Source organism: Nannobrachium achirus, assembly GCF_963921795.1.
Source record: "Nannobrachium achirus genome assembly, chromosome: 5".
In the NCBI taxonomy this organism is placed as follows: domain Eukaryota; kingdom Metazoa; phylum Chordata; class Actinopteri; order Myctophiformes; family Myctophidae; genus Nannobrachium; species Nannobrachium achirus.
Genome location: NC_137814.1, coordinates 42187576 through 42331754, shown reverse-complemented (window position 1 = coordinate 42331754; position 144179 = coordinate 42187576). Strand labels below are relative to the sequence as shown.

Below are 144179 nucleotides of genomic sequence, written 5' to 3'. Positions count from 1 at the left end.
ATTACAGCTGAAAATTGGTAGTGAGGGAGTGGGGAGTTTATTCCACCATGTGGGTAGTCTGGGATCACTTTACTTTACGAGGTTTGATCCGGTCGGGAGAGGAAACCACTTTACGTCATGTTGTAGTCCTATACGGACTACACTTTGGCCGGAACTATCAACCGGATTCAGTTTTAACCCAAAATATTCCCCTGCACCCAAGGACATAGTTTTAGGGCCTACCTAATAAACACCTTGATGCGGCGTAGTTTTGCTTTCGAAAAATTTGTTTGGTATGTGATCTTTTAGTCCAACTCATAGCGACTGGCAAGACTACACTAGGCTTCTCGAGCATTTTAATAGTGATTGGGGAAACAAACAAGGGGAACTAAATCAAAGCGACGCCGCTTCTTCTAGTGGTTTCCACGCTTTAGGCAGAAACCAAACGGTCTGTTGTGAACGAACACCAGGCTTTCTCCCGAGAAAGACTGGTAGGCGAGGTTACCATGTGGGAGCCAGGAGGGAGTTGAGCAAACTCCTGGGTGGGGACGGGTTTAATGTTATAAAGTGTAACATACAGGAGCGAGTGACCGCTGCAATGTGACAGCTGACTGTACAGACAACATACAGGCTCTTGGAAACGTATTATGATTGCTTGGTGACCTGATGATACTTATTTCTAAGGATACCATTCAGCCTATGGCATGCGGAACATTTCAAACAAATTCGTCACAGAGGCCTCAATATGGATTGATTAATTCCTCTTCCGTGTTTGACACAGATGCACAGCATTGCTATAAAGTGTCCACTCAGGGTGTGGAGTAACTGACTACATGTAATCCGGATTATAATCAAAGCCCATCCTCCCTAAATCTGCTTTACTCATATCAAAGCAGGAGTGTGCTAATTTACTATACGTAAACACATAGCCTACAGTACATGCGGAGAGTGTGTCATTGATGATGGGGGCTAGATAGGCACATAGCCATATTATATATAGACAAGCACGCATGCACACATGACACACACACACACACACGCACGCGCACACACACACACACACACACACACACACACACACACACACACACACACACACACACACACACACACACACACACACACACACACACACACACCAACAACAACTTTTCACAGTATACACAACAAGGTCAAAGATATGTCACTTTACACCATGGTATTTCTTACCTCATAGCTTTGCTTATCATCTTCCTAGTCTTTCTGGATGCAAACAAGTCTTTAAAATCCATCTGTTTTGCCGGAACCGATATGGCAATATTTCTAGGTCATCAAGCCTTTCCTGGCTCCTCATGAAGTGCAAGTAGTTCTTTATTTTCAGTTTAGGGTGATAAGGATCTCTCTCCTCCCCACAGTTACTGGTATAAAGTGTAAATATTGTATTGTCCATAGCTAACTCTTGGCTAGTAACATTAGCTAGGGAGCAGCCTTCTGACAACAATACAAGTTGGTCATAACATTATTGTCAGCTTCCTCTACTTCTTCTTCAGTGAGATGGCAGTAAATTCAAAACATCTAGACATATTTCAGGATGTCTGCTATCATTTGAAATGATAAGTAAGTGTCTATGACAAAGGACCATAAAACTATGACTTATTAAAAAAAGGTGGTCATCTGGTTCAACTTGCCCCAGGTGAGGGGGTCCAGTTGATCCAGGTAAAGGGGTAAGTTGACCCACGTGTTATTCTAAACTTTTAAGAGTTTAAACTTGAACAAAGAATGTATACTTATCAGAAATATTTTAATAACACATTTCCCTTTTGCAAATAGTCTTATTTCCTTTCTTACGGTTATTTAAACCGTAAGATAAACGATTAAAACCAATTAAATGAAGTGTGTTATTCAGAACCTTTTAATGTTTGCAATTATTAATCTAATATTAAAAACTTCTCTTAAATTAGTGTATTCATCAAAATGAAAGATCATTCAGCATAAATTGAGTAGCAAAGACCTAATAAAAAAATATGAATGGTGATTCACATAGTTCAACTTACCCCAAGGCATGTGGTTCGTCTTGCCCCACGGCCACCATTTTGACAAAACCTGGCTAAATTAATGCTTAAGGCTCATCTTTAGCTAAATGATTCACATAGATTTATACATTGGGATATCACCAACATGCATGATATATAATTTTAGACCTGGGTACATTTGCTTTGAGATAAAAATCATTATACCATAAAAGTAAAAAATTTACTTCGACCAGCAAAAAACACTTTTTGGGGTAGAAATATGCTTTCCACTTTGCCAATGTGTCTGTAAACTCCACAGCCAGGTGGAAATGATGTTTGCGTTCTTATTGTGGGGTCAAATGACAACTCATGTGTATAGTTTTAAAGATAAAGGGGGTGGTTCATCTTACCCTGCGGTTCATCTTACCCCGTTCTCCCCCTATCTATATCTATACTATTTAGGCCTAAAACTAAAGGTCCACACTCAAACGGACAGGATCAAAAGAAGTCGTACACATTCAAAACATATTGAAGGCAGGTGCTGGCCCCAAAATGAACTGAGATCAAAGGCGAACAAGCACTGTAGCGGCTCCCTTTGAGTAACTTTACATCCTATCCTTGTTGCTGCATTGCCTTTGTATAACTGGGTTATGGAAGACTTATTTTCAACAGCAATATGAACAAAATATATGTTGATTTATTTACAGTGCATTCATGATGAATGTTTATGGACATAGATATAAAGTTTGTTTATATGAAGCAACGGTGTTAAAAAGACTATAAAATAAAATAAAAGTATATAAATAACTATAAAAAGGCATATACTGTATGTATCTATCAATAAAACCCATGCGTGTGTGTGTGTATATGGGTGGGTGACGTGACATAGCGTTTTCGCTGTCCTCAGTGTCAAACATGTATAAATAACAAATATATTTGTCTAAAACCTTCTGAATATTGTGCAGGACATTAAGCTTTATGTGGACTTACTCAAGATTAAAACATTTCATTCCTCATTTCTTCAGAATTTTCAACCAAACATGGCAAAACTCATATGGTGTAACTGTCCCGACCTTGTTTCTCAAAGTGGGAACTTGAATAAAACTAAGAAAAAGAATTGCTAAAATTCATTTAAAATGCCATAACTATAATATAGATGTCTATTTGTGAGCCTATATCTTTGGGTCCAAGCATAATGTTTTCAGTCATTTCTGATCAAAAAGATTTTGTCCCCCAAACCAAAATCATTTGGTGTGACACTAGTTTGGAAAAATTAAACAGGCAATTATTTGGACACCTATTGGCTAGAGTGGTCCTTCTTCTGTAAGGCTATTCAGCACGGGGAAATCCCTCTAAGTCAAACGCCGATAAGGCAAACGCTGATAAGTCAAACGCAAATGTACTGCCCGGGTCTCCTACCGTAGTGATCTTCTGCCGTCTCGTTAAGGAAACGGAGTAGCCTCCTTATTTTTAGCAATACAATGGTTATATGTCACAGTTATTGTCCACGACATTGCAAGCGGCGCGAAGGCCAGCAGACCTTGGTCCTGCTCTTCACGCCCGAGCGCCGCGAGTGCCCGCGAAGAGCGGGCCAGGGCCGCGTGGCCGGCGGAGCGCCGCGCGAGTTACGTAGCCGTTACGGCCTGGGCAAGCGCACGATAAACGCATGAATGGAATGAAACGCGATGCAGGTGAGCTCACATTTCACCATAACAAAAGGAGGTTTAAAAAAAAAAAAAGGAGTTTGGCTTATCAGCGTTTGCCTTATCGGCGTTTGGCTTATCAGGACGTGCCCATTCAGCACTCCCAGCACAACTGCAAGACAGGTGTCTGAGGTGAGTTATGATTTTAACATTTTCATAAAATGCCATCTTGTTGAAACTTTGACAAGTGTGGCACTTCTGGATGTCTGTTGGTGTGACACCTTTTCATTAAAAAAAGCTAAAGTTATTTGAAGTTTTGGTCATAATTCCATGTAAATCTAGGTTGCTTTGTTATAGCTAGCATGTTGTTAGCATGCTAATGTGTACATAGTAGCCTCAAGGTAAACCTAAATGGAGAAAACGTAATATGGTGTGACACTTCATCATAATGGTGTGTGACATGTCTGCTTGTCACACCATATGACTTGACTGTCACACCATATGATATGTACTGTATTTTCCTACAGATATCTATCTATAAATGCGAGAAGTCTCTGCGTGTGTGTTTGTAATCCGCGTATCTCGAGAACCGTTCGTCCCACCGGCTTCAGATTTGGCACGCGTGTTCCCCGCCGCGGCATGGAGTGCAGTGCCGGGCCTCGACCCGACCCGACGTGCGGTTTTCCCTAACCGGCGCGAAACGTTCGGAATCTCCTTATGCGGAAATCGGCGCAAAATCGGCGCAAGCGCTGACTCATTGTGACATCACTGCAGTGCCGGGCGCAAGCACTGAGTCATTGTGACATCACTGCAGGCAGATACAGGGGCCTAGCCTCGACCCGACAGACTGAGATCTCCATATATGGGCATATGGGCAGATACAGAGATCTCCATATATGGGCAATACAGGGGCCTTGCCTCGACCCGACAGATATCTCCGTATATGGGCATAAAAGGGACACAGACAGATATATCTCCGTATATGGACATAAAAGGGACACAGACAGATATATGGGCATAAAAGGGACACAGACTGAGATCTCCATGACAGATATCTCCGTATATGGGCATAAAAGGGACACAGACTGATACAGAGAATGGGCATATGGGCAGATACAGAGATCTCCATATATGGGCATATGGGCATAAAATGGACGCAGATATATGGGCATAAAAGGGACACAGACTGAGATCTCCATATATGGGCATATCTCCGTATATGGGCATAAAAGGGACACAGACTGATACAGAGAATGGGCATATGGGCAGATACAGAGATCTCCATATATGGGCATATGGGCATAAAATGGACGCAGATATATGGGCATAAAAGGGACACAGACTGAGATCTCCATATATGGGCATATGGGCAGATACAGAGATCTCCATATATGGGCATATGGGCATAAAATATGGACACAGATAGAGTATATGGGCATAAAAGGGACACAGACAGATACAGAGATCTCCATATAATGGGGTTTGCATTAAAGGGTGGGGCATTCATTCCCTATTTACATCGTTCCCGAGTTGGCCAGGTCGCAAACTCCATATATGGGCATAAATGGGCACAGGCAAACAGATGGTCAAACCAGGTCCTACAGAGATCTCCATATATGTCAGAAAATGGACGTAGACAGACATATCTCTCCATATATGGGCATAAATGGACACACGCAAACAGATGGTCAAAACGGATCCTATGACAACAGGTATAATGGGGTTTGCATTAAAGGGCGGGGCATTCATTCCCTATTTACATTGTTCCCGAGTTGGCCAGGTCACCGATAAATAACAAAGTCCCATGTTTCTTTTGTCCATTTAAACATTTGTTTTAAACATTTTTACATAAAATGTAATTTAGCTTCATTCAGTGATACTTCAAATTCATTAGACAGAGCAGAAACCCCTTCACAGAAACCTTAACATATTGTTTCAATCTAAACAATATTTTCTCTTTGTCTTAAACTATGCATTCCATTTTCTTTTGTCAGCTGGAAAATGACAAGTGCTGAGAGAACGAGAAAGTACAGGGAGAAACTAAACAATGACCCAGCAAAGAGAGAGGAGTTGCTGAGGTGAAGAAAGGAAAGGTAAACAAACTATCTGTTTCCATTCTGACCATTAGTAAGATCTGGGGGGGAAGGGGGGGGGGGGGGGCCTTTTCAACCATTGTTGATTGAAAAGGCCTTGGGGCAGATTTACTGAAGAATGGCAATACATTACAGCTAAAATGTTATTGGACAAGAACTCTGTAAGCAGTGCTACTAAGAGGAACATGGTTATGAAATGAAGATATTAGAATATGGGTGGGGAATAATTATACAATTTATAATAAATAAACATGAATTGAAATGAAATGTATTTTCATGTTCAGGCCAGCAATGACCACTTGCTGGCATGATTGGCTCAACACTGTTAAAGTATTCAAGTTATTCTCTTTGCCTTTGAACGGATACCAAGAAAAGAAACATAATGGAGAAATCCCACAATTCAAAATAAAGAATCTTCCGACATCACGGAGGGAAAAGCTGAGGGAGTCATGGAGAAATGCCCAACTAAAATACAGAACAAAAAGGAGGAATCTAGAACAACTATTGAACTTTACTCCACCATCCCCAGACCACTCAATACATGATGGAGAGATGGACCCAAATCCAGCCCCAGATGAAAGTCCAGCCCCAGATGAAAGTCCAGCCCCAGATGAAAGTCCAGCCCCAAATCAAAGTCCAGCCCCAGATCCTATTCCAGCCCCAGGTACAAGTCCAGTCTCAGGTCCAGGTCCAGTATCAGGTCCAAATCCTGTCCAGGTACAAGTCCAGTCCGAGTCCAGTCTCAGGTCCTACATTAACACTGTCCAGTCCAGGTCCAAGTCCAGTCTCAGGTTCGAGGTCAGTCCAGGTCCAAGTCCAGTCACAGGTCCTACATTAACACCACCAGATGAGATGCTAAAGCTGAAGAAAGCTTTAAAGAAACTGAAGGAACAGAACAGAAGACTCCAGAGAAAGGTCAACGAAAAAAAGAAGAAGGCTGAAAAATATAAAAAACAATCTGCGAGGATAAACAGAACAAAACCAACTGCCAGTGAAAAATACCACTTGCCACCTGTTGTGTTCATTATAGTATGCATATGCACTACTGACTGACTGAGCGCTAGGGGGGTGTAGAGTGGTGGAGAGGAAAGGAAGGAGACAGGCGGGAGGAAGTATGTATGGCTGTTATACATGTGAGAGAGAAGTAAACAGAACGCTCCCTGATTACCTGCGTCCTTGTGTTATATCTTTGCACTAACATAACAAGTGGCGACGAGGTGAAAACCGAAAATGGCCCTGCTGGGATTACATCCACCACCTGCATTCCTGGAGTGCCCGGGAGAACCGAAAGTAGCGTTTGACGCTTGGAAAAAGTTGTTTGATAATTACCTGCTTGCGGCCGGAGGATCGGGCTTTTCTGCGGACAGGAAACGTGCTTTACTAATCCACTGCTTGGGAGCTGAAGGACAGAGACTATACAATACCCTGCCGCTTGCTGCTGATACGTATGATGGATCCGTGCAGGCTTTACAGACCTTCTTCACCCCGAAAGTCAGCGTCGTTACAGAGAGGTACCGTTTTCGGCAGCGTGCACAGGCAGTGGGTGAGTCAATAGATCACTATTTGGCAGCACTACGGGAGCTCGCCAGGACGTGCAACTTTGGCGCTATGGAAAGTGAAATGCTACGTGATCAGATAATAGAGAAAATATCCATGCCTCGCATCCGTGAAAAACTATTGTCAGAAGGCGACATAACACTTGAAAAAACTATAACTATTGTCAGAATTATGGAAACAGCTATGGCTGATGCAAAAACATTCATGGAAGCTGAAACAAAGCATGTTAATGCAGTGTACAAACAGGGAACTAGGAATCAAAACCCTGTGAGGAAAAGGGAGGAAGGACGAAGTGCAAACAGTCAGTGTTATAGATGTGGGTCGTCCAGCCACTTTGCTAATGACCAGTCCTGCCCAGCAAAGATTTCCAAATGCAACACATGTGGTAAAATTGGGCATTTTGCACGAGTTTGCAGATCTGCTACTGCATCTTCTACCACTTTTTCTAGTCACGTGTTCAAATACTGGATTGTGATTGGCTTAAAACAGTAGTAAATGAGGCCACAATAGCCGGAATGTGTGAAATGCCCGGATGTACATGCAAATGAGGCACATTTCCGAGATCAATACGCGATGAACGCATCCGGGGACTTCAGGAGGGAGTCGGAACGCGACCGAGTATTTCCCGGTGAATCTGTGCGCAAAGGTGGGGGCCGATGGGCAAGGAGGGTTGCGAGCTTATGAGAAACAACTAAAATAAGACCTTAAAACCTGGCGAAAACAGTTGCGTGCATTAGCGCAAATGGAAAACATTCAATTAACTTCTGAAAAGCCTACAAGGCCTTTAAACAGCGTGCATACGGTGCATTAGATGAGGATACATGAAATCATTAAATGGAAATCATTAAATTAACTTCTGAAAAGGCTTCTTCTAAGCCTACACTATATAGCCTACTAAAAACGAGTGAATCTTGCCACACGTGAATAATTGTGGTTCAGTGGTTGTAAACAATAACACAGACAATATAAAATCCTTAGTTTAGTTGTGGGAAGAAAAGGATATCATCATCATCATGGCCCCAAATAACGTTTAAATATCTTGCAATTGGAGACGAGTCTCTTACTAAATCGGCAAGAGTGCCTCTCATTTTCAATACATAAAGGCTAAGCTATAGAACCTCTCCATCATCAGCAATAGTCAGTGGTGGTGCGTGTCCCCCCACACTCCCAAGCCCCCACCTTTGCGCACAGATTCACCGGGAAATACTCGGTCGCAGTCGGAACACCTTTCCCCCCACCAACAAATGACGGTCGCAACTGTCCTATGTTTACTAACGTGCATGCTATAGTCGCCGATTTATTTGGATCCAATGCAATCCGCCAACTTTAAAGCCCCTTTTCTCTGAACCTATGCCTTTCTGGAAGCGAACAGCCTCTATTTACGGCCGGAACGGTACTTCTAACTGACGTTAGCTTAGCTGTAAGCTAGACGCATGGATTAGTATGGAGTTGGCGCCATCTGTTGGTGAGTAGAAGATGTTGTTTGTGGAACTATCTGCTGTCTCGCGGAAGTTTTATAGGCAATAATGATTGTAACTTAAGATCCTTGCAAGTTACAACTATGTGTTTTCTTTCATGTATACGGGAAAAAGTGGTAGAAAAGCTATTTACCACTCGGGGTCGGACATTATGCTCTCATAATGTCCTGAGTGAGGTTGTTATCGGACTCGGCTGGCGCCTCGTCCGATAACAACCTCACTGCGGACATTATGAGAGCATAATGTCCTCTCACTCGGGGTAAATTGCTTACATCTACCACTGCATCAGTGAATGAAGTGGAACTGCCTGAAGTGCATGTACTGTGTGTTAACAGCAGAAAGGCTATTAAAGGGAAATTAACTGGAAATTTCACTCTGGCCACACCAAAATCTCAGATTTTTAACAGTGACATGTTAGTTGACACTGGATCTGGTGCCTCGATAATTCCAATGCAGATATACATGGAACATTTCAAGAAGAGCAAACTCAGCCCACCTACAGTACAGTTACAGACATACTCAAAGCATAGGTTGGCAGTACTTGGGCGCCTTGAAGCTACAGTCACTTATCAAAATAGGAGTGCTACTGGTTTTTTCAATGTTGTTGAGTCCGGCACACCTCTGATTGGGCTGGATTTGTGTGAAGCCCTTGATATTGAGATAAAAGGAGGCCGGTTGGTGGGACCGTCACCTAAACCTATAATGGACTGTGCAGTGATCTCCCACCCAGAACCTCTACCCCCACCCAAGCCACACAAGGTAGAAGATGGACTTGGACACGCTAAGAACTTTGTGCATAAAGTGCAAACCCGCCCAGAGGTGAAACCCGTGCAGCAAAAGCTTCGGCGGCTGCCGATTTCAGTACGTGGGGCTGTCACCACAGAACTGAATGATCTGGAAGAGCAGGGCATCATTGAGAAACTTGATTCATCTGAGTGGGTGTCCCCAATTGTTGTCACCAGTCGAAAAAATGGGAAAATCCGCATGTGCGTGGATATGAGGGAACCGAATAAGGCAGTAGTGCCTGACAGCCATCCCTTACCACTGATTGAAGACTTACTGTCAGAGCTGCGTGGTTCTGTACTGTATTCCACTCTGGACCTGAAAAGTGCTTACCATCAGCTGGAACTGCACAAGGAGAGCAGAGGGCTTACTGCTTTCATTACACATGAGGGTCTATACCAGTACTGCAGAGTGCCTTATGGACTAAGTTCTGCACCTGCTGCATTTCAGAAAATGATGCAGAAAATTCTCAGTGGATTACAAGGCGTACAATGCTATTTGGACGACGTCATCATCTATGGGTCCTCACAGGCTGCCCATGACACTAACCTGCAGGCTGTCCTACACCGCATTCAGGAGGCAGGTTTGAAACTAAATACAGAAAAATGCCTTTTCCGGCAGACTACACTGGACTATCTGGGGTTCAGGCTGACCCCTGACGGCTTGGAGCCTAATGATTCCCATGTCACGGCAATACTAAATGCCCCTGCACCTACCGATGCACCTTCCCTGCGTTCGTTCCTGGGGTTAAGTGCGTGGTATAGCAAGTTTATGCCCAACTACGCAAGCGTGGTGGAACCAATGAGGGCCCTACTGCGAAAGAACACTGAATTCACCTGGACTGATGAGGCGCAAGAGAGTTTTGAACGTGTTAAAGGCATGATTGCTAACGGACCTGCACTGACACTGTTTGACCCTAATAAACACACCGTGGTCTCAACCGACGCTTCTGATTATGGGCTCGGTGCTGTCCTGACTCAAATAAACAATGCTGGAGAAGAAGAAACAGTTGCTTTTGCCTCTCGCAGCCTGAATGATGCTGAAAAGAAATACTCAATTGTGGAGAAGGAGGCTCTGGCGTGTGTGTGGGCTGCTGAAAAGTGGCGTGTGTGGCTCTGGGGAAGGAAGTTCCTGCTACGCACGGACCACCAAGCACTGACTACTCTCCTGACCACAAAAGGGAATAACCGGGCTGGTCTTCGCATAGCCCGGTGGTCCGCTCGTCTCTTGGAGTTTGATTATGACGTTCAATACAGGCCTGGGTCACAGAATGATGTTGCTGACTGCTTATCCAGGTTACCGCTCCCTGGAACTAGCATGGACTTTACAGAGACAGTAGAGTCAGTTGCAGCAATAATGACAGACACTGATGCAATTTCTATGGAAGATTTCAAATCTGCATGCCGCTCTTGCCCTGTGCTTACCAAACTCTGTGCACAAATTCCCAAACCATGGCCAGGGAGAAAGAATGCTGTTGACCCTGACTTACGGCCATACTACATGATACGTAATGAACTGTCAATAGTGGATGATTGTATTGTTAGAGGGACTCACCGCCTTGTTGTACCAGAGTCTTTACAGAAACGACTGATTGACATCGCACACGAGACCCATCAGGGAATTGTCCGCACAAAACAACGTCTGAGAGACCTGTACTGGTGGCCTAAAATCGACGGACAGGTGGGAGCTCTCATCAAAGAATGCACTACATGTAGACAAAATGACAAGTCGGCTGTGACCCACAATGCCCCGCTACAGCCTGTTCCATTACCTACAGCTGCCTGGGAGAAGGTTGGCATTGACATTGTTGGGCCCTTTGAAAATGCACCCAGAGACTGCAGGTTCGCGATCACACTGGTGGACTACTACAGCAAATGGCCAGAAGTCGCTTTTGTCACACAAGTTGATACTGCAACGATTATTCAGTTCCTGACAGCAATCTTTTCACGCGAAGGAAACGTGCGAGAGCTGGTGTGTGACAATGGGACACAGTTTACCTCTGCTGAGTTCAAGGAGTTTCTCAAACAAAGGGGAATTGCGCACCGCAGAGTGTCTGTGTACTATCCAAGGGCTAATGGAGAAGTTGAACGCTTCAACAAAGTTCTGAAAGACTGTCTGCAGACTGCTTCAATACAGGGCATACCCTGGAAATCGTTCATACGATCCTTCCTTATGGATTACAGAGCAACCCCTCATGCAACCACTGGAGTCAGCCCATCACATCTACTGCACGGAAGGCAAATGAGAACTAAACTACAGATACTGGATGCCATTCCTGCTACAGTGGATGGAGATGCAGTAAGAGAAAGGGTGGAAGACAAACAGGCCAAAGTGAAGCAGTACACAGATGTGAAGAGAGGGGCGAAACAGCAGCACTTTGACCCTGGAGACCTGGTTCGAGTAAGGAAGCCATGGAAAGTTAAAAAAGGAGAACAAAAGTTCACAGAACCGAGGACTGTGCTGAGACAGAAAGGCCCCCACACATACCTGCTGGATGATGGGAGAACCTGGAATGCATCTCACCTGTCTGCACTGCCAGTGTTGGGCACTGCGATAGACATGGACACAGACCTGAGGGGCCCCCAACCAGGGGCCCATGCTCATCTAGAGACTAATGAACAATGCAGACCCCACAGGGATAGGAATTCCCCTGCCTGGACCAAGGACTATGTTCTGGGTTAGGCCTACAGGGTTCGAATCTGCTTACACAGGCTAGCTAAGGATTGGTTCTAAAAAAAAAAAAAAAAAAAAAAGATATTGTATACATTTTTAAACTGTTGGTTACAATACTGTTATTACACATGTATGGGATTTGAAAACTGTTTTCCAGCTAGTGCACTATTCTTTGCCTTTTTGATACATGCCTGCTGTTGATTTAAAATAAGTTGTCAAGTTATCTGCTGTAGACCAATACACTTTACCCTCAGTACAGCATGAAGAATGTTTAATTAGGAGGAAGTACATTTTGATGTTTTGTTATTAAGCTTTGGGCTTTAAGCCTTTATTGAAAGGGGGAAATGTTGTGTTCATTATAGTATGCATATGCACTACTGACTGACTGAGCGCTAGGGGGGTGTAGAGTGGTGGAGAGGAAAGGAAGGAGACAGGCGGGAGGAAGTATGTATGGCTGTTATACATGTGAGAGAGAAGTAAACAGAACGCTCCCTGATTACCTGCGTCCTTGTGTTATATCTTTGCACTAACATAACACCACCCAAGAAAAAATTGATACCTGAGAAAAAAGCTCAAGTGGAATCCTTCCTGCTGTTGGATGAAAACAGCATCCTGCTTCCTGGAAAGAAGGACACTGTTGGCAGGAAAGATAAAAGACAAAGACGAATGCTGACTTCCTCACTAATAGACCTTCATAAGGCCTACATGAAAAAATGTGACAAAAAACACCAACTCTCCTACAGACAATTCATAAGGTATAAACCTTTTTACATCACAGAGGCTAGGTCCAGCGACCGCAACACATGTGCATGCTGGGAACATGCAAACATCTCTCTCCTAATTGATGCTCTTTCAAGCAGAGGCTTGATCAAATCAAAAAGCTTGTCAGCACTGCTGTCAGCTATCACATGTGACACTGAAAATGCAAAATGCATGCAACGTGCATGCACACAGTGCTGTTATGATGAGCCCAACCTGCAGGAACACAACCCAGCTGACACTGCAACATGGGAGCAGTGGGAAAAGCAGGATGTTGTAGTGGGAGAGAAAACATACAAGAACTGGGTGAAGAAAAAGAAGACTGGGACAGTTGGAGAACTCACTGATGTGTTCAACCAGAGGCTCAGTGCGATTGCAAGTCATCAGCTCAACTGGCTTCATCAGGTGAAGCAGTTCAGGCACATCAAGGAGAGCATCCAACCCAATGAAATGGTCTTGCATATAGACTTTTCTGAGAACTATGCATGTAAACTAAACACAGAGATTCAGGCGTTTCATTTTGGTGGCAATAGGCAGCAGGCAACAGTGCATACTGGAGTTGCCTACTCAGTCAGTGGCTCCCAGTGCTATGCCACCATTTCACAGTCCTTGCGTCATGATGAGCGTGCTGTGTGGGCACACATCAAGCCAGTTATTGATGATTTCCGAGGAAGAGAAGACAATGCAATTGACACCCTGCATGTCCTCAGTGATGGGCCAGCAACCCAGTACCGGAATCGCACAAACTGCTTCCTCATGAGCAGCATTCCTTATACATGAAAAATGGTTTTGTCTGACCAAAGGGGACAGACTGCATTTTCTATGAAGAGGAGGAAGTTGTCTGTGGCATAGCAGAACCGCAACAAGGCAGCCGGTTTGCTACCCTCACCAAATACGACTGGCTGATGTACAATACAGTCTAAGTACAAAAGTATTAGATTAGATTTGATTAGACATTTAGTCTAATCTAATCTAATACTTTTGTACTTTCACTCACTGGACTGGACAGTGTTAAGGTAGGACCCGAGACAAAAATAGCGAAAATAGCTGATCTACAAGCTCTCAACGCGTCGTGCTGCGAGAGCTTGTAGATCAGCTATTTTCGGAGTTGCGCAACCCAGCACTCTTTAGCTAGTGGAGATGTGGTGTAATGTCATGATTCTTAAATACATTTGTTCAACACAAAATGCTGTGTTCAAGTTCAGGAGACTTTGGAAAAAAGCAATTCATCTGAATGCTGAGTTCTGTTTCCACTAATTGGTGTTAATAAAATGTTGCCTTGGCTCCCAGTGTGGCTATGTACCTTATTGTCTCTTTAAGATCCTTCTGCCGTGGGCCGGCAGAAGACTTAGGTGTGCGTAGCATTCCTGTGCACATCCTCATCATCCATCCAACTATCCCATGTTAAAGCCCTACAATAATATCCTGTTCAGAAATATTAAGGCCATGTTATTTAATGTTAAAGCAATTTTACTGTTGCTGTTTTTCCTGCGTAATTGTTTAATCAATATGTAAAGTTCAGTACTCACTAATAGGTAGGTTAAAACACAGTTTGCTTTGACACATGAAGATATGATCATACGGTGTGACACTAAATCATTTGGTGTGACATTCCAAATAGTGAAAAATCATACCTTTATTAATGATGAAACCAAAAAAATGTTTATAGATTACATAGAAAATAGTATCAGGAAGAGTCACAAATATATGTGTAATTTTAGAGAAAGTTTTGTAAGAATAAATTTAAAATATGTTGAAAGATCGACAACATGGGCCTCACACAGAGTGTTGATTATGAAAAAAATATACAGATTTAATTAATTTTCACAAAACTATAGTGGATCACAGGTTAGTTATGATAAAGGACTTTGATAAAGTGAGTAACTTAAGAAAGGTGTACTCCATTTTCATTTTATGAACAATTATTGACATGTCACACCATATGACGATTTTAGGCACAAGTACAACAAACTGCTGAATAAAGTCTGATTCCAATAAAATATCTAAAAACAAAATGTGTTTCCATAAAGTTGAGAGTGAGTAGAACAAAAGTAAATAATTTTTATGCCTGCTATTTAAAGTTTTTTTAAAAACACATTTTTTGGGGCGTCACGTCACTGACCCATATATGTATGGAGATACATACTACAGTGCTGTCACACTGTCTAAACCAGTGCTTCTCTTCTGGATCAAGGCCCTTTCATAAATCTAATGTTCGCGGCCTCAATTGTGTTCCTGTTTGCATCATTGGAACTAACATACTATACTTTAAGTTCCAATTTATGGGTATCACAAATACAACTTTTTTTTTTGTATTATAGAAAAAAATGCATGCCTTTTTTTATATTAATGTTTTATATTATTATTAAAATCATAAAATAATTGGACCCCCCACTTGCGATACTCCCGCGGCCCACAAGAGAATCACTCGGGTCTAAACGTCACTGTCTTTTTGATGCCTTAAAGTTAAAAGGGATTTACAGAGTGCAGACTTGCTTGTTTGTTTTGGATCCCAAACTCAAACAGACATTGCTGCATGGTATCATTCTTTTCTGGATTCATGGCTGTCAACTTCTTCACCTTCTTAAACCCTATTAGGTTGCCCCGGGTTCCTCAGGGCTCTATACTAGTGACTTTTTTCACTGTACATATTTTATCTTCGCTGAAAGATTGCCATTGATGTTGCGACACATTGTGAGCTTGTAGATCTGCTATTTTCTGCAAAGGTTTCCCCCCACAATATGGATGCTGGGGTTTAAGTGGTTTTGCTAATAAGAAAGGAATTCAGGCCTGCCCCAGCCCCAGACAGTGCAGCAGACCTGATTATTAAGCCGTGGATCATTTTACTATCACACCCACACAGGTACAGAATCACTCTTGGGCACTCCATAAGCCCTTATTATCTCCATTGTAAATACCAGGCGGCGTCTGGTGGCCAATAACATAAAGCTAATAAAGCAATATGTGTACGGCGATTTGTTATGACAGGATGAAATGAGGAGGAATAATAGGTGCTCTGTTTTTATTTTCACAAGGTGGTCATCATGACATTCCCTCTCGATAAAGTTAATGATTACGTTTGTGTGTAATCATCAATTGTGTGTGTGTGTGTCTGTGTTCGTGTGTATTCATAAATTTATACCAGCAATTATCAGCAGAAGGCTTGTTCAAAGTGCTATAGGCAGAAAAGGCTGAGGTCAAGTTCCCTACTACTACAGTACAGTCCTGTCTTCCTATCTACTCTCTGATAACCAACCATGCCAGAGCAGCTTGTGTCAATAGATGAAAATAGATCAATAAAACTACAAGGCCAAACAAAGTCAGCCGACAGCTATGACAGTAAATACCAGAGTTATCTTCCCACCAAGCAGCATGTAAAACGATAAGCGATTTGATTGCCTTTCTAAACAGGCTGTATTCACATGACACTCTTTGCGTATTATGTATAAGTAAGGATTACGTTTTGTTTATATTATTATTCGTTGTGAATCGTCATCTAGCTCAAGCTCATAATACATCACACCGTGATGCGTTGTTGGAAAAAAAATGCGTCTGTGCGCATGGTATCAAACATGAAACATGTGCATATCACCTTGTATGGGTTGTTCTGTCCGTGACATCAACTGTGGTAATGTCGGTCTCTGCGTACTTAACGTTAGTCTCGTGCTCATACGGACACTCATACGGACATAGGGACCTACACACAAAGCCAGACATAGGAGCGGTTAGAACCGCTCAAAAATAAAGAAGTAAATAAAACAAAACTTCCCAATGTGTCTCATAGCATCAGGCTCAAACAAATCAGTCAGCTCCATAAATGGTCACTAAAGTGGGCAAACTATGGGCATATACTGATGACATCCGGGCAGAATTATGGGCATAAAACGGACAAGGACTGACAGATACAGAGATCTCCATTTATGGGCATATCAGTTGGACCAACGGTGCGATGTACCATAAGTGGTTCGGGCCGCATAGCACTTAAATCGCACTTATGTCGCACCACCGATTCCATTGTGGTATTGCTTATGCTTACGTTGAATGTTTCAGTTGAAAGTAGATAAATGTTACTCTACACGCGACTGTTATTATTCCTTGTGGCCCACAGTTTTATAGGAATATAACGTCACATATAACGTCACAGAAACCTCGTATCTCCAAGTTTCAATTTTGTATGTTTTTTCACCAACTAAAGCCCTGCTTCATCATAGAAGACTGTCGCACAAAAGTAGTGAAAACAGCCGATCTACAAGCACACAACGCCTCGCGGTGCGAGGCGGTGTGTGCTTGTAGATCGGCTGTTTTCACTAGTTTAACTTATTTTTAAAATGATAAATAACGGTCTTGGACGTACAAGGTTTCCACCCGACAACGACGATAATTAGGTACAATTTATTTTTTAAGTTTCCTTTGGAAGGATTCCAATAAAATATGAAATCTAACCATTTACCGAAATCTAGCCATTTACCAAGCAATAGTCTGACGAGAAAGTGTACGGGTGCTTCAGAAACACCCGCGCACCCACAGCACACCCAAACACACACATTATACTTTCCTGAAAAGATAATATGCATGGGACAGCCCCAGAGTTTACTGAAACACTTCAAACAAGAAGTGGTATTGCCTGCAGCGAAACAAGACATGTGAAGCGCTTGTACCATAGGGACATCCAGGGGTGTGTGGGGGTGTTCTGCTGACTGAGAACGTTTGTCGTCTTCCTCCTACAAACACCTTTCAGTCGACATGTTTGCTTTGTTTCAGTCGACAAGGTGACAGACATAAGTTCCTCCCTGTTGAATTTCCCTGTGTCAACAGTGTTGCTGGAAGAAACAGCCCTTAGTCAACAGAGCTAACTATCCCCTTTAGACCTGTTTAACATACACCTCTGTAACATACTGTACATGTTTAGGTTAGGTTTAGGCTAGAGATCATCTTGACATGGGATTACATTACATCCCTGCGATTCCAAATTGGTGTGTACATGGTGCGATAGAATACATGACATGATGAGAGACGTTTGGTGAAACAGAACTGTGCCAGGTGTATTCAATATGCGTAACCAACCATTCTTGCATGGTCAATATATAACCAACCAATGTTAACAACCATACTCACCTTAGAACTCATTGTGATCTCAACTACACATGTGTAAAGATCTGTGACTGCATCTTGTAAGTGATACTAATGCATTGCAAAAAGATGTCTGTCAGACAGACAGACAGACAGACAGACAGACAGACAGACAGACAGACAGACAGACATATAAACACCTGGCAAAGTACTGAAAACCACTTCTGTGGCAGTTCTCGCTATACAACAGGTGTCTTCGGGTACTGAAAAGCTCTACTGTGGTAAGCTAGTTCCCGCTACAATCTCCAGTCAGTCCAGAACCACATTTACCATGATGACACAGTAATAGCAGTCAGGCTGTTGGTAATGTTATACTCCACTAGTCTTGATATTATAATAATGATATTTGTATACTGACAGAAAAGGGGGGAAACTGTGTCTTTGTGACCCAACCCACGTGCTGGCTTCCCATGGAAGAAATGGATTTACCAGAAACATTAGTTATAGAATTTATAGAAAACAAACACTATCAGGTCATATAATATAGTATTGTTTTATGGATATATAAATTATTGAGAGGACAACCCAGTATAAGAAAACATTGTAACCATAAAATAACACTAAGAATCCAGCAACCTAAAAATAACATACTGTAAGTTAAAATCTATTTATGCAAGTTCTAGAATCTGTCCATTCCCCTCATAATGTCATGAGTAGGCCTACTGGATGAAAATCACAGATATAGATCCCATTTTCTCATAAGGGGCGGGGAAAAGTGCTGCTTATGATTTTTTTTAATAATAATACAATGAAAAAGTTATAAAACCATTGTGTAAAAATGTTCACACACCGATGGCAGAGGATGCCATGCAAGGCAACAGCCTGCTCATCGGGAACAGCTAGGGTTCATTGTCTTGGTCAAGGACACAAGGGGAGCCCAGGATTGAACCAGGAACCTTCCGATTCCGAAGCGGCCTCCTGAGCCATCACTGCCACCCTTAATTGCTGTATCCATTGTTTCTCGTGGCATTTCTCTTCCGTTAACCTCGTTTGTTAGTGACTTAGTCTTACGTTGACAGAACATGTGAAGATTGTAAACTCACTCCTGTAGCAAACACAGCCAACCATACAACTGTTCAAGCCAAAGGCGGATAGATACAGCAGCATGAAATATTGCCCCATAATCCCCATTATCTTCCTTCACAGAGTAGGCTTCCAGCAGCCAGTCAGCATGTTGGGTTTTCCCCAACGGTTGAAATAGTTTATTCCAACGTAATTCTTTTTGGATTACATTTTAATTCTCCTTATCTCTTTCTGTCTGTTCATGTCCACATGTCTGGATGATTTATCCACAAGCTAATAGCAAGGTTTATTCCCAATGCCAAATCTTTTTAGTACAAAACCCTTTTACATTTTTTTATTAGAACTACAGTCTGTCTCAAAGTTTTCAAAAAGGTACATCTACTCAACTGTATTGCATGTGACATGAATTAAACCTGGAATATTTTTAGATATCAACTGAGCAAAGTGTACAAAGTAAAATTCTTAGTGTTTGGTTTTGGAGGTGCGTTCTATAGAAGCCATTCAACATGTGATTCCAATTTGGGAATGATTGGACGTTTGTGTTCATGATGTGGTGTTTTTTTTTTTTTTCTTTTTTGTAATTTAATGATTGTTTTCATTAAATTACGGTTCAGGAGTTATAGGCCTGTATAGCACCACCATGAGACTGATTTGAAAAATATGGAGATTCTTCCATGACCTTTCTTGGCCTTCCTTGTGCGTGCAAAGTTTCATGCCGATCGGTCCAGCAGTGTCCGAGAATGATACGCGTGCACACACACACACACACACACACACACACACACACACACACACACACACACACACACACACACACACACACAGGCACAGGGGCGAAAACAAAATCTCCTGCCTTTCCGCTATTTGCGCCAGATTGAATTGATTTATCCTTTCCCTCTAATGATCGCTTTTCTATTTTACAACGTCTCCATTGTGTAACATGGTTTCACATCGCAGGTCGACATCAGATAACTTGTATCGTCAGAAAGTCTGGCTGATGATTTAATTCCAAAAGGCAACAATCGGCCGTAATCCTTCTTCTTTTCTCAAACTACCTTTGTAAGTAGGGAAACCACGCACATTGCAGGAACTCCCCTGTGGTATAAATGAATCTTTCCAAATATGAAAACCTGTGCCAAATATACAAGTAAATATATACAGGGTGACACATAGTTTCAACATGAACTTTTCATCTGAACTGAACTGCATTTGTGCGTGTCTCTCATCTACTTAAGAACTCTAAGTGAGAGCAACTTAATTAAGTGCAACTTTCTGTAGACTCTACAGTAAGTATGGAAATGGAAAATACAGAAGTACAAGCCAGGCTTGTACTTTTACTGTATTTCCATTATCCATTTCACTTTTTATACTTTATACTTCTACTCCACTATCTCAGAGTCAAATATTGTACTTTTTACTCCACTTTGAACTATTTGATATAGCTTAATTTGCTATTTATTTTGCAGATTTATATTATTAATGCAAAACATACATAATGCAAAACATACTTCCCGCTAGATTTCTCAGAGACTCAGCCGTCTCCATTGCTCCAATCATTACCCATATACTTAACCTATCCATCGAACAGGGTCATGTCCCCAGGACTTCAAACTAGCAAAAGTAACGCACCTGCACAAAAAAGGTAGCATACTAGACCCAGGCAACTACTGCCCCATTTCCATTCTCAGCTCCATATCCAAAGTCATGGAAAAAATAGTCCACGAACAGATTGTCTCGATGAGAAAAATCTGGATTCAGAAAATCCCATTCCACTGACACATGCCTCCTCTACTTGACTGACCAAATCAAACGCAAAGCGGATTTTGGCAAATATAGCGGCATGGTCATGATGGACCTCCAGGCATTCGACACCGTAAATCACTCTATTCTGAATGAGAAATGAAAAGCTATCGGTCTTGACAGCGCAGCAGTGAGTTGGATGAAGTCTTACCTGGTGGGGAGGGAACAGGTGGTGGAGGTGAATGGTACCCTGCCCCCCCCCCCCATTCCCAGTAAGCTGTGGTGTTCCTCAAGGTAGCATACTAGGGCCTCTGTTGTTCCATGTAAACAACATGGCATCTGCCTGCGACTGCAACCTGTTCCTGTTCGCGGATGACTCGGCTCTCCTAGTCTCGGGCAAGGACCACTTGCAGGTTGAAAAGACCCTTAACTCTGAACTAAGTAAGATCTGCACATGGCTTAACGTCAACAAATTATCAATTCACCTGGGCAAAAGTGAATCCATCCTCTTTGGTTCAAATCATAACCTCAAAAAGGTCGATAACTTCACAATCAAAGTGTGTGACAAGGTTATAACGCAAAAGAAATACATTTCCTGCTTAGGATGTATCCTTGAAGCTAATCTTTCCAGCGAAAAGATGACTTCAAAGGTAATTAATAAAATCAACCAACGAACTCGCTTGCTACAGAGGATCGCCCCGATGGTCAGTTTCAACACACTGAAGACCATAGCTGGTGCAATAATTCATCCCCTCTTTGAATACAGAGTCCACGTATGGTATTGTGACGCCCCAGCAGCCCTAAAAACTATAGCTCCAAACAGCCCAAAACAAACTAATTAGGGTCCTGCTTAGGGTCCTATCAGACTCACCTCACCGCTACTCACCAGTTACACCAATATACACCAGTAAGACTCCCTAATCGGGAGATAAGCGACCGTTGGTCGCTTATCTATACTATAATTTTGCGAATGTCTGAGTGAGTGTCTGTCTGTCTGTCTGTCTGTCTGAGTGAGTGTCTGTCTGTCTGTCTGTCTGAAACAGCGTTTCTCCTCAGTGGCTGGAGCAATTGATCTGAAATCGCATCACCATCAGCATATCAACACACCTGACATAACTGTGAAGCCCGTTTGTCACTTTCACAAATCGTATGCTGTATAATAGCATTTTTATGGTGTATCTATATCTATTTAGCCTACAGTACCTTTTGTGACCACACATGTTAAGGGAGGGGCGCTGTTGTTCAGGCCATGCACAATCACACACAAACCCACACACACACACACACACACACACACACACACGGGGGGGGGGGGGAGTGTGTGTGTGTGGGGGGGGCTGGGGGGGGGACAGTATCTCTGTAGCCATTAAACGAAACGGGTTTCTTACATTAATGCTCCTACATCATGCAAGCACCAGTTAAAGTTACTTTCCATCCCTCATATACTGTATGCACAGTGCACATCCCATAACCCACACACTGCACATCATTTTGGAGCTCATATCTTTGAACGGGTAAGGGCTAGTCTCTACAAATAGGCCAAAAATTGGTTGTACCCAAATCGTCCTGAAGGTGGCACTAAATGGGACAGGTCCATGTTGATGAGATGAGTGTAGACATACTGTGTAGCGATTTGCGTGATTTTAGGGCAAAAATTGTAGGAGCAGTGTCCGAAAATGTGTTTTAAAAAATCGGCCTGAAGGTGGTGCTATATGGGACAGATCCAAGTTGCTGACATGAGTGTAGACATACTGTGTACCGATTTGCGTGATTTTAGGGCAAAATCTGTAGGAGCAGTGTCCAAAAATGTGTTTAAAAATTTGGCCTGAAGGTGGCGCTATATGGGACAGATCCATGTTGATGAGCTGAGTGTAGACATACTGTGTAGCGATTTGCGTGATTTTAGGGCAAAAATTGTAGGAGCAGTGTCCGAAAATGTGTTTTAAAAAATCGGCCTGAAGGTGGCGCTATATGGGACAGATCCAAGTTGCTGACATGAGTGTAGACATACTGTGTACCGATTTGAGTGATTTTAGGGCAAAAATTGTAGGAGCAGTGTCCAAAAATGTGTTGTGCAAGAATCGGCCTCATGGTGGCGCTAGAAGAGGGCCATGTGAGAAATGAGGGGTGGGGTCTCCGCGCCGCCGAGGCGGACGAATAGGTACCGGCCCCGGCTCTCCCGGTCGCTCCTAGCCCGAGTTACGGCATTTTATGTGCGCTGCAGTGGCAGGGGGTCCTCCACTGGGGGCGCCACCACTTTTGCATCCGTTCTGGAGCACCAGGAGTCGGTGGTCCCCGGGAATTCCCCATGAGCAGTGGTCATTTGGTCATTTTTGCACATTTGGTCATTTTTTACACCTGGGGGTCCCCCAGGGACCTGGGGGTCCCTGGATCTCTGGGGGTCCTTGGAGGTTGTAGTTTGGCAGGCAAGGAGTGTGTGTGCAAAATCTGGCATAGATCGGGGCAACGGTTGCGGAGATATGAGCAGGGCAAAAGTGTGACGTGTGACGAGTGACGTGACGGAGGGACAGACGGACGGACGGACTGACTGACGGACGGACTGACAGCCAGTGGAGGTTTGGATAGTATAGGAGTGAAAGTAACTGCGACCTATGGTCGCAACTACACCACTAAGATACCCATGTACCTGACAAAATACTTTGAAAACGTTAAGGATGTCCACGATTACAACACCAGAAGCAGCGCACAGATCACATTCAAACCAGCGTCAATTCAAACAAAGGGTCAAACTCGTTCTTCTGCTATACCACCAAAATGTGGAACGCCTTACCGAAGGCCTTAAAGGAGTGTAAATCCATAACATCCTTTAAAATCGCCCTGAAAAACCACCTATGGCGGCAGCCACTTGTAACTGACTATACTGCATAGTACTGTGCTCTATCCATCTGTCATTCAATGTTATATGAGATGCTTAAGTGGTTTTCTGTGTTAATAGGCCAAGTGCTTTCTAGGATCTCCTTTTAATTGACCTTGTACCTGTGAACTATACCGTCATGAAACTGTACCTTTTTCTATGCAAACATCTAATAAAGTCAGTCAATCAATCAATCAAACTTTACCTGATGTATTATAATTACTTAAGCTATCCACCTGCACCAAAATAATAATCGGTCCTATTAAGATCAGTCCAATGCATTACTAATTACAGTCACATTACAAGTAATATTGTGCAATGGGCCATTCTGCATGAATGGCCCATTGCAAAATGAATACATTTTGGTACCCTAACAAGACAAAAAGAAAAAAGTTTGAATGCAGGACTTTTACTCAACTAAATATTTAACTATAATCTATTGCTCTTACTTAAATAAATACTCAAGTAGCCTACTTCTTCCAACCTGACACAAGCAGATGGTTGTGTGTGTATGCACATTCTTGTGCTTCACGCACACACACATGCACTTCACGTGTGTGTGTGTGTGTGTGTGTGTGTGTGTGTGTGTGTGTGTGTGTGTGTGTGTGTGTGTGTGTGTGTGTGTGTGTGTGTGTGTGTGTGTGTGTGTGTGTGTGTGTGTGTGTGCGTGCGTGCGTGCGCTGTGTTGGAATGATCAGCAGTTGATAGAGTGTGGGAAATCCCCTCTTATCAGTGGCTTTCATCTGGAGTCTCTCTCAAGCACTAATGTTTGTTTGGGTTTGATGGAGGACAGGGCCAAGAGACAAAAGACAAGATGGGAAAGCACAAGTGCTATGGAAACCAGTGGTTGAAACTAACTTAAGTGCATTTACTTAAATACTGTGCTTAATTACAATTTTGAGGTACTTTTTACCTGAATATCTTCAATTGTTTTGATTATTTATGCTTCTATTCCACAACATCTCAACATTGTTTGAAATGCAATAACAAGTCCTATTTTACGCTTTGTGTTACAAAATAGCTAAACTTTTGAACATAAACTTGTGACATTTTACGTAACGTTTTTTAAATTATTTAAGATTTATATCAGAGTACTTCCACCACTGATGGAAACCATGACGGTGCATGTACAGCAAAATTAAAAACATCACATTCCATTTGAATCTTTACACACGTTTATCAGCTCTCTGGCATTGTTTCAAACACTGGCCTACTGTACATACATAGTCACAACCAAATCCATTCCCTGGGAAGAAATATTTTATGAGGCAGACGATCTTGGCTCCTCTCCGTTCGTATTCCTCGCAGCCTTGACTTTGAATTAGGACCCAATAAAGCCGACAGCCTGTGGGGAATTCCAGGCAACCCTCACTGAGATATGTACAGAGCACAAAGTGTGCCATTGAGACATGAGAGAGAGAGAGAGAAGAGAGAGAGAGAGAGAGAGAGAGAGAGAGAGAGAGAGAGAGAGAGAGAGAGAGAGAGAGAGAGAGAGAGACCCCATGGTGCTTTGCCTCATACAACAGCCTCACAGTCCTCATGTGCCACAGTGGCTTAAACACATTTGTTTTGGTCATTTCAGTGTCTTGATTGTCCAACAGAGTCCAGCGCACACAAACGCCACCCTTGTTAGATTTAGCTGTGAAAAGGATTTTCTTTTCCTTTTTTTAAGTGTTGTTAGATCCGGATGATCTCGAAGCTTACAAAAGAATTTGCTTTCAATTCACTGGGGCCCTGTGGCTGAAAGTGGCCGTTTACTCAAAAATGAGCTTGGCCCCCGGAACAAAGGACTGATCATAAAAACAATAAAGATTCCTGTCTTCAGGCACGTACAGTATGAGAGTCCTTTGTTGCTGAGTGGATACAACATCTTTTTGTTATTAACTGTGACGTGCTTTGCAATGCAAGTCATTAAATGCAGGTCGCTCATGCAAGTGCATTTTATGAAATTCCACATAAGTCCTTGTACTGCATGTGCGTAAAGCGCTATGAGAGGGTAAAACTATGATTATGGATTCTCACTCTCTTCATTAGAGTTAGTTTTCTATTGACAGGTTTTATTTGCAGTGAGGCAATTCCTCAAGGCAGTGCTGTGTTCATTCCACCACAGAGACAAGCATAGATCGCTCTCAAGCTCACACAAAGTGTTGCATTGTGAGCTTGTAGATCCGCTGGGAAAGTAGTGTAGCTTGATTTGTCTTCAACATAGGTAAAAATCCAGCAGCAATGCATGGCAGGGTATTGTAACTGTGTGTGTGTGTGTGTGTGTGTGTGTGTGTGTGTGTGTGTGTGTGTGTGTGTGTGTGTGTGTGTGTGTGTGTGTGTGTGCGCGCGCGTGCGTGTGCGTGTGTGTGTGTGTGTGTGTGTGTGTGTGTGTGTGTGCGTGCGTGTGCGCGCAACTGAGTAACGGCTGGGCAGGTTTTATTGGGACTTGGAGAGATTGATCAGTTGGCTGGCTGGAAGGGACCATTAACTCTTTGATCTGAAAGGTCAAAGGCCAATATCACAATATGGTCCAGGTCAAAAAGACATAATCGATCAAATCTCAGGAATGGAGAGACGTATAACAAGAGATGTTAGTGCAGGCATCTGATACAGACATCTATACTATAATTTTGCGAATGTCTGAGTGAGTGAGTGTCTGTCTGTCTGTCTGTCTGAAACAGCGTTTCTCCTCAGTGGCTGGAGCAATTGATCTGAAATCGCATCACCATTAGCATATGAACACACCTGACATAACTGTGAAGCCCGTTTGTCACTTTCACAAATCATATGCTGTATATTAGCATTTTTATGGTGTATCTACTATCTATTCTGCATCTAGCATGAGGCACATCTATTCTGCATCTAGCATGAGGCAAAATGTTTAACCAGCTCTGTGTGTGTGTGTGTGTGTGTGTGTGTGTGTGTGTGTGTGTGTGTGTGTGTGTGTGTGTGTGTGTGTGTGTGTGTGTGTGTGTGTGTGTGTGTGTGTGCAGGCAGGCGGGTGTGTGTGCAGGCGGGTGGGCGGGCGGGCGGGCTGGGGGGGGGGGGGGGACAGTATCTCTGTAGCCATTAAACGAAACGGGTTTCTTACATTGATGCTCCTACATCATACAAGCACCAGTTAAAGTTACTTTCCATCCCTCATATACTGTGTGCACCCCATAACCCACACACTGCACATCATTTTGGAGCTCATATCTTTGAACGGGTAAGAGCTAGTTATGAACTGTTGATACAAAAGCAATGAATGAGGGACAAATATGAGGCCTAAAACATGTGTGTTTTTTGTAAGTATAGACAAAAAGCAACAAGACAGATAGAATAAAAAGAGATATAAGTTGTGAGTGTGTGTGCTTGCGCGTGTGCGTATTTACTGTAATTGTGTATGTACGGTATGTGAGCCTCCACGCACTGTGTCAGGCAGTCAGGGACACGTTAGTCATTCTTTCATTCTCACCTATATACTGTATGCTCATGGAAACAGAAGACAAACTATTTATAGAGTTGAATAAGTCACAGGCAAACCACTGTGGAAGTGCAGTTGCTGGTGGAGAGATCAGCAAAGATCAATTTACATCCTGTGACACACACACACACACACACACACACACACACACACACACACACACACACACACACACACACACACACACACACACACACACACACACACAACACAAACACAGTGGTGTAAAGTAACACAATACATTTACTCAAGTACAGTATTATTTTGAGGTATTTTTTATTTTACTGGAGTATTTAAAAATTTCAGTTACTTCTACTCCACTACATCTCAGAGGCATTTATGTTGTAATTTTACTCCACTACATTTATTTGAAAAGTGTAGTTACTAGTTACTTTGTAGATTTTGATTATTATTACAAAACATACATTAACCACTTCAGCCCTATACGGTATAGACTTCGGCCATTTGAAAATAACCGATGGCTTGAGCTAGATGGCTTAAGCTACTGTAGTAGCATAAATGATGACAATACTTTTGTACTTTTACTCAAATAGATTTCGAATTCCGGACTTTTACTTGTAACAGAGTATTTCTATATTGTAGGCCTAGTATTGTTACTTTTACTTAAAGGACAACTTTAGTTTTTTACAACAAGGGTTCATATTTTAGATTGTAATTAGAGAATATAAAAGATGAGTGTTAAATTGATTTCATTTACTTCTTTCTATTGTTTTAGAGATTCTTATTTCAGTGGTTGGGAGCATGCGTACAAGTGGCTAAATATGTCATTTTACACAAAATAAGCCCATTCCCAAGATACAACGCAACCTTTCATGGTTGGATGTGACTTATGGGGGCTAGAAGTGTTACTGTAAATAGCAATACAGAAACTGATGGCTTATTGTGTCTAAAAAGACATATTTAGCCACTTGAACGCATGCCCCCATGCGTACGCCTGCCCCACATTTTAGCATGGTAAACGCGATAAAACAATAGAACGAAGCAAATTAAAACATTTTAACACTCACTTTTTCTTTTCTCTAATTACAATCTAAATTAAAGCTGCAAGCAGCAATGACCGGGCCCTCGGAGATCTACCCACGTCACAAGGGGTAGCAGCCAATTGGCATTAGAATTTAAGAATCAGCATTAGCATTTGTTAGCATTAGCATGTGTTAGCATTAGCATTAGCATTTGTTAGCATTAGCCTGTGTTAGCATTAGCATTTGTTAGCATTAGCATTAGCATATGTAAGCATTAGCATTAGCATGTGTTAGCATTAGCATTAGCACATGCTAAAGAAAAATGTGAGAAAAAAAAATTTGAGAAAAAAATTTTTTGAGAAAAAAAATTTGAGAAAAAAAATTGAGAAAAAAAATTGAGAAAAAAAAATTTGAGAAAAAAAAAATTGAGAAAAAAAAAATTGAGAAAAAAAAATGTGAGAAAAAAAAATTGAGAAAAAAAAATTTTGAGAAAAAAAAATTTGAGAAAAAAAATTTTTGAGAAAAAAAAAATTTTAGAAAAAGAAATTGAGAAAAAAAAATTTGAGAAAAAAAAATTTGAGAAAAAAATTTTGAGAAAAAAAAAATTTGAGAAAAAAAAATGTTTTGAGAAAAAAAAATGTCATATGATACCAGCCACAACTCTGTACGATAAACGGTTGATGAGTAACAGCCAAAAAAAGGAACAATTAAGTATGGACCAATCAGAAGAGGGGGCACTTCCTGTTTGGCGAAGGAAGTTTGACGCTTCGCCACGGGCACGCCGTTTTACGAAAACTCACGATTCGCACAACTTTTCATCGTTAAGGTGTCTTGAGTATGCCGAGCGAACTTGAAGTTGATCCGATTAACCCCCTAGGAGGAGTTCGTTAAAGTGCGACACGTGAAAACGGCCAAAAATACACCAAAACGCCACTAATTAGTCAAAATGGCTGACTTCCTGTTTGGTTTCGGACGTGGCGCCGAGAGACTTTTTTGTGAGTCCGGACACGATACAGATGTGTACGGATTTTCGTACGTGTAGGTGAAACCGTATGGTGGGGCTTGAGGCACGGAGTTTTGTAGGGGGCGCTGTTGCACCATTAGGCCACGCCCCCTTTTATTTTTTTTTAAATACGTAAATTTTCGCCACTTGTGATGTGTGTGCAAAGTTGCGCAACTTTTTGAGTACGTCTTGTGGCTCAAAAACGCGATTTATTCGGGGGAATAATAATAAGAAGAATAATCTTTACGATTACAATAGGGTCCTCACACACTGTGTGTGGCTCGGGCCCTAAATATGAACCCTTGTTGTAAAAAAACAAAGTTGTCCTTTAAGTAAAACATTTGAGTACTTTTTCCACCCCTGCACACATGCACCTATACCACACACACCATCCTGTTTACCATGTGGGAGAGGAAGGCACACACCGATGGCCATATGCAATAACAAACATGATGTGAGAAGAGAACATCATGTTTGTGTTTGTGCTGCAACCTGTACTTTTTTTTCCACAGGTTCTGGAATATACAGTCTGGCAGTTGGATGGTGTCATGATGCATGCTCTGTTCCTCTGTTGGAAACAGATCTGTGTCAGATATGTATCTGCATGATGGTGACACAGATACAGCGCCAAATGTCTGCATGCTTCATAATCAAAAGGCTGTTTCCACTCTGCAGGGTGCCAACTTGTTACACAAGCGTACTGTATGTTGTATTATTTCTTTTTTTAAACCTCAGTGTAGGGTTGAAACGATCAAATATTTTCCTAGCCAGTATTCTTTATAGTCTAGACTAATCACAAGCCCTATTTTTTTGTTTTGTTCTTGTTGTACAAGATTGTCGCACAGAAATACTGGAAATATTCAATCTACAAGTAAACTGTTAGTAGACTAATTTGTAGATCTGCTATTTTTGGTATTTCAGTCATTGATTATTGTTTGTAATTGATTCAGTTGAATCGTTGGAATAGCTCTTGCATCCCTACAGGTTTTGTGAGTATCAAGTTATATATTAACGAGTCCGAATTATTGATCACATAATATCTTCTCGGTCGGGTGGAAAAAAACAGTTATTAAATAGCAGTACCTTTAAGTTAAGCATAAGTTAATCAGTACAAGATAAAAACTTGAGCTTGTGGATCTGTTACTATTGATGCTTTTGTTTGACGTTGTAGTAGGCAGGGCATTCATTTACGAAAAAAAAGTTAAAATATGGAAATGAGCACTTAAGCTGTTTCTGACCGACAGCAACGATATGATCATTTGATTTATCAATCCAAAATTTTTTCATTCAAGACATTTTTGTCTTTTTATTTGTATTTTTAAGTGTGACAAAATGAGTGGACAATAATAGAAACACAAAGAGCCAGCCCTGAATGACCATAGTTAAGGAGGTCCTTGCAAATAAAACATTTGAGAACCACTAGTAGCCTACTAGTTGGACTAATAATATGCCATAATGTCATAGTTAAGGCCCATTCCCACTGGGCCAGATAAAAGATATCTGGAGATATTTCTCCAGATATTTTTCCATGCAAAGTGGATGGTAGCTACAGATAAAAAAAATATTTGCCACAGATAAAAGTATCTGTGGCAAATATCTGTGGTAGACTTTTTTTTTATCTGTAGCTACCATCCACTTTGCATGGAAAAATATCTGGAGAAATATCTCCAGATATCTGTTATCTGGCCCAGTGGGAATGGGCCTTAAATCAGTGTCATACATATTCTTGAACTTGACATTCAGTGATTGGATCTCAAGTGTGTAAAAAAAAAACATTGTTGCCGCGTACAGACACATTTGTCCGCGTACGGACATTGATGTAGCCTCGTGAACCTATAGCCTTGTGAACCAGCCTCCCCCGGAAATCTAAATTCATTTGCTTTCAGGGGGAATTTAGATTTCCGGGGCGAGGGTGGTTCACGAGGTTAATATTGATGACCCCCTGAGTGAGTTACATACTGTAAGTGACTGAGAGACTCATGGCTGTGTGCAGGGGCGTCACAAGGGGTAGGAAAGTGGGACTGAGTTACTGGGGCCCAAGGTGGAGGGGCCCTAATAACTTTATCTATTGAAAAATAGCAGATATACAAGCTCACAGCGCGGCACCGAGTGCCGCGCTGCGAGCTTGTAGATCTGCTATTTTTTAAAAGTTGTGAAAATGTGTGAAAGTCTTTGAATATATGTATTTTTTAAGCGAACATTTCTAACAAAAATGTTGCTTCTGTGGGTCCCTGGAACTAAATATTTTGAGATCGGGGTCCGTGGCCAAATACATATCATCTTGGGGGTCCTTGACATAGGTTTCTTGCACACATTTTCACAACTTTTAAAAAATAGCAGATCTACAAGCTCGCAGCGCGGCACTCGGTGCCGCGCTGTGAGCTTGTATATCTGCTATTTTTCAATAGTTAACATTCATGGGGGGCCCGCAGTGAATCCTTGTACCCAGGGCCCAGAACTTGGTGTGACGCCCCTGGCTGTGTGATCTGTGCAGCTGTCATACCACATGGACCAAGGCTCCGCAAGATGTGTCCTACTTGCCTACTGACCTGCAGAAATAATCTAATTTCTGTGAAGAAATAAATCTAATAAGAAGGAAGTTTGCAGTGATGGAAGGTATTAGCCTGGAAATCAGACGAATCTGCCATTGCAAGAAAAAAAAAAGAAAGAAAAAAGGCACTCTACATTCAGTTGTGATTGTTTTTCACGGTAACAGGAAAAGCCGACCTAAAACAAAGTCGACCCAAACTCGTTTCCCAACGGGTCTGTGGCCTTAAGCTAGATACAGAATAGACAAAAAAATCTAATCTTTGCTTCTGGGGGTCCCTGGAACAAAATATTTTGCGATGGGGGTCCGTGGCCAAATACATATCATTATGGGGGTCCTTGACATGACAACGTTTGAGAAACAATGTTAGCAACAAGTTTTTTCAGGAAAACTGTTAGGATTTAGAAGACATTTTTAGAATGTGCCTATCAGTGGTTAAGGACCCCCAAAATGTGTTTTGGCAGCGGACCCCCATCTCAAAATATTTTGTTCCACGGATGGACCCCTATCACAAAATATTTTTGTTCCAGGGACCCCCAGAAGCAAAGATTAGATTTCGGTCTATTCTGCATCTAAGGCCACCAATCTGAGTTCCCAGAGGTAATTTTTTCCGCCACTAGGGGCAAAAACTATAAGGCCACCGACCTTTCATGTATTTGTTTTTCACTCCCTCCGAAGTAGTGAGGGACCAATGTGGGGCGAATTTATCACCAGAGGCTTGTTTTTAATCAACTCCTTGGAAATGCAGGTTCTGCAGTGATATTATTCAGGACAGGAAAGTATAACAATTACTCCCAACCAGTTTTTACACTTTATACCAGGGGTCTTCAACGTTTTCAGGCCAAGGACCCCTTAGTTTAGAGAGAGAGAGAGATGAGGCAGGGACCCCCCACAACCTTTTCAGAGATTCCATATAGTTTCATTGTTTGACAGCAAGATCATCAGTGTATTTCGGATTCATGTCAATTTGTGTTTTCAGATATTTAACCACTTGAACCGTCAATACTTAATAAACTTCACCTTTCACTCTGTACTTCTCTTTCAGTCTGCTCTTTTTCCCCTCTACACCAAACCTCTTTGCAGAAAATATTTTTGGCTAAAGTTCTCAGAATATGGACACTAGAGTTCAAGTGTTTAATATAAAAAAGGGGGGAAAAGGTTCTATCACTCAGTTTTGGAGGACCCCATGTAGTAACTCTGAGGACCCCCTAGGTGTCCCGGACCCCCTGTTGAAGACCCCTGCTTTATACTAATTACTACACCATTGGTGGTGTCCTTGACTTTTTCATGTCAAGGACCCCACATTGATATTGGCCTTACGACCCCCATCTGAAAATGTTTTGTGCCAGGGACCCACAGAAGAGAAGATTAAGTGTATAACATTTTGTATATTTTTTTCAAAAATGTTCAAAAACATCGGAGAGAACTTCTTACAGCGCTGGAAATGTGTGTAAAACCAGTTCACTGTTAGAACAGTGCGTCCACACCCTTGAATGGTGCGGAGACACCTTGTGCAAGCGGCTGTTTTAATCCACTAATGTCTTTGCTACAGGGAACTTCTGCTGACCAGACAGAATGTCATGCATGTGTGGGGAAAAAAGAAAAGCTAGGAGCCCTCTAAGACATTACTGCTGCGCTTGAGCTAATGCAGCAGATTCATCTTCATAAAGGTATCTCGTATACAGTAGGGCATTATAAACTGTTGATAGCTCCTACAGTTCCATAGGCAGTTTAACCCATTTAGGCCTAGGATTATTGACTGCTTTAACTACTGAAAAATAGCAGATATACAAGCACCGAGTGCCGCGCTGCGAGCTTGTAGATCTGCTATTTTTGAAAAATCATGATTATTTTTGCAAGTCTTTGAATATATCTACTTAAAAGCTAACATTTGTAACTTTAATATTTGCTTCTGGGTGGTCCCTGGAACAACATATTTTGAGATGGGGGTCCGTGGCCAAATACATGTAATGTTGGGGGTCCTTGACATGAAAAAGTTTGAGAACACCATGATTTAGAAGAAGGATTTGGAAGTCGGGTCAAAGATCGGGTCAAATATATTCAAAGACTTGCACTCATTTTCACGATTTTTCAAAAATAGCAGATCTACAAGCTGAAAGTTAAAGCATAAAATAATGGTTAAAGTGGTTAAAATCTAACGCGACTCAGGCGCGCTCCAGGTATTTGAGAGTTAAATCAATTATATGAACTCAATTAGAGTAATTATAATGCCCTCTAGACTGGTTGTTCAACACAACGCCATTTAGAGTGTATACGTATAGTTTTAAACACAGTTGAACGTGGAGGTGATATATTTGATCATTATCTAGAATAATTGAACTGTCAAGCAGGCACAGTTTATTATGCAGAAAGCATAGCAACCAATCTTTTTATATACATTATTTATAGACACTTTGACACAATGATTGAGCAAAACATCCATCCCATAATATATCTATACCACATTCAAAACACTAGTATCGATCCCATAATATATCTATACCGCATTTAAAACACTAGTATCCATCCCATAATATGTCACATTCAGCACACTAGCATCCATCACGTTCTGTAGCACACAGTAGAAGGCTCAGTGAAACCTCAGGACATCTGCAATAAGCAGCCACATAAAAGATCATAGACCTCGGATTGTCTTCATAAAATGTATGTTTTGAGCGGTGGAGCCGCTCCTCTGAGTGGTTATGTCCGTATGTGGCATTGTGGCTGGCTATGTACATATCATTTCAATACCTCTGCTGACCACACACACACGTTAAGGGAGGAGCGCTGTTGAGCAGGCCAGGCACACTCACACACACACATGCACACATAGGCGATTTTAAGGGGTGTCCTAGGGTGCACGTGCACCCCCTGGCCGCCAGGCGGCCATTTTGATTTTTTTTTTTTTTTTTTTGTAATGTAACTTTATTTTATAATTATTAAATAAAACAGTGATCGTGATTTGTAAAATGTGCGCAAAAAGAGAGGTGGAGGGGCAAGTATTTCAGCTTGCTTGCTTGCAATGTAAGACCTATCAGCTTGCTTGGCGACGGCGCTGTTGGCAGACTTGGCAGGCACTGTGGGTGGGCTGTGAGATTGACACCTGTGCTGGCCGGCTGTGTGACTCTGATATGATGACCCACAATTCCGTGATTTCCTTATCTGTTTCCGCCCGCCTAAAACAATATGGATACATACAGCAGCAGAGCAGCAATAATGGCGAAACGAACTATAAATACAAAGACAATTGACCAATTCTTTATAAAAAAGAGCAAACCCAGTGCCACAACCGATAGTTCATCATCAGGAAATGTGAACACGGGTTCACTCGACACTGACAGTAATGCTAATGAACGTGAACCAGAGGAGGTGGACGGAGCTTGCAGCAGCAGTGATCCAGCCACCGACATCACTGTGGAAGGCTCGCTGTTGCCGGAGACCGAGGCCCCGGTTCCTCCACAGCAAGCAAGCCCCACTCCAGACTCAACTGTTGTTACCCCAGGCCCAGACCCAGAGGAGCCAAATGAAGCCAACTTGTCTGCAAAATAAGTAAATAAATCCTATAGATAGACATATGGTGTCTAGAAAAAGAAGCACCTGTTTTACACTTTTTTTTGTTTATATTGTGTTACATTTGGGTACAAAATTAACTGCAGAAATCCGCTAAAACAACATTACAAAACCGCTAATATCCGCAATTTTTTTCGCGTGCGCGCTTGCTGTGCGCGCGTGCATGAGGTAATAGAGGTCGTGCACCCCCTGCTGGAAGAGGCTAGAATCGCCTATGCATGCATGCATGCGTGCGTGTGTGTGCATGTGTGTGTGTGAGTGTGCCTCCCACGCAGCCTCCACCTTTTTTTGTTATTATTTTAAAAACGATTTAAAATAGTGAAGCACACAACGCCTCGCACCACTAGTTTTGTGCGACAGTCTTGTATGATGAAGTAGGGCTTTACTTTACGGGGGAAAAAAACATAAAAATTTGAAACTTGGAGATGCAAGGTTTCTGCCTGACAGTGACAATATTTACTTTATATCCCTATGTATCAGTATCACAATGAAAACATTAATTTCAAGCTTTTCAAGAAAAAAGTCCATGACTTTATGTACTTAACCCTAATCGTGCCTATCCCGAACAAGTTCGGGATATTTTCAATCCAATACAATATTTTATTTGCTATTTTACTTACCCTGAGCTGCTTGGAGCAACGTGGGTGGTCCTGGCTCGTCCAGCGCTTACCAACGAGAGACGCTAGATGGTCCGACGATTTATTCCATTGAAAATGGTTTAAAATAAAGTTTAGAGCCCCCCCAAAAAAACTCAATCTATACTGTCGGCGGCACGACGTATTCCAGGGTGCCTATCCCGATCTAGTTCGGGATATTTAATAAAATGAATTATTTAATCGGAGGCCTCAACGAAGCCCCGGTCTAAATTTCCATCCATGGCCGGGGCCGACACTCGGCCATCCACGGGCCGTATTCGCGCAAACGGCCGCATCGCGCCGCCCACTCCAATAATAAGTCACATCTTTAGAAAGGATTTTCTCTGAATTGTGTTCCCAGACCAAAGAGAACGTTTTTTTGCGACTGAAATAGCTTTAGATCGGGCTTCTAAAGGGGTTAGCAGTGAATGGCTAAGTGTAAGCTAACTTCCTCCTCTCGTCACCCATAGCATTGGCTGGAGTGAAATCCCAAGGCACTTCGGACAGTGTCGACGGAAGCTAGAGCGAAAGCCTATAGAGATTTTTCTGGCACTCTAGCGGCCACTTGTGGCCCGGGGCACTGTATGAGTTAATAGTTTTTTATCATTAAATTGTTAGTGTTTTGGCAATTATTTGGGTTCCACTTGCAGTATCCTCACGGCCCACCAGGCTGAGAATCACACTGCTTTAGTAGACAATATAGGCCCTCAGCCTACAACAAGCCTGGGTTTGTACTGTATTTATGTGTGTGTGTGTTTGTGTGTGTGCGGTCTGCCAGACTCCCCTTTGTCCGATGTCTGCTCTAATCAGCACATGTGGTGCTAATAGATGAACTGCTATGGGGAGCAGTTTCCAGTGTCCTCCCTGCCAGACTCTATTGTCATATGATAGGAAGGAACGGCCCTATAACTCATCTCACACTCAATGAGGTCATTGAGAGTGGACAGCATCAGCAGCGCCTTGGCCACTCATGACGTGTTGAATGGGGTTATTCACTCGCCGGGAAACCCACTCACATGATCTGTAATAATTAGGCACAAAACACGGTCACCATTATGTCTATCATAGAAGTGAAAAGGAGACAGACAGAAACGTTGGGGATGACTGTAAGTTACAACTTCCGCACAACTTCTTATACCTTATATACTTTGTTGATTCGTGTCAAGACATAGCCAATCTAAAAGCCTGTGTTGTGATCTTTTAGATCAGCTACTTTTGGCAAACGATCAACTGATTTTCGCCCGAATGTTCACTTATTATTATGGCAATCGAAAATGGTTACTTTATCTTTCATAGTTATGTAATCATGAAACCTGGCAATTAATTAAACATGTATTTGAACAGCTTTTGCACCTTGCGCTCATCTACTCAACATTACACAAGAGTTAATAACCAGAAAACTGTACAACCCAATGAACCCATATCTACTTCCTTCAGTCTAGCAGAGGCACAATAAAATCACAGAGACGATTACAGACCATTTGACCAAAGGCAAGACACCAAGAGCCATAATCGTTCATCCCTATTTCCCACTACTCAATATGAAAATGTGAAAGCACACCTCAGAATCAGAATCAATGTTATTGTCACATGATTGATTGATTGATTGATGAGTTTATTAGCAGTTTGCAATAGAAAAGAGTACAGTTTCATGACAGCAAAGATAACTGGTACAAGGTCAACTAAAAGGATATCCTAGTAGTAATCTTTATGGCTTATTTACACAGGAACCACTTCTCAGGTATCTCATATAACATGCAGGCGGATAGAACAGAGTACTTTGCATAGGATAACATCAATTACAAAATCAGAAAAAAAAACAGGGCGATAAATACAACAGATGGGGGCTTAGTCTATTTACAAGTCACTATAGTAGCAGCCATCTGAAGGTGAATTTTCAGACCGATTTTGAAGGAGGCTAAGGATTTGCACTCCTTTAAGGCCTGCTGGAGAACGAAATAGAGCCTTTTATTGTGTTAAATCTGGGTTGAACATGGTTAGTAGAGCTACCTCTGGTGTTGTAATCTGGACATCCTTGACATTTTGGAAGTAGTTTGTCAGGTACATGGGTATCTTGGAGGTGTAGTGTTGTACACCCACGCCCATTGCAAGATGCTGTACTCTGTCAGCTACTGTAAGCCACCCCACGCTTATCCCTGCTCATATCTCCACAACCGTTGCCCCCATCCATGCCAAATTTTGCACACACACTCCTTACCTGCCAAACTACAACCTCCAAGGACCCCCGCAGCTCCAGGGACCCCCAGGTCCCTGGGGGACCCCCAGGTGTAAAAAATGACCAAATGTGCAAAAATGACCAAATGACCACCCCAACGGGGCTGCTCACGGGGAATTCCTGGGGACCACCCACTCCTGGTGCTCCAGAACGGATGCAAAAGTGGTGGCGCCCCCAGTGGAGGACCCCCTCCACTGCAGCTCACATAAAATGCCGTAACTCGGGCTAGGAGCGTGGGAGAGCCGGGGCCCGTACCTATTTGTCCGCCAAGGCAACGCGGAGACCCCACCCCTCATTTCTCACATGGCCCTCTTCTAGCGCCACCTTCAGGCCGATTTCTAAAACACATTTTTGGACACTGCTCCTACAGATTTTGCCCTAAAATCACGAAAATCACTACACAGCATGTCTACACTCATGTCATCAACATGGATCAGAAAGATTTTGGAAAAACAAATTTTTGCCCTATTTGTGGAGATAAGCGACCTACGGTCGCTTATCTCCTGATTAGGGAGTCTTACTGGTGTAGTGATAAGCGGTGAGGTGGGCCCGAGAAGGAAGACCAAGCACAACCCTAATATACATCACAGGTTGAAGTGGGTGAAATTAGTGTCAGCGCTTTGTACATAACAATGACGTAAAATATTGTCATTATCATGTATGTCAACATTATGCAAGTATATATGTGTATGTATGTATGTCAACATTATGTAAGTATATGCATATGTGTGTATGTCAACATTATGTAAGTATATGCGTATGTGTGTATGTCAACATTATGCACATGACATAACACACCTGTTCAATATTAGTGCTTATTGGATCAACCAAGGTAGATGTATGTCCTGTGTTAAATGTAGTGGCTAGTGAGTCTCAAACTACCCAATAGTTGCTATAAGCCCCATTTGTACATTTTAGGTCCAAATTAAGCAAGAACTTAAGAACAGCTGGTGCAGCTCTACCCTGTCTTAATCCAGTTAAACCTGTTAACTGATAAGGATGAAACTCCAAAGCCTCAAGACTTTGTGTGTGTGTGTGTGTGTGTGCGTGCGTGCGTGCGTGTGTGCGTGTGTGTGTTGTGTGCGTGCGTGCGTGCGTGCGCGCGTGCGTGCATGCGTGCGTGCGTGCGCGTGTGCGTGCGTGCGTGTGTGTGCGTGTAGACAATGCAGAATGTGCACTCTGACCCCAGTTAAGGAACAGAACCTTATCTGGCATCTCATCTCATTGCCTGAAGCTCTGGCTTCAGTCTTCAGACACAATAGTGCTTCTCAAGTCATGCTGCAGGCTTCTGCTGCTCTGCTGTCTGTTTTGGTGAAGGCTGGTCCATACTCAGCTTCATTTGTAGCTCCCCCAGCTTGATCAGATTCATTTCAGGGGGACTGCCCATAAGTCCGAAGGTTCATTAGTCCGATGGTTCATTCAGATTGCTAAATAATATAATGTTCTGCATTTACTTCATCCAAAGTGTTTTTCCATGTGCATTACATTCACCCCATCATACACTCCGGTGTCACCCAGGGTGTGTCCACCAACCTGCTCATCAGGAGTCGTTTGGGGTTCATTGTGTCTTGCTCAAGGACATTTCCACACAGAGCCGGGAGGAGCCAGTTACTGAACCGGCAACCAGATTCAGATTAATAATGACAAACTCAAGAAAGTGAAAAAGTTACAAAAAGATTCTACAAAAGCAGGAGACACAATTTAAAGATACAAAAACTAAAATCTACAAAAGAGGTAGAGAGGAAGCCCCCGAGGGTTTATCAGTACAAAAACTCCCACAAAGGAAGTAGACAACAGGATCATCATGTGAGTGACAGGAGTGACAGGTCTGATATGTGACTAGAATGTTCCAGTAGAGACAACATGGTTCTAAAACAACTTGGAATAGGACAACAATGGAAACAAGTCCCCAGGACTTTATTGTGCTATCCTTTTAGTCTTAATGTACTCTGAGCGTACCTTGTGCTGTTTACATTTATGACTAATAAAGTATTCAATCAATCAATCAATCAATCAATCAATCAAACAAACACTTTGAGTCACTTTAAATAAATCGAGACATTAAAGACTAAAGTTAACAGCATAAAGGTTTAGCGGTCTGAAATGGGGAAAACAGAATTTAAAAAGAAGAAAAAAACGTTGTAAGGGATAATGGGAAAGCTGGGAATTAACTGGAAATAACTGCCAGAAAAAGCGTTGACTCCCACACGGGCAGAAGAAAATGTGCAAAGACTTCACACGAAGATAAATGGGAAAAAGCTTGAGCACAAGAGCTGTATACAGTATATGTGAAAGCAAGGTTGCAACCTGAACAATAGGGATTGAACCTCCACCAGGTTTGTAGGTTATGGGAAAGGGAAAGGAGGCCTTGCCAAAGTGCTGCATATGACTAAGGAAGTCTGCTTCCTGGAAAAGGAAACCAGTGTCAGCTACGAAGCCCGCCGCAACACCAAACCCACCCGCTTATGACACAGGCCTGGGCTGAGAGCCATGGCTAGTGTTCATATGAGGAAACGGTATTATAATGGACTGCTCTATATTTTGTCTGACAAATGAACGCAGCGGCGAGCGCCGGAGCTATAGGAGAGAAAGCACCAGAGCGCTTGTGAAAACAGACGTTTATAATTAGAAGGGAATTCTCCCACAGCATTTAGATGCAGTCTGAATGCCCCCCCCCCCCCTCTCATGGTCTGTCCAGATGTTCAGCTTCCTGGTGGAGTGGGTCTGGCTTCAGAGCTGCTTCCATGTTCTTCCGTCACAGCAGGGGGTACTTCTGATCATTAGCGGTTTAGAATAATGAACACGTCTCAAACATTAAAGAGAGAGGCGAGCCTTTGAAGGCATTAAAGAAACACTATTGTATTACTATGTAGATGTTTTTCAGGGTTTTCCAAAGGCGTTTAGTAACTAGGAGCGCTTAAGACAGGCGGTTACATTGAAATATCGGTTGTCCGCTTTCATACAAATTTCATTTTGTCAGCATACTGTATAGCCGCACCTATTGGGACACTATGAAATGTGTTGTGGTAAATGTTTACCCAAGAAATCTTTATATTTTTGAATCCTGCAACGTTGAAACTGTTTGTTGGAATAGAAGATGAATAGCAACTCTATCTGGTGGAAACCTCATATGTCCAAAACTGTTACTTTCAGGAATAGATAAAAGTAGAAGAAGCACTGCATGGATCCGTGAATAAAACAATAAACTGTAGACAGGTGCTCTTTGGAGAGGGTATATGAATCTTAGGACAAAAACTATTCTAGTTCCATTCCATGGTATCAAAAACTGTGCAGGGGTGAGGTGGGGAACTAAGAAAGGATCCAAGGCAGCTCTGTTCAGTTTAAAGTAGAAAACAAATGTATTTTAGCTCATGGCAGCAGGATAAAAAAAATCACACCCGTGTGAACTGAGCGGTGGTTTACCCACCCCCTCCCCCCTTCCCCCCTGTGTGTGTGTGTGTGTGCGTGCGTGTGTGTGCGTGTGTGTGTGTGCCTGGCCTGGCCTGGCCTGGCCTGAAAACAGCGCCCCTCCCTTAACATGTGTGGTCATAAAAGGTACTAAACCACAGGCTTCAGGCTACATACAGACCCACCCACCCACATACAAACATACCTACACACACGGCCACGCTATGGAGACGGTGTGACCACCGCTCAAAAACTGTTACTTTCAGGATTCAAATTCAAAAGCAGCAAAAGTAGCAGATACTTTTGACGATGCTTTTGTGTGACGCTGTAGTATGATAAAGTGTTAATTTACAAAAATGTGAAGATATGGAGAGGTTTCAACGATATTAAAACTAGACCAAAGACAAAAACTCCTATTCTTCAATTCTACTGTGACATTTTTTCCATTGATGTGGTGGAGAGAGACACAAAACATGTGAGAAAGCCAAGGCAGAGGGGGACCCAACATGTGATAGTGTGTGAGCCGGCCCATACATGATGACTGTGAGACATTTTTAGAGCAGTCTTTGATAAGTGCAGGGAGGTTTGTTGAGTCCACGTGGACATCATGACTTCAGCTCCTTTTGTGAATCACTGTGACGACAGTCAGCCATTACCGGGGACTGGAGTGTGTTTAAAATGTCAGCTTGGCAGGATGGGAGTGGGTGACCATTCTCCTCTGTGTGCTTCTAACGGGAAGCAGATGGGAAAAACTGAAAAAGGAAACACACGCAGACAAGCATTTCCTGTGAGCGGCGAATGTGACGTGTGTGTGTGTGTGTGTGTGTGTGTGTGTGTGTGTGTGTGTGTAATGTGTGTGTGTGTGCGAGCGAGCGGCCACATGTGAGATATTCATTCCTTAACGTTAACGAGTAGCATTGTTACTGCGCGCTCTCTCTCTCTCTCACACACACACACACACACACACACACACACACACACACACACACGCGCGCGCGCGCACCACACAAGCACACATGCACGAACACACACACACGCACACACACACACACACACACACACACACACACACACACACACACAGAAATATGGCCAGGGGATTAGAGCAGCAAAGAAGGATTGAGTTTGTGTCCCTTCCCCCCCAACTCCATCCCCCCCCCCACACCCGTCTGTTTCTTTCAGGATGTCAGGAAAACCACAGAGTGAGATGGGAAGACTGTGGTTGCTGTGAGCTCACTGGGAGCAACTGCAACGTCAACATACAGTCAGTCAACTAACCTAAACAACCAAAAAATGCATCACGTTTTTCATCCCACTTCATCCCAGCATCCCTATTCTGGGGGTGAACATTCAGCTATAGACCTACAAGCTCTCTGTGAGCCTATAGATCTACTCTTGTTCTTGATAAAGAGATTTGGTGTGTGTGGGAGGGGAGGGGGGGGGGGGGGCAGAGGGGGCCTGCTATAGACCCCTGTGGGACGCCACTAGTAAACTAAGTAGAGTTAAAGTATAAGTGACTAAAGCAGGGGTGTCGAACTCATTTTGGGGTGAGGGCCGAATTGGATGAAAGGCGACTTGATGAGGGCCGAACCAGTCGCGGATCGGATGGCATGCACACTCGCGCACATGTTCGCTCTGTTTTTCTTCCTGTCGTTTCAGCCACTGCTGTAGCTAGCAGTATAGCAGTATATCATTTTACAAATTGTGTTTATTATTAAGTAAAATAGCTACTTTCATTATTGGTATTACAGTTGCAGTTAGGTACGAGAGATGCTATTTGTTTAAAGGAGTAGTTCATCCCCAAAATGACTTTTTTGAGCGGTGGTCACACCGTCTCCATAGCGTGGCCGTGTGTGTATCCGTGTATGTATGTATGTATGTATGTATGTATGTGTGTCTGTATGTAGCCTCTGGTGTAGCCTCAGTACCCCTGGGTGACCAGAGAGGTGCTGTTGAGTCTAGCCTGCCCTGAGCATCAACTGCAATAGCAGTGGTGGCACGCACACACACACACACACACACACACACACACACACACACACACACACACACACACACACACACACACACACACACCACCGCTCACTTCAAACTTGGGTTTGATTTTTTTTTCTTTGATTACTCACGCCATGGAGACTTGAGTTCAATAATATATTTTTATTTTATTTGTCGCATTACTAAGACAAAAATTTGATAATAGTACACTTTCCCCCATTGATTCCGGATGGGGACCCAAATGGGAATCAATAGGCATGCATTTATTGTAATCAAATTTCTGTTTTAGGAATGAGTCTCCATTGGCTCCATGGCATTTTGGGGGTGAACTACTCCTTTAAGAAGTGCCAATAAGAATAAACCGGCCATTTGATAATAGAATAATTCAATTCCTGATAGTCTCTGCTATAATTTGTAAATGGCTAAAAAAAATATTATTCATGCAGGACAATAATTATTTTTATTGTATTTTATAATAAAAAGAATAAAAGTAATGAACACTAATGGCATATTCAGAAAATATCTGAATAATAAAACTTTTACATTTTATTATTATTATATTTTTTAAATAAGTTATTTTCTTAACAACATTAATTTCCATGTCTAATATGTGTAATCTTTGAGTACAGTTCGAATATTGTAGGTACGTTCAGGTGTTATTCATAGCCAGGTCCCCTACCCCATTCCTAGCAATGCTGTCATCTTCAGAGAGAGAGAGATAGAGCTGGTCACTTAACATTCCAATCAATCAACTCAATCACTGCCAGGTGGGAGAAACCTAGCCTGCAGTGAGAAAGCATTAGTTAGGTTAATTCTTAAAACAATCATAACTCTTGATAGGAATGGGCTAGAGACTTACTTTTTTTCCCTAAATGCTCAGAAATGTATGCTCTACAAGGCTGGGGCCTTGTAGAGCAATCATCTCCGGCCCGTGGGCCGTATGTTTGACATCCCTGGACTAAAGCCTGTACTGCCTATAATTGTACGGCAGTGTTCCATGGCAAAAATTTGCATCTCAACTCATACAGACTCTCACTTATAACAACTATGATTCATCATATGATTTATATTTATTTGTTTATTTTTTACACATGTCTTTAGCAAGCTGTTAACCCACAGAAGATGTCAAGATCTTGATTAGAGTCAGAGCAAGAGAGAGACTGACAGAGAGAGACAGACAGACAGACAGACAGAGAGAGACAGACAGACAGAGAGACAGACAGACAGAGAGAGACAGACAGAGAGAAAGAGGGAATGACAGAGAACATTGGGTTATTAGGATTCTGTCTCCGGCCTCGGGACTCTTTGGTGAATTTCTCTGCGCAGACAGAAAATGGTTTCATCCGTCTTTTTGCCACAAGGGGAACAAATGTCACAGCAAGCGAAAACAGACGACAGAAAAAGTTGAACAGGAACAGAGAAATCACTGGAGGTCTCTTGGGTAAGTCATCAAGTTTACAGGGTGGTTTTTCACAGATGTGGTACAAAAAGGAAACCCAAAATGCCCCCAGAAAAGAGAGCATGTTGTGCACTGTCCAATGGTCCAATGGACACTCTGGATTTTACTGTGTAAAGATCACAGGCTGCCAGCTGAAATCCTCTCACTCAGATAAAGGTCAGAACAAGCAAAAACCACTTAAACCATATATGGGCTACTCTGTTGTACATCAAATAGCAACTAGACCAGGTCAACCTGGTTGTGCCAGACCCCCTGTCTATCATCATCATTTATGACATCATGCCTTTTGTAGGCATGTCATCATCATGTCATCATCATATATACCCTTTATATAGAAAACCCGGACAGACCGACATTTGCTTATGTAGGCCTACCCATTTCATGGGTCTGGCAAAAATAGCCAAGCTCACAACATGCTGTGTCGTGATGCATTGTGAAAAACCAAATGTTTTGGTATCATGCCATGCCAGAATTGGGACACTACAAGGTTGAAAATGGACAGTCTACGATAATCTACAACACCTGTACCCCTGTTCTGCAATGGAAATATTAGATTCAAAAGGCTTTGGACAAAGGAAAGTGAATGCTTGTATTGTATTTAAAAAAGCATGACAGAAAAACTGAAAAAGTGCACAGCAAAAAAGTTTAGCAGTTTTAATTTTGCCAGTGTGAAAGCGGACCCTTGCACTCTCAGAGTTAAAGGAACACGTCTGCGTGCGTGCTGGCCATAAGTGAATATACTACTGTCTATCAAATGATAAAAGAAGCTTAACTCTTTGCAACACATCATCAAACACAACACTACAGTATCCGACTCATTTGTACAATCGATGGTTGTCAAACACGCACAAAGCAAAGGGGGAGATAGATGCTCATTAAGAGGAAGGCCGCACCCAGCCTGTTGGGTCTCTGGCCTTATCGCCCAGCCTGGCTGAGCTCGGTGGTTGCTTCCCCACTCCACCACTCCAATGTCCTTTATGTTCATGCACTTTTGTATGTGTGTGCGTGTGTCTCACAAAATGTAACAGGTTTGAAGGGGGGGGGGGGGGGGGGGGGATGATCATGTATGGCTGTGGCTTATGTGCATGTCAGTGTATTTAGGTGTTATTGCATGTTCTCAAGTGGGTATAGGCAGCGTGCACGTTGACAGAGCAAATGCTGCATAAGAGGTCACCTACTGTATGCAAACATGACTTAACCAAATGAAAAATGCATCAATACTGACTGGATCCATTAGTGTCTGAAACACAACAACACTGTTGGATAAGAGGTCAAACAGTCAAAACTATTTTAGCACCTACATAGACAACAATCAGTTAACACAATTTCAAATTATACTAATTAAACTGACTCATTTCCTAAACTAACCTAAAAGGACGACTTCACCCATTTTCTACTGTGAGAATGTCCTCTTAGCGGTTGGAATTAGGTACAGAGTCTGTAGTACAGTGGCATGGTATAGAGTTCAACCAGACGGTGTATTTATTCATCAAACACCAACAAAGAGAACGTTCAATTCTGTCACCCGGCCTCTTGACTTGGTGGTGGTGTCCAGCTTTCCACCCCTCTCTAGCTCCATCTGACAACTGGCTTACTGACAGCTTTTTATATCAAGCTGCAGCTAATGAGCCTGGACTGCACCATTCCAAGGGGTGTATTCTAACTTTTTCAGGAATAGAAAACCTGCAGTTTCTATTAGCTTGGATTCCCCATCGATGATGTCACTGGTATGCAGGTCTCCTCTGAGACAGACTGAGTAGACAAAAATTGTAGCATATTATAATGAGCATTAGTGAGGATCAATTATATGAAGATGGGGGAAGTCCTTTAAGGATGAATTTTGAAACAACTGTTTTTGCACCGTAATTAAAATGATGCAATAATCATAATCATTGTCATAATAATATTTTTCACCTACAACATGTGGACGTTAAATTGTCCACATTAAATTGTCTGGTGCTGACAGAGAGAGAGAGAGTCAGGCAGACAGACAGACAGACAGACAGACAGACAGACAGACAGACATGTGATGTAAGACTACAGTAAGCTCTCTCGCTCTCTACACCTGCCAGTGAGATGAGATAGCATCAGTAATTTTAGTGAAAGCTAATTAGGAGAGACCTTTGCCGCATGCCTCGTTCCTTCCCTTTGAACCTCATGAGCTCCCGTGCACACGGGGGTGTCGCACAGAATTCTGGGCCCTGGGTACAAGGATTCACTGCGGGCCCCCCATGAATGTTCTTCATAGGGGGAGGGGAGTTTAACCCATTTAGATTGGGAACGCTTTATTACGCATTATTTTGTGCTTTAACTATTGAAAATTCTATGTTTCTATGTCAGTGGTGCTCAAACCTTTTCATGCGAAGGACCCCCAAAATTATATGTATTTGGCCACGGACCCTCATGTCAAAATATTTAGTTCCAGGGACCACCCCAGAATCAAAATTTTTGTTACAAAAGTTTAAAAAAATACATATATTCACACATTTTCACGGCTTTTAAAAAATAGCAGATCTACAAGCTCGCAGCGCGGCACCGAGTGCCACACTGTGAGCTTGTAGATCTGCTATTTTTCAATATAGCTAAAGTATAAAATTATTAAGGCCCCTCCACCTTGGGCCCAAGTAACTTAGTCCCACTCCCCCTATTGTGACGCCCTCGCATGCACACACTGTCTCTGCCCGTCTCTCTCCCACCTTGCCTGTCTAGCTTTTATCTGCCTTGCTCTTACGCTCTATCTCAATGTGACATCCACACTGGCCAGAAACGGCTCTGTCAAGATGATTAGTGACCCTCCTTACAGCCTCTTTCTCCTTGTAAAAGCCAGTTAGCTGGTCTCCACTTCACCCAGCTGTAAAGTGATGGTCTTTTGCCTGGGGGAATTTGCTGCAGGTTTATTCTGCCAGTGCCAGGTAGGCAGAAACATTGTATCTCCATATGTTTCATCTTTATATCTTCCCCCCCCCCCCCCCCCCCCCCATAAATGAATGCCCTGTTTTATTCTTTGTCACGTTTTAGAAAGGTTTTGAAAATCTTTATCATTTTCGCCTACAATGAAATAAATATTTAACCAATGAAAAGTATTAACCAGAACAATAGATGGCTCTAACCTGCATTAGAGCCATTTGGCACAGGTAATTTGTTCCTTTTTCTGAAAAGTATAACGGTTTTGGACATACAAGGTTTCCACCCAGCAGCATCAATATGCTTCCCCAACGCTGAAGCTCTTCAACTAATGGGAAGAGTTTGAATTCTGTGGGTGTTCAGTCAGCCTTGTCTTCCTCGTGAACAGAACCCATGATTGCTCGATTTAAAAAATAAATCACTGCTCCAGTCAGAGCTGAATTATTCCTCATTACAGGCTCTCCATGTTTGTGCACTTGAAAGCTGGCTTCCTGCTCCTCGCATGTTCAAAGGGTCTCAACAGGACCAGATGAAACATTCAAGAGAGCAGGACTAGTTGAATGGATGGTAGTATGGTTCATATTGAATATGAATTTGGATTTAAGGTGTCGGTTGGCTTTCAGGTATAGGCTGCGACTCTGCACCGAGAATCAGATTAAGGAAATACGCTCTCATTTGCACTTCTGTAATAATGTGAGGCTGAAAAAGGTGTAAGTTGCGATGAAAGGTGTGTAATTGCACGCTCACGGTTTACAGTACAGCTGTGTGATCACCTGCTGTCGACCTAGTTTCCAATGAACTGTCAAGCCAATTAAAGCCAAAGTAGTAATATGGCATCTCACTCGTCCTATCCAGACTATTACAGAAGCTGCCAAGACAAGTGCATCAGATTTGACCCCTTTCAAACTTGGCACCCCTGGTTCGAGCATGTCAATATTCAGAAATGTTTTAAAAATGCAGAAAGCGACCTGTTGGGAGTTTGTAGTAGGTCTGCCATTTTCACTAGTCGTCGCACAACAGAGTATATTTGGCTAAGTGGTTAACTCTCCATGGGTTCTTCGAAATAAACTGTGTAGTAGGCATGTATGTATGAAGATATACTGCCATGACTGCAGCAATGCATAAATTGTCCACAGGGAAAGAACACAGTGCACTAGTTTTGGGGTATAGTCCTACTCAGGGGTGGAGTGGGACTGAGTTACTAGCGCCCAAGGTGGAGGGAGGGGCCTTAATTATTTTATACTTTAGCTATTGAAAAATATCAGATATACAAGCTCACACGGCAAGCTTGTAGATCTGCTATTGAAAAGTCGTGAAAACGTGTGCAAATCTTTGAATAATTTTATTTTTTAAGCAAACATTTAAATTTTGCTTCTGGGGGGTCCCTGGAACAAAATATTTGAGCTGGGGGTCCGTGGTCAAATACATATCATTTTGGGGGTCCTTCACATGAGAAAGTCTGAGCACCACTGACATAGAAACATAGTTTTTTTTTTCAAAAAACCTTAGAAGGATTTGAAATATTCAGACTTGCACAAATGTTCACGATTTTTGAAAATTAGCAGATATACAAGCTCGCTGTGAGCTTGTATATCTGCTATTTGTCAATAGTTAAAGCACCCAGGGCCCAGAATTTGGTGCGACACCCCTGGCTGCTATAGTGTTGAGGGTACAGGTTTGGAAGCGCCTGCTGTCACGTTGTATAACTTGCAGAGTGAAAGGAAACACTGAAGTTCTCCAAGTTAAATGATGTTGGTTCACCATGGCCTTGGAGGAGGCCAGAAATCACCTCATCCCACTGGGTTGATTTGAAAGACAGCTGATCTGTTGACTGATGTGTCCAATAATGTGTCTCTGTGATGTGTAGTCTGCGGCCCCAACACACACACACAGACAGACACACACGCACGCACGCACGCACGCACGCACGCACGCACGCACGCACGCACGCACGCACGCACGCACACACACACACACACACACACACACACACACACACACACACACACACACACTGAAGCATCGGTTCTTACTGCCTCGGTGTCAAACTGTTTATGGTTGGAAAGAGCAGTACTTCACCATGACAACAGCTGCAGCTATGGCAGTAAGCCAGTGTGTGTGTGTGTGTGTGTGTGTGTGTGTGTGTGTGTGTGTGTGTGTGTGTGTGTGTGTGTGTGTGTGTGTGTGTGTGTGTGTGTGCGTGTGTGCGTGTGTGTGCGTGCAAATGTGTATATGTTTGTGTGAATCACTGCTCGTATGTACGTTAACGTGTGGTGTGAGTGATATGCGTTTGCCCGAGCCAGAACAGAATCTTTATAGAAGGTCTCTGAGAATGATTGCCCTACCTTGCCTGGCCTGGCCTGGCCTGTGTGTGTGTGTGTGTGTGTGTGTGTGTGTGTGTGTGTGTGTGTGTGTGTGTGTGTGTGTGTGTGTGTGTGCGTGCGTGCGTGCGTGCGTGCGTGCGTGCGTGCGTGCGTGCGTGCGTGTGTGCGTGCGTGCGTGTGTCAGAGAGTATAGCATGCATACTTGCACGTGTGTCCATAGGCAGGTGGTCAACCATATGACTTTATCTATACTGTATGTGTGTGCATGCCTGCTGTACGTGTCTGCGTGCGCACATGTGTGCGTGCGCACATGCGCGCGTGTGTGTGTGCATGTGTGAGTGCATGTGTTGTGGTGTGTTGTGTTTGTGGCCTTCCAAGACTACCCATCTCTAGAGAATCATTTACTGGTTGCCTCAGAATAAAGTGGTTGCTGTTGTTTCCACAGAGTGTCACCACCAGTCTCCAGTAACCTGTCCTGCAACACGTGCAGAAAACAGTATTATCACACCTTTATCATTGTTACTGCAGCCTCGTCCAGGTAATCCAAGGTGAGTGGGGTTAACAGTCATACTCTGTCTTCTTAGGCCAGTGGTATCACTACTTTTTCATGTTAATGACACCAAATGGATTATGTATTTGACTGTGGACCCCATCTGAAAATATGTTGTGTCAGGAACCTCCCATAGATCAAACAAGATTTCTGTTGTTAGAGTGTTTTCTTTTGAAAATAGACGATGTAGGCTACGGTTAAACTGGTTGAAGTGATTTTTCCTGGGGACCCCCTTGAACTCTCCTAAGGACCCTTGGGGGTCCCCGGACCCTACTTTGAGAACCTGTGGAGAACGCTCATTTGTTATGGTTTGTAAAGTCTTTAAATAGGGCTGGCCAAGATACGATCAAGTCAAAGATATGATCAGGTCAAAGGGAAAGAATTTGCTCTTTCAGCGACTGGCTAGACATGTTTTAAACAATGTGTACACGGAAAAAACATTTGGAAAAATGTTGCTAAAAATAGAGACACCCAAGGTTAAATATACAATGTTTACACTCTCTCTCAGTTAAAACCTCATAGGGACATCATACCATTATGAACAAAGTTCCCCTTTTATGATAGTCATGTTTGTCAGCTGCAGCAGCTCTCATGAGGCGTTGCACGGGATTGATGTACTGTAATGAACTGTGAGTCTCTGATGTTCAGTTAATGGCCGGTTGTACATACTTTAGCAACCATAAAGTTAGATTTTTCCAGCATTGTTTATGATTTGGATCATTTACTTTCACAGTGTTGAAAGGTTGCTCATAAACAAATCATTCGGTATGATTCATGTTTATTTCCTCTGACTTATTTTTTTAGTGATTGATTGCATACAGTACTTTAATAACAAACAGTACAGGTAGTACAGCCAAGGGTTATGCTAAAAGAATAACACAAAATGTTGTTTCCATTGGGGTATTTATTTTCTGCTGAACAGTTAATATTAAATAATATGTTCATCTTGTGCAAAAAAGATAATAAGATAAGATAGAAAGTAATATACAAATGCAATCACAATGTATATTATGTAATTACAGTTGGCTAAAATTTTAGCCTGTTTTCTGTACATGATGTTTATAGCTAACTGATTAATAATACATACGTTAAACATTATACATACAGTACTATCGCAATATTATAGTAAATGCTGAAATTGGCAAAGGAATGTTGTCTGTAATGGAAAAGATTAACGTTCAATAGAAGATACATTTAGACTTGTTTACATGCAAACCACAAGTTAAGTCATAAGTTGTTTACGTGGTATAGCATTATGTAGATAAGTCATATGTCATATATGTCCAATAATACAGCATGTAACACACTGTCACACACTATGACAATCTGACATTGATGCACATGTGCTGTGGCTCATGGAAACAGACAGTTGCACGTGCAGTAAATGATAGTATCCTGATAGTAGCCTATGTTGACTTTAGACTGTAGTTAATTTAATGTTCTAATAAACATATCTCTCTCTTCTCAGTGCTTTGAGTAAGAACCTAGTCTGGGATGTCAGTCAAGATTCAAGAATGCTTTATGCCTATTTGTCATATTTTCCTCCATGGCAACAGCATCAGAAAGAAAAAAATGAATTATGTGCCTCCTAAAAGACAGCCGAAATTCATAAATGAAAAGATAATTACAATACAAATACTAAAGTCTTAATAGAAAAATAAACATGATGTAAAAAAAACAAGCACAACTCGCAGATAAAAACAGTGTAAAAGTGCATTCTAACTGCTATTTATAGAAATGCATAAAGTTAATTTATAGAGTTCATCACATGTGGTTATCATAAAGAACTACAGAGTTACAAGAGCTCCTCATATGCAATTTCACACAATGTTATGGATGCAAAACATTGCTGCTGTGGCACGTGAGACGAGACAGGCAAGCAATGGAACTAAATTAGGTATGTATCACATGAAATATGCTGACATGACAACAAACTACAAACAACATTTTGAGGGCTCTATGCAGGACGCACCAAACCTGGGTGAGTTAGGGGGAGTTATTTGGGAGTCATTTGGATGAATAAATAAATAAATACGAATTTCAAAATACTTTCATACGGGCCGGCTGGAAGATAAAGAAGAACAGCATTATTGCCTTAATGCAGCACTAACGGCTGGTTCTACAGACAGGGATCTCCATGTATGGGCAATTGGGTATAAAAGGGTATGATGTCAGATGTCATAGACATCATAGGACTTTCATATAACGAATAACTGAGTAAGCATGTTTGGGCCCGCACTAGCCTGATTTCAGACTCAGCTGAAGCTTGAGTCTGACATTGTGCCCTGTTTGAGCGATTTCTGGAGGGGAGGGACTTTGAAGGCACGGGTTGGTTATTTGTTAAACCCACCCCCACCCCCTGCGCTAATTGGAGGAGCCGTCATTTCGGCTCCAGAAATCACTTATTATGAATACAATTCCAGACCAGAGAAACAGTCCACTCTGAGAGTGGGCGGGTCTATGGGCTGGAACCAGGCCAGGCTCGCACAGCATATCTCCATATACAGTACATGGATCTCCATATATGGGTATCAGCGGTCTCCATATATGGGTAACTGGTCCGATATACATCACTGGCCAGATGGCCAAGAATTGGCCATCTGGCCTTTAGGGCGAGGTCGCATGTCGCCCTGAGGCGTCTTACTAGTTGTAATGACTGGTGGCTTGATGATCGGCAGGAAGAGAGATGGTAATTTCTTGATATAGGAAACTACTTTGATTACAGCTTTCACAAAGAAAATGGCACTAACAAAGCTCAACAACATGGGATACATAAAACATGATCACCTGTTGCTAGTGTAACCAGAGCACTGACACACCATGCCTCCATCATTTCCCGCTCCAGGTTGGCTCCAACATGGCTGCCCAGCGGTCTCCTCTCTCCAAGGAGGCGTTGGTCCAGTTCAATGAATCAACTGAATCAGGGGCTTTGGCCAGTCAGCGACGCAGGGCTTCCATCTCTACCCGACGCAGCTCTCAGTCCAGAGATTATCAACAGTTTACAGTAAGCACAATGTTGTAGCAGGCTCTCTACAGCACATGATTTATGTTTTACCTATAACAACAACCACCAGGGACGTGCTGGGCCCCTGATTCAGCCCGGGAAAAAGAGTTGGAGAGGCCCTCATTGCGCGCTATAGAGAGAGATCTCTCTATAGCGCTGCTGCTGCTGCTACTCAAAAATTGCCGTTTCAGATCATGACAAGTGACAAGCCAGTGGGCCAATTACATGAGTTATATTTCGTCGTTGTTGGGTGGAAACCTTGTACGTCCAAAACCGTTTGTTTTGTATTTATCATTTTAAAAATGATTTAAACTAGTGAAAACAGCCGATCTACAAGCACACAACGCCTCGCACCGCGAGGCATTGTGTGCTTGTAGATCTGCTGTTTTCACTACTTTTGTGCGACGGCCTTGTATGATGAAGCAGGGCTTGCTTTGCGAAAGAATCTACAAATTTGAAACTTGGAGATACAAGGTTTCTGCCCGACAGTGACGATTTACCTTGTTGGCTGCCCAGCCCCCAAAATGGAACGAAGGCAGACATTTTATTTTTTATTTTTTCCTAATGGCCGGCCTGGACCGGCCGGGAATGAACCGGCCGTTCGGGAGTTGTCCCGCTTTTCCCAATGGCCAGCACGTCCCTGACAACCAAGGTTGCATTCACTGTGCAAACAAAAGTAAAGAAATCTAATTGAATATCGATTTTGTGGATATAAATCACGGGTGATTCACGGTCCTTTTAATTACCGTATGTATTTATTACGTTATTTAATACAGAGATGAAGTTATGTGAATATTGATGCTTGTGTGACTGCTTTGCTCTTAATTATTTTACGGAACTGTTTTAGTCGCAGCGACTTTATAGGTTTACAGAGAGCCAATTCTATTAATTAACCAATAAATCAACAGCACTCATGTTACTTCCCCCTTTGGTGCGACAACAGTCCTCTGTTCTCAGCAAGAGGTTCTCCATTGGAGGTCGGCTGCCTGCTGGAAGGACCAGTTTCTCAGGCTTCCCTCTCTACCAGGTCGTATGTGATGGCAAGCAATAGCTGAAGTATAGAATGTGTAGTCTCTCATGTAAATTAGCCTTGTGTATTAAAATGATGATTTCATACTTTCTACGTCCAGGTCCAACAGCCTCCACTACAGAAACTGGAAAACACCTATCTGACGGAACCAGAACAACAGTGTCGGTTTAAAACATCCAAAGTCCAGGAACTAATCCAAACTATACTGGAGAGTCATCTGGAAGGAGCCCAGTATAGTGACTCCTGCAGCCACCTTGCACTGCTCTTGGCAGACATGTTGAAGGGTATGTCTTGGAAACATCAATATAGTGTGATGCTGCGTTCACACTCACACTTTGTATCTTTTATCTTCATGTCGCTGGCTTCCATTGAAAAAGAATGGTAGCCTGTGAGCTGCCGGTGTGAATGCAGCATAATGAACAGCAGATTGAAGAGTAGGACATGACAGCTTCTCAATATAGGAAACTCTTTTTACTGTAGCTTGCACTGTAAAAGTTACTCCAACGATGTTCAACCCAATCACCGCCCAGGATTCCGCAAAACAAAGCCCACATAACATAACTTAATTCAAACAATGTGTCAACACAACAAGCCAACTGGCACACACAAGGATGGTATATGCTAAGCCCCAACCTCTAGTTTAGTTTATTAGCACATGGTAATATAAAATAGAAACAATACATGTCAAAAGAAAACAAGTTAATTGTGCAAGAAAAGGAAGAAGCCAATATGCTTATTTGGAACCCTATCCATAATGGAAGAGGTCATTAAATAACATGTAAGAACAATACAAATGAATCCAAGGGGCTTACAAGGGGACCGTCACCAGCAGTGCAATAAAGAAGTGAAAATACTTAAACTGCACAGAAAAATAAAACGACAGGAACACAAATGAGAAAATAATTACACATTACACTGAACTAAAGGCTACAGTGAAGAGGAAATAAGTGTTATAAAATGTTTCTTAAATATTGGCAAGGAAAGTGATGACTTCAGTGATGCGTCTATAGGGAGGTCCACAACTGAGGGCCTCTATATTTTACGAAGATGATGTTTTGAAGTACGATAGAGAATGCCGACTCCTGTCTGACCAGGAGTGGCCAGGTCAGACAGGCCTAGACCGCCTGGAGCAGGAATCATTCACCGCACCTGCCTTGTTTTCAGTGACATTTCAATGGCTGTCCACATTGTTCAGAAGTGTGTGCTTCTGTGCTGTCCTGCAAACCACACCCATCCTTCTGGCTCACAAACTGTGGAATTAACTCCCCATTGCAATTAACTGCAGACTCACTCCCCAATCTTCCACCGTAACCTGAAGACTCACCTCTTCAGACTCCACCTCAGCCCGTAGCACTTGCCCAAGCCAGCTTGTGCAAAGGCTAAAATGTAATTTAGATAGCATGTTTCTATTTCTATGCGTTTTAAGTATTACCTTGTGCTGTTCTTACATATTGTAAATTGCTCTTAATCCAGAGCGATTTACAATTATGCTTCTTTAAAATGTAAATTGAAACACCTGTTTTTTTTAGGTTGTACAGTCCTAGGGCTCTAGAGTCATAGCCTGGCTTGGTCATACTATATACTAATGCAGCTAACTAACTGCAGTATATATCCCCTCCTTGTTTTAACATGGGTGGATCATTTGTCTAGCTGAGCTAGGCTACTAGTAGAGTCAGACTGTGCTTAGTCAGATTGTTGAAGGTGACAATGTGTGAGCCTCTTAGCAACCAGTAACTCTATGGAAACTCAGTGGACTCAGTGACACTTCAGGGATTGAACAGTGAACCCTTTGTGACTCCCCAGACAGCCACTCTCCCTCCTGAGCCACACAGGAAAAATGCACTATAAATATCAGATATCTTCTACATCTACAGTAAATGAAATGGTGCCATATAGGCTCTCGCTCTCATGAAGGACTAATGTATTTGATCATGGCCCTTGCAAGTCCAAATCTGTCCGATGAATGGATCCTAATCCCATCTTCTTTTCACAGGTAAAGTAAAAGAGATCACCCCGCCCAGATACAAGCTGGTATGCCAGGTTGTGATTGGTCAGAGAAAGAACCAAGGTGTACAAGTGGCCAGTTGCTGTCTCTGGGATGATCATCTTGACAGCGTTTCTGTGGCTGAGTTCCAGAATCACTCACTCTATGCTCTTGCTATTGTTCACGGAGTGTATTTTGAGTGAGAAAGATGTTAAAATGGCTGCTGGCCACAAAGCTAATTAGCCAGTGACATTTGTTGTGAAATTAACTAAGAGTATGGGATTACGTAGTGTTGGAAAGAGAAAATCTGATAATGTTTAACTCACGCTGTGATCTAGTGTGTAATGCCCCAAATCAGCTGTGACCGTTGCTAGACATTAGTTGATAACTCGTTCAGTGGTCCACCAATAAGAACTCGGTATGTCAAATCATGCCAAGGCATGTTCATGGACTGAAGAGAATAGCAGTCTTGAACTCATGGGTTAGTTGGGGTGCATCCCCCAATTCCGACATGCTGCCATTCCGACATCCCCGACACTAACCCTATACCTAACATCTATGGAAGTGTCGCCGCTCAGACAATTAGAAGTCAATGTCGGAATGGAGAGGGGCCCCCGTTTTGGTACAATGACAGTGCACAATTCAAGAGAGGCCCTGATTCACAAGTAGTCATTTTTTTTTTTTTTTTCATACAAGTCCTTGGCTGAGGTTACAGCCATTTACACAATATTCCTAATTTTGTTTAATCTGTGCAGTACAATTTTGTGAGAGCGCAACTGTATAAAGATCCAACACTTTTATTTTCTGCTTCATTTTACCATACAGTATGTTGTGCATGCTTTAAGTTGGACCTTTTAAGAGGCATATAAAATGCTTTCCATCTACTACAGATAAGGGGTTACGAGCAGATGATGGCACTATGCTATAAACCGAAATGCATTGTACTGCAGTACTGTGGGCAAGACAAATCATGTCAAGGTGTGTGGTATGTGAAGACAAGACATTTCAGAAAAAGAAAGTTGTTTCTTTTAAATAAACTTTATTCTTAACTTTTCCCAAATACAGTACATAAAAAAGGTGAGCAGAATTGAACATTATCCTTGTGTCAAGACACTAACATTTACACAATAAATAAAAAATAACCACGTATAAATAAAAATAAATAAACAAGGACATTATGTGCCAAAAAATAAAGATTCTTCCGAACTGGCAGATGGCTTTCACAATGTTGGATTTTTTAAAACAATACCTGTACATTTGTATAATACTTGCATTCAGGGTCACAGTTTTTAAGGATACAACTCTGTGCAGAGAAAGCAATGTAAACCAATGAGGAATACAGTACAACGGAGTACAATTTGTTTTCTTTTATCCATTCTAGATATTAGCTAGATATTTAGTATACCAGTTTTATTCAAAGCTTATAACAGGTAGTGAGACTGTAGTGCTATTAGACACATTTTAAACGCAACTCTAGGTAAAAAGTAGATCCTCACTTGCAGAGCCCATCTATGATCCCGTTAGTATCTGGTTCAACATTCAGAAAAGGGCTGTTATTGCACCATAGACATCCCTCAGAAAGGCACTTTATCCTCCTCTCCTCCCTCCTTGAACTCCAACCAACCGTTTTCTAGTTTACCGAGCACAGTCCTTTTCAAGTGCGGCACACACCCATAAAACAAAGAAAAGAATCAAAGCCTTTTGGTATCTATAGTTAAAAACAAATAAAAGGGCAACAAGTGGATGTAAAAATATGTACAGCTGTACAAAGGAAAATACAAAAAGAAAAAAAATAGTGCAAGATTGTGGTGCCCCAAAGCCCCTGCGGTATGCCGTGTACCCATCAGTGAAGTTTGTTTCCCGTTGAAAAAAAAAAAAAAGAAAGAAAAATAATACACTTGATGTTGGAGCATGACTTTCAAAAGCTGCTTCGTAACATCAGAACCAAAATTAAGGCCAGGTTTCTTTTTGTGCGCATGTGAGGTCAAGACCGTAGTGTGATCCTGTAGATGTAGTAAACAATAATTGGCTCATACATAAAAGAAACAAAACCGTTTTGAATGTGTGCACCATATTCCAAAGGGGCCCGAAACCAGCCTCGGGTAGGAGGGTCTCTCCCTTTGATCAGAAACTGATTTTACCAAAAGCAGTGTTATTATTTTGATGAGATCAGCATCGTTCCAATGCAAGACAATGGCCCAGCGGTGATCTTACGGTCCAAGATACTTTTGAACAACACGGCTTAAAAGCATTGTGGCCTTAGGATCAATGTTGTACCATTGGCTGGCAAAGGAACAAAGATAATTTAACTGTCCAGGTACCTTTGGGAAGCCATGCCTGGTGTCGTGGGCTCCTAGGGCAAGCATAAAGCAGCAGGCTGGTCGGTTGGTGGCATTAAGAATTCCAGCCAAGAAGCAGTGGTCTGAGTGAGTGAGGAAAGTCAGTCAGTAGTTTGGGTGGTCCATAAGACATCTGCCTGTGAGGCATCCATCAGATCTTGGGCAAAGAAGCCTGTTGCATGTCCTGTAGTTTAGGGCAGGCATCAATGCCACGCAGGTAGATGACATTCGAGGCATTAGCTGGAAAAGGCACAAACCCTTGACGCAGCAACTACCCGACTGGTTTATGTCAATCAAGACAGATCTTCTAGCTTCTAGCCATCAACCCGATAAGCAGCGGCCTCAAAGGCATCCGTTTACAGAGGAGGACCCAATAAAAAAGGAGTCGTGTCCCTTGAGGCACCTGCCAAGGAGAAAGCCATCGACCAGTCAAGCCTGCCTTCAGGGTTGTTAACCAGTCTTGGTCGTCTCCAAGGTTACGGGTGGGTGGGTGGGTGGGCCGGCCGGCGAGGCACGGCGCCCCACCACCCTCTCAGGCATCGGCGTGGTGCTGCAGCAGCTGGACCACGTAGCGGAGGCGGTGCCGCAGCTCCGCGGAGCAGCCCATCTCGGTCAGCATGCTGAGGAGGTACGTGTAGGAGACGCGCTCGCGGCTGATGTAGGTGAGCAGGTAGGAGCCGTCGGACGCCTTGCACAGGATGACCTTGGTGTGGTCCGTGTAGAAGTTCACCTGAACACAAGGAGGACGCAAACGGTGAATAACGACAGCATCCATCAAATGCTGTGATCATCCCTCTTTTAGGTGCCGGCTACACGGAGCTGGATATTTCTGAAGCTAGACATTTTTTTGTGCTGTTGGGGATTGCAGCCACATGAAGCTGGATATTTCGGCTGTGAAACTGGATATTTCTTTTACCAGATAAATAAGTGGAGAGATTGAAAAATATCCGATTCACTGGATCCGTGTAGACAGGGAACCCAGATATCTCTGAAGACTTTACTGTGTGTGCGCTTGTTAGACCTAGATATCTTTGTCGTGTGGACCTACATATTTTTCTATGTGGATATCTGAAAAAACTGGATATATGAAATATCCAGCTCCGTGTGGACCTAGATAATTATTTTTCTATGTGGATATCTGAAAAACCGGGATATATGAAATATCCAGCTCCGTGTAGCCTATGCCTTAGAATGGTTCTAATTGCCAATGGGTACTAGGCCCAGCTGTGTCGAATAGTAGTTCAAGTTAAATGCCACTGCAAATTCGGTAAAGCCTGAAAACAAGACTTCTTGTAAGCTTGTACATCTGCCATTTCCTGCAACGCAACAAAGTACACATAACAAGCCAACCATTGTGGACAGGACCTACCTGCAGGGTGCCGTTGTTGAAGAGCATGACCAGAGCATGGTCCGTCTTCACCCACTGGAGCAGCAGAGGCGGAGACGGAGCAGCCTCCTCCTCACATTGCAGGTCTCCACCCTGACAGAAAACAAACACATTTATGGAACATTAGAGCCAATCGGATCAACAAGCGCTTCACCCTTAGAATTACCCATGATGCCAAATGTAAACGCTTACTCCCCCCCCCCCCTTTGCTGCATTAACTTATAAAGGCCCGATTCAACATTAATGGGGATATTAATTGTTTACTCCCAGGCTCAGAGAAAAATATTTAACACAGTCATCCGGCATGCTATCGAGTGAAAATGTCTGATCCGTTGTAGCGTCATACCTCCATAAGGTTCTGCTCCATATAGTTCGCCATGAGCACTACAATTTGTTTCTGGCTGTTGAGCTGCTCGGGCAGGGAGCTGGCCTGGAAAGTGAAATGTTTGTTGTTGGTCAAGCAGTAGTGGATCGTCCTGTTGGGAAGGGCCGAAGGGAAAGAGAGATTACACCATTAGTGAAAAATAAATTGTTTTGGAAGTATCACTCGACTAGAAAAACCAGAATGGCCTCTACAAAACAAACTGATCAATACATGCAGCCTTAAGGTTATTCATTTTCTTCTCTTTGTCTAATGCTTCATGCTTTCAGGTAAGAGTGAGACTTGGATATCTAACATATAATTTAGCGAATGTCTGTCTGAGTGTCTGAGTGTCTGTCTGTCTGTCTGTCACAGCGTTTCTCCTCAGTGGCTGGAGCAATTGATCTGAAATCGCATCACCATTAGCATATGAACACGCCTGACACAACTGTGAAGCCCTTTTTTCACTTTCACAAATCGTTTAATTGATATTAATTTATTAGTGAATTAATTTTTCCCATTGACTTATAATGGGAATCGCAAAAACTCACATTCAATATTTTTTTTCTCGCAAACCATAGGGGCTACAGTTACAAAACTCCGAGAGGAGATTTATAATGATATCAAGGATTAAATAAAAAATAACTTTGTCAGTTGGCCTCATGGTGGCGCTATAACAGTCCACTTTACGCTTCGGCCTGTAACTCTTGAACCGTAGGTCGGAAAATTAAAATTATTTTTTCCCTGGATTCCGTGGGTCGAGACGCATCTCCCGATATAGGCCACGCCCATTTGCGCCAGGCTAGATTTTCCGCCATCTTGAATTTTCTCCAAAACACACTTTTTGCTCCTTTTCCTACATATTTTCTTCAAATGTCGCAAAAAGCGGTATACATGATCTATGAACCCATGCAATGAATATACTCAAGGGATATGTCGATAGTCTGTACCGTTCGTTCGTAACGGGCTTCCAAAGTTATTAGCAGGATGGGCCCGTTTCGCAAACAATAGCCGTAAAGCACAAACAAATTGTCGAGTCAACACTGAATTTTAACCAAGGGTCGCGGGTGGCATACTCAACGAATCCCCAAAAGCATTTCCACTCTGCCTCATGGTGGCGTTATAACGGCCTACTTGCCTTGTAACTCTTGAACCGTAGGTCGAAAAATTAAAATTCTTTTTTCCCTGGATTCCTTGGGTCAATACGCATCTCCCCATATAGGCCCCGCCCATTTGCGTCAGGATAGATTTTCCGCCATTTTGAATTTTCTCCAAAACACACTTTTTGCTCCTTTTCCTACATATTTTCTTCAAATGTCACGAAAATGTGTACACATGATCTCTGAACCCATGCAATGAACATAGTCAAGGGATATTTTGATAGTCCATACCGTTCGTTCGTAACGGGCTTCCAAAGTTAGCGGGAGGGGCCCGTTTTGCAAACAATAGCCATAAATCACAAACAAAACGTCGAGTCAACACTGAATTTCTGCCACAGGTTGCGGGTGGCTTACTCAACGAATCCCCAGAAGCATTTCCAATTCGACCCGTAGAGGGCGTCACAAACGCGCAAAACGTAACCGTTTCGTTCCAAAACGCGTTTTTCAGGCGGACCGACCCTCTCAAAAAGAAACACAGACTACTCTGCGGATGGTCTCACGGTCCAAACCGCTGCACACACACACACACACACACACACACACACACACACACACACACACACACACACACACACACACACACACACACACACACACACACACACACACACACACACACACACACACACACACACACACACACACACACACACACACACATAGCCATTAAACGAAACGGGTATTTCTTACATTGATGCTCCTACATATTATCATGCAAGTACCAGTTAAAGTTACTTTCCATCCCTCATATACCGTGTGCACAGTGCACATCCCATAACCCACACACTGCACATCATTTCGGAGCTCATATCTTTGAACGGGTAAGGACTAGTAGAATATAAAAAAGGATCAGCAGATAAATGTTAAGAGTTTGTTAAAGGGCTCTTACTTGCGCTGGTTACAGAGACTAAGGTGCGTGCCCTCGTTGAAAAGCACGCCAACACTGTGGTTGGACAGCTGGTACCCGAAACCGTATTTGTTGGAGTAATCAACCCATTTAGTCACCCACAAAAAGGACTGCGGTCTAGCCAGACAGGGAGGGTTTCTGGATGCTGTAGGGGAGGAGAAAAAGAAAAAAAGTTAAATAATGTGGTTAGATTTGAAAAAATTGCATAGTATAGGAACATTTTAAGTTAGAGATAACCCGCAAACAACATAGCTCTGCAGATATTGTAAGATGATTGAAATAATGGCTGAGGTAAGGAAAAGCTTTGGGTGATTAACCAAAATGATCTATGTAATGCATTTCTCTGTATCAAGAGGAAAACAAGAGCTGATGTAGAGGACTTAAAATAAAAACAAAAGTGCATTAGCGTATCCGCAATTTGGCTAGTGTTCATGTCATGCCAATACATGATCATCCTTCTTTGGGTTGTAATCTACATGAGATTTAATTGAATAATTAAAATAAATCAATTGAAAAACAAAAACAAAACAACAACGATGTAATTTCGTGCTGCAGTTTGCATGAGGATTCTTTCCAGTAAAGCTAAAGTGAGTGGTGTGCTGCTGCCTGGGAAGCGAACCTACCTGATGGCATGGCAGCCAGACAGCTGTTGAGAACCTTAATGGCTGATTCAGCAACAGCTGCAGGGGTCAGTACATCCTCGCACGCTGCAGGGAAGAAAAGGAGAAGAGATGGGGGGAGAAAAAACACATTAGATCTAAACACTCTGTAGCAATAAAAGGCTTGATATACTTCATAATGTGATGTGTTGTGAGCTTTTCAATGTGCGACAATGGCATCAACTTAAGTAAACGCCTGGCTAAGATGTTCATATTCAAAGACCAGTTTGAAGGAGAGCATTGGAACCTACGTTCAGTGCTGCTGGCCACGGTGCCTTTGAACGAACGAGAGATTGACTTCCTGGATTCCTCTTCTGCAGGCGTAGGTTCCAGAGGCACAGAGCTGACCAGCTGACCGTTAGGGGATGGAGACTGGACAGACAGACAGACAGAGAGAAGCCGTGTTTAGTTTTTTACACTTTTTATGATGAACACTCAGTTACCCTTTATGTGTTTAAAATCATTCAGTTACCCCATGTGTGTTTAAAATATCATGTCAAGGGTTGTCTTTTTCTCCACCACGGACATTTCCATCAGAATAATGCACATTAAAACTCCCTGTCCTGTGAGAACTTGTATTCTCTGACTTACAATGCTTGATGCCAGTGTCATATTGGTGTGTAATGTAATCTAAAAAACAGACATTGTTCATTTTCACAATGTATTGCCACACTGCGCTGGTATGCTATCGCTTTCTATTAGCTTTACAGAGCTATTAGCTTTACAGAAAACCCGTTTCCTCATGTCAAGTCTAGGGGTACAATCAATTGTAGCCTCCACTTAACATGTCAAAAAAGCTGTCATTACCTTGCTGCATGTAGAATGTTAAGTAAAGAATGAATCATGGAGAACCTGTTTTGGAACCCCATCGTTATTTCTATGCAAATGTGACCCCAATGAAACTAATGTACTTGTGGCTAATGACTTGGGGCAGTTACAGAGTAAATATATGCTCCACTGCAACATGTAGCAATTTTAGAACATGCTCATTATCTGGCCACCAAGAGAATAGTCAGTCAAAAGGGCAAATAATGTAGTTTGCACTGGAAGCTCTATAAATAGTTTACTTGACCAGTGTGATTAAAGGATTCACCAGCTGCGTTTCTGGCACGCCGAGTCCCTCTTCTAAATAACATGCCCTCAAAGGGAAACAGACAAAGCTGGGTCAAAACTATTCGCTACCTGCCGGTGCTTGCTTGCTTTATCTTCGCAGACCGACTAGTGACTAATATTGGTTAACCATTTAAGGCCTCTTTTATACTACGGCCATTCGTTTTATGTAAGAATTTACCATGTTTGTTAACTAGGGTTCATGCTTACTCTGATTATGCCTACAATGACATGCCAGGTTTAAAGTGGCTAATGCTGAATACAGAGCATCGTTTCTCTCCATCTTCTACAAACAGAATACCTTAGTGGCTCTCCTAATTCTAACCACTAACAACCTACTTTATAGAACGGAAACGTTACAGTAGTTCAGCTGAATTGCAACCTCAACTAGGTGTTCATTCAAAATATTTTCTGGTCAGCTATAAATATGCCTGACAGGATGTTTGCCTTTGAGCTGTTGAGTAAATCACTTTGAATCATTTCAATCTATTTTTATACACCATGGGCATCTACAGAGTTTATCAACAGCTTCAGTGGAAATACTACCCCGCCTTAGTGAAACACAACCAAAGCCGTTAACGGACGGTTGCACGCAACTCTTTGAAGTAGGTCTCTTTCGTTTACATAATGGAAATCATACACAGAAGACGTATCTTAGCTTTTGACAGCAGTGGGGGCGGGTGCAAATTCAATTGAACTAAAGATAAGCTATCACGATATATGGACTTTCTTGTGCTGGAATCCATCTACTTATTTTGCCTACTTCTTTGATTGTTGAATAATAATCTCAAAACTGTTTTTATTCCCATATTTTTTTTTATGTACCAACAAATTCAAAAGAAATTAATTTAGTATAATCCGACTAATTAACTAGTCTTATCACCACCTTAAACACCATTTTATACTTCATCAAAATGTCATTAGTCCGATTAACTGTTGCTGGTTTAGCCATTTTCCTGTTAGTCTGGGGTGTTTCTTTTTACAGAAGCGGGAGGAAAACACTTTACCTCATTAGATCCCACTGTCTTGTAACTGATCTGTCGACTGATGGAACATTTGACGATGCCAGAGACCAGTTTAGAGATGTCCTTCTCATCCTTCTCTTCACATGGGCTCTTCTCTGCTGGAATAAACAAGTTGCGCAATTAAGAAAATGTTGGGAAAACCAATAGCTGGTTCTTATATGAAGATGGCACGTGCCAATTAAGACAATAGTTTACATTTCTCCTGCTAAAAAAAACGAAGGAATTTCAGACAAAATCCCAAAACAAAATGGACAATCTGTAAACAGTAGCATCTATGCCTGCGTGCAAATCTGTGTAAAATGGCTCTCCCCATTATACACACATTGAGTAAGTGTGTGCGAGAGAGATTTCAAAATGTTAGACAAGGTCATCCAAGGTGTGACCTTGCTGCTTACCTTTGGATTTCTTCTTGCCAAAGAGGCTCTTGGCCATTTTGGTGAAGAACTTCTTGGCAGGACTGGGCGGATGCAGCTCTGGAACTGTCACACAGCTACTGGGAGGCAGCTTGTCAGGAGTAAAACCCTGAGAGCCAGAAAGAAAATGGAGTGGAGGAGAAGAGTCGTTTAAGATGGGGCACGGTTGGCGCAAGATCTGCATTTCAAGCAAGCACTTTGCACAATTACTCCTGCTCCCTACTCCAGTGTTCACATGCTGTTACTGGAAGCCAGCTGGGTAGAATAATAAGGTTCATGACAGCTAAGATTGAAAAAATAGACAGATACACGCCAAATGCCATCATATGCAAGACGATTACATGTAAATTATATTACATTGTGAAGGCTACATTGTGAAAGCAACTTTTAAGTGAGGCTTGTGAATTACGATTACACATACTTTGATGAAGAACTCATGGTTGAGAATTTGGTCCAGGTTTAGTCTGTCACCGGGGTTCTTCTGGAGGATTGAGGAGATGAGTTTCTGGGCAGAATGGGAAATGGTGGAAGGCAGGTTGTACCGAACCTCCTTTATACATTTATAAGTCTCCTTCAGGTCCAGCGTCTCAAAGGGAGGGTTGCCACACATCAGCGTATACCTGGTCAACAAGAACCAATATTTGTTAGTACATACGTTTTTGGATGGATAAATGTCACATCCCCCACCCCCCAGCTTTAATTGTCAATGAATTCATTCTCAAGACAAAATATTTTACTTCAATGAAAATATAAATACACAACATCCATATAGGTCAGATCCAGACTTGGGCCATGGTTCCGAGTCCGACACAGCAAGGCAAATATTTAAACACATGACAGCACAACAAATAATTTGATTTGGTGTGGCTGTGTGCCATGGTGTAAATTAAAATACTGTAGGTGAACTCACATCACACAGCCCAGGGACCAGACGTCAGACTCTGTGCCGTGACCTTGTCTGTTGAGCACCTCAGGGGCCAGGTAGTTGGGGGTTCCACAGATTGTCCTGTCAGGGAACAAATGTCAGGATATTCTGTAAGCCTTCAATGTAGTGCTGCAACCATCAATTAGCACATTTAATATAAAAAAGCATACTTTATCAACATGTGGAAAATGGCAATTATAGTGCCAATTCTGCCAGTATGGCAACAGTATAGATTTGAAGATGACAAAAGAGGCGAGCTGAAACCTTGTAGGCCTAAACGCTGAATAATGGGATGTAGTATCACTGCATGTTAAGGGGGGCACTCTGTATAACTGGTTTGGTTCATTATTAAAAAAATCAAACCTCGGTTCGAAGTGGAGCGGTGAATTTGAGCAGCTGTACCCTATGTGAGTGAGTGAGTGAGTGTAAACTGTGCCTGTGAGTGAGTGGTGAGTGTGCCTGGCCTGCACAAAACAGCACCCCTCCTTTAACTAGTGTTTTGTGTGTGGCCACTCAAGGTATTGCCAGACTACGGACACGGCCAGCCAGCCACCCAGCCACCCAGCCACCCAGCCACCCACAGACATACCTGTTCATTGGGAGCGCTTTCACCGCTCCAAAAAAGAGGCCCAAGCCTAGTCACCACATTATCTATGTAATGTCAGTAATACAAGCTACTGTGTGGCCTCTAGCACCTCATTCTAACTCTTAGGAACCGGTTGTGCAAGGTTCTTAGGAATTACATTATACCATGAATGCTGAAGGTGATTAGTGACTGACGTAACTATGGTAAAACCATTCCAAAATGTTGCATAAAGGTATTAATTCAATACCTATTATTTGAACAATGTATTATTTGAACAATGTCATGTGCATCTTCTTTTTAAAGAATAAGAAAAAAGTAAAAAAGGTACAACACTATGGAAATGCCCTAATCCAGCAGTATAATAAATTATCCACACAATACACCAAGTGACTATAGACATACCCTATATTTAAACATTATATTATTTATTTAAAAAGGGCCTCACTTTTTCCTCTGCTCAACTGTCTCCAGCTTGGCAGCAAGGCCAAAGTCTCCCAACCGTAGGTCCATGTTCTCGTTGACAAAGAAGTTGCCTGAAAGAAACAAAGGCGTTTGCCCAGTCAGTATTCCGTACGCCACAGTTGCACATACCAAAAGGCAAAGTGGATTCCTCACATGCCATTGTTGAGAGGAATTTGCACGAATGACATAACACAACATTGTAATGCTAACATTAACACGTGGAAAACTGTTAAAAGACGTTTAACGATGACAGATGCATTCATTGGTCAAAACAGGTTGGAGCACGTGTCTAATAGACAAGTTAAATGGTCACTCTTGACCACTAAAACCTTATGCTTAGTTGGGCACTCTTAGCAACTAGAACCCTATGCTTAGTTGTGAACTATTAGCAACTAGAACCCTATGCTTAGTTGTGAACTATTAGCAACTAAAACCCTATGCTTAGTTGACCGGAGTCCCCCCAGGGCTCTATACTAGGTCCACTCCTTTTTTCCTGACCAATACAAATGCCTTTGGTGAAAATTGTGAACATCAAGCTCACTTGTCACAAACTTGCGACACATTGTGAGCTTGTACATGGTGATCTTTTGCCGGACACTCATCCCAGAATATGGATTGCTAGGGGTCCATGTGGTCACACACATACCTAGTTTGAGGTCTCTGTGCAGGATTCCTCTGTTGTGGAGGTATTTCAGGCCCGATATGATTTGCCTGAGATAGTAGCGCACCTCTGGCTCCGTCAATGTGTGCCGTGCCTTCCAAATGTGTGCCAATGACTGCAGAAGAGACAGGAGGACAATGAGTGTACAGTCTAGCCTGGGGCTGTACAAAAGTGCTGTGATAAATGCAGCAACTTGGCCGATAGGCAAGGACATACAGTAAATTAAAAAAGGAGATGTGCTCCGTTTATCTCTGACTGCACCACTGCAGAGTATACATACAGTAGCGAGCTGTAAACACACACACAGTGGGAGTCGTGGTCTCACCTTGCGACTGCACAGCTCAAGGAATATGTAGATATTATCTTGGTCCTCGAAGTAATGGGAGAATTTCACCACATGCTTGTGTGACAGGGTTTTGTGGAGCTCGATCTCATTTGTGATCTGTTGGGACAAAACGACAGTGCAACTGAAGCAACCCGACAACCGTGCAATTGGGGGGATGCAGTAGGGTCGTAACGTTGGGAGGGGGAAAATCATTAGGATTGTATACCTTGTCCCTTTGATGCGGCTTCGACACCCTGCTCTGTGGAATCACCTTAACGGCATACATTTTGTTGCTGGCCTGGTCTGTCATCTCGTAGCACCGTGCAAAGCCACCCTTGGAGAGATAACAAAAAACAAAAAACATTAACATTCAAGACAGGTCAGTTATGGTGGCTGTGGGTCGTAAAGCTGCAACAGCAATCGATCATCGGTCTCGGTGGCACAAGCCCCTGATCCATCGATCAATGGCTGTACTATGGCCAAAATGATTCAACAACAATGTCATAGTCTGTTCTGCAAGGCTGGCAGGGAGACTAAGAGAGAAACGATCCATCCAAGGCATCGGATCTGAAAACCTACTGGAAATGCTTCATCATTCACTAAATCAGTATTCATCCATCCAGATTTAATCAACATAATTAATTGGTTATTTGACCAGAATCCTGGCTATGTCGTCATGGGGGGGGGGGGGGGGGGGGGGGGCTCAAAATAAGCTTCCATGTAGATGTCTGATCTACAGCTTGCGTTTATTCGAGAATATGATCAAAGATTTGGGCTTGTCGTCCTGAGGGATGAGGCAGTCTGAGCTACTGCATTCATTAACCGTGAAATTGACAAGACGTTCAGCTATGCGGCAGGCAGGCAGCAGGAGAAAAGAGGAGAGAAAAGGGACTTGGCTGGCTGCCTAAAAGCAGCGTTTGGATGACGTGCAACACGTTGATGGACAACCCGCTCCAATCCATTCATATAAACACAGGAGATCACATTAAACGGATCATATTCGTCGAAGGAGTCATCGAATCGTGTCTGAATGAAAGCTCGTGGATGTGGAAGTCGCCAATTGATCACATTAATTAGTGGCTGTCTTTGGAACAAAATATTAGTCCCCCACACAAAAAAATAATGACACTTGACAGCACACACACCAACACACAAACGGTGTGTGTGCAGACACACCTTGATTCATTCAGCATGACGCGCTTGACTCTAGTCTACACCACGAGGTCATTGCTTTATATGATTTTTTAAACGTGAAAATAGCAGATGTACAAGCTCACAAGGCGCCGCGATGCGACGACTTGTGAGCTTGTAGATCTGCCATTTTCGCCATGCGCCACAGTCCGTACGATATGAAGGTTGTATTCCAGCATTAAAAAAATTTATAAATATATTAGGAATCGGAGATTATTTATTTTATTTTTTTCCCCCAGTTGTCGCATCAAGGAATGCTGTTCCACTGTTAAAATGAAGCCACACTGATCAACTGTCGTCTCGCCAAACGTGTGTGAAGCGCCAAGAACATCCTATAGAAAATAAATAATAGATAGATACACATTGATCCCAGACTTGATCATATCGTGAATATATACCTTCCCCAGAAGCTTTCCTTTACTGTACGATCGGCCCGTCTTGACGTCGGTCACCACCTGGGCGACCTCCGCTTTGATCTGCTCGCCTTTAGTCCTGCTGCTGCTCCTCGAGGCGGCTTGTTGCGGTGCTCCTCCACCACCAGCTCCACCGCCGCCACGCTCCGGACAGGGCTTGAATAAATCCGCATTCATCGTGTGGCATGACATGCGCTGGGCCGCGGTGAAACAACCCCCGCTATCCATTTAGAAGCGACGAAACGGTCCGTAATTCACAGTTCGGTTTATAGATGTCCTCCTCAGTGTCGGTGGTCTAATATGCCGCCGGTGCAGTGGGTGATCCTACTAATCACGATCCACGGCATCCAAGATGCTTTCCTCTAGCAGTAAAAGTCTGGTCGCAACGCCGCTCCAATGGTTATATAGACATACGTCACGGGTGGGGGCGGGATCTCGGGTGGGTGGGTGGCGCCGGGGGCAGAAACTCCACAGGAGAAACTCCACATGATTTGCCCAGGCATGTTCTTCAATCACTGTTTCCCCAAACACTGGGTCGGGACCTATTTGTGGGTCACGCGAGGGTCCCTTGGTTTTTTTTGTTTGTTTCCTATGTTTTTTTTTTTTATTTTTTTATTTTTTTATTAAAATAAATAGATATAGTCTATCTAAAAAAAATAAAAATAAAAAATCACAAAAAAGAAAAACATTTCATGAATAAATAAAAAAAAGAAAAGAAAAAACGATTTTTAAAGTAATTTCATTAATAAATTAAATAAAAAACTAAGAAATGACATGAATTAAAAAAAATAAAAAGTTTAAGAAATAGTTTAAATAGCCGACATACAAGCTCACGCGTGGCCGATTTGCCCAGGCATGTTCTCAATCATATAGATCGTGTTTATTATGGCCGCTGCTGCTTTGAGTGAAATTATGAATGAGACGGCTTGTTATGAAAAGCAAGCACGTTGATAATGTTCATTCCGTCATACTTATGGGGGTGACACATCATGCACAAGTCGAATCAATATGTTTCAATAAATCAATTACAATGAGGGAGGGGAATGTTGTTTATTTGTAGCCTACAGATTTATTTAACACTTAATTTGTAAACCGCGGGCTGGTTTAAAACAGCATACATTTTATTAATTCATTGCATAATATATTGGTTGTCACGACTGTAGTAATTTATTCTGCCACTGCAGGGATGCAGGGCCTGTAGCCTACTGCTGCAGATAGAAACAGAGCCACTGTGGCCTAGAGTAGCCTAGTATTAACCTCTAGCACTCCCTAGACGTTTTGAGGACAGCATTTATATTGCCATCATGAGATTCTGACCTTCCCACTTAAAAGGATCGCCTGTGCTATTAATTCTACTTTCGGCCTAATGTGCAACTCTTGATTAGGCTATGACCCCCATTAATACTACAGCATTCCAACTAGCAGGATTAAAGACCATTTTATGCAACAGGCTGATTGGTCGATATGACATCTGACATCTCAGCGGGTGACGGCATGGGCAGAATAAATAGATTTTGAGTATGCCAAATAGGCAAAGACAAATAGGGTAGGCTAGGCTTGGAATAAAAGTTGGACCTAAAGCAGTATTTTTCCTAGCATGGTTTAGAACTCACTCAAATAGATTTAAATGAGCAACATTATTATTCGAGACAATTTACCATTACAGGATAGGCTGCATATGGAGAAGATGCATACGTGGTAAAAGTGAGGTAAAAAAATATGTAGAACAATGTTGCCACCTGGTGGATAAAATAAGACTCGTCATGACAGACTGCTCGTTCAGGTACTTTTTGTATGTTTGTGTGCCTCTCTGGTTATGGTACTGTTATGACAGAGACTAATCTCACGAGGCCGGGGCCCCTGTTTTAGGGGAAAGATATGCCTATGTAGGCCCTATTTATATAAAAAAAGAAATTAAAAAAGAAAAACATTTAAGGAGATGCCATGTTATTAAGGGCACTGAGTAACATGTGGCACTGCAGTTTCTGTTGGCTAATGAGTGTCTCTGGTTTCAGCTGAAAGCCCAACTCTTTTCAGATTGTAATTAGCTACAAGGTGTGACAGAGACTGATCTCATCATGAGGCCAATGTTTGATGTTTTAGTAGCCTCAAATTGATTGGAAAGATGTTTATTTATGCCTACAGCACTGCACGGTCCTGATGGTAGTGATTAAATGCATAATTTTGTATTGCCGTTTACATCACCCACACAACCAGTGTTCATATCGTTTAGACTAGCAATATCAACACCAGATGACCCTTATTTCCTGTGGAAATAAGCTTAGTCTTTTCATGGGTCTCCTTTTAGTAGACCTTGTACCGGTGAACTGTACCGTCATGAAACTGTACCTTTTCCTATGCAAACTTCTAATAAAGTCTTCAATCAATCAACCAAACCCTCACACTGGGCTGGGGCATCAGTCTGTTGGGCCCTGTGGAAGCAAGGGAGGCTTCTGCTCCAGCATCCTGGGACTTGTTGGGTTAATGGGTCACTAGACTAATCGACTAATAATAATAATAATACATAAAAAATAAAATATGCTCTTATATGGGCACCAGTCATTTCTTTGTATATTGAAGGTTGAATGTGCAATTTTTGTTACAAAGCTTAAAAGGAAAACTTTGTATTTTTGAAGCGGTGAAAACCGCTTCCAATGAGTGGCTTTGTGTGTCCCATGCCCATATATGGTCATTTCAGTCCATAATGAACAGGTTTTTTCAAAAACAAAATGTGTGTTTCATGTCCATATATGGTCATCTCAGTCCAGAATGAACAGGCTTTTTCAAAAACAAAATGTATGTCACCTCATGTCCATATATGGTCACTCCAGTCCAGAATGAACAGGTTTTTTCTGTCCCGTACGTCCAGAATATCAGTCCAGAATGAATAGTCTTTTTCAAAAAGCAAAATGTGTGTCCCATGTCCATATATGGCCATTTCAGTTCAGAATGAACAGGTTTTATCTGTCCTGTACGTCCAGAATATGTGTGTAGTGTCCCTCCCGGTCTGATGAATGGATACTTTGAGGATTGGTCAAGCTTCACATGATAATTCGGCCCTCCATTCTTATATTCATTCAGAATATATAAAGAATGTAGAATTCAGAATATATAAAGAATGAATAGATCACAGAGTCCATAACTGTATAGATCACAGAGTTCATAACTCTAGAACACATAGAATAAAAGTTCACCGCTTCACTTCGAACCGAGGTTTGATTTTTCATTTATGTGCCATAAAATAAATGTCAAAAACACATTATTTGTGTGACTGAATTAATCAAGTAAAATGTCATGATCGTGACAGGCCTAGCATCAGCGCCTGGAACATCCTGACTGGGAGAGATACCAAAATGAGACCAGAGGCAAGTACAAGAGAGACATGAATTATTATTAATTACCATGGCAAATACAACATTGTGGGTGGTGGGAAAACAGATAACATGGTCAATGTAAATCATACAACTTCATGTTCATGTTCATTAATTGTATGTTGGAAGGAAAACACATTTGAGAAAGGCTTCACTAAAATAAATACATAAAAAAGATAACAGGATAAGTGCAACTTGCATAAAATATAAAAAATGCAACAATTATGAAGGATTTGGAACATTTCAGACAGAATGGCATTTTTGAACAGCGCAAATTCAGACAAATAGAATATACATGAATGAAATACAACATCACATCTTAAACATGAGCCAGCACTGATGTAATTATGCCTTATGAGTAGCCTATTGACCACTGATTATTCCTGGTATACTTGACAATGACATTTACTGCTGACCATTTCCAAAGCACTATTGTTGGTTTGATATTTGAAGAAGCATTTGGATTCCAATCAGTAAGGAATAAAGTAAAGGAGTAAGGAAATCAGGAATGCCATATCTTATGTGACGTTTGCTTTAGGCTTTGAGTTTTGGTTCAAAAAGTTGGGACAACAATATCTGAATATGATACGATATTATACATTATGTTCTAATGATTCTATTGTATTTGAAATGTATTTAGACTGGTAATCTCATTGAGACTTGAGCACAATGAGCAGGTCTCATTCTCAAGAGAGACCTGGTTGGCGTCTATCCAATCTGGCTAGCCATTGTCAAAGAAAAGGGAACGCCCACTCGGGTTGTCCCTCAGCAGCCAGCTACAGACTCTGTCTCGAGAGAATGGCGTCTATCAGATAGACAAATGTAAAATGGCCCAGCAAGGAGTTCAGCAGGACCGGCAATAGTTTTGATGTGCGATCTGTCTGGATCTAGTGAAGAAACCAGTGACACAGGTGTATTGGGATATACTGGTATCAGGGTGATTCAAGAGGAAGGCCCAGCTGTCCACAGTGAAAAATTTGTTCCATCCAAAGACCTGTTCTGAGGGAAAGCACCATGTCTGAAGCAGATACAACTCCAGGCTGTAGAAGTGGCCTGTGATTTTCAGTGAAAACTGGAGGCTGTTGAGACTCAGGAGAATATCAGCCCATGTCACAATGAGGTAAACCTGCTATTTGTGCAACATGGAACAACACAAAGTTCATGATATGATTTCAGTTGCAGCGGAAAGGACTGAGTGACAGAAAGAGCAGCACATCCAGCAGAGAATCCAGGAGAGGGAGGAAGACATGAAAGACATGAAGGTGCTTCACCAATACGGTCACCATAGACATAAAAACGTAGATGCCTCCTCCGAACCCTGGGGCGCCTGTATCGTGGTCCGTGGGCACCATTTTGATGGAGGGAAGCTTCCTTGTGCGTCACGCAAGGGGACGTTAGGTAAGCCCAGCATGAACTGAGGACGCTGTAGGGCACATTCTATGTTTTATTATAATTATTTGCCTATCTAATGAAATGCTCAAAATAGGGACACCAGGTTGAACGTGGTTAAACCCATGCCTTAACTTTATGTACCTTTTCCATGGAGGGGTATTCTCTCAAGCCAGACAACTATTACACCATCTCTGGATGCTACGTAGTCTGCAACTACCCCTCCTGATGAGAGCATGGAAGCTCTGATCTGTTCGGTTCAGTTCACGAAAATATATTGTAAAATATAATTATTTTAGATTTCCCATCTCTGCTAAGCAGCAAGCAACTAAAGGACGGGTAACCAGGGGTAAACTTACGGTAATAATAACCACAATGTAATCATTTAAGTGAGTAAAATATTTTAACCAAACTGTGTATGGTAGAGTATGTTAATACAATGTAACTAACACAACCGTGGTGGAAGTATTTTGTCTTCCTCTTCTATTGAGATATGTAGATTCTGTACAGTAGATGGTTGCATTTCGGAATTACGTTAACTTCACAGGAAATGTCCATGCTGGTACACAATAACACCTAAATGGTACAGACTAATGTTATTACTTTCAGATACATTTTATCTGTCAAAGGGTCCATAAAGCAGGGGTTCTCAACCTTTTTAAACCCCAATCCCGATCTAACATCTGATAATTCAATTGATAGACCGACATGATTTGGTCCGATAAGGTACTTTAATTTGGTCAAATAATTTGGTCCATTCCATATTTCCATGTTCTGTAGGTGTAAATACAGTGACACTCTGATAAAAAAAATTATAATCTTGAATAATCTGTAGCTGTATTTATCTGGGGGCCACCTCAAGGACTATTGCGGGTCCTTGGACACCACATAGAGAACAAGTGCATTAAAGACCCCTAAACCCATGCCTAAACTTTACCAGCTGCAAGCTATAACCATTTGGTTATAGGCCTCCACTAATCAACAAATAGCATAGAACACCACAGGTGCAACAGCTTAAAATCCACTACTGAAATGATTTAAGCTTCATTCAAATAAATTCATTATATTTTTGTGTCCGCATAGCTGACAGTAGAGCACCACAAGGTCCTGGTTTCGATCCGAGGCAGCGCTTACTCAGCTTGTCAGTAGCGCGGCTCGGGTAACTAAGTTAACTATGTTAAGTACTGGGAGATGATGGTAGGTGTTGTGCTCCCCCTCAGAAATCCATCTCCCAGGGGTCTAGTGCGTTGAAAAGGAACCAATCTGGCTAGCCATCGTCAAAGAAAAGGTTGATCCTTTTCACTTCAGTTGTAACTCGAGCTCAGTTAGGCTGTTCTTGAGAGACTAAAAAGGAACAGACACTATGCCTCTCGGGAAAGGCTCGATATTTCTACGTGTAACGTGTCATTAGTTCGACTAAGGGTTAGGGTTAGGTTTTAGGTTTAGGCATAGTTTTACTGAGGTTAGGGTTTGGGTTAGGTTTAGGCATAGTGGTTAACATTCACCAGGTAAGCATTCACCAGCGTCAAACTAATGGGACGTCGAACAAATACTAGGTCGCAATATCGACTCGTTCCCGCCTAGCCGATACCGACAATAAGACAATTCGAACTTACAATTAAATCCAAGACTGGACTGCTATTTAAATATTAAGTGTGCCAGATGAAACATTACTTCCATTTAACCTTTTCCCCTGAATACATATTTAATGAATGCAATCTATTGTATGATAGTTTGATGAAGTCAGAAACGTCAGTACATGCAGACTCAAGCTGTCTGGCTGTACAAGAAAATGATTTCTCATATTTTAGCCAGAGTATGAATATTACAAGGTGGAATTTCTGTTAGCGTTGCTTCATTGATATTGCTCGATAGGAAGAGAGACATTTGCCATGAACCCGAAAAGAAGCTTAATTGATTTACGTTAATGCACTGTAATCCCATCCCATCTAAGCTTTAGCATTTTGATTGTTGCTGTAGTTTGATTAATTAGTAAACTGCCACCTTTCTTGTAACTAACACTACATCATTTGTCTGTTTTACACAACAGGGCCAAAGGGGATAAGCAAGGCTATTTTACACTTGTAAACACCTTCCCTCAATACAGCATTTCTGTGATTTAGTCCATATCGTTGCCATCGGGCTTAAACCTTGTATTTTCTTTTTTTCTTCTTTATTTCTACATTCTATTTTTTTCACTTTCTTTTACGAGTTGGAAAAATAGCCGATCTAAAAGCTTGGCACGCTTTGCAACTCATGGTGAACTGGTAGATCGGCTATTTTAGTTCATTTGGAATATAATTTAAATTGAAAGTGGTCTCTGTGGGTTTTACAGATATTTAATCAATGACAAAGTATTAACAAGAGCTTGAGAACTAAATCATTCTACATTGGATCCATTGGAACACAGGTTCTCTTTTCCCATTTCCTGAAAATGAGTAGTTTTGGACATACAAGGTTTCCACCCGACATCTTTCTACCAACAAACTTCACTCAGTTGAAACTTGGTCCATAGGGGAAACAAAAACAACAAAAAAAACAACAGAGTTCTTAACATTGTGTCTTGGTCATTTCAAATGTAGACTTTGGGTTCCCGTTTAACCCTGCAGTTGCAACCTTGCCATTGTCAAACAGTTCCCTACTGCGTCATCATTTGACTTAACTTGCGTTTAGAAGGGAGAGATGGAATCGTGCAGCTCAGAAGTCCATCATGTTGTCCTCTCCTCCTTTAACTTTCTTCTCCTGGGACTCTGACCAGGCCTTGTTAATGGTCCTCTTCATCTCGTCATCTCCCTCCGAGTAAATCTTCTTCAACATATTCATGAGGCCATCGCTGGGGTCTGCGACTGCGTTGTCATCCACAGCAGGTTTACTGACAGAGAGAGAGAGGTTAGGGTTGTCTTTGTGCAGGTTTACGTCGAATGCATCACCGGTTGATTTCAGTCCGTTATCTGCCACTCGGTCTCCTAGCACAGTGGTTTTCAACCTATGGGTCGGGACCCTCAATAAACAATAAAGTTTAAGTGTACATTTCTAAAGTGACAATTTATTTACTTTTTAATACCTCTAAAATGACAAATTAAACATTGGTCAAATTGTCAAATATTAGAGGCAGAAATTGTGAAAATAGCCGATCTACATGCTCACAACGCCTCGCAACGCGAGGTGTTGTGAGTATGTAGATCTGCTATTTTCACAATAGAACCGTGTTATACAAAATGTAATGCCTCAACTTCTAGTGCTTCTGGTTGAGTGGGTGGGGGGTCCCCAGTTAAAATATATTATTTTGGGGGTCGCGGCCTGAAAAGGTTGAGAACCACTGCCTTAACATACAGAAGTGGTACGGCATCTCAATGTAACAAAGAAGAACCAGAATTTGTGTGCATGTTGACATCACATTCCTAAATCTATGGAACTTACTCTTTCTCTTTAGACTGCTTTTCCACCTGTGTTAGACAGTCCCACTTCTTGACCGCCTGCTTCTTGCACATAACCAAGACCATGTCTGTCTTTATCTATAGAAGAGAATGAAGATTACATAATAAAAACAGACATATTTTGAAGTTGTGAAATACATGAGTCAAATAAATAGCAAATGTTTATTCATTATTATCTGTATTCATGTTTGATGTTTACCAATGCTTAAATTCTTAATTTTCCCTTTCATCTTTGACTGTGCGTACGTTTAAATACGAATAAGCTTACTTATAATAAGCAATTATTTCATGTTGAAATGTTCATACATTTTCAAATATTTTCAAAAAGTAGCAGAAATAGAAGATCTACAAGCTCACAATGTGTCACGCTGTAATTTGTAACTTAGTTTATTATTTGCATCTTGATAAATAACCCAGAGAGGACAATTAGGACCAAGGTCTTCTAAATGCCTAAATTGAAGCGTGTCCTCTGGAAGCACACAGAAGACCAGGCTTACAAAGCAGATTTACAAAGCATCATGGATGCATTTACTAGAAATATGCAAATAATTGATCAAACAATGGGCATGGGCCTGGAAGTGTAGTTTGCTTTTCACCTTCAGAGCATGTCGGTCCTCAATTTAAATGCTTTTAAGGGAGGCTCGTAAAAATAACAGAAGATAGGATAGTGTCATTGATTATGCAATCAACTGGATTTAACCTTCACACCGTTGGTGAGTATTCCATAGTAAATTTGAACTTTAAGAGCAGGTATAAATAAACGACCAGATGTATAGTGGCGATGTTGTAGTGTCGATGGCAGCAGTAACTGCAACAAGGAGACACATGTAGGCCTCGAACTCAGGGGTTAAAGCCAAAAGAAATCCCAGGACTGAAACTTATTTTCAGACCATGTCCCAAATTCCCAATATGTGATTTTTGAAACGTGGCGCGTGCAGCGTACACCAATATTTGGGGTGTTTCCCTGAAGTTCTGAACTGCCTTCACTGAATGTGTGTGCGCCAATCTATGCTTCATTTTATAGAAGTATCTTCTGAAGTTCTGTTGTATTCTATGCTAGTCTGGCCAATGCAAATACTCATCTTGAAATTATAACAGCTTTTTAGTTAAAGTTTATTATTTTTGCGGCTCTGCACTGATCTCAGAAATTGCTCCTATGGAATCCTCAAGACTGAAATCAGTCCCCAGGACTGAGAACTTTAACCCCTGCGAACTTCAAGACACAATAAGAGAACACTATTCCAACTTCCAAGCAATCATTAAAATGTATGTCTTTTAGGGATGGCACATTACAAGCCATGGATACATTGACTTCATCTCATCTGAGTGAGTCTTTATTTTTTCTTTAAATTAGTTTATTCACTTCATGAGTAAGTCGCCCATATACTTGAATTGCATTGCATCACTCCAAATCAATATTTCACTGCTGTTTTAATTAGGCTATGCCCTATCCAGCAAAATTCCATTTTCCCAATTAATTCATACCAGCAATTATGAGCAAAATTGGGTGTATCTGAGGGTATGGGTGAAAATCACTGATGTGTTTTTGTGCCTTTAATTGACTGATAGTGCTTGGGGGACAGGGGCTCCAGTCACCTTTTTACAGCTGTCCTTTGGATCGATGGCGCCCAGCAGATTTATAATTGTCATCTGGTGATTCTTCCCCTCTAGATCCTTCACAAGCACAGAAAACGACCTGGTGGGAAGAGTAAGAACAGATAACAACTGTACTGTTAGACACAATGCAAGAAACAGACAACAGAAAGATATTAATTGTGTTACATCATCATTAGAATGATGATGGTGATGTCTAAGGAGGCTATAATTCTACAGAGGAATTCAATGTTGCTAAATATGAATACAAGATTAAATATATTTTACCATTATTTTTATCCTTCTATTCTGATTTACTGACAGGCACTGCCAAACATCTAAACAAAAAAGCCAGAGGACTGATAATTGTGTGCAAATTAGGGATACATTTAAATGCCTTTTTTTTCAATAGATTATGGCAAATATCGAAATATGCAGTTTGGCTCTTTTGTCTCCCATACTAAATCTAATAGAATTAAAATAACTCAAGAACAGAACGGGGGGGAAAAGGTGTTATAAATCCTGTATTAGCACATCACCTTACCTCTCTTTAAAGTTAACCTCCACATTTTCGGAGGGAATCTTGTGCACGCCCTTCAATGTAATGTAAATCTTTACATATTTGTCTGACTGGTCCCAGCCTGCAATGAAAATGCACAAGTGTAAACGATTTAATTTGAAATCTCTCTCTCATGCATGAGCTTTCATGTGTACAGCTAGCCCTAGAATGTCTGTGATCTTACATAATACACTTCGTATATATTCCAAATACACAGCCATAGATCAGTCCTATTGCGCGTCGTTGAGCAGATAGATCTGCGTGGCAATAAAGTGGTGCGCGCTACTACTTGTGTTCTCACCCAATAACTAATTTCTTTCACACGGATGACATTCTTTGTCAGTGACGGGCCGGACCTGAAATGACTGCTGGACTGTTGGACTGAACATTATGTCCACTTTGTCCAGCAGTCCAGTTCTTCCTTTGAGAGCACACGTGTGTTTGGGAAGCACAAATGTAGTATTGGGCACACAATTGACAAGTACTTTGCGATTGGCGAGGGGTAATTAATCACACCACCTGCCAAATGTGTGCCGGTGACCCATACGTTTGTGCTTCCCAAAGGAAGTTTTGATATATTCAGTCCAGCACTCATTCCGGGCCACTCGCCCCGAACTGAATGTCATCCGTGTGAAGCTTGTGGCAAAGTGGAGATATTTGACCAAACACACGTTATCTGCATACAACTTTCAAAGGGATATGAAATTGAAAAAATCACACCCAATGTGAAGTGAGCGGTGGTCGTGCTTGCAAAACATCTTCAGACTAGCATTTGAGTCTAGGGTGTACAGGCTATGCTACACGCACACGTTTTGCTATGGCAAAACGCTGAGGAAAAAGGCTACAGACATATGACATCACTAGACAAACATGATGCTACGTACACACATTTTGCTATGAAAAAAATGCTGAGGAAAAAGGCTACAGAGACACGCACAGCCACTCTATGGAGTGGTTTACGTGCTACGCACACACATTTTACTATAGCAAAACGCGGAGGAAAAAGGCTACGGACACACGCACAGCCACTTATAGGAGCGGTTTGCACCGCTCAAAATATCTGACTTCAAATCGGAAGAATTAATTATTGGGTGAGTACACACTACACAAGTACTCACCCAATTTATTGCTACACAGATTATCTGCTCAATGCCACGCAATAGGACCGATCTATGGCTGTGATCAGTAACAGACAGACATTCTAGGGCTAGTGTACAGCTACACATCCACCAACTAGCCAGTAACTAAGCCGATAAATAGATCCATACCATAGTTGGTGATCTTGACTGCGTATGTTGCTTTTGTGGATGCAGTCGGATCGGCCTCTCTTCTGTCCTTTTGCTCCTTCTGTTGCCGCTTGGCTGCAATCTCCTTCTCAACCTTCTTCTGCTCCTGTCTCAGCAGCTCCTGCACCCTGGTCCTCTCTGCCTTCTCTAGGAGGGAGCCCAGCTCCTGCAGGTCTGCCTCAAGCTGGTTGATCTGTGCATGACACCAGGTGTGGTGGGGATACAAAGCAGATTCATATTATGGCCCAACAACAGATATATTTCAGAGACAGAGAGAGGGAGAATAAGTGAGTATAGGATTTAAGAACACTAGACAGAAAGGCTACATTAGTAAACTATTGGTTTAAAAATAGATGACAAACGGTAGGTGTTCAATCTACCTATCCTTGCCTTATAAAGGTGGTGTTAATGTGCACAGGCTCTAAAGGGCTCCCAATCCCATAACCTAGTAGTGTGGCTAGGAGAGCTAGCTTCTTTAGCATCAGTCACATTACAGGATTTTGAGAGCATAATGTCACATATTCTGCAGAATTAACTACACTCGTGGTTTAGATAATGTGTCATTGATAATTGACAGGAGTTCAATGGGTACTACGCTAACCTTGCTAAGGGACATTAGCTTCAGCTAATTTCATTTACGTGAAGTTCCATGTGAATGCAGCAGCCATGCAAGACAGCTAACAAGCTAACGTCATGTATTATGTCTTCAATAACTGTCACGTTCGTAAAACAACGAGAACAAAACGTATATTTACTATTTACCTGTTCGGTTAGGTCCATTATAAATATATTGTTACGGCGGGGTTGTTGCTTGTTAAATTACTGAACTGCGTACTATACGTTTAAATAACACTGCACTGCAGTCAGAGTGAGTGACAGTCGACTCGAGCACTTATCGAGGTCGTACCGCGCTGTGTGTCACTTCAATAACGTTCCTACCCTGGTCGTTACTCTTTAATAATATGGTTCTGAATCTGCACAACCTCTCGTCACCAGCCGCAGTACAAGATCCCCAGACCTGGGCTGGAAAGCCTCTTGTTTGCAAAATTATTTACTCACTAACATTGAATATCCTAATCAATACCTGGCTTTGTCCATTTTATGCTCCTCGGATAGTGGAATTTGGAATAACACGAAAAACGATGTTTTCCCAGAAACCTCAATCAATCCAGTGATATAATTTATTTAGCTTTTCTCTCTCTCTTTCTTTTCTGTACTGTCCATGTCATTTAGTTACTGTTTGTCTTCTTTACCTATGCTTGCCTTTTTCAGTGTGTGTTGTTTATTGTCAGTTAATAAACCCTTTTGCAAATCCCGCCCCATTCTGCCCTGTTACTATGATGGGACATTAACCCTGGGCAGATTGTTTTTATAGTGGAAGTGGATGGGATTTTTTTTCCCTTCATAGCCTCATTACAGCTATATAAAGTAGGCTACCAAAGGAAAAACACCTAGGTGATATTAATAAAAAGGGAAGACAAAGGTACAGTAGTTACATTGCAAAACAGGGGATTTACCCGAAAATATATGTTTTAATTTGTTTAATCCCAGTGGGACAGAATCCTCTTTGCAGATTCTTTTATAGTGGTAGTGGATGCGATTTTTTTTCCCTTCATAGCCTCATTACAGCTATATAAAGTACCACAAAAAACACATCTACGTGATATTAATAAAAAGGGAAGAAAAAGGTACAGTAATTACATAGCAAAACAGTAGTTTTCCCCCGAAAAATAAATGTTTTAATTAGTTTAATCCTCTGGATCAGAGATAGAAAGAGAAGCGCATTGCATCTTGGGTACTAGGAAGAGGACAGAGAGAATGTTTCTCCTCACATAATAGGCTGGCTTTTCGTAATTCTGCCCATTTAAATTATATGTACCCAATCGTGACTCTTAGACCATTGATAAGGTACATGTGAACTAGTTTGTTGAAGCTTATTCGTTATGATGAGCGAGATCGCTTGACGCTTGCCGTCGCTATCACCGTACCGGCCGATCTCCGTGTCGCGCACTGCGGACAGTTTTTGAAAGGCTGAAGCAACATTCTCCACTGCACAAACTCCACCCCCGATAGCAAAAAGTGAATGTTTTTTTCTGGTTGGCCAGTCAGGGAGTCTCAGGGACCAATCAGAAGGCTGACAAACGGTCTATTACAAACATAGATCACAGACCATAGTCACAGACAGACTGCATTCAATCAAGCAAGCAGTAATATCGTGCATCACCACACGGTGGTAGTGTCGGAACATTTTTACACCATGGGTGATTTGAACAAACTTAGGCCCCTCATTTGATCACAGACAGACTGCATGGCTAGTTGGTTACACATGCCTTCCAATGTCTGGATATCCACTACCTTGAAATTAATGTTGTTTTTTTTACTGCAGATTATTTTTTCAATTCAAACCATGGCCTACAGTTTTATTTTATGTAAGTAATACTAGAAAGATGCAATTGGAAATTGGAAGTGTGGTTGCCTATTTATGGTCTGGACAGCCAAATGATCATGTGAAGCTTGACCAATCCTCAAGCTAGCACCATTGAACTCAATGGACTTACTCTCTAATGGTGACATCATCGGGAATGCTGCTTCCTGATTGGCTAAAAGTTGATCCACGAAAAAAAGTTGCAGCACTAGTGTGTTGCCCTCCAGGCAACCACACTAAATGTCTAGAAAAGATGCAATTGGAAATTGCAAGTGTGGTTGCCGTGATGTGAATTTCGTCTTACCATTTGAATTTTCCCCATTCAAGTCAAAGCGGAAAATGTATTCACTAATAAATGAATTAATAATTAATAAAATATTTAGGGAGTATGATATACTGTGGACTTCGATTTTCAAGCCTTTTCTTTAAATAATCATAAATGCTTTTCCCTTTTAAATTGAAGATATTAAATAATATCTTTATTATTACACACATTACATATAAATATGGTTAATGTGTGTGTGTGTGTGTGTGTGTGTGTGTGTGTGTGTGTGTGTGTGTGTGTGTGTGTGTGTGTGTGTGTGTGTGTGGCCATGATCAATCAATAGCTAGCTGTTCTAACAATAAATTAGCCAATTTCAACACTAGCAGTTTAGTATTCACAATCACCAAGTCAGCATTTATCAGCATCGACAAGTTAGCATTCACAATCACTAGGTTAACATTCACAATATACATCATCAATATAAACCAATTCTATTCAATCATGTACATGATGTCATGTCTACATCACAATAGATGGTATATAGTACTTTGACTGACAGCGTTCCCTTAGTTTTTCCAGGAAGTCCGGACTGCACATCGCTCCAATTAACTATAGAGGCGAACGAGGCATCTAGCTCTTTATATCTGTGGTAGTTACTGGGAGAGGAAACCAAAGGACAAGCTAGGTGACCATGGTGGAGCCTTGGAGCAGAGGGGAAGCGTGTGGATACTTATCTTTTCCAAAATAAGTAGAGCTACAGAGAGTCGTTCTCCAGAGAGGCGAGAAGAGGCCAGAAGATGAATATTTTAGTTTTTTAAAGTCTGTTCATTTGTATTTTAAACTTGTATTAGCTGCCTGTCATTTATAACTTGTGAAATTATCCACAGTCTGTCTAAAAGTGTGGTTATTTTATCGCTTATCAGTGATATTCATCTAATACATGGCCTAAATGGTGAACCAATCGGGTGCCTCCGTGTCTATGACATTGTTTTTTATGACGTATTTTCTCTGGCCTAAACGCGTTCTAAATCAGGGTGAACCAATCGGGTGCCTCTGTGACTATGACATCATGGACAAAGCAACAGAATCGAAGTGTTTCATTGGTCTAGCTAACTCATGTCATCATCATTAGTGACATCATAATGTATGTGACGACACTTGTTGGTTGGTGGTAACGTCACCGAGAACACAGCTCCCTCATACAGACAGCACCGAACACCGCACTCTGCTGGTGCAAGTAACTACACAACTGTGGTGTAATAGGTGATTGACATTAGACTGGCTTCAAGCTCTACTCTGATAATGGGTACAGGAAGCACTAATAAGGCATGAGTGCCTACTACGTCATCATTAGGTCACGTCATCTCTGTAGCCAGCAGCTGTAGGCTATATACAGTAAGTGTAACGTACCACACTTGAAACTTACACTGTTATTATTTAGTCCCTTTATTCTTTTCATATATGGTTAAGGAGCCTGTCACCTTAACATTCCCTGAAGCAGGGGGTGTTGGTCAGACTATGGCCACGTACACGTTTGTTCTGATCCATCATGGGGAGAGCTGCTGGAATCAGGACAACCGCTTTTGTGGATGGTTCGATGCAGACCTCAGTGGAACTGGGGTGGAAGAGGCAAGGAGGGCAGGACAGGCCTTGAAAGAAGCTGGTTATGATTTCGACATCTGCTATACTTCTGTGCTCAAGCGGGCCATTCGGACACTGTGGCTTGTTCTGGAGGGCATTGACCAGATGTGGCTGCCTGTCCATCGTACCTGGCGACTCAACGAGCGCCACTACGGTGGCCTGACTGGGCTAAACAAGGCAGAGACAGCAGCCAAGCACGGAGAGGCCCAGGTCAAGATCTGGAGGCGATCCTTCGACGTCCCGCCCCCATCCATGGATGAGGAGCATGACTTCTATAACAACATAAGCAAGGACCGTCGCTATGGTGACCTGACCGACGACCAGCTTCCAACCTGTGAGAGTCTGAAGGACACCATCGCCCGGGCACTGCCTTTCTGGAACCAGGAGATCGTCCCTCAGATCAAAGATGGCAAGAGGGTTCTGATCGTTGCCCACGGCAACAGTCTCCGTGGCATCATCAAGCACCTTGAGGGTCTGTCAGAGGAGGCCATCATGGAGCTAGAGCTGCCAACAGGCATCCCCATCCTGTATGAGCTGGACAGGAACCTGAAGCCTGTGGGACCCTTGCAATTCCTGGGCGATGAGGAGGCCGTCAAGAAAGCTATGGGGGCTGTGGCTGCCCAGGGGAAGGCCAAGAAATAGACACATCGGACACTATGTGTGCAGAGGGATTCCTGCAATAGTGCAGATCACTATCACATGTACTGTTCCATTATTCATTATATAAACCCTATTAATTACTAAATGTGCTTGCCTATTGTCGCCAAATGTGTCTGTTTCCGCTGTACCACACATACACGTGAGGATGTAATATACCTTAATCTCATGTTTCCTAGTACTTTATTACTGTAGTTGCCCAACAGTCCAACACACTGTAGTCATGGGGAAACATTATTCTAGATAAACCTTATTTGTGAATGGGTTTTTACCTTGAATCAATAGGCAATAGGGAACTCATAGAGACATTTGGTAGTGGTGCTAGTTCAAGTATTGGTCGAGCTTCACATGACAGTTAGCTTGCTGCAGAAGTATAGTCACCTCTGCAGCCACACTTGCACTTTCCAATTGCATTCTTTCTAGTTCTTATCCCTGTCGGTTCTTACTTTTTTATTGCTATTATTTTTCTCCTATTGTATAGTGTTTCCTGTGTTTCATTACTGCAGTACTGCATTGAAAACTGAATTCCCCCCTTCAATAAAGGTCTATATAGCTAGCTATGTAATATTGGATTTGATTGGTGGAACTTTGTGACAATTTACAAACTGCAGCAACTAGCAAGTAGGAGCAATTGCTTTTTTTGCCTCAATATTTTTCCCTTGTATGAACACTTACCTCATATGTCCAAAGCTGTTACTTTTCAGGATTCAAATCCCAAAATAGCAAAAGCAGCAGATCTACAAGCTAGTGTAGTTTTGTACTGCGTTTCGAGCTTGCAGATCTGCTACTAGATGCTTTTGTGTGACGGTGTAGTAAAAAGGCATTCATTTAAAAAAAAAAGAAACGCACCCGTGCAAAGTGAGCGGTGCAAAGGCGATTTTCATATATGTATGATCCTTTATGGTGGTCTAAATTGACCCATACAAGTCTGTAACTATACAAATGGAACCAAATGAACCCTAACGATTCCATTTGTATACTAGTGTCAGCTGTCAACCTTTTGAAAGGTGAAAGTTTTTAAATCACACACAAGTAATTGTAAACAGATGACTTGATGATACTGTAGCTTCTCTATTTGTTTGTTAACAATTTGTATCATACTACAATGATTACATCTGGCTCTAAGGACTGTCCAATTCGCATATATATTATCCAAAAATTAGTTGGGATTTGGCATTCCAGAGAAAATAATTCAACTACCTAACTTGGGCAATATTCATCATATATTTCTTAGGAAACCTATGCTAATGCTGGTGTAGTCCATGTTACATTGTAACGTGACTTCAATTCATAGCGATCACATGTTGGTATATAATCAAATGAACAAATAGACAAAATATCTGCCTTAGTGTACAATTCAGGTTCACAAGCAATATGACTTGATATATAAAATTAAAAATGGTTCCTATGCATTAGCTACAGTACATTGCATGTTACAAGAAAGTTACAACTGTATCTGGTTGGTAGCTATGTAACTGTCCATCTGGTGTTCGTACAGTATGTGTTGCACGCATGCACATGACATTTGGTGCTGCTGAATGTTGATTAGGGCTAGATGTTTGCGAGACTAGCTCCCAGACACACAGACAGATGGGTGAAAAGTGAAAACATAATCTCCTGGCCCAGCCTTCGGCCTGGCTGAGAAAAATTAACGAAATAATAGTTTTATAATGCTTTATTGAATATAATGCGTCATATTTTATGACGTTTTTGGATGACTTCTTGGATTGAAGAAACTATTCAGCAGCCTCTTTTCCCTGTGAAAAAAGACGAATACATTTAGAGTATATTCAACACAAATCTTCAGTTAAATCTCAGTTAATGATAACCAACACGGTTTGCATATTGCATTATGTATTTACCTTGGTATCACGACTCTTAGCTCTCATCTTGTTGACCTGGGATTCAGCGATGTCAGCACGCTCTTCAGCCTCCTCCAGCTCATGCTGAATCTTTCTGCACTTGGTCAGGTGAGAGTTGGCTGCTTCCTCCTACAATATGATAGAGAATAGTTCAAAGCCTGAACACTCGAAAAGAGCATCTTCCAATAAGAGTTCAGACAAGACAATTTCAGGAAAAGTGTGGTTGCAGCAAATCAGGGGCGTCACAAAGGGGGGGGACTGAGTTACTAGGGCCCAAGGCGGAGGGGCCTTAATTATTTTAGATACTTTAGCTATTGAAAAATAGCAGATATACAAGCTCACAGCGCAGCACCGAGTGCCGTGCTGCAAGCTTGTAGATCTGCTATTTTTGAAAAAGTTGTGAAAATGTGTGCAAATCTTTGATTATATGTATCTTTTGAGGTGATATATTGTATTTTCTTCTGGGGGTCCCTGGAACTAAATATTTTTAGATGGGGTCTGTGGCCAAATACATATAATTTTGGGGGTCCTTCACATGAAATAGTCTGAGCACCACTGACAAAGAAAATCACGATTTTCCAAAAATAGCAGATCTACAAGCTCGCAGCACGGCACTCTGTGCCGCGCTGTGAGCTTGCATATGTGCTATTTTTCAATAGTTAAAGCACAAAATAATACATACTAATTCGTCCCCGGGGGCACAGGATTTGGTGCGACACCCCTGCAGCTAATAATGCATGAACATGTGTTGCATGTTCATGAGTGTCTTGGGCCCTTGCAGTCCTGGCATGTTGTCATCATTCAGCATTGTCATCATGATCATAATTCATGGCTGAGTTCCTATTTGCTGATCGGCACCCAGGCAGAAATGTCTCAATGCATGGCAGCTGGGTAATGGCAGCCATGTTAATAGCGTCCACACATAACCCGCATGTGCAGCGTGGCTCTATGGTATGTGCCACGTTAATCTAGGGATTTGTGTACTGTGGAGAGTATTTTTATTGTGTCTAAGTAGACAGTGAAGAACACAGTCATATCCACATGTCACTCAGTGAGTGATCATACAAGCATTATAGCCTACATAACTGATCTGACTGGAACCCAAGAATCCCTATTCTGGGCATGCCATAATATGCAGACATTCAGCTAAAATAAAGCTGATCTACAAACGTAGAATGCGCCAGGAGCTTGTAGATATGTTCGGTGGAGAGATTTGGTTTAGAGGGAAAAGAGGAGCAAATCTGGTATAGAGCCCTGGGGGACCCCAGTCAACAAAGCATATACAGTATATTAAAGCTATACTGTGTAAGTTGCTCAACTAGTGGTCAGAGCTGTATAGTAAACTGCGGTCGCGTCCGCGTCTTTCGGCCGTTTTTCGTTCAGGCATTCCGGAGAAACACACTCCTTCACCCGAGTATGTTGTTGTTATGTTGAGGCAAGCTACTTCCTGAGAAGTCAGCAAGATGAGCCTGTGATTGGCCGGTAGTGTACCATGTGTTTATGATCGGCGATATGATTGGCCAACGTATACACATGATGCAGATGACGTCATTTTGCTGCGAAATTCTCCCCCCTCACGGCTCATAGAAAACATATAAAGAGAAGGCTTTAGAAGCTGAAATTAACGGAGTGGGGGTTCTAAAACTTTTTAGATTTAACAGTTAGGACAATTTTAAGATTTGTTTTATAAAAAAAGTTACATGGTATAACTTTAAGTGTTTAAGAAAACAATTCCTATGATTCCTTAGTGTGGTTGGCTATGGCATCTATATAGCGGGAGCATGACGACATTTCGACATAACATTTGTTCTACGTCCCAGTATTTTGACGTGGGTGAATGTTAACCTGGTGAAATGCTAACCTGCCGACGCTGGTGATTAGCTAACCCGCCTACGGTGGTGAATGTTAACCTCTATACCTAAACCTAACCCAAACCCTAACCTCAGTAACCCTGACGCTGGTGAGTAGCTAACCTGCCGACGCCCGTTGTCGAAATAATGGGACGTAGAAATAGCGAGATTTCCCCCTATGTACTGTAGCTACCACATTAATTAAGAAAAGTAGAAAACACAACATTCTTCTTACCGCATCCTCAGCCTGTCTCTTGTAGCCTTTGACCTTCATCTGCAGTTTGTCCACCAGATCCTGAAGCTTGGCAAGATTCTTCTTGTCCTCTTCAGTCTAAAGTCACAGTGAATGTATAACATTAGTTGTATGTTCATACAATCTATTCATGTTGTCAATGGGATGATAGTCATTAAAGTGAAGCTGCTATACAGTACCTGGTACGTCAGCTCCTTCACTCTCCTCTCGTACTTGCGGACACCTTTAATAGCGTCTGCTCCGGCTCTCGTTGCAGCGTCCACCTCGCCCTCCAGTTCACGCACCTTCACAATTGAATTATGCAATTATGTTATTTCTTCTTATTTCATCATCTACGACTATAACCAGTGGTGGAAAAAGTACTGTAAATGTATCAATACTGCAATGTAGAAATACTCAAGTAAAAGTCCAGAATTCAAAATGTACTTTGAGTAAAAGTCCAAAAGTATTGGCTTCAAAATATACCTAAAGTACCAAAATATAACTCACTATGCAGAATGTCCCCATTTCAAGTTTTCAAATGTATAAAAAATCTGTTGAAAATAGCAGATATACAAATGCGTCGCACCACAACGCATTGTGAGCTTGTAGATCGGCAATTTTCAATTGGACAACATGTATGGTGGGTTGAATCGGTTAATGTATGTTTCGTAATAATAATTAATAACTAGTAATTAAAGTTTTCAAATAAAGGTAGTGGGGTTTGGATCCGAGATGTACAGTATTGGAGTAGAAGTAAAAGTAGTGGAAATTAAGTAAACCAATTTTTTTTACAGTACAATAACTGAGTAAATGTACTTAGTTACTTTCCACCACTGACTCTAAACTGTACAAGCCATGTTGAAGTGAACTACATCTTACCCTCTGCTCCAGTTTCTGGAGCTGCTTCTTGCCTCCCTTCATGGCCAGGTTCTCAGCCTCATCCAGACGATGCTGCAGGTCTTTCACTGTGACTTCCAGGTTCTTCTTCATCCTCTCCAGGTGAGAACTGGTGTCCTGCTCCTTCTTCAGCTCCTCAGCCATCATAGCAGCCTGGAATGACAGTTTTGTATCGTATTGTGTGTTAATGTCGTTGCTATTTTTTTTATTTGAATCCTGAAAAGTAACATGTTTTGGACATAAGGTTTCCACCCGACAGAGACGTTATAAAGTATGATATGAGGATATCTAATAGATAAGGCTACGACACATCCTAACTTACATCAGTAATGGCTTTCTTGGCCTTCTCCTCAGCATTCCTTGCTTCTTGAACACTGTCATCCACTTCACCTTGGACCTGGATCAGGTCAGACTCCAATTTCTTCTTGGTGTTCAAAAGGCTTGTGTTCTAAAATAAAGATTTGTTGAACAATGTACAGTAAGTAACTGTAAAGGACTGCTGTGTGAGTATTGTTTTATTCTGAATAAATATTGAAAAATGTTTAATTGACTTACCTGAGAGTGCAACAGTCCAGCACGTTCACTAACATCCACCAGTTCTTGCTCAGCCACTTTGCGGCCTCTCTCTGTCTGTTCCAGAGCCACTCTCAGCTCTTCGATCTCTGCCACCATGAGGCCGTTCCTACGCTCCACCATGGCAGCTTGCTCCTTCAGTTCGTCTTGGGCTCTGAGAGCGTCGTCAAGGTGCAGTTGGGCATCCTACAACAAATCACATTTGAGGTGGTCACATTGAGAGAAACAGAGTCAGAATGTGACTTGCTTAAAGCAGTTGCTCTGTTTGGATAATGTGTTTCTACAGCTACTACGTTTTGCACCTTGAGCTGTCCCTGGACATTTCTGAGTTGCTTCTGGGCCTCAGCAGCCTGGCGGTTGGCGTGGCTCAGCTGAACCTCCATCTCGTTCAGGTCTCCCTCCATCTTCTTCTTGATTCTCAGGGCATCGTTCCTGCTCCTGACCTCAGAGTCCAGAGTGCTCTGCATGGACTCAATCACCCTCTGGCTGTTCCTCTTGATCTGCTCCATCTCTTCATCCTTCTCCGCCAGCTTCCTGTCCACCTCGCCCTTGATCTGGTTGAGCTCCAGCTGGACACGAAGAATCTTGGACTCTTCGTGCTCCAGAGTAGCCTAAAATGTAACACAGGATCAAAAACTACTATGGACCTACGAATGTAATATGCGCTACTCCACCTTTTGAATCTTATTGAAAAACATAATAATATAGTCATAGTGACAATAGGCTCTATGCACAGCAGCCATATTGAAAAAGGCCTCTTCCTTCATAGGTGTTACCAATGATACTAATGAAGGCTCTGTTGCATTTTGTCAAACAGTCAGGGTGCTGATAATGTGCATGTTGGCTCACAGGAAACACTCTGCTACACCGGTGGGTCTCAAAGTGTACTATGGGGAGCTCATGGTTCCTACTGGGGGTTCCAAATGGACCCTTACAGGTCCATTTGATTCCATTAGACTGCAGAGATATGGGGGTCCTTGAAATCTTGCCAATATGGCTGCTGTGCATAGAGGGTTTATTGCATTCTTCATCTGGAACCTCAGAGTTTTACCTCAGCTTCCTCCAAGGCTGTCTGGATCTCTGCCTTCTCTGTCTCCACTTGTTTTTTGTTCTTCTCCAGCTCATGGATGGTCTTTCCAGTCTCACCAAGCTGTTCAGTCAGGTCTGAGATCTCCTCTGCATTGATTGAAAATCAGAAATCAGAAATGCATTTGACTAAAGTGGGTGTAGCCTAATCCATAATTGATCTTGAACTCTAAATACATTGATTGATGGCCAGTGATTGATCCCACTTCTTACACCAATTGTAAAGTTTTGTTTCTAAACAAACCACTCATTTGACAATTGAGAGATTTAGAATATTGATTCTATTCTACTTCAAGTATTAAACTCACATGAACCCAACTTTGAGGTAAACTGATTAAAATGAGGACCCATTTTGACCCGGCCGTGGCTCAAAACAAGTTGGAAAAAACATTGAAGCAAAACTGACATTGAAAGCATTACAGAGAAATACTTACGTTGCAGGTTCTTGTTCTCACGCTTCATGGTCTCCAGTTGGTCCAGAGACTCCTCATAGGAATTCTTCATCTTAAACACCTCAGTGCTGAGAGAACGAGTCTCTTTCTGAGCTCCCTCCAGCTCTGCCTGAGCCTCTTCGTATTTCTGCTTCCATTCTGCCAGGACCTGCAACACCATTTAAATGACATGTGTAATTTACCCCACCTTATGGAAGCTAAAATCATTACATTTTAAAATAGTCTACTGTATGTCAAATGCACCTTATCGAAGTTCCTCTGCTTCTTGTCAAGGTTGGCAGCCAAACCATTGGCTCTCTCCACATCGATCATGAGGTCTTCCACTTCACCCTGGAGTCTCTGTTTGGTTTTCTCCAGAGAGGCGCACTTGGAGTTCACAGCCTCAATATTCTCCTCAGCTTCCTGAAGACGCTGGGCCAGCTTCTTCCTGTTGGTCAGTTTTGAATGGAATCAAATCATTGTGGGTAATATTTTGAATAAAGATTGGCACCTCATAGTGTAAAACACTGATCACTGTATAGAGAGAGGTACCTGATAGTGTAAAACACTGATCATAATAGAGTGGTACTTGACAGTGTAAGACTCTGATGACTTACTTAGCTTCCTCCAGCTCCTCAGTGCGTTGGACAGCATCAGTCTCATACTTGGCCCTCCACTGAGACACCTCACCGTTGGCCTTGGACATTCCACGCTGGAGCTCTGCCTTGGCCTCCTGCTCTTCCTCAAACTGCTCCCTCAGAAGGTCACAGTCATGGCGAGCTGATTGCACAGCATGAGCAAGGGCATTCTTTGCCTGACAAAAGAAAATCGCCCAAATAATGTTAATTGAATATAATAATTACATATAATAAAAGGCATGTTTGTTTAAAATAAATGCTTCTCACCTTGACCTCCTCTTCAACGTGTCTCTTCAACTCCTCAATCTGTTGGACGAAGGCCTGCTTGCCTCTGGTGAGCTGTGAGACAAGAGCTTCTTTCTCTTCAAGTTGACGACCAAACTCACCTTGTTAGAAATTGAAATATTATTTTAAAGAAGTTATATCATCTTTGTTGGATACATATTCTTAAAAGACTTGGGATAACTGTTAATCAAATCGTCATCTCTAAATATGAAATTCAGTACCATTTACAAGAACATTTACCATTTTCCGTTAACAGTCTTGCTCTCTGAGCTCCAATGTCATTTAACTGGCGAACATTCTCATCACTCTTGGACTTGATTTCACTGAGTTGGTCCTCAAGGGTGCGGCACATCTTCTCAAGATTTCCCTGTTAATTAACACAGACATATTCAATTAATGACTGTGTGACCTACATATTATGCCACGTTCCTTTTTATGGTAGTTTAATATTCTACAAATTTCTCTCAATTGTCAATTGAGTACTTTTTTTAGAAACAAAACGCGACAATTGGTGTCAGAATTGGGATCATCAATCAATGCCCTCTTTTTTTCTTTAGTATTGTCTCAAGAATTATCAAGACATTCCTACCTTTGCCTTAGCAACAGCTTCCATGTTACTGGACAGGTCATCAATCTCCATCTTGTATTCACTTTTCTCCTTTTCAAGTTTTTGCTTGACACGCTGGAGGTTGTCGATCTGCTCGCCCAGCTCTGCAACGCTGTCGGCCTGCTTCTTACGGAGAGCAGAAGCCGTGGACTCGTGCTGCAGGGTGGACTCTTCGAGGTCACGGCGCAGCTTCTGGAACTCAGCCTCACGCTTCTTATTCATATCGATCTGAGCAGCAGTGGCTCCTCCGGCCTCCTCCAGCCTCTCACTGATCTCCTCCAGTTCCCTGGAGAGGTCAGCTCTCTGCTTCTCAACCTTGGCACGAGCGGCGCGCTCAGCCTCGATCTCTTCCTCCAGTTCTTCAATACGAGCCTTTTCAAAATGAGTGATATCAGAATAACATGTGAAAATCATGATTTACTCAAACGATTTAACCACTTGAACCTTTGTGTCCCTAGTTTGGGCATGTCAGAATAGGATCATTTCATAATTTGATGACCGGCGGAGTCTATCTGGGAAGGAGACTCAAAGAGTCTACTGACTCACTTTCAGCTGTCAAAATGGTGGTATTTTAACCAATCCAACTTTAAATTTGAAAGAAATGTTAAATACCTGGAGTTCTTTGATCTTCTTCTGCAGCTGAGCCCCCAAGGACTGTTCATCCTCAATCTTACTCAGAAACTGGCTTATTTCAAAGTCCTTCCTGTAGAACACAGTACATGATATTTTACTGCAGGTTCGTTTTCTCCATGTCATTTCATATTCATATTAATTATTAATTATTAATATGAAGTATTAATATTATTGTCATATTGTGTTCCACATTACTTCTTTATCTTCTCGTCTGACTGCTGCTTGTCATTCTCCAGATCCATGATGGATTCCTGGGCCAGTTTCAGATCACCCTCCAGCTTTCTCTTGGCTCTCTCCAGGTCCATGCGGAGCTTCTTCTCTTGCTCCAGAGAACCCTCCAACTGCACAATAATAACAGTACAACATTCCAGTACAACAATAAACGTGTATAAATGTGTTCAAAACACCCGTTTCACTTCATTAACTCACGTCGTCAACTTGCTGCTCCAGCTTGGTCTTGGCCTTGGTCAGAGTGTTGACTTTGTCTTCCTCTGCCTGCAGGTCATCCAGGGTCTGCTGATGGGCCTCTTGGAGGGCCTTCTTCTCCTTGGTCAGCTTAGCAAGACCTTCCTCCTGAGAGGACATCTCCTCGGTCAGGTTCTTCACCTGAACAAGCACAACAGAACTTGTATTAGAAACAATCACCACCTATGAGTAATGTGGTGTCAGAACAATAATAGATTGTATAATCATAGTGTATAATCATAGAGTGTATAATCATAGTGTATAATCATAGTGTATAATCATAGAGTGTATGATCATAGTGTATAATCATAGAGTGTATGATCATAGTGTATAATCGTGAACCTTGTTTTCAGTGGCGTGTTTCTCTTTCTCCACTTTGGCCAAGGTGAGCTCCAGGTCGTCGATGTCCTTCTTGAGCTCAGAGCATTCATCTTCCAGCTTCCTCTTCTTGGCGGTCAGCTCTGCATTCACCTCCTCCTCGTCCTCCAGTCTCTCTGACGTCTCTTTGAGCTTTGCCTCCAACTGGATCTTACTTTTAATGAGACCCTCACATCTCTCCTCAGCATCGTTCAGAGCCTCGTCTCCCTTGTGATCAAAAAAGAAAAGAAAAAGGTCAGTGTAGTGACCCAGGGAAAAGTCCTGGCCGCGACAGCTCTGCCAATCGAGCTTAGCTCTGTGCACAAACTCACTATACATCAGCATTTTGTTTAGGATGAACAAATTAGATAAGATAAGAGAAAAGGTTCAAGATAAGATTATAATATGATTTGAGCTACAAAACTAAACTTCCATAGAGAAATATACCATAGGACCAAAAGGGAAACCAGTCCCCAGGACCTTTTTTGTGTTATCCTTTTAGCCTTAATGTCTGCTGTATTTCTGACAAATAGAGTATTCAATCTAGAGGTATTCCACTACATACGGTACATGGTGTCACAAACAGAGTATTCAATCAATCAAAAACCTACTGATGCAGCTGCATGTGCCAGGTTATTCTTCTCCTGCACAATAGCGACCAGCTTTTCCTCCAGTGACTTCTTGGAGGCCAGGGCGTTCGCCAGATCAACCTTCATCTTCTCATAGTTCTCCTTCATGTTGGCAAGCTCCTTCTCAGTTTCAGCACTCTGCAGAAGAGGCTTGATCTTGTAGTACAGCTTCATCCATGGCCAGTGTTTCACATTGCAGAATGAGCGCACGTTGAACTGGATGGCGAAAAGGGCTTCTCTGTGGGATAATGGTTTATTTACAGGTCATTTAAAAACGTGTACTTAAGAAATTGTAACAAATATCACATTAAATGATGTTTTCAAAGTACCTCCTTGCCATCATCTTGACAAACTCCTTCCGCATGACGTATCCTCTGCCCAGAGCCTGAGTCAGGGTGACCAGAATAGCCAGCTTTTCATCTCGCATTTCCTCCAGCGTACCCAGTAGACCAGCTTTGAAGAACACCTGCATAGGATGTTACAGACCATGTCAATAATCCACTGCAAAGCCAACTTTTAGTCCTCTCTCAATAATAACTTTAAACCAGATTCAGTGTGTTTACCTTGGTGTGTCCAAACTTGTACTCATCCTGAGGGATGTCAATGGACCCAAGCAGCTTCTCAGAGGCTTTCTTGTTGTCCATGAACGCACCTTCGGGACATGCGGCAGCATTCAGTACTTTGTACCTGTTTTATAAACGTTCATGGTCATTTTGAGTTTTGTAAAAGTGGGTCATTTTCCGTTAATAGGTGTGGAACTATAAAGCTGCCGGAAAAAAGAATTGCTACCTCTGCTTGAAGTCAGCATATGGGATTCTGCTGGGGAAGCCCTTTCTACAAATCCTGATGCCCTCCAGCACACCGTTACACCTCAGCTGGTGGATGACCAGGAAGTTCTCCATCAGCCCTGTAAAGATGTTGCTTCATTATTATCAGGACAAAGCGGCGACGCCATACGGACATATCAGACAGACAGACAGACAGACAGACAGACAGACAGACAGACAGACAGACAGACAGACAGACAGACAGACAGACAGACAGACATTTGGTAGATTAATAGTTAAGATAATAATGTGTTTACCTGGAGTCTTGGACTCGTTGGGAATCAGGCAACGCACAAAGTGAGGATGAGTGCTCCTCAGGTTGGTCATCAGCACGCCCAAGTTGGCCTGTTTAGACATAAAAGAGACATTTAGGCTTTTAGTAAAATTTCATACAATATTGCACTTTTTCTTCTACTACAATTATTTGAACTCTTTAGATACCAATTACTTTACAGATTTCGATTTGTATAAATTTAAACCACTTGAGTCCTAATTTTAACTTCAGCCATTCAAAGATAGCTGATGTACAAGCTCAAGCTCACAACATGTGATACAGAAATGGTTTAATTCCAACATGAAAAGATGAATCATCATATAATGTTGATGATAATAACAATAATGCTTAATTCTTACAGGAATATAAAGTTGTTAATAATGAATACATATTCTTACCCTGAAAGCACTAGACACAGTCTGCATAGAACCACCCTTCTTCTTGGCTCCCTTGGCTCCCGCCACTGTTTATATTTGTTAGAATCAAGAGTTATCATTAGTTATACAGAATGAAAATGCCTCCATTCTTGTCAGATTCTGGCTGTGTATGGTATAATAATATAACAATACCTTCAGCCCAGTCTCTTTGCTCCTATTGGCTGGGGTTTAAGCAGCATAACTCCAGTTCACAGTACGCTAAATGCTTCAAAATTGGTAGGTGGTCTCATTGGACGGGCTGTAATTTCTTAAGTCCCGCCCCCTCTGCTTTCCAATAGAGGGTATGCGTGTGACATCACTGTTGCTGGACGTTATGTGGGAAGTCTGGGAACACGCCTACTGAGTGGCAAAAAGCTCATTTCTGCCATTGACAGCCCATACATCCAAACAGAAAAGTCCTATCTGATTGTATTAAACAAAGTTAACTCACCAACATTGCGGCTTTACTGAAAGCTTGAATTATCCTCTTTCTATCTGCAACGTTTTTGTTCCATAAAAATCCACCATAGGCATGTTATGAGCTACTTTCTGTCAAGACATTCTGTGCAGGTTTAAAGTTTTTCAAGTGTCAGAGTTTGGAAGCACTTGTTTTCAACAACACAACATCCTGCTGCCTCCTGCATTATGTGCAATTTAGAAACAGGTGGCATGCAGGGCTGTTGAGTGATTTGCAACTAGCACTTCTAAACTCCAATGCTCCATGCTGCTCAATGTTTTGCCACTCAGTCTAGATTGGGGGGGCGGGTCCCAGTGGACGTGCATACCCTCTATTAGCTGGGGTTTTAACAGCCATAACTCCAATCCCCAGCATGTTTTTGTTTTTCCTTCCTACTTCCGTGTACAGGCTTTCTCGTCAGGCAGTAGTAGTGTTATTGCTTATTAACACATCAAATGGCCATACTTTGGTGACCATTGTTCTCATCAGTGCAACATAGGACTAGGTTTGAATTCCACGTAGCGGCCTAAAAATCTAGTATTAATAAACATACCTTCAGGTATTATATTATATTATATTATATTATATTATATTGTATTGTATTGTATTGTATTGTATTATATTATATTATATTATATTATATTATATTATATTATATTATATTATATTATATTATATTATATTATATTGTATTGTATTGTATTGTATTATATTATATTATATTATATTATATTATATTATATTATATTATATTATATTAATAAACATACCTTCAGGCTCAGGAGCAGGGTAGAACACAGACAGCAGCTTCACTGAAGACTTCTGGTAAAGCTGCACCACAGAGTCGTTGAGCGGGTCCTTGTTCTTCTCCAGCCAGCCTGTGATGCTGTAGTCCACAGTTCCAGCATAGTGGACCAGGGAGAAGTGGGCCTCACCCTTGCCCTTGGCCGGTTTAGGCTTCTCAAAGGCTTTACACTTTCCAAGATGCGTTCCGTGCAACTTTTCACAGAAGGTTTTGTCTGAAGCCTTCGGGAACATGCACTCCTCTTCAAGGATGGAGAAGATGCCCAAGGGCTTTGTGAAGGAGACAAAAGAGATAAATCACCAAAAACAATATATTAACATCGTGGAAACTTTAAATTCTAGGAATTGCAAGTGTGGTTGCTGTTTTTGTATCTTCCCATTAAAGTCAATGAATGGGAAACACACTTATTCTGGGATATTGCAAGTGTGGTTGTTGTTTTTGTATTTTATATTGTATTTTATTTGTATTTTATATAGAGTAATTTTTAGCCAATGAGGAAGCAGCAGAAATGTCATGTGAAGCTTGACCAATCCTATGGTAGTTCTGGATACACTTTTAACCAATGACGAAGCAACAAAAACTGCTTTTGATGTTGTGGGCATACGTCACCATACGTCACACGTAACATTTAGCCAATGAGGAAGCTGCATAAAGGTCACGAGAATGCTGGTTCCTCATTGGCTAAATGTTACTCCCTAAACTCAAGCTGATAACAATAGTGTGGCAACCACACTAATAATAATAGTATATACCTTCTCAATGAGCTCAATGCAGATGTAGCCAAGTCCATGATAATGTATAATAATATATGAAGAATTGTATACCTTCTCAATGAGCTCAATGCAGACTGCCAGGTCCATGATAATGTATAATAATATAAGAAGAATTGTATACCTTCTCAATGAGCTCAATGCAGATAAAGCCAAGTCCATGATAATGTATAATAATATAAGAAGAATTGTATACCTTCTCAATGAGCTCAATGCAGATAAAGCCAAGTCCATGATAATGTATAATAATATAAGAAGAATAGTATACCTTCTCAATGAGCTCAATGCAGATATAGCAAAGTCCATGATAATGTATAATAATATAAGAAGAATTGTATACCTTCTCAATGAGCTCAATGCAGACTGCCAGGTCCATGCCGAAGTCAATGGTATCCCAGGGAATTCCTTCTTTTTTATATTCCTCTTGCTCCAGAACAAACATGGTGTGGTTGAAAAACTGTTGCAGTTTCTCATTGGTGAAGTTGATGCACAGCTGCTCCAGGGTGTTGAACTGTGAGTGGAAATATCATTAGCGCCAATCTCTTTAAGTCATTGTGTCAGAAAGTAATTTGTCAACAAGTCCATGCTTACATCAAAGATTTCAAAACCAGCGATGTCCAGCACACCAATGTAGTAGTTTCTCTGCTGCTTGGTGTCCAGCATCTCATTGATCCTGATGACCATCCACAAGAACATCTTCTCATAGATAGACTTGGCCAAGGCACCAACTGAGTTCATTACCTAAGGAAATGGGAAAGTTAGTAGTGGGGGTGTGAATGGTTATTACATCTCTTACACTGACAAACCAGACCAATACACTCTAAAGTACTCTGATGATACAGTTTTGATTTCTCTCTTTGATAGTTACAGTGATCCTGGACTGCACCAACCACCAGAGTAAATAGGGTGGTTGAGTGGAGTGATAACAATACTCTAATCATTAACACACACACAGAAAAGACAGGAGAGATTGTTTTCGGTGCACCACTAGAGAATACACAGATCCCCCATTACTATTCATAGTGAACAGATCAACCAGGTACAGTATGTTCGTATACATACCTAGGAGTTGTAATAGACCATCCTTTGTCAAAATCTTTTGACAAATTGAAAAAGAAGATAGAAAGAAAACTATCTATTTCCTTCGCCGTCTTTTGGTGCTTGACAGATTCTTCTTTTTACATGTTATTATTAGTGTTTGTCAGTACTGTAGTACCACCTAGTATGGATGTTTATCTTTGCCTTAACTCATAGGATGCCAGAGGGCAAAATCGCTCCAAGGTAGCGGTGCCACACACACAAACACACATGGTCTCTCTCTAAGATTTTTTTCTTTTTTCAAAAGATGTCAAAGACGTCATTGGCACCCAGGGACTATTGAAAAAAGACCAGCAAGAGCCGCTGATACAAACGACCTACGGCCTGGTCGCGACTTAGGCCACGACTTGGAGGTCGTAGGTCCCGGTTCTGGAGGTTTTGCGCGATCTCGGTCGTAATTCAGCGACCTGGGAAGTCCGCGATCGAAACTCTACGCTTGCTAAGGGAAGGGACGCGAGTTTAGAAACTCTACGCTTGCTAAGGGAAGGAGCGCCGCGATCGAAACTCTACGCTTGCTAAGGGAAGGGACGCGAGTTTAGAAACTCTACGCTTGCTAAGGGAAGGAGCGCTCGTTTTCAACAGCGTCGGCAGGTTAGCTACTCAGTGTCGGCAGGTTAGGGTTAGGGTTAGGGTTAGGGTTAGGGTTAGGGTTAGAGTTGGGGTTAGGGTTAAGGTTAGGGTTAGAGTTAGAGTTGGGGTTAGGGTTAAGGATAGGTTTTGGTGCACCTCGCGCGGTCCAAGTGACTACAATGGAGCGCTTCCTACCTCCGGTTCAGCCAATCACAAGCTTCAAAAGGTTGAATAGCGCTGCTGCTCTAGAATATTCTGCAAAAAGACGGCCCGGGGACGACCGAGGTGGCGCAACCACGGCCGGGGGTCGCGAAACTAGACCGGCCGCGACCTAACAAGTATGTACCGCGAACTACGACCTCCAGAACCGGGACCTACGACCTCCAGGTCGTGGCCTAGGTCGCGACCAGGCCGTAGGTCGTTCGTATCAGCGGCTGTCTCTCAAAAAGACATCCTTTGAGTAAAGTCACAACTGGTGCAACAAATTTGTTTAAAGATTGTTGGACAACCACTTCAAAGGCGTTATAAGGTTGGCAAGGAATATCACTTCAAACGCTAGCAATGTTTTGTAAGGAGAATATAGGTTGCTACTGAAGAGGTCTATCAGTCGACTTTGAGGCTTAATCAGGAGTTTATCCTTTTGTCTTTATGTTTTTATGTATGTATTTTTTATTTTATATGTTATGTCATATGTGTTTACTGTATGTATTGCATACAGACAATAAAGTGTTATCATAACATAATCGTATTCACCTGTGGCACGGTCTGTCCCTTAGTGACATACTCGTTTCCGACCTTCACTCTGGGGTAGCAATAAGCCTTCAGCATCTCTGCAGAGTTCAGACCCAGCAGGTAGGCAATCTTGTCAGCCACTAAAACAAGTCATAGAAATGTAGAATATTATATGAAAACATATATTGTTTTCATTCCTTGGCTGAAGATGCAGCTCACCCTCTGTGCCATCAATGTAGAATATGTGAAAATACAAACTCATAATGATAACTATTATTAGTTATTTTCATGCCTTGGCTGATGACAATGCTAATAATAGTACACAATAATAACAACAGCAATAATAATAATTTCAATAATAATAATATAAATACCCTCTGTGCTGTCTGGTTCAGCCTGCTCCTCTCGCTGCTTCTGTTTGAACTTCAAGACCCCATGATGCATCACTGCACCTGTAAACTTGAAGATGTACGCTTTCTCCTCATTAGTGAAACCCAGGATGTCGATAGCGTCCTGTATTCAAAATATTGAGACATTGAAACATTACATTAACAAATATCAAAGTAGAAATATATGCATTGCGAGCAACTGACTGTACACTGAATATATAATATAATATAACTGGATATTAGAAACCTATTATAAAAGATATGTTTACTGACATCAGTGGCCTCAAGCTCGACTTTGTCATCAATGCTGGCCACAGTGATCTGACCCATGCTGCACAATGGGAAGTCATAGGGGTTGTTGGTGATCAGACACATCTCTTAAACAGGGTTAAAGAAAAGGGTGAAAATTAGTTTTCTATTCATTACTTTATGTTATCATTGCATCATCAGTCATTCAACTCACCAACAATCCCAGGTAGGTGGTTGGTCATCAGTTGGTAGAAGATGTGGTAGCCTCTTTCAGCAGGAAGCTGGAAGGTCACTCTGGACTTCTCCAGCAGATCTATAAGAGTCGTTCATAACTCAAAATCCTTTCCTCTAAAAATTAGGGCACGCATCATTTATCATAATATGGGAATTTCCTACTTACATGTCTCAATATCAGCGCTGGACAGTTTACCACTATTGTTGAAGTGGATTCTGATGAATTTACCCTATTTCATGAGCACAATTTGTGAAAATAAATAAAAAACCCTCTACATTGTGAAATGATTGCATCATTTCTCATATTTATTTTACACTTACAAAGCGAGAGGAGTTGTCATTCCTCACAGTCTTGGCATTACCATAGGACTCCAGCAAGGGATTGGCTGCAATAATCTGATCCTCCAGTGACCCCTAGCATGTTTTAGACATCACAAATTTAGAATTTGGTCATAATTATTAAAAATGTAATTGCTAAATTATTATTATTATTAAACATATACATTCTTCATGTTGAAAATGTGTACTTTGTTAAAGTTTAAAACCTGTACATATAAGTGTACCTTGATTTTGCCTGCACCGGCCGGTTTATCCGATTTCTCTCCACTAGAAGTGGCTGCTGTCGCAAAGTACTGGATGACACGCTTGGTGTTCACAGTCTTCCCAGCACCGGATTCTCCACTGGTTATAAATGCATACATTCAGAGAAATGTTACATTAGTGAATCGATTACAATGTTCTTTTTTTAAATGCCTCGTAGATGAGAAACTTACGTGATCAAGACAGACTGATTCTCTTTATCTGTAAAATGTAAAGGAAATGTACTTTTAGTTCAGCACAAAACAATTTCATTATTAGTTATATATGTTTTACATTGTCCTGAGCAGTACGAACCCATCAGCATGAACTGATAGTTATTTATATTGTTTACATGGTACTGAGCAGTACGTACCCATCAGCATGAACTGATAGGCGTTGTCAGAGACAGAGAAAATGTGGGGTGGAGCCTCCACACGCTTCTTGCCTCTGTAGGCATTTACAACCTCCTGGTCGTACACTGGGAGCCACTTGTAGGGGTTCACAGTGGCACAGAACAAGCCAGAGTAGGTCTGAAGGGGATGAGAGAGAGAACATTATAGCAACATACAACATAGCAGTGAGCATGTCTCATTATCTGGGACAACGGATCACTAGGGCTGGGGGATTACAGACACAAGTTCCAAATGGCAACAGGGAGGATTAGTATTACACCCCATTTATCTTGAAGATTTTACTCTTTTTTCCTTTTCTCTATTGACAGCTCAGAGCAGAATACTATACTGTTCTCAGTACTGAGTCAGCAGGTAGAACATCTTACATAGATCATCCACGCTGCATAACGCTCTTTGAGGTTATACAGGACAGTGGCTTCAGTGAGGTGGGTCATCATGGCCATGTCCTCAATTTTGTCATACTTGGGAGGATTCATAGGGGTCACATCGGCCTCTTTTACAGTTCTTTCCTGAAAAAAATAAAAATAAAATAAAACACACACACACACACACACACACACACACACACACACACACACACACCTTCAGAATGTATTGAGATTACAGTGGTACCGTGCCACTATTTTATTTTAGATACACCACTACCTACCAGTGGTGGAAAGTAACTAAGAACATTTACTTAAGTACTGTACCCTCTACCTACCTCCTTGGTGTCGAGCAGTTCCACAGTGATTTTAGCACCGTCCTTCTTCAGAATTTTACCCTTCAGATACAGCTCCTTAACATCAGCCACATATACTGCCGTTTTGGCATCAAAGGGTGAAGCCTGGGCCGCAATCCTCTCCCTCTCTGGCTTACGGAGGTAAATGGCGGCCTTGCCATATTGCTCCATCTCCGCGTCCGTACTCATGGTGGCGGCTTTCTGTAGACAGAAAAATAGAAGACGTTGATGCCTTTGATGGCTTGAGATCTGAACAGAGAACTGTTGGACTTTTTAGGACTAGTCTTGTATGTTAGTTTAATAGAAGAATTATGGACACTCACTTTTCCCCTCTACGCAGTTGGAACCTTTAGTGCAATCCCTAAGTGCGGGGGGGGGGGGGGGGGGGGATTTAGAAGAAGGAGAAGGAGAAATAGAAAGGTTTTATTTGTAAGAACTCTAAATCCAATTTCATTCGGTCCCACAACGTGCTGTGTTACAATACCACAATAGCTCACAATAGTCATAGTAAAATAATTAAATACATAATAAATTAATCAAAACCAAGATAATAATGAAAATGAAATAAAAAGTATGAAAAAGCCTTCAGCAGTGTCCACATCAGCATAGTACAATAAGGGCAGGGAGTGAAGGTAAAAATAAAAATGTCTGTAAAGTATAAAAAAGGCAAGAAGGCAATGTGCAATAAGGCATAATATGTAGCTTTAAAAAACATGTGTAGAGCCTATATGATATAGCAGAGAACACTCAGTGTTTATACTAAAACAGCTAGCAGTCGCTCACAATAGAAGTCACATTAACTTGTACAAGATACCATGTATCAATGTAGCCTATTGTATATCAGCAATAACAGTTTCCATTTTTTTTTCTTTTACTAGGCCTATAGCAGCAATGGTAATATTCAACTGTACACTGTATGTTCATTGTGCAATGTTGGGTTGACCACACTATATGAGAAGACAACCTAATCTAGTGCCAAAATGACTTAAGCTACTTTATAAGAGAGAAATGTCAATTTCTCAATAACTCCATAACAGATCCATTTTAGTAAGCTAATGTTAGTCGTGAAATTATACATTTTATCGAGCGCAAAGGCATATTGTATTTTTTTCACAGGACAGCTTTTCATTGACTGTAATAATTGAACTAAAAACAACATTAAGAAAGTATGTTTTAAATAAAATACATTCATTGAAGCCTAATCTATATTAAAGTATAGATTGTATAGACATGTTGTTTTAAATTAAATAATTACAATCAATGGAAAGCTGTCCTGTCTAAACAATTACAATGTCAATATGCTCTTGGTGCTCCAAGCCCTCGTTATATTCCCTCGTATTGTGTCTACCCTATTCTATTTCGATCTATGATCTGATCTATTCTAATGCCATGATATGAATCACGATTACATTTATATCAAAGTGTCAGGCAGTTAGCATCATTAAATGTATTTCAATATAAATGATAGCTATAAAGTCTCACTCACCTCCAAATGGTATTCTGAAATCCTGCTGCACTCAAACCATCTCACACCACTGCCTCGTTTATATTGAGGGCTTATTGCTTGCTACGCAGAAACTAAAAGTAGGACGTGCCTTTAAAGGATTTCATTCAGTATCTGATGACATGGATTTTCTGTTGATCATTTTGGTCATTAAACATTTCAATCCTATTAATATACTGTTCCGACTTGGTATGAAATTGTAACATACACCTTCAACCTTCCCAACAGAGTTGGTACCACTTGTGTAAGACATTCATGACCTTGACTTCAAACCAGGGGCCGTAATAAAAATAATCCAGGTTTGGCAGGGAGCTGTGTTGCTTCATTGGGTGTAGAATTACATGTTAAATGTGATCTTACTATTCAGAATATGCTTCATGACCCAAACGGACCCAAGCAAGGAGCGGCGGAACAAGCAGGGACCTTAGTTGGGTTCCCACTAGGGCAGGGGATGGTTGCCAACCCTCGCTCTGTCTGCATTTAACCTCAAAATCAGTTCCTTCTTTCGGGCAGATCAGGGCAATGGTTTCTAACTTGGTAACTTCCCCCTAAAATGACACCTCTGGGGACAAGATACAACTGTCCTAATCGGACGAGGAACAAACAATAAGGAACATTTCTGAACTATGCCTAAGCAAAGGTCATTAGTCTCCTAGCACTAGAACTCCTCTAAAGGTGGACTCTTTACAATTATTTCATTCTTTGCATTTGAAATAGTAAAAAAAATCTATTTAATCTAAAATAAAATAAAATATTGGTGATGTGGTGATCAGGAACTTAGAGGTAAGTGGGATGATTACCTGTGCTGGTGCTACCATAGAAACCAGCAATGACAGGTCATATGGGTAAATGGTATAGCTATAAATCCGCCAGGATGAACATAAATGCACATATAGGCCCATAAATGTGGGATTTATTTACACAATCAAGCAGAGGTGGAAGAAATACTCAGACTCAGACAAGTTAATGTAGAAATACGAGAAGAAAGAAAAATGCAATGTGACACAATGTAGAAATACTGCAGTAGTAAACGCCCTATATTTATAACATTTTTGTTGAGTAACAGTACAAAGGTATTGGCATTAAAATACAGTATACTTACAATAACAAATGTAAAAGTATTTATACGCAGTTATAACATCAAGATTTTTTGAATATAGCAGACTATAAGCTCTCAAAAACGTTGCATCACAATGTGTTGTGAGGTTGTACATCTGCTATTTTTGAATGGCTGAAGTATAAAATTCTCCCTTATGTGGTGGGGGAGGGTCTATCGTCTTTTTTTAATCACTTGAGGAGGGCCATGGAAAGAAAATAGTATTTCTGTCAAAGGGAGGAGGGTCATAGCTCTCAGCAACCCTTCAATTTAAATTATAAACTGTCCCTTGTAAACTCATGGTCATTCAACTCATCCAGAAGTAACTGTGTTTCATACATGAAAAACAGACCAAAACCTCTTCTTATCATTCTGAACAACCAGGCAATAGAGAGGGTGGATACATTCAAGCTCCTCGGAATATACAGCCCTCTTCTGTCCCGAGATGGGATCATGGGAAGTTCCGTTTAGGCTGAAGAAGCCTCATAAGGGTTCATTATTTAAAGAGTGGCCAAAGAGTGTTGACCTTTCCTGACCTTTATCAGACCAGTCCTGGAATATGCTTCATGTGTGGGCTGGCTTCCCATAACACTTTGGGAATATCCACAATCTGCAACGTCGGCAGAGAAGTTACAGCTGACACATTATTGACACATCATTGGGATACCAACACATTCCTTCCCTACTGTGGAGGCGACAAGGCCACTCAAAACAGAATCAAATCGACTAGAGAGAAGACGAGTCCAGTGATCCAGAGGCTGTCTACAGACCAACACCCCAATGCGTCATTATAGGACTACTATTTGTGAAAATGTTTTTCACACACAAATCACTGCAATCTAAGACATGGATGGACAATCACACAGCCTGTGAGTTGCACGAAAACCAACCCAATGTCCTTCCTCCCAGTAGCATACAAGCCATGTGTACCACATGTAATTTAAAATGTTTTGTTTGATGTTTTTGGGTTGTTTGATGACTTGTTTTAAAATGTTATCTTAGAGCAGTCCTCTTTAATCCATAAGAAACATCATAATTCATATTGTTGTGCAATGTTGTTTTATAATACTTTTGAAACAGTACATCACTGTACAATATTTGAAACAGTACATCACTGTACAATATTTAATAAGAGGGTTTTTGTGGAAAACTATTAATAGGCCTATTGTCAGACTATCAATTTCAGATTAAAACTAATTCAATACAATTGGATAATGAGAACTTACATAACCACAGAGAAATTAAATAAATTCAATCCTAACTTTCCAGATGCATGTTATAAGTGTAGTGAACATAAAGGTACCGTATTCCATTGCTTGTGGGAATGTGAGAAAATTAAAGCATTCTGGAGATCGGTGGTGCGGTATATATCTCAAATCACGTCAGTGATAGTCCCTCTCTGTCCTAAATTATGTATACTCAGTATTTACCCACTAACCTGCACACTAAAAAATAAAGATGATAATGATTGATCTCTGTCTACTTGAGGCCAGACGCTCAATCGCACTATGTTGGAAGAATGTCATTGCCCCCACGATTGGATTTTGGTTGAGGAATTTATCTTCCAATCTAGCATACGAGAAACTAACATATGTAATTAAGAAACCTGCTGCATTCTATAAGATTTGGGAGAGGTTCTAGATTTCATGCATAAAGGAAACATTGAAGCAGCTTTGGAACAATAGGTCAATATATTAGTTGTAGGGTAGGGAAGTTGGAACTGTAGAATAGATATTGTACATTGCATTTATTTAATTTTTATTTTTCTGTATTATTTTAGTTGGTATTTATTTTATTGTTTTTATGGTATGTTTCTGTAATTAGTTCTTTTTAAACTATGTTAATTTTGTACTGCCATGAGTGTGTTTGGGATGGGGGGAGAAAAAGAAAAAAAGAGATCTAGTATAATATGTACAAATTATTTCTCAATGTAAATTTCAATAAAGACATGTTTAAAAAAAAATGGGCCTATTGTCACATCACCAGGTTTCTAAAACAAAGCACATTTACTAAAGTACAACTTTAGGTACTACTGAGTATTTCCATTTTGTTCGTGTCGGGTATGGGGGCCGCCATGTTTGTTTAAAAAATGCGAGAGGTGCCATTTGCTTCTGGGGGGTCATTGATACATAATATTTCGAGATCGGTGTCGTTGGCCAAATACATAAATTTCTAGGGGTCCTTGCCCACTAGGAGCTACCACCATCTTGGCAAAATATCTTAAAGCCCAATACATCTTTTATCTAAAGGAATTATTTCTCAGACATGGCAATACTCAGACTAAGTTAAAAAGAAAAACCCATGAACCAAAGAAATGACAGTATATCAAAACACTTTATTACAACATTTAAAACTTCCAAGTTCAAACAAACATTTAAAACAGTTCAAACAAACATGACAGATTGGACAAATTCAATTCAAAACCAGGCGTTCTCCAGGGCAGCTCAGCGGCGGGACTCCTCCACAGCAGCCTGCAGAGCCTCCACAGTAGCTACATGGAGACAGGAAAATACACTGTAAATGAACGCCAGGCTACTTTTATCATACGACACCGTCACAAAGCATCAAAAGAGCAGATCTTCAAGCTCGAAACTTGCAAAAAGACATGTTGAGCATGCAGATTTGCTCTTTTCTTATCCTGAAAAGTAAGAGTTTGTTTCCACCCAACAGACACCAAAAAAAACCCTAACCCAACAACATTATATTATATATACTATAGCATTCAGTAGTTCCTTGTTCAGTCACTAATTTGTGATGGACTCACTAATTTGTGATGGACCTACGCAAAGCCTGACATACTCAAAGCTGTTAGTTTAAGAAAACAAACGCCTACCTTGAAGACTGGAGGAATATTCCTGCACACGTCTGGAATACTCCAGCAGATCAGGGAGGGCAGACTCCACGTCATATGAGATGTGCCTCATTGGTTCCAGAACCTCGACGGCTCCCTGGAACACTTCACCAGCTCTCTGGAAAACAATGAAATAAAAAAGACGAGTCACGTTACGTATATGCTAGGGTCAAAACACATGATTAACCAACATTAGCCAAAAAAAGTCCATTCCCCCAAAATGGCAACACACCTTGCTGCGTTGTGAGCTAGGCCATTTTGGAGAGAATTGGAGAGGGGAAAAAGGAGGGGTTCAAGTATAAATCTGTGAGTGACCCGGGTTACCAAAGTACATGGGATTAGTTTAAGTGTCAAAATCCAATATTGAAGAAACAACTTTAAGCATTAAACACTGAACCGGATACCAATAAAACAATGGCCCGGACTTCTGTTAGTTCTTTATATTAGTTAAGGGAAGTTCTACCTGTAGCTCGCCCTGGATCTTATCCTCTAGCTCTGCCACCAGGGCAAAGGGGTCGGACTGGATTGAGTCCTGCAGAGGAAAAGAATGACAGGAGTTCAGAGACGAGTAAGACAACTTATTTCAGTTAGATTATTTGGGATCTGCGTCCAATCTGACCTCCTCCTCCTCCTCTGATGAGCTGCTGTCCATGGGCTCTGCTGCCTTGGTGGGTCGCTGGGCTTTGGGACCGTTCAGCTCCTTCACCCTAAAAATTACAAGAAAACACTTCAATATGACTTTTCTGTATGCAATGGCTGTCCCGTCTTCATAGAGAACCGTTCACACAGGCAGGTGTGGAATGGAAAAGCAGTGTTGAGGGTTTCATCTTATTGAATGATTGAGCTGTACTTCTCCAAAACCGGCCTGCTCCCAAGGCTACTATGTTGCTAACAGGCACTACACTAGTCCAAATAAACTGTAGTTTCTATAAGATAGGTATGTGCAAGACTTTCTCAAGGACTTAATTTATTCCTTATGGGTCCATTGGTATCTCCTATGGGTCTATTTGTATCTCCTTCGGCTTCATGCTTATGTATTCTTCAGTTGCCCAACTGAGTGGACAGAAACTACAGCAAGAACTTTGATCTAATTTTGTGCTGGTGAAATAAAATGGCTGTGTGTCCTCAGGGTTTATGGATCATTTTAGAGTCAACTCAAGAGTATACAAATGGGACCAATGGTGTAGTAGGTCCATGATATAGTCGCATGAAATAAAGGTCTACCTGTCCGCATAGCGGAGAGTATTCATGGTGTAGTCACAGGAAGCCATGCCTGGAGACAACAGCGCAATCTGGAGAGGAGGAGGCAAGGTGGAGGTAAATGCATGTTAATATACCTGGTTAACTGACTGATCACCATCATTTCAATAGCATGGTCAGTCAGATATTTCTCAAAAGTTAAGTTTGCAGTTAAAAGATCCAAGTACAAGTGTATCTGTATGGTTGTGGGCACTTCAAAGCAAGTAGGTATGTACATGCAAACATAATTAACTGCTAGCCTATGATGTTTTTATAGAGCCTATATGTTGGTTAACCAGCCTGAGCTTACATAAAACTTCTAGCAGGGGGTCATTCTAGCAAACAGTTTGTTAGTTGCTTCTATGTTTTTGACATTATCCATTTGCAAAAAAAGACAAGTCTGATTCCTTTTTGTATGCATATTTAGTATATACGTAATTTATCATATTTAGTTACAGTATATAAATGTTTAGTTGCTTCAAGTAACTGGAGGGAGAAATACTTACACTATCTACAATTTCATTGTTCCATCCATTATTATAGAGGAGGCATTTTAATTATTCTATGTATAAATACATATCATACAGGAGGCATTTTAATTGTTCCATGTATACATATCATACAGGAGGCTTTGTATAAATATCATACAGGAGGCATTTTAATTGTTCCATGTATACATATCTTACAGGAGGCTTTGTATAAATATCATACAGGAGGCATTTGAATTGTTCTATACGTACCATACATGTCCTGGACTTTTCACCGATAAAGGAGTCTCTGAGCACCTTGGTCAAGGTGCTCAGTCTGAACGGCACATGGTCACCATTCCTTCCCAGAGAGCGAATGCACTCCTGTGGGAGTGAGAGCAACATGTTATTCACCAAGAGCCCAGACCACACAAATTACTGGAGACAGAAACAGAAATGTGTAACGAATACATTGAGTGCATGTGTAAGGAATAGAATATATTTATTTGAGTGTGATTTTTTTTTAATAGCAGAGAATTCATTTAAATACATTTGGCGCTCATAGATTCATGTAATAACCAATCACTGGCTCTAGATGTCCTTGAAGGACACTGAGCTTTTTGTTAGCTTTTTGCTTGCAGCACCTTCAGAGCATTTGTGGAACATTAAAAGTAGTAATATAAAAATACATGTTATGTATTCAACATTTTACTTGAGTAAAAGTTCAAGTGTATGGCAACAAAATGTACTTTAAGTACCAAAGTAAAAGAACACACCAAAAACAATCAATCTTTTGAAAACGGGGCTTAAGTTTGTTTTGAATCTAAATATGCGACCTCAACTAAAGCTGATAAATTGTATTTGCTGAGATGTAGTGTAGACGTTTCAAGTATCAAAATGGAAATGGCCCAAAAATGTTACTTTTCAGGGTTAAAATTCAAAAATAGAAAAAGCAGCAGATCTACAAGCTGAGCTCACAATGCGGTTTAGATGCTTTTGTGAGACGCTGTAGTATGATCAAGCAGGGTGTTAATTTACAGAGGAAAACCCCAAGAAGTTAGAATATGGACACAAGGTTCTGCCCAGCTGCAACGATATTCCTTCCACCAACACTGCTTCTTCAGAGACACCAGTGTTTTACCTTCAGGGCCAGCAGGCTGCGGTTGATCTCATTGGTCTCCACCATAGTGGCGCGGTCGTTGCAGCTGACGTCGTTGCCTCGCTCGTTTCCCGCCAGGTCGATCAGAGAGAACTTTCCGTGCAAGGTCTTGGCGCGGTTGTTGTTTCGCAGGACAATCTGGAGGATGGCGTGGGAGCGGGAGGAGTTGGCGTTGGCAGACGTCTGGCCAGACGTCCTAGAGTGACAGAAGCGAACAGATGGTGGAACAGAGCAAGAGAAATCTAGAGCAGGGCTGCAACTATGGATGACTTTTTTTAAACCAACGTCTGTATTGATATTGTGACGACATGGTGACATTTTGTGTCGTCCATACAGCCCTACTTGGAATTGAGTAACACACGTCGACTGGTGGGTGCTGGGCTAAGAGGCTTTACTTCACAAACCGTATAGTTATTTAGTTCAGCCCTACTATGTACCTGCAAGCACTACCAGTTTCAATGATCTTGATGACGTCCTCGGCTACGGAGACACCTACTTCCTGCAGGCCGACCACCTGAACCTCATGCCGCTCATCCTCCAGAACACGCAGCTGGGCCTTGTTGTTCAATAAGTCATAGACCTGAAATGACAAACACAAGTTCACTCAATCCTACCAGAACACTTGTTGGGGTCATTTGGTCCACACACACCCAAACAATACATAAACTACTTTCACCCTGTCATCCCTATTCAGGCCATGTCATTACACAAAACATTTAATATCATAGTTTATATAAAATTGCTAAAAGGATGCAAGAACGATTGCATTAGATGAATATGTTTTCATACCTTCCCATTGTAGATCTCAAAGAAGGCAACATATGGAGAGAGGTTCAGGCAGGCGTACCTCCGGCTGTTAAGGAGGGCGAACACATCCTGGGCTGCGCAAGGGACAACAAAATAATAAAAAATAAAATAAATAACGAATTTAGCTCTAGTCAGCAGGGAGGAATGAAAGGGTTCCATCATATTTGTAGCAGCTTTTACTTTAAGATTTATCAAATTGGTCCCTCTGCTTTAAGATTGAGCAACCGTTGCAGGTCATTTGTAAAAGCGGTTAGGCTCTCAACACATTGTGAACAATTTTCAATGAAGACATTTGATTTAAAAGGAGGAGAGCATGTATAAACCCATGGGGACCCCAGTCAACAAAATATATAGGTTTTAAGTCAGGTTAACACCCAACTAGCCTAGTGGGGGCTGCATGGACTGAAGCAAAATGAACTCAAGACCGGACATAATAGGCCCCGGTCCTAATCTTTGATTTCTGAAACTGCCTGTGTTTCATACGATAACCTTACAACCATAACCATACAGCCAACCAATTGAATAGAAAGATTTGAGGCTTTAACAAAATAACAGATCATTAGGAAGATTGGAAGTTTGAACATCGGATTGCATTGCTAGTTTTAATAACTTGAAAAGGAAAATCTACATGCATTGTGCTGCGAAGCGTTGTAGTGGTGCATGACATGCCTCCCATAGAAGACATGTGACAAATCAGTCATGGTGACCTTTAATCCATGGGGTCACCCCTTTAAAAAGTCATCATTTTTGGTATGACGTTTGATGAGTAGGGCTTACCTGCCAAGGCATAGATGCCTTTAGTGCTGTTCTGGCGCTTCCCAGAGAAGTCACCTCCCATCGTCTGAAAATAAGTAAAACGACATAAGCACATCAGGATAGGCTCAAAGATCATTTTAACTAATACATTAGTATTATCAGGGTAGCCTCAATTTAAAGATTCAACCCATAGTGCTGGAGAACACAAGATCATGCATTGTAAACACGCTGCACACTTACATGAGTCTTTCCACTGCCGGTTTGTCCATAAGCAAAGCACGTTGCCATGGCACCTTCAAAGATTGACCGAACAAGGGGTTTGGCAGTGAACCTATGAAATAAATAAAAAAATAACCACTTAAGTATCTGGATTCCCGAGGGCTGCATAAACCTCTGCCTTTTTTCTGCACTATTCAGCACACTGCGCTGCATTGTATAGAGCTTGCATTTCTGCTGAATGTTGGCCCCAGACAGGGAAGCCATGTTTCCGGTGGTTAATTGAAGTCTAAACACCAATGACCTGTAGGGAAATATTCCCACAAAGTCACAGTACTAACGCAAAGAGTAGGGAACTGCTGAGATCTAAAGAGCCCGCTGGTGGTTCTCAGTGTCACAAAGGAGTAAAGCAGTGGTTCTTTTGTGGGGTCCCAGAACGGCTAGGGGTCCGAGAGAGTTCCAGCTACATTTAGCTCAATTTGTACCATCACGGATCCGTGGCCTGGATACCAAATTAAGTTCCTTTAAATTAAAATGTTGAGAGAACCACTGGAGTAAAGTAGGCGATGTAATTACCTGTAGACCGTGTCATTAGTGACGCTCTCATCGAAGGAGTAGTCGAAGTGGAACTCCTGATTCTCCAGGTACTTTGTCAGGTCGACCTTGGTCTTGGGTTCGTGGACGAGCACAGTTCCATTGCCGGGAACAGAGACCACATCTATCTCTCTCCTAGCCAGTTCTGGGAATATGAGATTGAAAATTAATTCTGCATTAGTGTTTGATATGGTACCACTGAAAAAGGAATGCTACAGGGTCCTTGTGCTGTCAGCAACAATACTGTATTCCCATGAGTTTGCTGACAGTCAAGTATAGATTTAAGTGGTTAAAGGTGAGAAACATGGGAGCACCAAGATGACCAACACAGACAGAACATTTCATTGGTACATTTAGTACTGCACATGTCATTCCATGCAGAAGTGACCACGTTTTACATCACATTTCTTCTTTGAACATACCTTTGCTGTTGAATGGCCGCTTGCGAATGCACACGCATATCTTTTGATCTTCAGCCTGGACAAGAGAAAGAACTTCAGCTTTAAGATCCAGCAAAACATGATGTGCCAATCTCACAGGGCTACAAAATATCAAAAATCGATTCAGGTATAAAGGATGGTTTTGTTTAGATTAGAGAATTTTTAAAAGTGAAAAACTGAATTTTTGTGTTTTATATTCATTATCAATAGCAGCTGTAGCCAGGTGCAATGTTTTCAGTAAAACAATGTTGGAATGTAATTATAATTAATTTCTCCAATGTGTCAGGGTGCTCACACACTATTGGCCTATTATTCATTGGCTGGGTTCCACATTGGCAGCAAACCAAAGGCAGAAAGACATTCAAAACCATCATATCGTCATCATCAAAATAGTCACCATTATAGCTCGTTTCCCCCAATATCTTGCAGGCCTAATAGGAACTACCTTTCCCATTAGCGATTATGGGTTAATGCTACAATCATCCATATGCAAAAAAAGTTGATTCTTACTTCCTCCATGACTGTGGGTGGGTTCACATCCAGGGTCTCTCTGAACTCCTCGATCATCTCATAGAACTTCTGGTGGGGCCGGAAGACCTCTCCAAACTACAGGATAAATGGTGAATTAAACCAAATTTGAGTCCAGCTACTTTCACCTAATGCTACTGTGGTTCCATTCATCCAGGCAGATATTGGCCATGCAATAAGAGCTCGATTTGTACAAGTCAGCCATTAATGGCCTATGATGCTAGTACAATACAGCGCATCTCTAGACAGGCCGGTGTCGATTTCAATTTAGCAAGCTTTTAGGGTTTGACAAGCTTTGCACCCTCATTCAACCACTGCTACCCTATACTTGGTGACCGAATACCCATGGGCTGTATAATAGGCTCCCCTCCCATTTCAGCTGGACACAAATTGTAATATAATAATGCCGACCTGCAGTGTAGAGACCTCTTTCACATGTTAGCCATAGACTGACAATTAACTGTATTCACTAGGAATTATACCACAGTTTAACATAATTCCTGAGCATCTCACCTTCCCCCTCTTGGTTTGAGCGTCAGGCGGCTTTACAACACCAGAAATCCTCTTGTTGGGTTTGGTTTTATCCTTTGGAGCCATGGATGCTCTTGGGCCTGTGTACATAATGCAACATTACAGTCAGTAAATAAAACGACTTAAACCAAACTGTCCTTTGCTAGGAAAACACGTTTCAGCCTCTTGCAAGTTGTAGCTCAGCTACTGATTGGACAGTGAAAACGATTTTACTCTCCCCCCGCCCAGTCAAACTGTCTAAACATTTGGTGGCTTCAATCCTGACCTCTGGCTACAGGCATGTTGACATGATCGTTCTGGGACTCTGCATTCTCCTTGGTCTCCTCAGGGGGAAGATATGGATAGGCTGTCTCCCTCTCCTTCTTCACCTTTTTGGTGGCCACTAAGGGGAGAGTGATGCTAGTTATAAATATGCAGATGCAGCCTCTAGTCTCATCATGTAGCCAGACAGAGCATACTGCCTATGGGTTGTGACATCTTCAGTGTAGGGGATGCCAAAGTACTTGTCAATGTTCTAGCCCATAATATTTATTTAGAAAAGTAAATACCAACCAGGTACAGTGGGGGGTGGGACAGGGATTGAACGACTTTGCTCCGGGAATGCGGCTTGAAGTGGAGCCACAAACATGCACGTCTGCCTTGTCGGATTCCTGGAAACTAAGCAAGTGAACACATAATAAGTGAAACAGCAACTCCAGTTGTGATAGTAATGATTGTAGTAGAGTCCTTTTCCACATTATGTACAAATCATGTCATCTACAGCATGCACTTGGAAAAAAACAAAGCCGTAGCAGCCCAAGTGCAACTAGACTTGGGGTTTCCGACCCACAGAGCCAAAGCAGTTTGCGAAAGACAACTGCATCGGTGCTGGGAAGCCAGTCTAAGTGAAAAGGTTGTAAGTGTTCCACAACCCTTACAAGAGTCGGTTAACATGCACGCCCACAGAAAAGGGAAAAGCTAAGCTCAGCAGGTGATTAAAAAATAAATCATTGATTAGAGAGAGCACCTTTCAGATTTGGTGATCATGTCATCAATTGAAAACCTGAATATTTCATGTACAGGGGTTGCCGACAAGGGAGCATGAGTATAAAGTCATTGCATAGACAGAAATGGTGATAAGAAATGTACAGTGTTCACACATCTAAACATTCTACACATGTTCTGTGTGATGGTACAATACTCCTTTACTGATAGGCTTTTATAAACCCATTAAACTAGGATGCATGTGTAACAGAGCCTAGAGTTCACTTCACCCCATGAACCTGCAAGTAAAGTCAACTGTTCAGACGTGATCACCATGAGCTACATAATGACTTCACCAACAGGCCACAAAACACCGGTTCATGACCTTATGGAGAATTCTTAATAAGGAATATGTGATTGTCAGCCTTACAAAGAGAAACATTTATAGCATGCCAACCTGTCTCTTCAGCCACAGCAGCTGTTGGAGCAAAGGCTTGGGTTTAAAAGAAATAAATTGTAAAAAGTCAGCATACATAATGGCAAAATAGTCGACTCAGGTGTAGCATGAATTAACCAATTTACATACCAGTTGGAGGAGCAGGAATCCTAGACGAGCGCAGGCGGCTAATGTATTTCTGCGAGGAGAAATTGAGACAGTTTGATAGTTACCATGACAGACAAAATGTACAATATGAACTCATGTAACACATTTCACTTAAGACATTTTTATTATTAACACAAGAACAATGGCTTCCAGCATGGAAAGTTTTGATTATATCACTGGTAAGCAGGTTTCTGAAGGTCCACAGTCCTGAGACAGTAGACAACTGACATGCAGTTTCATATCAGGTTACCGACTCAATTGGGGAACAAAATGCAATAAAATAATCAAGAATGTAGCCTACATGTACATATGGGCACAAACAAGGCTAGTGCAGGACAGTTTCACATAAAGCAAAATGCCAAGGTCCATGAAAATGATCCATATCTTGACTGCATGTAAACAACGTTCACACTTGCCTTGTCTACAGAGGGACCTTTCACAACCGAAGAAATTAGGTGACGTAGGAGCTCCTCATTGAAGGCCCAGAGGTCTTCCAAATCAACCTGTGCGTCATAGAGGAAAATGGGTAGAGGTTAGACAGGGTTGCTGTAAAACTTTTACTAAACCAAGGGGGGATAAATTAGGACTGTAGACCTGGCTGACTACAAATCCATAAAGACCAAGAGGAAACTTTGAGTTAAGGAATAAGGACTTCATATACTGATGGCCTTGACAAGCTGTATGTATGGTTACAGTAAACATTACAGGCTACATAGGTGTTGGACATGACAGTGACTGGCAGTATGGCTAGTTTAGTTAGTGTGGACATGGACACTCGCCTCCTTCCTTTTGGTTGCATTCCTCTCCGTCCACTCCACCATAACTGCACCTTTGGCTTCATCCACCGACTTCACCACCGAAGAATGAACTCGGCCTGGTTACATAAGTCATGTTGAATTTAGATTAGAGTTGAAAATCAAGGGAACCACCACAAATCCTCCTTAAAAATGCATATTATTCCCCTCCCAATTTAGTCCTTATGGTCAAATGGATCCCTCCCTACACACATTTGTGGTCACTGCTGTTGCATCCTACAGACATACCTGACGCGCAGTGAGGAGAATAGAGCCTTCATTCTACTCCTCCCACCCCAACACTCCCTGCTGACAGTGACAGGTGCCTCCTTTTAGTCTACTTTAGGGCAAACTAAATAAAATTTTGATTCAAAGTTCTGCTAACACTAAATCAATTTCCTGTCAAAATCAACACGCTTCCCTCTCCCAAAGACTGGTGTTCATTTGATAACAGCTGTGCACTTGTAAATGCATCAAAGTAGTTACATCTTTTGATAATGCAATTGCTTTTTACATGTATGATGGAAAGTTGGAAACTCAGAAATAGTCTATAGCAGGGGTCTTCAACAGGGGGTCTGGGACACCTAGGGGGGTCCTCAGAGTTACTACAAGGGGTCCTCCAAATCTTCCAATCCTTTTTTTATATTAACTTGAACCCTAGTGTCCATATTCTGAGAACTGTAGCCAAAAATGGCAGATCTAGATCGGTTATTTTCGACAAAGAGGTTTAGTGCAGAGGGGGAAAAGAGCAGGCTATGTACAGAGTGAAAGGTCAAGTTTATAATGACGGCTCAAGTGGTTAAATATCTGAAAACAAATTGACATGAATCCAAAATACACTGATGATTGTGCTGATAATGAAACTATGGAATCTGAAAAGGTTTGCTTCATCTCTCTCACTGCCTTAAAACGTTTTAGAGCCTTGGTCTATAGGGCAAGTAAGCTTTGGTTTAAAGTGCATTTTGGATAGGGACAGTGGTTAGCATGATGTACATAGACTGACATGAACTGCATATTGTTGATTGAGATAATCAGCTTCAGGTGTGAGACATACTGGGGATGGTGGTATGCTGCTGCCGAGAGGAGAAGTCAGTCATTTACTGAACAAACACTCTAGCAATGATTATGGAAATACAGGGGAGAAAACACTTTAATACTACACACACCTAAAAATTGACATTTCACAAGGACTCACCATCGCTCCTGCTGATCTGCACGGAATGGCCGAGCAGACTTCCAATTTGCAGTGCCTCCATTTCTACGAGAGGTAAGTGGCTCTGTGCTGAAAACACGGCAAAGAAACAAACTGGACATTAACGGAACATCCGTGACTTGTTGTGAACACCGCAATAGAGCCGTAAATAATAAATATCTTCTCTACGGGGGTCCCTGGCATATCTTTTCAAATTGGGGTCCGCGAGCCAATAATAGTGTCAATTTGGGGGTCCTCGACATAAACGTTTGAGCACCTGGACCACGGTAAAAACATAGCATTTGTTTAGCCCAGCCGGTCCATAGCGTTTAGGTAGTTATGGACCAGAGATAGCAATTATCTAAACAACAGGCCATCTAAATAACATTTGGTTAAGGAAATAAAACATTGGCTTAATTACTTACCACTACAAAAATAAATTTGTTATTGAACGAACGCCGACTCGTAGTTGCAACACAAACACACAACACACTCGCCACCGTTTGAATCAAACTGTCGTCCGGATTGAAAACACCCGATTGGTTGCCGTCTTCTTCTTTGGCGTTTTATCGGCATTTGGAACACCCGATTGGTCGGATGACAGGAAGTTGTCATCATTAGGCTGATGACGATTGGCGTTTGACTGGAAACGGGGCGGGGTTGTAAAGTACAAGATCTCTGGAATGCTCTGCTCTCCCTCAAAACTGACATCGAGGCTGACTCTCTGGACATTTTAATTTAAATCTAGGCTAAAAAGTAAAAACCCATCTTTTTTTCCCTTGCATTACGGTGTGAAGTGCACAGAAACCCCTTGGGGAGATGATTGCACTATGAATTAAAAAAATACACTGAAACTGAAGATCTCAGACTGCTATACGTAATATAATATAATAGCCTATATGACTTGATATTAATTTATAAAGACACACTGTTACCAATTAATATGCAAAATTATGAACATAAAGTATTTCCATTCAATCAAGCAGTAATTGTGCAATATCATTCATCACCACACGGTGGTAGTGTCAGAACATTTTTACACCATGGGTGAATCACAAACACAAGCACACCGTCTAGACACAGACAGGCTACACATGCCTTCCAATGCCTGCCCTCAGTGCCCTGGATACTGCTGATCATTTTTGCAATTAATATGCGTGATGTGATTCTGTAGTGTTCATATTGGGCCCTTCATTCATTCACTCATTCATATTCATTCATTTGATGTAAGCTATGGCTACGGTAGGCCTACTTATTATTAATACCAAAATGCAATCACAAGCTATTCTAATGTTCATTTGTCACTACTCATACAGGTAGGCTACAACAAGAAGCTGTGAAATTCAAGCACTTACCAGTGTGCATCATCTCAAACAGTAAGTTTCATTGCTTGTCTTCCATAATTTCCCTTTCTGCTTACAGGTGGAATTTATTTTTAATTGTTTACATTTTATTCATGAAATTATTTTGGGAGAATTGTTTGAATTTCTTTTCAATGTATAGGCCTATTTTAATTACACTTTTTGGAAATCTTTTGACATTAAAAAAAAGGTGCATTTACTTGTGACCCACAAAAATTGGTCTGTGACCTACCCTTTGGGAAACCATGTTCTGAAGGAGTCACAGGTGCAGAGAGGGGTTATATTGTCCCATGCATGCCAAAACAGTGATGCCCCTGCCAGTAAGCTCTGGGTGGTCATTGGTAGCAGAGTAGAAGGAATTTCCTTAACTGCCTTACTTCGGTTTGGGACATGAAATGTTCTTTGCATAACTAATATTAAATGTAAAATCCTCATCGTACAGTCATACTCAATAAGCTTTATAATGTCAAGTAGTGCTCAGTGGAGTGCAAGTCTCTGCCAGCCGAGAAGTATGTGGCACTGGCATACCCTAGTACCTCCCCAAGTTCATTGTTGTTTATGCATTGTGGTGCATGTGATGATTTGGTTGCATTGTGTGGTTATGAAAAGGCACCATGCAATAATTCCATATGTCACTTAATTATGTTTGTACTGGGCCAGACTTGGAACACAAATCAAGGCCAGGGACTTTACACATGGAGCAAAAATAATAATATATTTTTTAACTTTTTGCTAAGAAATGTTTTGGCAACCCAATTTAAATCTCCCGTGACACAACTGTGGGTGCGACCCCTGTGCTTGGGAAACAGTGTGATAGAGCATTCAGCCAAGGGGCATCAAGCAGCTGATCAGTATATGAAAGTAATAGAAACTAACGTGGCCTGCATGATAAGACAAGTCTGCTACGCCTACGTGTGTTTTGTGAATCGATGAAAGCATGCAGGAACAAGGGCGGAGAGGTCAAGTGTATGCGTGACAGCGAATACAGAAAGATGAACATGTGTTACATCCCCGTGCTTAGGGAAACTTGGACATAACATGGTGTGGCTGAGGCTCCCCACTGTTCCCACTCCCAAGAAAGGCCAGCTGCACGGTATGAATCCAGAGTCAAGTAAAACAAAACACTACACAGGACTAAATGCTAGCTCTTGGTTGGAAGTGGTAGAGGTGGAGAGAGGCAAATTAATAGATGTTAGCTAAAATGGCTGCCGTCTTAAATTGGTCCAATCCAGCGGCAGCAACCCCTTTGAATGGACCATGAAATTACAAGACCCTCATCTATAGAAACATGGGGAAGTGTGAGTCCAGTGGTGTAAAGTAACTAAGTACATTTACTTAAGTTGTACTTAAGTACAATTTTGAAGTACTTTTACTTTACTGGAGTATTTCCAATTTTCAATACTTTTACTTCTATTCCACTACATCTCAGAGACACATATTGTACCTTTACTCCACTAATTATTTGAAAACTTTAGTTATTAGTTATTTTGTAGATTTAAATTATTATTACAAAACATACATTACATACATTACAAACATACATTAGCCTCTTCAGCCCTATTTAAACTATTTGTAAATAGCCGATCTACAAGCTCACAATGCATTGTGAGCTTGTAGATCTGCTATTTTCAACAGATTTAGTTTTTGAGCGGTGGTCACAACGCTCCTATACGTGGCCGTGTGTGTGGGTCTGTCTGTTTGTCTGTTTGTCTGTCTGTCTGTCTGTCTCCGGGTATGTAGCCTGCACTGCAGTAACCTTTTCTGACCACACATGTTAAGGGAGGGGCGCTGTTGTTCAGGATAGGCCAGGCATAGGCCAGGCACACTCACACACAAACACACACAGGGGGCACACACACACACACACACACACACACACACACAGGGGGCACACACACACACACACACACACACACACACACACACACACACCACCGCTCAGTTCACACGAGTGTGATTTTTTTTTATACATTTGAAAAATTGTGAAAAGGGACATTGTGCATACTGAGTACTTTTACTTTTGGTACTTTAAGCACGTTTTGATGCCAATACTTTGGCATGGGCTGCACCCACACCAAAGTACCAACTGTATGGCAGTGGATTACCCATTCGGCCAATGCATTTTAATGAGAATGGAGCGGTTTCATGCCAGTAGAGGATTTCTGCAAAAAACGCTCCATTCTCATTGAAATGCATTGGCGGAATGAATGAGGAATCCACTGTCATAGGCTCTTTGGTGTGGGTGCAGCCTAACAGAGTATTTCTACATTGCAGTATTGGTGCTTTTACTAAAGTAAAAACATTGAGTACTGTTTTCCACTACTGTGTGATTCATGAGAAAACTCAGTGCGTTCGAAAAGCTGGACAATGAAAAGAATCATTACATTCTTGTCCATCACTAGTTGCATGCGCACAGACACACACACACACACACACACACACACACACACATACGCACGCACGCACGCACGCACACACACACACACACACACACACACACACACACACACACAGGCACATGCAGGCACACACAGTAGGAAAGAGAGATCTGAGAAATCAAAACAAACAACAACCATGACTGAGGGTCATAGCACATGAATGACTAAAGTAGGCTATTAGTCATTCTCCTCTGACTCAGAGAGTAGCTATGAGGTGATATCCTGTCAAAGTGACCACACCTTGGCACCATTTACAGCTTAACTGCTAGCAGACTAAGAAATGATATGTTTATTTTAATTTGTCATGTGTTTAATACTTGTCTTGTACTGGTATTCTGAACGGGAACTGGGAGTGATGACTGTTTTAAAAATAACAAGACCTATTGTATTCATTTGACTCATTCTATCTTTCCTCACCAATGAAAACAAACACACTCACAAGTATTGTATTTTTTAATAAGTTTACATAGAATACAAGACGTCACCTTCATACTCCTTATATCTATCCATCCACCCACACAGAGCCACATAAACACACAGTGCCCAGGGGTAAAAACAAAACAAAATATAAGAAACAAAAGTCAAAATATCATCAATAAGCAATGTACATTAATAACATGCATTTACAATCATAAGAAGAAGGGGAAAATGTATTTTGCTTTCAGGGGAACAATGTTTAGGCCTCCTCCTCTAGACATCTACCCTAGTGTATTAAGCCTTCCAACTTAGCAGGATATAGGTTTTTAGACTAATACTGAAGAGAAAGCTATGGATTTTGATTGACCTAGTTGGTGGGCCTAATGGCACCATGGGAACCACGCCAAATAACCAGATTGGGGTGCAAACAATGTCACACATTATGAAACAGCAAAACGTGGATAGTTTCGGACATTCATTCCCAGAACATACTGTGTATGGCAATTGGCAAAGGTTATTATTATTATTTTTTCTCTAAAACGACATTCCCAAAATGGGAGCCTGGTTGAAAGTAGTTAATAATATATTATTTTTTAACTAAATTTATATAGTAGAGTTTGAATTGTCCTGATGTGGCTGATGTTTGGCTTGTGCCCACAGTATGCCTATGTACTGTGTGTTTTTGTGCCTTTGACCTGAATGTGTTGTTGTTTATGTCTGTGCCTCTTCTACTTGTGATTTGCTTGAGTGTGTTTAACCACATTAACCCTAGTGTGCCTTTTTTGGTCACATCATCATAAGCGAACATTCTGCAAAAATAGCTGATTTACACTTCTACAGATCTTGTAGATCAGTTATTTTTGGTGATTAGAATTGGTGTAGACTAGAGGGAAAGAAGACACTACTTGAAGATAGATTGCCATTTATATCTGTTTGTGAGTCTATTGTCAAAATGAGAGAGCTGGCTTTAACATAATCACAAAGTAACCTACCATCCAATTTGAATGATTTATTGTCCCATTAATTACAAATCACACCCACACACACCCACACAACCCCCCCCCCCCCCCCCCCCCCCACACACACACACACGCACACACACACACACACGCACACACACACACACACACACACACACACACACACACACACACACACACACACATGCTCACACACAAACAGACAAAGACAGCTGATGTAGAGCTGTGGTTTCAGTCAGACAGGAGAAGATGATGGGGTCTCACGCGAGCCCCCTCCTCCTACACTGTGACATTACAGCTGTGTGCTTTGTTGTCCCACGTAGTTGCAGCAGTGGAACAAAGTAACTAATTACAGTAGTACTGTACTTATGTAAATTACTGGGGCACTACTTTACTTGTTCAATCTGTGTTTTGAGATATTTTAGTATTTCAGCATGAATGATGATGCATTTTGCATCATATAATGAATGCAGCATGATGCATCATATGATGCAAAATGCATCATGCAGGATTGTGTTGATCGTGTCCCAAACAACAATAAAATAAGATCTGGTTGTCCCAGAGGTGAACTGGCCCTTTATGCCCCACTTTATATAGCGTGAATGTGTGATGTGTTGTGAGCTTGTAGACCGGCGGCAAGTACTCGAGACAGTATAACTTAAGTACAAATTTGACTAAGCATAGTGAGCAACATTCACTCTTTGGATCATAGATATATTATATATGAGTCTGACTTTTACTATCCTATCTATCGTATATACTAAAAGTCAGACTCGATAAAATGTCTACTATCTACTCTGATAGTCTTGATCCAAGGCTATACTTATGTAGTCATATTTGACGGAGTACTTTATCCACCATTGCACATGACAAAATGTGTCTGTGCCGGCGTGAGGCAGGTAGTAGTTAGGATGCTCTGTCACCAGTGTAAGAACTAAGAACAAGTCTATTTCTCTGTGAGCGATGCAGTAAAAACAGACGTTGGAACCCACAGACCTGGCAGGCATCTCGTCTACGCAGTTAAACCTCACCAGCTTCTTGATGTGTGCCACTGTGCCACCATCCGTGTGTGCGTGCGTGTTTGTGGAGGGGACAGCGCGGTTGAACGTCTGTCTGCACATTAGGCTTAAATGCGAGTGAGAGGTTGAAACATGCCAAACGATGAACCAAAAAGGCAACGTGAGTCACTGACCAGGCTGCCACACACTGAAGACGAGTAATGGAGAGCAGATGTTCCAACTATACTCTGTTATTTCCAATCATGTCGAAGCCAAGTGATAACAGCACACAGCCAAATAAAGCAATGAATGCTCCAGCTTTAACTCCAGTCCAGACAGCACATCAGATAGTCTTAAATGCTGGAAATTCAACTAATGTGAACAGTGCAGTGCACATTATCATTTTGCATTCTCATAAACAATAAATATATGTTTTGTACATTTTGGAAGAAGTGTTTGAACAGCTATATCCACCCCACCCCCAACATTTCTCATTCTTGAGGCTGTGATGTCAGGAGTGGAAGTAGTCCTTGACCACATTGCACTTGACAAATACAGGGACATTTTATTATCACTATTTACAGGGATATTTCCCTTTCAAACATGTTTGGGGTCATTTTAACGTCTACTAAGGCTTTTTTGAGGACCCCAGACAAATTGTTTTGTTGCTTGATTCAGTATTTAGATATTTGATATTCCTTTTATCAGACAACCCATTGTAATTCAAACTCATGATAGATTATAAAGTTGTTTTTTCAGAGAAACCCAAGATAGACTTGACACCAGGCCAGTGCAAAGTATAGTTATAATATTCAGTCCTGTATTATCGGAATGAGAAAGCCTATCACATGGATGATGGTACAATCGTCACGACAATGGTTCTTTCTGACAATGAGTCAACCTGGATGGATATTTATACACAGTTCTGACATCAGTACAAATGTGCTGCTGGCCGCCCATAGGTAGAAGGGTGAACACGCGTAGGATGACGGGTTCCATGGCCATACATTATCTTTTGCCCAATGTTGTTGCTGAGTCATTGTTTATCAGATTGCCCTAGGTGGTCATAAGATGAGGCATCTGGGACATAGGGGATACTGATAGAATGTGGCGTCCGTCTTGAATCCTTGAGCATACATACCGGTACATGGAATAACAGATTTGAACATATAATTGACATCAATCACAAAGCGTTACCCAGTGGTGGACAGTAACGCAAATGTACTTGAGTACAGATTCTGAGGATCTGTAGCCTACTATACTTGAGTATTGGATTTTGTTATTACTCTTACTCGAGTACATTTAGAAAGTGAAGAAGGTGAAGTAGAAAGTATAGACAAAAGTACAGAGATGGCCATGGAAATAATAATAATAATAGGCTACATTGACTATTAAAGCAATTTAGAAAATGGGTTACAAATTGTTCCATTTCCCTCTCACCTTTCCTACTTTCTATCTAGCATGTACTTTTCTACTCTTTTTTGAGTAACATTTTGACTGAGCTACTTTTATTTGTAAGTGGCTCAGGGGTAGAGAAACGGTCATTAGAACACGCAGGGTTCCCAAAGGCATCCCACTTCAATCCCGGGTTCCCCCAGAGTAGTGACGAAGAGTCCTTGGGCAAGACTCTGAACCCCTAGTTGCTCCCAGTGAGCAGGTTGGTGCCTTGCAAGGTTTCCTCTGCCATCGGTGTATGAATGTGTGAGTGACGTCTGAGCGTGATGTCAGAGCGGCAAACCCATAGACCTTAAAAAGTGTGCACGTCCAGACAGATGGAGACATGATGTGCCGTTTCACATACTAAACTGTGACCTTCAGTCATTAACATAGCCTGCATGCCATTCCCTATTACACAGGTTTCAAATGGGATTGATAGTTATGCTTTTTAAGAAGCGCATTCACAAATAATTTACTAATGATTAGGGCTGGGATTCGATTAAAACATAAGCTTTTTAATTAATTAAGATTAATCACCTGTTCAATCGCATATAAATATTTGACCTGAGAAGCAATTGTTCTGTAATCAACCGAAATGTAAGTTAAAGTTCCAGCCCTAATAATTGCGACTGAAGGTCACAGTTTGCCATGAGAAATGTCACAGCTTGTCTCCGTGTGTGTACACATTTTTACAGTCTATGGGTTGGTTCCCTTGACACCTCACTGTGACATCACAGGAGATATCACAGGTGACATCACCTATGTAAGAGTCCATATATGGGTATCCCCAGAATCCCTTTTATGCCCATAGAGACACACGGGCGCCTACAAATTCACACCCCCTAATGTGACAGCGGCCCCACTTCGGGTAAGGAAGAACGGTGCACTGCAGCTGCCAATGCAATCCCAATGAGAGGCATCGTGAAATATCATAATTTCAGTGGTTGACTACTGAGGCCATAGCGATTTTGTTTTTGTGTTCTAATAAGGTGTCCCATGAGTTTCATTTTGCCTTTTTAAAGTGGCATATCTGTCACCTTGATACACTACCTACAATATACTTTAATATACTTCATCTGTGAGTCAAAAGTGCTAGCATTGGAAATCTTAAGTTTAGGTGGTCGCATGGTACACACGTCATGGACGCATCCCTTGAGGTTTTCAATACCCAGACACGCTTGTCTCTCATGGCTGTTTATTTTTGGAAAATGATCGCATCTCGCTTCTTCCAAACGGAGTCTTGCAAGTTATTTTTGGATTAATACTAACCTGGAGAATCCACTCTGTAGTTGAAAAAGTCGGGATCTTCAAAGTCGGCGCTCATAAACGCACAGCAGTAAAGACAGTGAAAAGCAACAGGTTTTCTGTCTGCCGTTTCCCCTCTTCTCTGTTAACATTATGGGTAACCCATTCAAGTGCAAATTAAATGTGACACACATCATGTATTTAGCTAACAAGAAGATATGTTGTCAGGGTCAGGCCATACATTTGAAAACATATTTTTATTTAAATTAATACAGTCTTCAGTTCGTGTAGGATTATTTTAATATTAGGCTAACCACAGATGAATTGCAATGACTTTCTATGGACTGGCTTGCAGTACACCGTTCTCCCTTACCCGAAGCGGGGCCGCTGTTTCAATAGTGGGCGTGAATTTGTAGGCGCCCGTGTGTCTCTATATATGAAGATCCCTGATGTCATCGATATATATGTCACGGTTTGTTAGAGAAACAGGACGGTCGAGAAACGGAGCACTCGTGGTGCCGCACGGGGCGGAACAAGCAGTCGCCCACAACGACGGTCCTCCAGGCGGAGCCGCTCGATTGTCCACGACATTGCAATCGGCGCGAAGGCCAGCGGACCTTGGTCCTGCTCTTCGCCCCCGAGCGCCGCAGGCATTCACCACGAAGCCGTGGTGAATGCAATCGTTATATTTATGCCCAGGCCGTAAGGCCTGGGCAAGCCCACGATAAACACTCATAGTAAGCTAATGGCTAAGCTAATGGCTAAACACCGCCCAGCTAGGCTAGTAAATAAAGAAAGAGAGTCGCAAACGAGTGACGTCAGCGCCTGCACTAGTGAATGGCTGTCTATGGGCTGTCGTCGCCATCTGGTGGTGATTAGTGTGTGGTGAACGACAAAACAAGCGCTCTTACTCTTACCGTCCTGAGTTACCCAAACATACTGTAACATATACCAGTAAGACTCCCTAATCGGGAGATAAGCGACCGTTGGTCGCTTATCTCCACAAATAGGCCAAAAGTTTGTTTTACCAATTATTACACTCTATGTGAACATTTACATCAACAAATCCCAAGTACTATGCAGAACGACCCATTTCAAGTTTTTAATGTACAACAATATTTAGAAAATAGGTCTACAAGCTGACAGTCCTCGTCCCTTATATTCCCATAGGTTATATGGAGATCTCAGTGTTTGTCAGTCCTTGTTCATTTATGCCCATATATGGACATCTCTATATCTACTGTAACAGTCCTTGTCCCTTTATGCCCATATATGGAGATCTCTTAACTGTAAGTCCTTGTCCCTTTTATGCCCATATATGGATATTCCTGATGTCATCAGTATATGAACATATATGGGCTTTCTGATATGCCCATATATGGAGATCTCTTAACTGTAAGCCCTTGTCCCTTTTATGCCCATATATGGATATCCCTGATGTCATCCGTATATGCCCATATATGGGCTTTCTAATATGCCCATATATGGAGATCTCTGTATCTCCATATATGGGTATAAAAGGATACTTCAGGTCTGACATCAGGTTTGTTTATATTGGGTTGCTAGGTTTGACATCACAAACTCTATGGGCCATCTGACCTAGAAATCTATATTTGGGCATAGATGACTCATCGTGACCTCATCACACGTCGACCGCACGTGTGACGTGCGGTCGACCGCACGTGTGACCGACGGACGGCCGGTGGAGGTTTTCATACCAGTAAGACTCCCTAATAGGGAGATAAGCGACCGTTGGTCGCTTATCTCCACAAATAGGCCAAAAGTTTGTTTTACCAATTATTACACTCTATGTGAACATTTACATCAACAAATCCCAAGTACTATGCAGAACGACCCATTTCAAGTTTTTAATGTACAACAATATTTAGAAAATAGGTCTACAAGCTGACAGTCCTCGTCCCTTATATTCCCATAGGTTATATGGAGATCTCAGTGTTTGTCAGTCCTTGTTCATTTATGCCCATATATGGACATCTCTATATCTACTGTAACAGTCCTTGTCCCTTTATGCCCATATATGGAGATCTCTTAACTGTAAGTCCTTGTCCCTTTTATGCCCATATATGGATATTCCTGATGTCATCAGTATATGAACATATATGGGCTTTCTGATATGCCCATATATGGAGATCTCTTAACTGTAAGCCCTTGTCCCTTTTATGCCCATATATGGATATCCCTGATGTCATCCGTATATGCCCATATATGGGCTTTCTAATATGCCCATATATGGAGATCTCTGTATCTCCATATATGGGTATAAAAGGATACTTCAGGTCTGACATCAGGTTTGTTTATATTGGGTTGCTAGGTTTGACATCACAAACTCTATGGGCCATCTGACCTAGAAATCTATATTTGGGCATAGATGACTCATCGTGACCTCATCACACGTCGACCGCACGTGTGACGTGCGGTCGACCGCACGTGTGACCGACGGACGGCCGGTGGAGGTTTTCATACTAAACTGCGACCTTACGGTCGCAACTAAACTGCGACCTTACGGTCGCAATAACTGGCCAGATGGCCAAGACATGGCCCATATCTGTGTGGCTGGTTCAGATAGCGATCTCCATGTATGGGCATAAAATATATTGTATGTTGTGATGTCATGGGAACCACCCTTAACAGAATCCCTTTTATGCCCATATATGGAGATCCCTGATGTCATCAATATTAAGCCCATATCTAACAGGACTTCATAAGGGAATGCCCATATATGGAGGAAGACAGCCCATATCTGTGCGGCTGGTTCTCAGACAGGGATCTCCATGTATGGGCATACAAGGGATGTACTATATATACACAGTACATATCCGTGTGTGTGTGTGTGTGTGTGTGTGTGTGTGTGTGTGTGTGTGTGTGTGTGTGTGTGTGTGTGCTAGTACAGCATGGCATGTGTGTGTGTTATGGTTCCATAAGATAACAGCTGTGTGTATTTGTGTGTGTAATATTGAACATGAGCCTTGTACACTTGTTATGTGGGTATAATTACTTCAGCAAGGTCTGGACAGTGTCAGCTGTGCAGCCTCAGTGACATGCAGGCTTACTGTCTCACTAGATCCAAACACCCTGTATTGTTTATATTATGTGATTAAGATAATATTATATATAGTTTTTATTTCTAAAGTATAGATTAACCGTGTAGTATTTTGTGCCAACTAAGTAAACTTAAAAAAAAGTACCAGGATTAGTTTTTCTTAATGTAGACATATATTTTATTATCTTACATAATAAATACATGAAAGAAAAGAGCAATGGCGAACATAGACTATATCATATTTGAACAAACAAAAATACATAACATTCCATCATGCCTGTATATTCTGGACTGTTGCTGCTGTCAGGCAGAACGCTTGTATTTCTATATATTTTTACTTGAAAATACAGAAAGACAACAAGAGCTTTAACTAAATCGGATCCACTGATACAAGTTTTATTTAGTTTTTCTTCTTTTCTTCTATTTCCTGCAAAATATATGTTTTTAACATACTAGGCTTCCACCTGACAGTAACAATATATCATCACTGTTGGGCAGAAACCTTGTATCTCCTAGTTTCAAATGTTTTTTTTTTATTTCCTTTTTTTTTCGTAAATGAAAGCCCTTCTTCATCATACAATACTGTCGCACAAAAGCAGTGAAAATAGCCGATCAACAAGCTTGAAGCTTGTAGATCGGCTATTTTCCTAGTTTAAATCATTTTTAAAATGATAGATACAAAACGAACGGTTATGGACATACAAGGTTTCCACCCTACAATGATATAATGGACGAATAGAAACAGATGAAAGCTGGGGATCTGGCCTCTTCATCTCTTCCACTACTGTCACTAGAGGGCCCAACTCCGGTTCCTGCTGAACTGAGCCAGTGCTTATTTTATATCAAACTGTTATCAGCTCAGTAGGCACAGGAGGTTGAGCCCAGGTACCTGCACCGGCTTGCTTTGACCACAAGGGGAAGCAATCAGCAGGTGCACACGCCTGCTCAGATGCTGATGTGAGTCTGTCTCCTACTGTGCTCTTCAGGATAGCGCTAGTTTACATTTTTTTTTCAGGTACAACACAGCAATGTCATAACAGGACTGGAAAAGTACAGCAAAGAATGCCATTTTGGGGCTAGCCAGGGTTATTTTGACATTGTTTTGTCTGATTTACTTCACAGCCATTTCTCATGTTGTATTATTATTATTATTATTATTATTTCTTTTCATTATTATTAACATATATTACAAAGAAATCCTTCTTGAAATCAGTTGTGTTGTGTTGGCAGTCATTATGTTGGGATGTACGTTCAGGAGGCTGGCTGCCACATGCCTTCTTCTGGCTCTTCTTTTGCTAAATTCAGATAGTAATGAGGTCAACTGTAGGCCTATGTAGCTAACCCTGGCAAGCCCCATTTGGCTCAATACATACTATATTATAACGTTCAAATGAAACAAAAAATACAAAGAAAACAGAGAGACCCAATGTGAAATGGGTCTCTTTGTAGTATGCTACTCAAGAGAAGCACTTGGAAGCACTTAACACAGAGTCAGTCACCATTTCTCCCATCATGTTAGTTAGTACCTCCGTGGGTCAAGAACCGTTTACTGCTGTGAACCCTCCTTCTCAGCTGTCTCGTTACGCATGTCTGTCATACATGAAAGAACACACGTGTGCTCCGTGACGACTCATTTATGATTTGTCGTACAACGGTATATCGTGCGTCAAAAATAGACAATCTACATGCTCACAACGGCCACTGTGAACTTGTAGATCGGCCACTTTGGGCAGGTGGTATTGGTTGTATACGACAAAGCATAAATACACCATAAATGGCCACCCTGGCTGTAAATGAGCCTGGGGTTCACAATTAGATTGCTCCTTGTTTTCCTCCGATGGTACATTTCCTGTACTTCCTTCCTGTATGACAAAGCACCCCTCCCTCCAGCCATGCTTACCATTCCTTCTCTCTCCCTCCCTCCTTTCAGCCCACCTCATGCTCTCTTGCACAACGGTGACGCACGTCACAAATAGCAGATGTACAAGCTCACAACGAGTTGCATCCATGACACGTTGTGGGCTTGAAGGTTTACTATTTCCAATGCGCGACACCATCGTGCAACGGAGCATATGCTTTCCTCTTCTGTATTTATGTGGTCATATTCCAGGGGAGGGGTTTGTTGACAGAAAGGAAAAGCAGCAGGGGGCCAGTTGTCCGGATTTAAAATGAAGCAAACACGGAACTAAAAGTTCCTATGATTGGCCGCTAGTTGCGCTGTTCTGGTACCAAAAGCAACATGTTCTCCATAGGATTCCATTCATTTCCCCCGAACTTTTACATTTGATTTTCTTACCTTAATAAACATTGTCATGAATACTTTATGGTTCCTGTCACTAGTTTAAAGCCTCGTTTCAATCACCATGATATGCGTCCATATTTTTTAGTCTTTGGTATTACAACAAATCCAGCATAGGCTCTGATGCTTGTTCAATTTTAAATGTCAATCTCCATCTGAAAACAAAATATACACAGCATGTGCTTCCACAGACATAGGCTATGTTATGTATTATTATTTGTCGCTGCTGAGTTACCATATATTGGAATAAATAAATAACCAAACAAATACATATATAAATAAATACATAGGCTACATAAATAAATACATACATTTTTCTTTCATTACAGCAACTTGCAATAGCAACAACATGGCAGTAGACTGAATCATCCCACAACCAAAAATGTATTTCTCTGGATAGATAACCTTATATTTCTAGAATTCAACAGGGCAATTATGTTATTGTTATTTACTATATATATATATATATATATATATATATATATATATATATATATATATATATACACATACATATTTCTTTTTTTTTTTTTTTTTCTTTTTTGTTAAAAACATCCAGAGACAATACAGACAGAAACACTCTGGTCTAGAGGGATGATAGCTTCGCGGTGATGAGTGATGACTGAACAACAGTATCAACATCAGCAGCATAACGCTTTAGACTGGGCGTTGGTTGTTCGTAGAATCACTGAAGCATTTTAACGAATGTATGTTTGTGAGGAGCGGAACTTAGCCACTGTGAACACAGGCTTTCACTGAACTGTTCACGAAGCAAGCCAAGTCCTGTACCTCCAACAAACCCTATAGGAGCTGCCTGCTGCATGGCCAAGTCCTGTACCTCCAACAAACCCTATAGGAGCTGCCTTCTGTCTGGCCAAGTCCTGTACCTCCAACAAACCCTATAGGAGCTGCCAAGTCCTGTACCTCCAACAAACCATATAGGAGCTGCCAAGTCCTGTACCTCCAACAAACCATATAGGAGCTGCCAAGTCCTGTACCTCCAACAAACCATATAGGAGCTGCCAAGTCCTGTACCTCCAACAAACCATATAGGAGCTGCCAAGTCCTGTACCTCCAACAAACCATATAGGAGCTGCCAAGTCCTGTACCTCCAACAAACCATATAGGAGCTGCCCTGCTGCCTGGCCCGGCTGTTGGGTTGTACGTTCAGGAGGCTGGCTGCCACACGCCTTCTTCTGGCTCTTCTTTTGCTAAATTCAGATAGTAGAAGACATGAACATGAAGTAAAGTGTTGGTAGTCCAACATATTTTGAACACATAAGAATGAGCTTATTTTATTTTGCGATATGATGCAATTTGTTGTATTCAGTGTGTACGCGCACACCTTTTCTTTCTGAATGGGCATGCATAATTAAGCACTTTTGTTTTCTAATGAAGGGCATAAAGTGTGTTTATGGTATGTATAATATATAGAATAATATATATAAGTCAGACAGCAGAGACAGAGGCCTTTGTGTCCTTAAATGACCGTAAACCATGAACCGCTTTGAAAAATATATAAATAAATAAACTATTAGACTTTGAAAACATGTTGATGTAAAGTATTAAGACCAGAGACAACTGAGCTGGGAAGCAAAATGAGATCAAAAGAACATACTTGTAATATCCATCTATATAAATGGAAGCAAAATGTACAAAAACATTGCCTGAGGCTAACGTATGTGCACTGCATATATAATATCATCATTTAAAGACATCCATCCATCTAGCAGCCCACACCAACAACTTATGTTGGCATAACTCTAATTGCTGTTTTAATGAGTAGTTGATGTGCGTACATGTAGGGCTGCAAATATTATCTTCTTAGTGGCTATTCTATTGAGTGAGAAAGTATAATATCATCAGTCATCTATTGATGACGTTATTTCATCTATTATGACATGCCCAAATCGATTATTTAATTCGATTTTATTTTAATATATTTATATTTTTTAATAATTGATTCAATCAATTCACTCCCCAGGCTTGCTTTCTGACAGAATTCAAAGTGGTGTACAGTATTTACTCCAGTACTTGATTTACCCAAGTACTGTACTTAAGTACAATTGTGAGGTATTTTTTACTCGAGTATTTCCAATTTACTGTACTTTTACTTACTCCACTATCTCAGATGCAAATATTGTACTTTTACTACACTACAATTATTTGAAATTTTTAGTTACTAGTTAATTTGTGGATTTTGATTATAAAACATACATTACCCACTTCAGCCCTATATACATAGCCGATCTACAAGCTCATAATGCCCCGCCTGCTATTTGCAAAAGATTTGTATACATTTTACACATTTGAAAACGTAGTCTTTGGTACATTCTGCATAAGGGCTCACCACACTTCAACCTATTCTGCCAATGCATTTCAATGGGAAAATGCAGCGGTTTGCTGCCATTTGCAAAAATAAAAATAAATAAAAATGCTCCATTCCTATTGAAATGCATCGGCAGAATCCACCCTCATAGGTAGAATGAAAGTGCGATGTGACTGTGCCCTAATGAGTACTTTCTATTTTTGGTACTTTTTGTACTTTTACTCAAGTAAATTTAGAATTCCGGACGTTTAATACTAACAGAGCATTTCTACATTGAAGTATTGATACTTTCACTGAAGTAAAATAAATCGTCACTGGCGGGCAGAAACCTCGTATCTCCAACTTTAAAATTTGTGTTTTGTGTGCAAAACTAGTTTTAAATCATTATTTTAAATCATTTTTAAAATGATAAATACAAAACGAACGGTTTTGTACATACAAGGTTTCCACCCGACAACAATGAAACGTGAGTACTTTTTCCACCACTGATATAAAGCAAGTCTGGGATCTCAGGTCAAACCCTGGCAAGGCTGTGAAATGTGAATAACACTGTCTGTGCCAGATCACTGTGGGAGGGAGGCAAGGGCGTCACAAGGGGTAGGAAAGTGGGACTGAGTCACTAGGGCCCAAGGTGGTGGAGGGGCCTTAATTATTTTATACTTTAGCTATTGAAAAATAGCAGATCTGCTATTTTTGAAAAGTCGTGAAAATGTGTGCAAATCTTTGAATATATGTATTTTTTAAGCGAACATTTGTAACTCAAATTTTGCTTCTGGGGGGTCCCTGGAACTAAATATTTTGAGATGGGTGTCTGTGGCCAAATACATATGATTTTGGGGGTCCTTCACATGAAAAGGTTTGAGCTCCATTTTCATGATTTTTCAAAAATAGCATATTAATAATATTAATAATATTTCAAAAATAGCAGATATACAAGCTCACAGCGCGGCACCGAGTGCCGCGCTGCGAGCTTGTAGATCTGCTATTTTTCAATAGTTAAAGCACAGGGGCCCCACAGTGAATCCTTGTACCCGGGGCCCAGAATTTGGTGCGACACCCCTGGAGGGAGGCAAGGAGCTGCTGCTGCTGCTGCTGCTGCTGTGTGTGGCCTTTGGTTCAAGCTAGTTGGAAATCCCTGGCAATGTGATTTACATGACATTACAACCAAATCACTCTGCCAGGAATCCCTCTAGCGTAACCCACCTGTCCTAAATGCACCTACCTGGCCGGGGGCCGGTCCACGGGTGGGGGGGAGGTGAATTTTCAAGACTTTTAGAGTGAGAGGGAAAATCGAAGGAAGACAGAGAGAAGAGCAGTGACAGATACTTTGGTTAAAAGACAGGTAGACAGACTGACCGACAGCCAGGGACAGAGGGAGAAGATGAGGCTGAGCAAGAATGGATGGAAAGTAACTAGCAAGCAGTGGTGGAAGTAGTACTTCGATTTATTTTGTTCTTCTTAAATACTAAAAGTCCTGTATTAAAGTTTTACTTGGGTAAAAGTTGTGGAGAAAAACTTTCGCAGACCTAAACCTAACCCTAAGAGTTGAGTAAAGTACAAAAGAATTTGCATCGAACTATATTTTAAGCATTATCGTTGCTGTCGGGCAGAAACCTCTTATCTCCATATTACAACTTTTTTCGTGTTTTTTTTTTTTGTGCAAATATACGCCCTACTTGATCTTCTGCTAAAAACTTCTGCTACTTTGTAATTTGAATCCTGAAAAGTAACAGTTTTGGACATAGAGTATGAGGTTTTCACCCTACGCCTACGGATACGATATCAGCACGGTAGAGCAGTCACCTATCACCATGCAATTGATAGAAAGTGCAAACGAGCACATGGGCCAATGCACCTGAACAAAGACTACACTACTCAAACTGCACAGTAAAATGTATCCTTTTGTATGTAACCAAATGTAACCAAATGTATCCAAATGGACACTTACCAAATGCATGGTTGCATTTGTACAATGTCAGAGTTAAACGGAACACAGTGAGGACTTTACCGATGTAGTGTATGTAGAATATTATACATAGAATATTATAATGGACTTAAAAATATATCAATAATCCCATTAGTATTGATGATAATATATCATCTGTTTGCACAATGCAGGAGTTGGTATCTTTTGTTAAAAAGTTAAAGCTCTATATTCTGATAGTAATCATTGCTATAGGATGTTTGTTCAGTAAAAGGGGTCTCCCTATGTCTGCAGTTCTTAATTAACCAGAATATATATTTTATAGTAGTGGACAATGGACATCAATTCCATTCAATCAGGAAAGATAACCCATTTATATATTTTTTGTTTTGTTTCATGGCTTCCATTGACAGTTCTCTCTCCGGGGAGACCCCTGTCACTGAACTCTCTTCTAAAGCAATGATTATAATATATGAAATGAAAATATATCATTGCAGCACCTTTAACCCCAAACTAAAAGGAATAATCAAACAAGATTTAATATGTATTCTTTGGTTTTGTTCCCACCCATGGGCTACGCTGGGCGTGTTAGGTATCTGTACCACTGGTGGAGTGGAATGGAAGCAACACGGAGCTTGTTAGCGGCTACACCAGGAACGCTCGGTATGCGTTAAACTAAACCTTAGAGTCATGTACAGAATAACAGAGGGTGAGGCTTTTTTCTCAACGCACCAGGGAAGATAAAGACAAAAGACAACAAATGAAACTGTGTCGTATTCTATGCGAAAGAAAATATTTATAACCAGATATACAACTGTTCTTAATAAAATAGTCTACCTTCCATTCAAGGGTTCTAATAAAAATGTCAGCCAAAGTTCGGCTGGTTAAACAACAAAACAGACCAGGCCAAGGAACTTGGCAAGATTATTACTTATCCTGGTTGTTGTTATTCTGGACAGTGAAAAACGCCCGCACACTGTTCATATGCTCCAAAAAACTTACTTTTATTATAGGCAACTGGCTGCAACGTTTCGACTTTACGTCTTCATCAGTCTTCATTTGCCTGATGAAGACGTAAAGTCGAAACGTTGCAGCCAGTTGCCTATAATAAAAGTAAGTTTTTTGGAGCATATGAACAGTGTGCGGGCGTTTTTCTCCTTCCATTATCTGATACCTTGATGTCCAGCACCTGGCCTGAATATAGGCTTGAGATGTGCACACAATCTTGTCTATGAACTATTCTGGACAGTGCCTGCTGTGAATAGCTCTGTTCCTCTACGTGAGGAGGATCAATTTGGCCCCATGTTTTATCAAATGTTAATAAAAATGTTAATATATGTTAAAGGGATATTTCACTTTCAAAAATGTTCATTTTATCGTCTAATCAGGCTTTTATGAACACCCTGAACAGTTTTTAATTTGCTTGATTCAATATTTAGATATTTGATATAAATGCCATCAGTCCTCGTCCTTGTGTGTGTATGGGGCCCCATACACACCCATTGTAACTCCATTTCAACCATGATAGATTTATTAAAAACACCCATTATCTATTCTAGTGACTCATAATACCCTCCTGTTTTCATTTATTTATGTATTTATTTATTTTTTTAATAAATGAAAAAGGTTATAAAAAAATACACAGCCTGCTCACGTATTAGGTATTATGATGATATAGGTAGTATTATGAGTCACTAGAAAAAATGGGTATCATGGTTAAAATGGAGTTTGAAGTTACAATGGGTGTGTATGGTGTGGCGTCCTGCAGGAGGAGGGCCTGGTAACATTTACATCAAATATCTAAATATTGAATCAAGCAAATTAAAAACTGTTCAGGGTGTTCACAAAAGCCTGATTAGACGATAAAATGACCAAAAGTTTTTCTTTTTTTAGCACACATGTAAAAGTGCACACGCCAGTTCCATATAGAGGCAGCATATGGATGTACAATATCAGCCACTCTGCAAATGGGGATATGTCAACAATATTGTACGCTTAATTGCTATATAGAGGAGATTTGCCATGCTCTGAGCCTGTAACAGAGACATTGAGCTAATTGAAGTGTGCCCTTTTCCTCCCCACAACATTTGACCATTTCTAAGCATATAAGACTAAATGAGGCGTAATGGCAGCATCCTTTTTGACACAGTCTCTCTAGCATGTGACATCCCGAGTCCATGGTCTCAGCTCACGGCACGCAGTGCTAAAACGGGAAGTATTAAAGGAGTGATTTCAGGAGGACCATTGAACTGCTCCCCAAAAAAACAGGAGCCGAGGAGCGAACATGGCTGGCCTCTCCCCATGTTTATCCCAACACTGTGTTCGGTAGAGCAGGAAATATGAGCGACCGATCCAGAGTAAACACACGCCTTCCTGTGCTGTTAACAACCACGTGCTCAGTTAACAGTTTCTGCCATTGCTGGCCACTGTACGGCCAATTAATAATTTCAATCCATTCATTCACTTTGAGAGTTTGTTTTAGTCTAGACTAGAGAGAGTAATCAGGTTGGTAGGTTTGACAAGTGGTCCATGAATGTGTTGATGGCTGGGCAATGGACACACGCACACCACATACGGTACACACACTCCAGCATGCATGCAAGCATGCACAAACAAACATCAATGATGTCTTCTCATATTATCTTGCTTGTCTAGCTTTCCAACATTTTGCTGTAGGCCTATACCTGTTTGAGTGAGTGACAAATAAACCCCTCCCTCTATTCTTGATCCTAGCTGTCTGTGCACTTTCATTTGTCTGTCTGTTTGCCAGCATGTCTGTCAGTCTGTCTTTCGGCCTGCCAGTCTGTATGTCTGACTGTCAATCATCGCACCTGCCAGTGCCTGTATCTGCCTGCATCTGTCTTTCTGTTTGTTTCTGTGCCTGGTGCTGATGGCCAATAAAGTGAGGCTCAGTGGGGATAACAGGGTCTTGTCTTGTTTCAAGATAACCAAGCAGCAAAAACTGAGAGAGTATGGCAAGATGGTGACATCCTAGCGGAAGAACGAACAAAGCGCTGGAAGCGTTTCGACCCTGTAGTGGAAACCAGTCTCATGCAACTCCCTAGCACTTATCGGTATGGGAGTCTTTTGTCAGGTTTGACAGCTGTCATCTTTTACAGTACGAGCCTGCATGGCGTTTTCTGTGGCTTCTTCTCGTTTCACTGCGAATAGACAAAAATAGCCCCAAGGTAGTCTGCTCCTGGAACTGTCTCTGACTGCTAGTCACGGTAACTCAATAGCTTTGTGCTGTCTTGTCTGTTCTCTGCTTCACCCCCCCCCTTTTGTGTGTGTGTGTGTGTGTGTGTGTGTGTGTGTGTGTGTGTGTGTGTGTGTGTGTGTGTGTGTGTGTGTGTGTGTGTGTGTGTGTGTGTGTGTGCGTGCGTGCGTGCGTGCGTGCGTGCGTGCGTGCGTGCGTGCGTGCGTGCGTGCGTGCGTGCGTGCGTGCGTGCGTGCGTGCGTGCGTGCGTGCGTGCGTGCGTGCGCCTGCTACTAGCTCTGCATTCTACCACTAT

General features: G+C 41.6%; 5 protein-coding genes across 5 annotated transcripts; 1 reads left to right on the top strand and 4 right to left on the bottom strand.

Annotated features, from left to right (window-relative positions):
- Nucleotides 1–58972: 58972 nt before the first annotated feature.
- Nucleotides 58973–70960, bottom strand: plk3 (polo-like kinase 3; the record flags this gene model as incomplete). Its single annotated transcript, XM_080726216.1, has 15 exons — nt 58973–59877; nt 60517–60627; nt 60881–61010; nt 62945–63107; nt 63586–63669; nt 63873–63993; nt 65739–65854; nt 66152–66278; nt 66591–66789; nt 67080–67175; nt 68126–68213; nt 68789–68918; nt 69129–69245; nt 69355–69462; nt 70718–70960. The coding sequence occupies 15 exons, from the start codon at nt 70958–70960 to the stop codon at nt 59680–59682; spliced, it is 2031 nt and encodes a 676-aa protein (XP_080582342.1). The 3' UTR covers nt 58973–59679.
- Nucleotides 70961–74104: 3144 nt separating this feature from the next.
- On the bottom strand, nt 74105–83256 carry cacybp (calcyclin binding protein). The gene is made up of 6 exons (XM_080726027.1): nt 83130–83256; nt 82350–82560; nt 81067–81163; nt 80526–80625; nt 78913–79007; nt 74105–78364 (listed from the first exon to the last, which is right to left on the bottom strand). Exons 1-6 carry the CDS (start codon nt 83145–83147, stop codon nt 78190–78192), a joined length of 696 nt encoding a protein of 231 aa, XP_080582153.1. The 5' UTR covers nt 83148–83256; the 3' UTR covers nt 74105–78189.
- A 3319-nt stretch (nt 83257–86575) lies between these two features.
- On the top strand, nt 86576–87340 carry LOC308284743 (phosphoglycerate mutase 1-like; the record flags this gene model as incomplete). Its single annotated transcript, XM_080725471.1, has 1 exon — nt 86576–87340. One exon carries the CDS (start codon nt 86576–86578, stop codon nt 87338–87340), a length of 765 nt encoding a protein of 254 aa, XP_080581597.1.
- Nucleotides 87341–89091: 1751 nt separating this feature from the next.
- Nucleotides 89092–106626, bottom strand: LOC308284583 (myosin heavy chain, fast skeletal muscle-like; the record flags this gene model as incomplete). The annotated part of the gene is made up of 39 exons (XM_080725245.1): nt 89092–89112; nt 89218–89346; nt 91303–91398; nt 91500–91604; nt 92182–92352; nt 92522–92647; nt 92755–92958; nt 93075–93383; nt 93824–93948; nt 94293–94458; nt 94554–94737; nt 94907–95103; nt 95195–95313; nt 95453–95579; nt 95802–96191; nt 96432–96522; nt 96648–96793; nt 96882–97058; nt 97260–97502; nt 97886–98141; nt 98233–98369; nt 98467–98590; nt 98693–98810; nt 98988–99075; nt 99403–99467; nt 100648–100951; nt 101793–101963; nt 102044–102193; nt 103874–103992; nt 104227–104365; nt 104515–104618; nt 104705–104803; nt 104891–104954; nt 105046–105138; nt 105288–105405; nt 105498–105525; nt 105677–105833; nt 106082–106225; nt 106420–106626. 39 exons carry the CDS (start codon nt 106624–106626, stop codon nt 89092–89094), a joined length of 5811 nt encoding a protein of 1936 aa, XP_080581371.1.
- A 4855-nt stretch (nt 106627–111481) lies between these two features.
- Nucleotides 111482–122248, bottom strand: LOC308285081 (kinesin-like protein KIF2C; the record flags this gene model as incomplete). The annotated part of the gene is made up of 19 exons (XM_080725801.1): nt 122182–122248; nt 120972–121066; nt 120605–120695; nt 118891–119007; nt 118608–118705; nt 118077–118172; nt 117549–117603; nt 117109–117271; nt 116557–116647; nt 116338–116401; nt 115543–115634; nt 115191–115333; nt 114736–114949; nt 113868–113978; nt 113113–113180; nt 112508–112595; nt 112352–112420; nt 111871–112006; nt 111482–111528 (listed from the first exon to the last, which is right to left on the bottom strand). The coding sequence occupies exons 1-19, from the start codon at nt 122240–122242 to the stop codon at nt 111482–111484; spliced, it is 1899 nt and encodes a 632-aa protein (XP_080581927.1). The 5' UTR covers nt 122243–122248.
- Nucleotides 122249–144179: the final 21931 nt, after the last annotated feature.

Bases quoted from the DNA above. Each gene is read 5' to 3' on its own strand.
- cacybp (XM_080726027.1), bottom strand. The intron at 79,008-80,525 runs GTGACTGGAGCC...TCTCTTCTATAG, and splicing joins CAAAGGACAGCTGTAAAAAG to ATAAAGACAGACATGGTCTT. The intron at 78,365-78,912 runs GTAAGTTCCATA...TCTCTCTGTCAG, and splicing joins AAGCAGTCTAAAGAGAAAGA to TAAACCTGCTGTGGATGACA.